At 39.5% G+C, this 144179-nt stretch overlaps 1 protein-coding gene across 2 annotated transcripts; it reads left to right on the forward strand.

Annotated features, from left to right (window-relative positions):
* The first annotated feature begins 20714 nt into the window (after positions 1–20714).
* Positions 20715–113715, forward strand: LOC104588626 (FAD/NAD(P)-binding oxidoreductase family protein). 2 transcript variants are annotated; one of them, XM_088889045.1, is made up of 9 exons: positions 20715–21048; positions 21545–21768; positions 34788–34898; positions 56363–56416; positions 56770–57057; positions 77621–77812; positions 77895–78053; positions 109218–109454; positions 110854–111043. In XM_088889045.1, exons 1-9 carry the CDS (start codon positions 20892–20894, stop codon positions 110899–110901), a joined length of 1470 nt encoding a protein of 489 aa, XP_088745171.1. In that variant the 5' UTR covers positions 20715–20891; the 3' UTR covers positions 110902–111043. The 2 variants fall into 2 exon arrangements, with proteins under 2 accessions (XP_088745171.1, XP_010244946.1); XM_010246644.3 differs by lacking the exon at positions 110854–111043 and adding an exon at positions 113158–113715 and having other exon boundaries at positions 20719–21048.
* Positions 113716–144179: the final 30464 nt, after the last annotated feature.

Below are 144179 nucleotides of genomic sequence, written 5' to 3' on the forward strand. Positions count from 1 at the left end.
GGGGGGCCGAGTTGAGCCCCGTGAACACTAGGGGAAGCCCCTCCTCCACCAAAGCCTTGGCCTTGACTATCCCCAACACAAGCACGTGAGCCACAACACTTGCCTCTTCGTTTTGAAGCAGAGGGGGACACTTCTCAACTATCTTGCAGGCCTCTCCCCACCTCGACCTAAACGTCCAACCTTTGGGGTGAGAGATGAAAAAGGATTTGCCCTTCCAATTGTGGATGGACATGGGGTTATCGACGAGTCTCCTCCTCCATGGCTGAAGGTAGTACATGCTAGCCTCGGAAGAGTGCTTCCTCGGCACAAACATGGCATGGAATAGCTTCGAGGTCAACTCCATGTCCCGAAGTCGAGCCCACACCAACATCGTTATGGGGGTCCTAATGGAATTGGGGATGATCTGACTGATCATGATGCCATACCACTCCAGTAGCTTCGAGATGAGGGGATGAAGAGGGAATCTAAGACCGAACTCTAAAAAATGTTGATGTATACAAATTTCCCCCTTGTTAGGGGTCTACGGCCGATCACCGACATCTAGAACCCTAAGTTGGTAGGACCGAGGTATGTGAAACCTCATAGCTAGGGCTTTCACTTGGTTCACGTCCAGAGTGCTAAAGGTCGGCCATGGCCACCCTTTGGGCAGCACTTTCAGCCACTGCCCCCGGGACGGACTCTAGGATCTTCTCCCCCTCGGCTTGGGGTGATCCCTTTGGCTCGCTTGGCGTCACAGATGCGGCGCTCTCATAGGGAGGGTCCTCGCCTCGGCAGCTACCCTCGACATCCCCAGATCCTACCCTCTCCCTCAGCACCATCACCTCTTGATGAAGGGGGACGACAGCCAGTGGACCTAAGGGAGAAAAAGGGGAAGGAGTCTGAAGAGAGCTCCCTTCTGAACCGGCCAGAAGTTCATAGCACTCAGGGCCAGAATGAAAGTGAGACGTGGTTTGAAAAGTTACCTAAAGACGAAGAAGAGAAGAGGGAAGACGAGGTGTGTTGAAGAATTGAAGGTCTAAGAGCAATGTTCACTTTACATTAAGGGCGCCTAGAGACAAATGACAAAGAAAAATCGCTACTAAGGCCATTATTTATAGAAGAATGAATGGCTTATATCTACCGGATCCAATGGTCCTGGGGCATCCGCGGAGTGAAACTTGGTGCCCAACCTCGGGGAAATGAAATGATGCCTAGTGAACTGACGCCCAGCTTTGAGGAAACGAAATGACGCCTAGTGAACCGACGACCAACCTTGGGGAAATGAAACGACACCTAGTGAACCTGCGCTCAGCCTCAAGAAGACAAAACGATGCCGAGCAAACCGACATGCCCATTCACCGCAACCCACCGGTTTGCGTGCACAGGCCCGGTGGACGCATAGGCCAGTTCACCTAGAGTGCCCGTTCCCCTTACGGAAGGCTCTCCTCGCGCCAAACCCGTATCACGCATGGCCCCAGACCGTTGTCGCGTGGGTACAAGGTACAGGCTCGGCTCCGCCGAGCCCCCTCCACCTTGGGCTCCCTAGCCAAAAATAAGGCATCCCCAATTTCACCTCTCCTCTACAAACTAAAACCATGCCGAAGTAGAAGTGAGATGAAGGTGACGCCATTGCAGGGTACACTCCACTGAGCAAGCCCGATGGCACCTACCAATATCGACACTCCCTTTGGCCGAAGCCGATGCCCTTTCCGAACCCCTACCTCAGCCTCGGAAGTGCGGGGCAAATGATGTAGGCGCATTCGGCTGGCCTGTATGGGGCTGACGTGTGTCGACCAGAGGACACTAGCACAGGCTTGCCGTAAGGATGCTCAGGGTTACCTAACGCGGACTAGGCGGACCCAATCGCAGGGCGTCACATGGTTCTGGCAAAACATCTCACCAAGCCCTCGTATGGGTCGCATCTGGACCATCTAAGCCCAACTACCCCTGGCAGCTCCGACTATAAAAACAAGGCACCCCCTCCCCAACAAAGTAAAGGATTTGGAAACCTTTGTGATCTCTAGTGCTCTCTCCTCTAAGGACTTAGCGCTATCTGAAAGCTCGTCTGGACACCTTGGTTCCAAACTCATTGCTTACCTTGTGCACATAATAACTTGACCATTGGAGTCCTAGCCTTGGGTCATCACCCAAGGCCTCTGACACCCTCTCCCTTGCAGATTTGCTATCGCAAGAGCCGTATCTTATCCCTTTTTATACGCCCTTCTCAGTATTAGCCTTCGACTTGTACCATATTCGAAGGAGCGATCTGCCTCGGCCTTCGGTCCTCGGCCTCGGCTTATCTCCTCCTAACCCTCAAAGCCTTCGGCACTCTTTTGAAGCTTGGGAATGAATTTACTTTGTTGCCCTCTGCAAACCCAAGCATCTACAGTCACTAATGGTCATCTATGGGAAATATTACGGAAAGTGAATTTTAGACAATAAAACTCAGGGGGCATTCAAAAACCATAACTTGGCCCACCAAGATCTTTTATTTTGAAACTCAAAATAGCTAAATCCCAAAATGAACCAACAAACCGGAAGTTTAAGTGAATCGACCAAAACAACCTCTCTAGATCTCTCATATTCTATCTTTTACAAAGTTGGCAAATCATAATTATGTTAGGAGCTTCCGAATCCAAGTTTTAACTTAATTAGAAATTCTATGATTTGGCAACTCCTAATTACATTAGTAATAAGAAAAACCCAATCCCATTATCAAATCGACACAAGTAACCCACCCATGCACATAACAACTTAAATTAGTCATGTGACTAGCCTTACTAGTACTTAGAATGGGTTAGACCCATTATTCTAGGGTTCTTATTCACATTAATTCCAAGTCCATTAGATCTGAATATTGCTTGGTGTGGGACCTATTAAGCTCTCATATCAATCCATATAGGTACTACATGGGCCAATACACTAGGTGAACCTAGTGAACCCTTAAGCCAATTGAATTGGCCTTAGAATGGGCCCAACACTTAAGCATAAGTGGTCTTTGGTTTCAGCTACCCTATGAAGCCTAAAGACAATGAGTTAATGTGAAAAATAATCCCATTATATTTTAACCCAAATGGTCTTTTTCTTTTAACCTCTTAGCCTATAATTTTTATACATTACTCACAGGGAAGGACCTCTTACTTGATTGCTAAATGTAGTGTTGCATCTTCTATTTATATAGACCACACGATTAAAAATATAAATGAATTTTATAAATTGATTTCATAACACATTAAAATCCACCGCCGACAACTTTAGGCTTCCATCAGAGAGACTATAAACTAAGATATTCTCTTTGCATGACAAAGTGGTTAATTCTATCACGATGATCACCCACCCAAGTGATATTCCAAACTGGTCCTAACATACCCAAATATTCAAATCTATTCAGAAGAGAAGTGATTTGGAAATCCTTCTCTTTCATAGTCTTTGTCAATTTTGTAATGATTGCAGCCATTTTAGTAAGTTGCTCTTCAATTGAGACAACTCTTGCCATCATCATAGACATAGCAAAACAATACCCTAAGGATTCAGAAAAGGTTTGGTTTTAGAACACTTATTGTGATGATGACATTATTGAAGGTGTTCTAGGCCTTGATCCATTACTAGAGTGTTCATTAGAAGATGTGTACCTATCCTTTTGTAGTAGATTATTTATCAAAGAAACATGTCATAGGGATACACTTTTCTTGCCTACGTTAGTTTTAAATCTAGCCAATGAGATGAATGATTTTCACTACACAGCTTTTCCTTGATTCTCAACTCTAAAGGGAAGTACACCCAAATGGTTAAGCAACTCCAAGTTTGCTTCAAGTTGTTGGGCATGTATAGCTAGTGCCAATAGAAGTTGAGTTAAGAACATCCAAAGCATTTTTCTTACCATTGATACTTGCAAAAGACCTTTTCGAAGACACCAATCAACTGATAGTCTGAAAATAAGTGTTAACTTGAGAGTAGGGGTGGATTTGAGTCGAATTGAGTCGAATACTTGTCTATTCAAGTTCAACTCGTAGAAATAGTGCTTGGCTCAAGCTTGATTCAAGCTAGAGACTTGAGCTCAAGCTCAACTACAAGCCAAACTATTTCTAAAAAATAAAAATTATACATATAATTTTTTTTATTTTACATACAACAAAATTAAGAATTATAAAGATTATTTACTACTGTACATAAAAATAAAAATATTATATATAAGAAATATTATTATATATAATAAAAATTATTTATTATATATATTTATATGTATGTATGTATGTATGTATGTATAATAACAATTATTTATTTATTATACTAGGCTTGATTAGGCTTGTGAGCCTCATAAGCCGAGCTTCACTGGGCTCGAGCTCGACTCAATTAGCAAACGAGCCTATATATCGGGCTCGGACTCAGTTTAAACTGAACCAAACTCAAATAGCTCGTGAGAATCTTGGCTCGTGGCCACCCCTACTTAAAAATAAGAGAAAAGAATGTCCTACCAAGTGTGACAATAATTCCTCAACACAAATTTTGTGTATAAATGCAAACACAAGAAAATGATAACAAATTCAAATAAATTGATTTCTTATATTTAAAGGATAAAAACCTATGATTCTCTCTTAAAGATGCACTTCTTTCAACTTGAAGCTTTGTATCTATGTTGATGTTGAGGATCATATGGCGTGCTCCTATACTTCTGAGAATGATGGAGATTACTCCCTTCAACTGGGCTTTGAAAGCTTGATAAAAAAGGATTTTGTAAGACTCCATGAGTGTTATGGCTTTGCTCTTTAAAAGATGGTGTGTATGCTTCCTCCTTTTAAAGCTTTCTTACTTCACTTAGTTTTCTTTCCCTCTTGATAGGAACTCCAATCAATAAATTTCTTGGTTTAATGTCTTCCTCCCCTTGATTGAGGTTTTGATTGGTTTTCTCACCCTTTATAATGAGTAAAAGGTTGTCATCATTACCATTCTTGAAGAGAATGATTACTTATCCATTATTCAATCTTCAATCATTGCCTAACTTCCATCTATGAGAAGATGTTCTTCCTTGATTAACTAGCAACTTAATTAGTTCTAGTTACCTCTTATAGACAAGAAGGTTGGCAAATTTCCATTCATGTAGAGAAATATTTCCCATCACTTATATCTTTCCAATTAGTGGCTAAATTTCCACATATGTCTCAATTAACTAGAGATTTGATTAGCTCTAATTACCTTTTAGGGAGAAGGAGGTTGGAAAATTGCCATTTATGGAGGGAATGAGTTTCAATCAATTATTCTCTCTTCAATTATTTACTAGTTTTCCATCTTTAGGACTTGAGAGGGCATGAGATGGGCTCTAGTTGGATTTATTTCCATACACCACCAAGACTTGTATTTTGATTTTTGAATTTAAATTTAAATTTGGATTTGACTTTAGAGTGGGTCCAACATGGACCCCCTTCTCATGCTAATGGACTTTTAATTTTGTAAAAGCAAGGCCCAAATGGAAGGGGTTCACACCAAGGCCCATGTATAGATTTGAGTACATGAGGTATGCGCAAAGAGAAAAGACAGACCCATGAGCAAATTTGAGTTTATGGGGGTAGGACCCATTTAAAAGACCATGAAAGTTTTAATGTCTACATGATCATCTAATTAAAATTATCAAATGTTTTCACTTATGTTTTTCAAACATTCTAGCAGTTGCCCTATTTTAATTCCCAGTTATATATATATATATATAATGAACATCACAAATTTTTAATTTCCCATACAGTTAGGTCTGTAAACGATTAAATTCGAACCGAATCAGGCTAGATTCAAATTTGATTTTGATTATTAAATCAAATATTCGATTCGATTCGAATTTGACCGATTCACTTTTCAAATATGAATTCGAATAGGTTCGAATCCGATTAGATTCGAATCTGATTTGATTAATTGTTTTAGAATAAACAAAATTTGAAATTTAACTGGTCCTAAACTTCTAATTTTCCTCTAATACATTATTCTAGTTTTTTTGTTTATTTATAATTAAACCCCACAAATTTTGGGAAAAGTGATATTATCTAAATGATTCTAGTTTTCTAGTTTTATTGAAGGTAATAGAACATAAGTCATATGACCACAGGGTTACAGTTTTGGAATTGTGCTATGGGAGCTATTAACAAGAAAGGTAATCATAAGTAATTTATTTTTATAACTGAAATGGGTTCTTTTGTTTAACTTCTCTTTTTCTTTTTCTTTTTTTTTGGGGGGTGGGGGTTATTCCATTTAATCTTTCTATAATAATGATGGAGAAAACCTATAAACACTAATTTTCTAAGTACAACAAAGTTGAGAGATAGAAAATCTATGCAGATTGGTCCAACTTCGTAAAGGCAAGACCAATTCATTGATTCATGGTTTGGACTAGTTATGTGGATATGGTTTTGCCCAATGTTTTTTGATAAACAAGGATGGGGTATGATCGAATTGGCTAAGGGTTGAGTCAAGGTTTAACGATAGTCTGACTAGTTGGCTTGGTGATTGGTCCAACTTCCTAAACATTGGTTAGTGCATATATATGTTTTATTATATATGGAATAAATAATATGGTTTCAAAATAATATAAATATGTATTTATATAAACATATTTATATTTATATTTAATTTAATTTTTCATATTTTTATAAATAAAAAAAGTTAAAAATTACATTTGAGGCAAAAATGGTTTTTTTTTGGTAAAATGGTTGAAATAAGTTATTAAATGATTATTAATTTATTGATTACTTATAAAAAGTATTTAATAATTAATGAAGTGTTAATTTATTAAATAAATACTTATTTTTAATTAATTACTTATCTATATTTTATATATAAGTATTACCCTATTAATAATTTTATGAGATTACAAAATTTAGTTTAATTGACATTACTCTTTTTCGCTATTCATTAACTATTATTAATTAATTAATAAAGTATGAGTGGCTAGTCATGTTTGATTTATTATTTATTTATTTGTTATATTCTATTATTTATTAATTTATTTAAATAATTGAACTATTTTTTAATGATTAATTTTAATTAGTTAAATAATAGTTAATATTTATTTATTTCTATTTTATAAATTATTATTTTTTAATGAACTTATGAAATTATTAATTAATAATTTACTTTCTAGTTTACTTATTATTAAATAGCATTCACATTAATTATTATTGTAATTCAATATTAATGAGCTAATAATTTGTTAATTATTGATTATATTTATTTACTTTGATAAATCCATAATTATTAATTTACTAGAAATAGTAATAAATAAACAATAAATATTTTAAATTATTATTATATGATTGTTATTTATTAAGTTTCAATGCATTACATTAAATAGCTAGGAATAAAAAGATTGTAGCAAGAGATGATTAACTTTGTAGTTATAGCCACGTATAATTAAAACTCCGTAGCTATAGTGATAAATATCTTTTAACCACGGGCAAAGATCTCTTTAGCCACGACCAAAATGACTGTATCACTAAGTTAATTTCTACTTTTGTAACTTATAGCATCGGACAACTTACAACCGTGGCTATAAATATCTTTTACCTACGGACAAATAGTTTGTAACCACGAGCAATCTACCCGTAGCTAAAGCTCAACTTTTTTGCCACGGATGTGTAGTAGTTTGTGGCCATATCCATTGCTTTAGCTATGATTTTATGAATGTAGCTAAATTGCAGTTGCTAGAAGTTTGTTTTCCTGTAATGACTTATCTCATAGGGAATTAAGGTACAAATTGTGAAAATTAAGGGCATTGTTCAAGATAATTTCATGTGGAACCCCAAATCTACAAATGATGTTATTCATTATGAATTTGGCCACATGCTTCTAAGTGACATTTTTGTAATATGTGGCTTCAACCCATTTGGTAAAATAGTCAATGCTATCACCAAAATGTACTCATGTCCATTAGAAGCTATAAATGTGCATCTACCAATGACATACATGGCCTAACTAGAGTGGCCATGGTGAGACTACGTTATGTAGCTTAACAAGTGGTGCATGGATGAGGTTGTGATGGATTTGGCATTATGGCATCTTTTAACAGATTAATTGTAATTTTCAATCATAGTTCTCCAATAGTATCCCATATGTTGTATTTTTTCCAACATATGACCTTTCATGTGGGGCCCATAATCCCCCATGTGCACTTGGCTCATCATTTCCTTTGATTCTTCCTCTATTATGCAAAGCAAATAGGTTCCATCTTGTGCTCTTTTGTGCAACTTTCCTATCCATAAGATGTATTGGTATGTTAACGATTCAACAATTCTTTCATATTTGTATGAAACATCTTCTAAATATCTCTGAATGCCATAGAACCAAAGTTTGTCATCCGGTACAATAGTGGTGAAGGAAGGGTTAGGATCCATCATATGGATTGCCGAGCAATGCTATATGGTTGGGCAAAATTTCAAAAAATTTTATTATCCTTCTGAGAATACAATTCCCTATGTTTTGAAAAACTGCATTTTTCTTGGATTGGTCTTGCACTGAACCAAACCAGATTTGAAACTAAACAAAAGGGGGGATGTATACTTGATACGGATACCACAAATGCAGATCCCAAGGTCGAAGTTCATGCCCAAATCAGTCCTAAAACCAGCATCCACTGGAAATGACGCAATGTACTCTTGAAGTCAGTTCAACAACGCAGTTTTCAGTAAAACTGCAATCCAACTATTTGGATCGAACTAGGGAGGTGAGCATAAAATTTCTCTGAATTTTTCTTGCAAAAATCAAAGAGAAAACTGATCTCTATTAGTCCCAAAAGCTGTAGTCGAACTAAAGTTTCTTGAAAGACAAAAGAAGAAGAAAGAGAGAGAGCAAAATTGAGAGGTGTTCTTGATCAATTCGCCCTCTTCTTCATTTATCTCTTTATGGAGCACTTCTCCTAATTAAATTAGGAGATTATCCAAATCTAATTTGGATTTGGATTGTATTAAAAGATAAGCCTTATCCTCTTAAGAGGATAAGTGCTCCATACCCATTTCCAAATCCAAATTTGCCCCATGTCACATGACAAATTAAGTTGTCATGTGACATCTTAATTAATCATATTAATTATGGGCTTTAGGCCCACTAGCTATAAGGCTCACGACCCAAGGGTGTTGTTTGGCCAAGTTAGGCCTGATTTGTATGGTGTGGGACCCCACAATGACTTCACATAAGTCTACATGAGTTTGGCCCAACATTTACATTTAAATGGTCATTGAATCCAGCCATCCTATGAAGATCTAAGTATAATGGACTTAATTAAGATAAAGCCCATCACGTAATCAACCCTTTAATGGTCTCTTACACTTAAACTCTCAACCCATAATGATTAAACACTTCTTGACAGTGAAGGACCTCTCCCCTAGCTGCAAGGTGCAGTGTCACACTCTATGCTCGGATGGATCATGGGAATTAAAATATTTTTTAAATAGCATAGTATATGTATATCATATAAATATATTTTGCAAAACCAAATCCCAAACACGGTTGAAATCCACTACCGACAGTTTTAGGTTTCCATTAGAGAGAGTGTAAACCTTATCATTCACTTTGTCCGACAAAGGGGCCGATCTTATCACTATGATCACTCACTTAAGTGAATTCTTAAACTGCCCCAACATACCCAGGTTTTGACCCTCAATGGATCCCATTGATTGGCATATCAAAAACAACCCAATCCGACACCTGGTGTAGTACCATAATCAGGTGTAGGGGTTGTGTGTAACTTTCCAATTTTTCCCATCAATCTCCAAGGTCCAAAGCATAATTTGAAAATGGTCTGGGTTCAGTGTTTCAACCAAATACACACTACATGTGCTTCGGGTCTAACCCTAGCAGTTGAGACAAGCTGCCCCCAACTTCTTTGGCAGACATTAATGCCAACCGTAGCAGGATAAACTCCCCAAGTCTATCCAATGGCTGAGAACATTCTAAACTAACACTAGTCTCATAAGTGTCTAGTTTAAGGAGTAATTTCACAAAAACATACCAATCTCAACATGAAACAATAATGTACTTTTATTCATTTACAATAAATGTATCTGCACATCAATCTGATTGGAGCTAAGGGCATACACTGTCTAACAAGTGGTACTATCAATGGTGTAATAATGGGTTGGTTCTCCTTTCTACTATATTATAATTGGATGAATGTGACCTCCTCAGACATTTCAACCAATGACCTAGACATGGGTAAGGCATTGGCAAGTTGATTATACTCTATGGCCATGTGTTGGAATGAGATACTCTTAAATTGATAGGCTAGGTTTTGTAAGTGATCATGGTATTCTTCTAACCTCAAGTTCTTAGTCTTCCATTGTTGGTTTGCTTGGCTAATGATGAGTAACGAATCACCATAGACATCTATCTCCTTAATTTCCAATATCAAAGCTACTCTTAGCCCAGTGATGCATGCTTCATAATCTGCCATATTGTTGTTATAGGGGAATCCTAGTTTAAAGACAAGTAGGATTTGCATCCCTTCTAGTAAAATAAGTATAATTTTGATTCCTTTTTCTGCTTCATTTTGGCACCATTGAAGTACATCTTCTAATGGCTATGCATTGATGTTGTTTGCACTTCTTTGGTATAGATGCCTTCATTGGGAATTCAGTTTGTAATGGCTCCTAGTCTACTAACGCTCTGCTAGGTGTTCTTCTATGTCATGTTCCTTAATTCACTTCTACATCATATAAGTGATGTCAAATTCTAAAAGCAATAGTTGGTACCAAGCTGTTCTACCTGACAGTGATAGCTTTTCAAATAATTACTTCAGCGGGTCCATTCTTGCTAGAAACCATACTAAGTGAGAGGGCATGTAATGCCTAAGTCTTTGTGTAGCCCAAACAAGTGCAAGGCATGTCTTTTTTAAAGTGAAGTACTTTGCTTCTTAGTTTGATAGTGTTAAAGTGAGCCGAATAAGGGTAGTTTAGTCATCTTATCTTTGTTAAGTTGTTTGCTTATGTGGTAGTCATATTAGAGACACTCTGCCCACACTTAAGTAAGGGCAATTTAGTCTTTGTAAATGTGATTAGAGACTAATAACTATTAAGGGGTCGATCGATAGGGTTTACCCATTAGATTCGACGGTCCCTTCTTTTCTTTCTTCTTCTCCCTCTTCTTCTTCCTCCTCTTGCTAGTTTGGGTTACTGTAGTAGCAGTCCAAACATAGTATCAGAGCCATGTTCCTGACCTACTTCAGTTCGTCAAACATCTCAACAGGGTTTGTGACCTCTCTTCCTTCGTTTCTGGGCTGTCAATGGAGAGAACTAGTCCGTTCTAGGTCTGAAACACCTCAGCTCGTCTCTCTCTGCTGCGCATAACCTTCTTCATTAAGAAAAGCAGTTTCAGCAATGAATGGTTGGTTGAGACTCTCAAAGGAAGGTCGATTATCTCTTCTCCTTGTGTTGCTGGTATTTCTGGGTAGAAAACCTTCAATATCCTGCTAGTACTGATCAGAACCTAGAGAACTAGGTTCACTGTTGCCCTAGTTCTTGGAGAGAACCCCAAGAACGAGTTGTGTGTACAATAGCCAAATGGTGTAGGGGCTGCTGTAAGTTGATGAGTGGTGTAAGGGCTACTGTAAGTGGCCGAGTGGTGTAAAGTGTAATGCAGTGACCTAGCCGAGTTCTTTGTGGTCGTGTAGTGCCCTCTTAAAAGTGTTAAACATGTCTGTACTGGGTGTAATAGATATGACTATGTGGTGGTGCTTGTGATGCACAATCTTTATTGAGTGGCTATACGAGGGCTTGCATGTGATTAGTAAGTGTTAAATTGATGTTTATGTGGTTCGTGATGTTGTGAAATTAGTAGTAGTGTGAACAAGAACAAGGCGTGTGTACCCATTGTTGTGTTTAGGGGCTGCTATAGGAGCTGGAACATCAAACTTCTAATAACAACACTCAGTTTGTAGTTGAGAATTCAGGTTAGAGGCAACGGTGAAAGAGTACCATGGCAGCAATGGGAGATGGGTGTAATGATCAGAAACCGAGTGTGGTGGTTCCCTCTGACAACCTAGGTGTACAGATGACCTCAATTAAACTGAATGGGGAGAACTATGTCCCATGGGCCAAATCAGTGGAAGTTTTCTTTAAGGCAAAGAGAAAAGTGAAGTATGTAAAAGATGATAAACCACCGGCTGACTCTCTAGGGTTTGATGATTGGGAACCAGATGATGCTCAAATCATGACTTGGCTATGGAATAGTATGGAACCCAAAATTAGTGCCAACTTCATGTTCCTAAATATGGCTAAGGATATATGGGAACATGCTAAGAAACTGTATTCTGGACAAGATAATACAACAAGGGTATATCAACTTTATTAGGAATACTTCGATTTGCAACAAGGAAACAAAACACTAGAAGAAAACTATGCCCGCATGTAGAATATTAGGAATGAACTCAATGTCTATCATCCCCTCACTCCAGATGTTAAAGTTCAACAACAACAGAGAGAACAACTAGATGTTACAAGATTCTTAGTGGGGTTGAAATCGGAGTATGAACCAGTTAGAGCCTAAATATTAGGGAGCTCCACTCTTCCTACACTTGAGAAAGTATTCTCATGGATTCGTAGGATTTCTTTGGGACAGATAGAGAATCCCACACAGTCTGATAGATCAGCACTTGACAGCTAGAGAAAGTGGATGTGGTAGAAGAGGGGGAGGACATGCCTCCCGAGGAGGCCGTGACAGTTCCATGTTCGGCCGATGTGGTGGTCGGGACTCAGGGGAGGTCGTGGCAGAGGGAAAAGTAACTCTGCAAGGAAGTGTACTCATTGTGGTAGGGAAGGACACACGGTGAATTTCTATTATGATCTACATGGCCCTCCCTCTAAATGGGCTAATCATGCTGTAGCTGGTGAGGTTGATATCAGTGACAGTAAACAGGCAGACCTAACTCCTCCCACATCTACATCTACTTCTGGGAGGGAGATGGTGAGTATACCACGTGATGAGTATGAACGGTTCCTTCAAACCACTTCACAACATACCACTGCCACTCTTGCCCACTCAAGTATTGCTTGCATGTCATCTAAAACCTCTCTTTGGATTATTGACTCTGGAGCCTTTGATCACATGACCGGGACTCCAGGTGTGTTCTCTTCTCTTTCTGAAACTTCCACATCATAAACTGTTACACTTGCCAATGGGTCTTCATCTCCCATCTGTGGTGTTGGTAATGTTGACATGGCTTCTTTTTGTTTATCATCTGTTTTATATGTAGCTAAGTTTCGATTCAATCTTATGTCTGTTAGTAAAATAACCAAGGCTCTTAACTATTCTGTTACCTTTTTTTTCTTCCACTTGTGTTTTTCAGGATCTCACGATGGGGAAGAAGATTGGTGGGGGGCATGAAGCTAGTGGATTGTACTATCTTGACGATGGTGGATCTTCAATTGCTCTTTAGACTTCACTTACTCCTCTATAGTGGCATTGCCGACTAGGACATCCTTCTCTCAAGGCTCTCAAGATATTAGTTCCGTCTTTGAGTCATTTGTTAGTTTTGCAATTTGAGTCATGTCAATTTGGGAAACATCGTCGTGTTTCCTTCAGTCCTAGAGTTGAGAATTGTATGTTGAGTCCTTTTTCTTTAGTTCATTCAGATGTTTGGGGCCCAATCAAAATAGAGTTATAATGGGTACAAGTATTTTGTCTCTTTTTATTGATGATTGTTCAAGAATGACATGGATTTACTTAATGAAAGAAATGAGTGAATTATTTTCCATTTTTCAAAAATTCCATGCTGAAATACGTACACAATTTGGTGTTCCAATCAAAGTTCTCCGTTCAGATAATGGTCGTGAATACTTTGTTACTTCATTTCAATAGTATTTAGAACAGCATGACATTATTCATCAAACCTCATGTGCATTCACTCTTCAACAAAATGGGGTGACTGAACGAAAGAACTGTCAGCTCCTTGAAACTGCTCGGTCTATTCTTCATCATATGTATGTTCCTAAACGGTTTTGGAGTGATGATGTACTCACTGCATGTTTCCTCATTAATCAGATGCCCTCTTTCATTCTTCATGGTCGGTCCCCCTTCTCTATCTTGTTTCCCACTTTATCTCCATTTCCATTAATTCCTCGTGTCTTTGGTTGTGTGTGATTTGTCCACAATTTGAGTCCTGGAATATATAAGCGAGATGCACGCTCTATTAAATGTGTTTTTCTTGGCTACTATCGGACTCAAAAAGGATACAAGTGTTATAATCCCATTACTTGAAAGTGCTATGTCTGCCCTGATGTCACCTTTTTTGAGTCTGTCCCCTTCTTCTCAAGACCTGAAGCACCTTCGTCTCCACCCTTACTTCCTCTTCCTTTTCCTGTCAGTGATCCAGTTCCAGATGCTGTTGTTGGAGTAGACTCATCACCTCATCCAGTGCAGATCACCACTAAACGACCACCGATTTGGCAAGTGTATACACGTTGAATGACACCGGCCCCTCCTCCAGTTTCTACCTCATCTGTGGATCCTGTGATGGCTCTTGTTGTTGAACCCTCAGACCTTGACCTATCCATTGCCTTACGGTAAGGTAAGCGCAGTTCTAACCTCCATCCCATTTCCAATTTTTTTATTATCTCGTCTTTCCACCTCACATCGTCAGTTTGTTTCACTTTTGTCATCTATTTTCACACCTAACAATGTCCAAGAAACTCTTAGTTTACCTGGGTGGCGGCAGGCAATGGAGGAGGAACTTTCTACTCTTCAACATACTCAAACGTGGGAACTCTCTACTCTTCCACCTGGTAAGCACGTTGTGGGCTGTAAATGGGTGTATACTATGAAATATTTGCCAGATGGTAGTGTGGAGCGAATGAAGGCCAGACTTGTTGCTAAAGGTTACTCACAGTTCTATGGAGTGGACTACATGGAGACATTCTCTCCGGTGGTTAAGATTGACTCTATTCGAGTGCTAATTTCCCTAGCAGTTTTGTATGATTGGCCTCTATTTCAGCTTGACATAAAAAATTCCTTCCTTCATGGTGACCTTGTGGAGGAGGTATATATGGAGCAACCACCTGGGTTTGTTGCTCAGGGGGAGGATGGTAAGGTGTGCAGACTGAAGAAGGCAATTTATGGGTTGAAACAATCGCCGCGTGCTTGGTTTGGGAAGTTTAGTGAGGTGGTGAAGAGTTTTGGAATGAAGCAATGCCAGGTTGATCACTCAGTTTTCAACTATGACTCAGAAGCTGAGAAGATTTTATTAGTGGTCTATGTGGATGATATTGTCATTACTGGCAGTGAAAAATTGGGGATTGGCAAACTAAAGGTATTTCTGCAATATCATTTTCAAACAAAAGACCTTGGAACATTGAAGTATTTCTTGGGAATAGAAGTTGCTAGGTCAAAACAAGGTGTAAATCTATGCCAAAGAAAATATGTTCTTGATTTACTGGAAGAAACAGAACTGTTAGGTGCAAAACCGGCTGAGACCCCTATGAAACCAAATGTTAAGTTGAGTAGTGATACAAGAGAAGTATTTGAAGATCCTGTAAGGTATAGACGACTAGTGGGGAAGCTGAACTATCTGATTATCACGAGTAATGACAGAAGTAGTTGGTATACAGATGCAGACTGGGCAGGCTCAGTGAATGACAGAAAATCTACTACAGGGTATTGCACATTTCTTGAATAAAATCTCATGACGTGGAAGAGTAAAAAGCAGACGGTTGTGCCAGAAGCAGTGCTGAAGCTGAGTATAGGGCCATGGCACACACTACAAGAAATTGGATTCCACATGGGTAAACCTATGAGATTGTACTGTGACAATCAAGTTGCACTCCATATCTCATCCAATCCTGTTTTTCATGAGAGGACAAAGCATATAGAGGTTGATTGCCACTTTGTGAGAGAGAAGGTTCTTGTTGGAGAGATAAGTGCAGAACATGTGGGCACTTATGATCAATGGGCAGATTTGTTTACAAAAGCTCTAAGCTCAGGGAAAGTGAACTATCTATGTAACAAGCTGGGATTATATGACATATATTCTCCAACTTGAGAGGGAGTGTTAAAGTGAGCCGAATATGGGTAGTTTAGTCATCTTATCTTTGTTAAGTTCTTTTTTTTCTTCTTCTTCTCTTCTTCTTCCTCCTCTTTCTGGTTCGGGTTACTGTAACAGTAGTCCAAACAGATAGTCTCTTACTAATGTAAAAAATTGCTCTCTCTTTTCTTTTTGTCTCACAATGTTAACTAAGCACCAACCATGTCCCCTCTACAAAGCAGAAAGGACAAATTTCTGGCCAATGATGCAATGTCTAAATTTTTGCATTGCAAAGACTAGGGCTAAGCATTGTCGCTCCATATGAGATTTTAGCTAGTTTGAGAGTCCTACTGGCATAATAGATTAGGCACTCTTGACCTTTCCTCATTGTCTTGTCTGATGAGACAACCTACAACTTTTTGGTTTGAAGTGATATATAGTCTGCTTTGTAGAGTGGACATGGTTGGTGCCTTGGATAAGGCCTATTTTATTTGCTCAAAGGCCTTCTTATGGTTGTTGCTCCATTGGAATTGATTGCCCTTTTAGTAAGCTTGAGTAGGGGTGAAGCTGTTGGCGCAAGTCTTGGGATGAATCTTTTTAAATAAGACACCTTTCCTAAGAAGGTTTTAATTTGAAACTCATTTTGATGAAGTGACATCTTTAAGATAACTCGTACTTTGGTACCGTCCGGATGTGTTCTAGGTTGATCAACCTTATAACTAGGAATTTCCTGACTCCACTCTAAAGGCACACTTTAATGGGTTCATCCATGTTTTACGGTCTGCATCACATGAATACCTTTCTCAGAACCTTTATATGATTAGTTAACCTTGCAGATTAATTTCCACTCCACTTGAGCCGGTTGACTTGTGAATCGGAGACCAGTTCGAAGAGGTTCACACAAGTCGTGATATGCTTTCACTTGTCTAGCTCTGGTTAGTGAATGAATGGCTTAGATCATTAAAAGGCCTATATCTTTATTTAATTCGGATTTTCAAGTTTTCTTAGATAAAGACGTGTCTATGCAATTAGCGTTCTGAGTTCTCTAGTGCTTCCATTTTTCTTCTTAATTTCCAATTTAGCTTGTATTTTATTTTTTATTTTTCTTTGTTAAACTAAATCCTGTTTTCTTTTTCATTGAATAAGTATTGACTTCTATTTTCTTTATTCTTCTCATTTAATGTTTTGGTTAAAATGTTATTCTTCGTAAAAATCAAAATCACACTTTTCTTGTTTGGATACTTAAATTAGAAAATAAATAGAGTTAATGGAGATAAGCTTGAGTCTTAACGTGCTCCGTTATGTGCATCGCACTCTGCCTTTTGAAAGTTTGATATTTATGTTTTTCTTGGAAGATTGATAAAAAGGGAAAAGACACATCTGGTGTTTGGAAAATTAAAAGAGAGGAGAAAACAATAGGGAGTTGTATTACTTTATATTTAGTTGTCTTTGCACTGTGAGTGCTCACCTATACTACTTATATTGGCTTTTGGAATTTTTTTTTTTATTGAAATACCCCTTCCCTTGAATTTAGTTCATCTCCATTGAAAGGACAGAAAATGTAATTAAAAGAATATCATTAAAGTATATTCAATTACCTCTCATTAAGTCTCACATTTAAGTCATTAAATAAATCATATTCTCTCTCATTGTTTATTATCATTAAATTCCACTAATAAATCCATACACAATAATTATTAATAGAATGAAATTTTATATTTTTAAAATAAACATAGAAATGAAATCATATTTTTCATCTAGGTGGTGGGTAAGTAGTTTAACCATTTGGGTCAAATGGATAATTTTATGATGTCATAAATAAATGATACAAATTTAGAAATATAAAAAAATACTTTTGTTTATCATCATTAAATTCCACTAATAAATCCATACACAATAATTACTAATAAAATAAAATTTTATATTTTTAAAATAAACATAGAAATGAAATCATATTTTTCATCTAGGTAGTGGGTAAGTAGTTCAACCATTTGGGTCAAGCAGATAATTTCATGATGTCCCAAATAAATAATACAAATTTATAAATATAAAAAATATTTTTGTTTACCATCATTAAATTCCACTAATAAATTTAGAATGAAATTTTATATTTTTAAAATATACCAAGAAATGAAATCACATTTTCCATCTAGGTTGTGGGTAAGTACTTTAATCATTTGGGTTGAATGGATAATTTCATGATGTCATAAATAAATAATACAATTTAGAAATATAAGAAATACAAAAATATAGAAAAAAATTTGGACACATTTCTATTATTATATATTTGTCATATTAAAAAATAACTATGATAAAATAGACGTAATTTTATTAATGATGGATATCAAATATACAACTTAAAACCGATGAGAAATTAAACCATCTTCCTATCTAGGGGTGGGTTAGTGATTCAATCTTTTGGGTCAAATAGGTTAACCCATGATGTATAATTAAAAATAATTTTTTTAAATAGAATAGTACAAAAATATGAAACAATTTTGGGCACATTTATAATATTATATACTAATAATATAAACAAAAATAAGTATGATAAATAATAATTATTTTATCAATGATATAAATGAGATGCAAAATTTAAAACCACTTTGAAAATGAAACCATTTCCATACCTAGATGGTAGGTAGGTTAATGATCTAACATTCTAGGTCAAATGGGTCAATTTATGATGTCATAACTATGTAATGAATATTAAATACATACATACATACATAAACTCGAACAAAAAATAAGCTTTGCATAAAGAATTTTGACACAATTTTACTGTTATATATTCATCATATTAAACAAAAGTAAATATGAAAATAAGAATTACTTTTATTGATGACGAAAATAGAATACATGATTTAAAATCAAGTGAAAAAACAAAATGATTTTTCCATCCAAGTGATGGATTAGTGGTTAAACTATCCATGTCAAATGGATATTATTATTAAATAATAAAATTCTAGAAAATGTAGAAATTTGTCGTTGATTTTGGGTACATTCTATAAGATTATATATTCATCATATAAAAATGTGTGATTAATGAGAATTATTTTCATTAATGATAGAAATGGGATAAAAATTAGGGTAAAAAATAAAGAGCATTAATGTCTAATACATGACCCGACTAACCATGCAAATGGTTCAATAATTTAATTAACTAGGTCATCGTAGGCAAGTGGTTTGGTAGGGATGCAAACAGATCAAATCTGATTTGAATATTTCAAATCAGATCTGATCCAAAAATTCGACCGGATCTCATAAATATTGAATCCAACCTGAATCCGATCAAGATGTCACATATTCAAATCTGATACGATTCGATTTAATTTTTTAAAAAAGTAATAAGTTATTAAAAGAAAAACAAAATTATAAAAGCTGAAATAAAAAACAAAAAATATAAGTATTTTTTCAACAATTTCCATCATATAAAAGTTTACAAAAATGCAATATAAATAACATATTTATAAATAAATAATAAATAATATATATGGTATATATAAATAATATGTACTATATATATAAATAATTGATTTGAACGAACGGCCCGACCAGACGGTGCCAAATGGTGGTTTGACAAAATCTCCATTTTTCACCATTGCACTTCGCAAGATCACTGAACCATCTCTGACGTTCACCGGGTAATTGAAGGGACTAGGGGTGTAAACGGTATTCAAAAATCCGATTTCAAATTTGATATTCGATATAATTGAATCGAATTTGGATATGACCTGATTCAATTCGATAAATATCTGAATTCGACCAATTATTTAATTCTTATATATAATATATAAAATATTCTATATAATTTATATATATATATAATAATTAAGTTATATAAATAATTAATATATTTATATATTTTATATCAATAAAATATTTATTTTATATATTTATTAATTATCTAAAATAATTAATTAATTGAATTGGATATTTAAATATTTAATCGAATTTGAATTCAGATATTAATTTTTAATATCCGTCGGATATCAAATTGAATTCGGATATTGGATTTTCTAATCGGATTCAAATTCAGTTATCGCCTGATCCGATTCGAATTCGACCCATTTACACCCCTAAAAAGACATCATTATGGTGGTACCGTCACCCAGCTACCCTATGCAACACCTCGCGCCACACATGTCCGAATACCGAAAAACCACTAAAAGGCCTATAACTAAGTGCAAAGTGTGCCCTGGCGGCTCGACCCCTTTCAGCCATCCATGAAAGTAACGATCCGACCCCATACTGCGAAATGGTGGTTCGGCAGGGTAATATCCAGAGGATCTAAGATGATGTCTCACATCAATAGAGTTTAGCAACCTCAAATTTCTTTGGCATTTACAAAGCGTGTACTGTTAGAACAAATGTTAAGAAACAAAGACAAATAATCTAAAGGTTCAGTTTATAAAGAGTACAAATACAAGTGAACCAACTCAAATGGAGTGGAAACTAGTCAGCAGGGTGTATAAATGGAGAGCGGCCAATAAAGTATTCTATAATGGAGGAAGCCAAAAAAATAAGTATTAACAGAAACATCTAAGAAAAGGGAAGGTGGAATCGAACCAAATCAAACCCTTTTAACCAGAGCAAAACAAACCGCCAATTTCGGTTGATTCGGTTCGATTTGGCGGTTTTGAAATTAGACGATATAATGAAGATGCTGTTCTTTCTAAAGGCCGTAACCGTAACTGCTTTTGGCAGGATAAAACCGACGTGGGCAAATAGAAACCACGTCAACGCTATATCTCACCTGAGGTTTTCTTTCTCTTTGAAACATGGAACGGAAGCTCGACTACCGTCACTCGGCCAGAGGGGATTGTGAAGTTGTTACTTCTCGGGTTTCGATAACATTCTTCCATTCTGTCATTTTATTTTTCTTAAAGTTTAGTTTTCTTTGGCTTTGGTTGTTTGGGTTCCGGCAATGGCGCTCGGCATTCTTCCATGCACTCTCAAATTCAAACTTTTCTCTTTCCACTTCAAATCTCTGCCAGCAAGAAAGCCCATTTTGGCGCGAAATTCAAATGGACTAGAGTTATCCAACGGCTATGCCTCTTCAAAGGCAAAGATTGACTTCCCAGGTCTCTTCTCTCTTTTGCCTTGGCTCTTGATTCGTCGCTTTGTATTTATGTTTCAAGTACTAATAGAGTTATTGTTTACTCTATATGGGGAATTTCGTTATGGGTTTCATTTTGGTATAGAAATGATTTCATGCTGTATTGGGAGAAATAAATCAAGAAGGAGAAACTGTTTGGATGTATTGAATCTTTATTCCCAAATCTGAAACTTGGACTTTATCTGTGATTTTTTTTTGGGGGGTGGGGGGGTTGATTTCTTAATAGTTAACTTCTAAATTTTGATGTGGTTAGAATTATATACAAAATCTAGACTAGCCCTTGTGATCTTACATTCTGCTGTTTAAGTACAGACTACAAACTAAACACTTTCAGAAGGTAAGGGAGGACCGTTTGATTGGACCGACCTGGGGTTATTTCATGAATTAATAATATGTTCACTTAGATATTGTGTAAGTAGTTCAGATAATTTATTCTAGTCTAATCGTGGAATAGAATGCAGGCAAGCCAGAAGCAGATGTGGTTGTCATTGGAAGTGGAATTGCTGGACTGTGTTGTGCAGGCCTTTTGGCTAGATATCAGCAAGATGTTCTTGTATTAGAAAGTCATGATCTACCTGGAGGTGCGGCTCACTCATTTGAGATAAAAGGATACAAATTTGATTCTGGTCCATCTCTGTTCTCTGGATTTCAATCAAGAGGCCCCCAGGCGAATCCTCTTGCCCAAGTAATTATTATGGATTCTTTTTGTCAATGCAGTCTTGTTTGTGACTTAACTCTCATTAGGTGGTTCATCTGCTACTTTTTTCTTTCTAAAATTTTAATCCATGTTTGAAGTTTTTTGATGATATACTTCATTTGTAGGCTCAAACATGCAACATGTATAGAAATAAGTTTGTTGGGGTTACAATGAATATTAGCATCATAGGATTCAAAAGTCATAACTCAATACTGAAATTTGGCATTGTTCGTCTGATATTGATGCCCTTATTCTTTATGCTTAATGTTGTTATAGGCTATGCTAAAGAAAAATTACAAGATTCAAATTTTGGAACAGTGTTCTGACTACTGAGCTTTTAGGGGAGCACTTCTAGGCCAGTTCCACTCCAAATATATAGATCCGGCAGCTTATACTTAGATCCTGCCCTGCCCTGCCCTTTGACATGATTCTTGTTATAGTCTTTCTTGTGTTTCCTGAAAATCTTTTTTTTTTTCAAAGAGTAAATTGAAAATTTTATTTAATAAAAAGGAAAGATACAGTGCAGTAGATGACAACTGACAAGGTGACACTTACCTTGCAAAATGAAACAGCTCTGACCTAAATAGCATATACTGATACAAAACTGAGACAAATTACAACGGTTGACTTTCAAGTACATTCCAGAAATTCTCCCCCAAATCTGACCTACTAACTTGATAAAAATCTGGAAGCACCCAGACCCAATCTGCTACTAGATTCCCCACCAGAGCTACCGGAGTTTTTGAATTTTTTTATTTATCTTCAAAAATCCTTTTGTTTCTGTTAATGGTTCTATTAATACTAGTTCAATCCTAGGTCTGAAGTAAGAAAGAAAGGGAGAAGAAGAGAAAGAAGAGAAAGAAGGGGTTCAGCCAGAGAGGAAAGTCACTCACTCTTAGCCAACCCACCTTTTATTGTCTGTGCATTAGAATACAAAAGAGAACTCTGTCCCTCATTAAGTACGGGACACACAACTTAAACACAGACAAAATAGATAACTGACCTTTAATTAAATGACAAGTGACTAAACTAACCCTATACTGCTGACTCCAACAGTTTCTTTCATTAAGTATGGGACACACACTGTCCCTCATTAAGTATGGGACACACAAGTGACTAAACTACCCCTATACTGCTTGACCCATTTACCGCAAGAGTTTTTTCGAATCATTGGGTTGAAACCAGACGATGTGCCTTGATCCATTGAAGCGTATAATATCCTTGACCTGTATGTTGCAAGACTTCAAATCATTGGGGGCGAAACCAGGCGATGTGCCTCGATTCATTGAAGTGCTTTCGAATGGTCTGTCAAGCAAGGTTTGGCTGGTAACAGAAGTCAAAGTGTCATTGCGGAAGGGCTCTTCCAAGGTTGAAAATGATGGTGAGGTGGCGTGGTAGTGTACATGGAGGAGGAGGAGAGGATAGGGTTGAACATGCAAGGAGGAAATTAAATAAGGAAAACGAAAAGACTAATAAGGGAGATCAAGCAATGATATCGCCTAGACAAGAATTTAATCCAAATAAGTTTGAAAACAAAAAGAAAGGGACAGAAGTAAAATCTTATGTAGAGGCCATTAAACGAGGTGCTATGTCAAACCCTGGGTGGGGACCACTTGATAGGAAAATGGCACAGAGCGAGAATAAATAAGAGCTGGCTGGATGATGGAATAACTGAGTTTGTGAACCGGTTCAAGGAAGGGCTGATTCACATGAATCGTGAACCTAAAGGATCAGTTGGGGACACAGACAACTGTATATCTTCGTCCCCAATTGCTGTTCAGTTGAAAACAGGATCTTAGTGGCAACCGAAGCAATGGAATCCAAAGCTAGAGGATCAAATGAATACTAGATGGTTTCTTTCTAGTCACCCTAATCCTAGGTATACTGGGGTATGATCAGCTGACTATAAGGATGAGAATAGAGGTTGGATTGATTGTACTATGTGGAATGATGAGGATTTGGATCTGGATACTTCTTCCAGTATCAGCAGTGTGGGGGATGATGGTAAGATAGGAGGGGAGGATTAGGCCATCAACATGGAGTTGCTTTTTGCAGAAGAAGAGTATACCACAAACTCTTTCCCTACTTTGGTTCCAATTGATGCTCTGGGAGGTCTAGACAATTTTTGTGCACAAGAAGGCTGCTGGGGATTAAATTCAAAAACTGGACAAGGGTGAACCAGAACCAAATCAATCTCCTGGGCAGGGTGTCCATAAGGACGTAGTTGAGGATTATCAGAGGCCTAGCAGAGGAAATCCAAATAGGGGTGAGCAACAATTAACGAGAGCAATCAGAGGATTGAAACAAGGACAGGATACCTTCCTCAGCAAAACCCAACTGGTTTGGAAGATGACATCCAACCAATTAGACAAAGAAAGGAAATAAAGCCATCCACCCTTTGCTCCTTTGATTTCTCCTCTTTCAAACTTGGTACTTTTGTCAATTCGGTTTCAACAATAAATTGTGCTCTGTCTTAAGCTTCTTTTCTAGGTTCCCATATAATCCCAGAGTCGAAAACCCATGATGAAAGTATGAAACAGTTTAAGTCCACTCAATTTTGGGGGGGTAGAGGAAAGAAGGGTGGGTGGTGATAATAAGCATTTATAGACTTGCAACTATTGGATAGGATGCTAGAATTTTGGCTAGGTCTACTAGAGCTTCTCCTTGGAAGGATATTCTTTCTATTTTACCTTATTTTTTTACCTTTTATTAGGTATTATCAGCATTCTAAATTACACATATTCCCTTAGCTAGAATTTTACTGTTCACTCCCACAAGGAAAGATTTATATTAGGTGTAAGTTACACATATTCCCTTTGCTATAGTCACCCGAATACAAATAGATGGAAAAAGACAAATAAGCCTTTGCAAACAAAACATATTTTCAACACTCTCCCTCAACTTGAGCATAGATATCTATCATGCCTAGCTTGCCAAGATTGTTGTCAAGTTTCAGTTTGGTAACCCCCTAGGCTAAACAATTAGCTAGTTGATCTCCTGACTTGATCTCCACTAGAAATTCTCTCTCTAATGAAGTGTTTGTACACTTCAATATGTTTTGTGCGCTAATGAGTACAATGTTTATGGCAGATTGATTATCACTATATAGCCACATTGGAACTTCTTCTTCTTCTTCTTACATTCCAATCTCTATCAGCAAACTCTTCAACCATAGCAACACCATGAGCCATTGCTTTGTATTCAGTTTCAGCACTGGATCGAGCTACAATAATAGATTGTTCCTTACTTCTCCATGACACTACATTGCCACCGACAAGCCTACCTTTCAAATAGACAAGTATCTTATTTATAGCCAACATATGAGATGTTCTAGGCTTGTGCATGTATTGGCTCATTACACTTATTGCATATGATATATCAAGCCTAGTCAAACATAGGTAAAGGTGACCAACCAGCCTTTGATAAGCACCTTTGTTTGGAAGAATATTTCCATTATCAACACTCAGGTTATGATTGGGATCAATTAGAGTTTCAGCTGGCTTGCACACAATTTGCACACTTCTTGAAGTAATTTAAGGACATATTTTCTCTACGATATAACAATTCCTTTCTTCAATCTTGCAACTTTAATCCCAAGAAAATACTTGAGATTACCTAGATCCTTAATCTCAAATTCAGAAGCAAGAAGTGATTTCAATTAAGTAATTCCAAAGGTGTCGTCTCTAGTGGTCACAATATCATCAACATATACTATTAGAATAGTCACATGATCATAAACTCTTCTTATGAATAAAGTATGATCAGCTTGAGATTGTGTGAACCCAATCTTCACCATGGCTTTCCGAAATCTATCAAATTGAGCTATAGGAGATTGCTTGAGGCCATAGAGAGATTTCTTCAAACGACATACTTCTCCCTTACTATTAGGGAAGCTCATACTAGAAGGAAGGTCTATGTAAACCTCTTCTTGAAGAACACCACTAAGAAATGCATTTTTCACATCCATTTGATACAAAGGCCATGAGAAGTGGCAAGGGAGGAGATTACTCGGATGGAGTTCATTTTAGCCATAGGAGGATATGTCCCCTAATAATCAATGACATAAGTTTGAGTATATCCTTTTGCTATACTAGTTGAGCCTTATATCTTGTTAAGAATGATTAGATAGGGGTGTTTTTGGTCTTTTTCTCGTTATACTCTCTCAGTATATGGGCACCCAGATAGGGGCCTTCTTGTAATTATTATTTTCTCAAATTATAAAGTAATCTTTTGAGGGTGTGAACAGTGAATAACACACACCTCTCGACACTTGCTCTCTTTTCCTCTTCTTCTTCTTCTTCTTCTTCTCTTCTCTTCTCTTCTTCCTCTCTTGAAACCCGAGTTTCTACAACTTTGTATCAGAGACGGTAGAAGCATCTGGGAGTTGGTTCTCTGCTGATCTCCTACCTAAAGGCAAAATGTTGACATCAGACCGCTGCCGGATGATGTTAGCAGTCAATACAGGTGCCAGCGGCAGTCTATGAAACCAACACAATTTGATTTGCCCTGATTTTAGAAAAATTTTGGTATGGCTCTTGTCATCATATGAAACTTCTATGATTTTTGGTGGATTTTTCAAGGAAAAAATTGCAGAAATTCCAGATCTGATGTCAAGCCATGTACAACAGGTTTAGTTATATTTTTCTGCTGTAAAACCTAGACCATTCAGGCCACTTTTCAATTTGGGATTGACGGGAAGTGGTCCCATAATTTTCTGAGCATTGTATAATTTTTGGGATATTTTTTTCTCTCTCTATTTTTTTGCCAACCTAGTTTTTTGGGTCTTCCTTTGGTTCTTAACCGTGTGGTAACCTAGTTTTTAGGTCTGGAACCTCGGTTAAAGTGTTAGGGGTCCTTTTTGGTTGGTGAAAAGGTGTCTTGTTAGAATATGGAATCATCTAAGGATTTTCAAATGGTTCCCGATGTGCTCCTGGGAACTATAGATATTTCTAGTGGTATGATAACTACTATTAAACTGGATGGAACTAATTTTTTAAAGTGGTCTCAGTCTACTAAACTTATCATTACTAGGAGGGGTAAATTGGGATTCATCATAGGAAGGGAAGTGAAGTCGAGTCCTAAAGACCTGAAATTTGCAAGGTGGGAACAGGACAACTCCCTTGTTACGTCATGGCTGATTTGCTCAATGCAACCTCATATTGCCCAAAATTACATGTTTCTTCCATCTTCCAATGATATCTAGGATAGGGTAGTTGCTACTTATTCCCAAGTTAACGATATTGCTAGAGTGTATTAGCTTTAGAGGGAACCTTGTAGTATGTGTCAAGGGGAGAGATTTCTTGCTATGTATTTCTCTTCTCTACAGTCTATTTGGGAAGAAATGGATCACTTGAAAGCTCTAGTTTGGAAGGACCTTGAAGATGGTGAGAAGTATTGGAAGTACATAGAGGAGAATAGAGTCTTTGATTTTTTTTGGCAGGCTTAAACCTAGAGTTTGATTTCACTAGGCAACACATTCTTAGTGTAGGCGTTGTCTCTCTTTCTATTGCTTACTCTCTTGTACAAGGGGAAGAAAGCCAAAGAACCGCCATAATGCAATCCTCTGTGAGTGATCATTATGCCTTTTTGTCATCTTGACCCCCATTGCAGAGAAGGTCGAGGATGTTATTTGTGAGTACTACTGCAAGAAGCCAAGACACTAAAGAAAGGTGTTGGAAGCTCAATCCTCATCTAAAACGTAGAAGTACAAAGCTGGGAAGAAGGCAATTCTCACTTGGCTATAGATGGTAATGATGCTTAACCCTCGGATGTGCTTGACTCCTCTGATGTGATGGACAAACTCATGAATATATTGTCGCAGCTAGAGAAGGGTGGTACATCCTCCTCATCTCGTTCTGGACTTAGTAATCTATCTAGTTCATATGCCAAGACAGGTACTGCACTTGCTTGTTCCACCTCCTTTAGCCCATGGGTTGTAGACTATAGGGCCAGTGCTCATATGACTGGTATGCCTTCACATTTTACCTCATATAAGTTAACCCCGGGGAAGGGCAAGATTACTGTTGCTGATGGATCTCAGACCCCAATCTCGGGGCAGGATGAACTCAGAATCACTAATAACCTTTCTCTTGACTCTATTCTACATGTGCCCCGGCTGCAAAAAAATTTATTGTCTATTAGTTCTCTAACAAAATCCCACAATTGCTCAGTGGCCTTTTTTTCCAACCATTGTGTTTTTTAGGACTTGAGCACAGGGAAGATGATTGGAAGTGGGCATGAAGTGGATGGAGTCTACCTCCTAGATGGACCTTTAGAGCATGGATTGTCAAGATAGACCTCGTCTTGTTCCAATGAGAAAATGAGTCTTTTTAAATTATGGCATTGTTGGCTTGGTCATATGTCTGTCAATTCTGTCAAGTTTTTGTTTCCAAACTTGTTTGATTTTGTGTCCAAATTGAATTTTGAATTTGAAGTTTGTCATTTATCCAAACAATGTAGAAACACATATTTTGCAAGCAGTAAAAGAAGTAATGTTGCTTTCCACTTGATCCATCTGATGTTTGGGGCCTATATGCTGTCCCTTGTATGGGGGGGGTACAAATATTTCATTCTTTTCGTTGATGATTACAATCGGTATACATGGCTATTTGATGAAAAGTAGATATGGAGTTCCTATGGTTGTTTAAAACTTCATGAATATGGTCGAGACATAGTTTGAGAAAAGAGTTAAGATAATAAGATCTGATAATGCCAAGGAATACTTTGAATATCACTTGCATAGATTTCTTGAAGGTGAAGGGATGAGATATCCATTGTATGGACACCCAAATCTTGTGGAATAGAATGGGCGAATTTCAAAAATTTCTCTCCATCCTACTGGGAATCATATTCCCTTTTTTAGAAAAATCATATTTTTCAAGGATCAATCTTGAACCAAGAACTGAATCAGATCTGAACAAAAAGCAGTAGGAGAGGGATATACTTGATACAGAGAAATAGTATCTCCCAATGGAGGTGTTCACGCCCAAGGAAGGAACCAAAAACTGCTCCCATTGAAGATGGCGCAGTGCAGGATGGAGCAGGATCAGCAGCGTTCTTCAAAAGAACCGGATCCTTCGCAAGAATCAGCTAGACGACACGTGAGCATTACTTCCAATCAGCCCCTTCACAAAGGACTGATATCAAGATCCAATCTTGATCACTCCTACTGACAAAAGGAGATCGAACTGGCAGATATGGCGGCGGCAGGAAGGAGGCGGCAAGAGAGATTTAGTGCAGTGATGCTGAATTCTCTCTTCAGCTCTGAAGACAGGATGTGTTGTGTGTCAAAAGGCTGTCGCCCCCTCCTCCTTTTATAACCTTAAAGGGATCAGCTCCTAATCCCATTAGGAGTTGCTGATCCAAATCATATTTGGATCAGAATTCCCTTTAAGTGATAAGGGTAAACCCTTGTCTTATCTGCAGATTAGATCAGCCTTCTCCTAATCTTATTAGGAGGTTTCCAGATCTGAATCACATTCAGATCTAGACTCTCTGAGTGGATAGGGTTAAGACCCAATCCTATCTGCTAATCTAATCTCAGAATTCGCCCCTCATTTAACTGATCAAATCAGCCCAGTTCGAAATGGGCTTTAGGCCCATTAAGGTTATGTGCTCACTTAGCCTTTCAAACTGCTGCCCAGTTGGGCTTCCTTGTATGGCGTGGGACCCAAACATTGATCTACACATCAGCCACATGGGTTCAGCCCAGCCTTTGTTACAAGGCCCAGCTGAATACACTATTGTGGACAGTGCACCCCCTGAAACCCATGACGTGGCCTCTATGGGCCCAACACTTACCCTAAGTGGTCCCTGGGCCAAACCACCTTGTAACACCTAGGGACTGTGGGCAGATGCAAGATTAGCCCATCAGGTATTACCCTGAATGGTCTTATACTTAACCTCTCAGCCCATAATGATCATACACTGCCCGACAAGAGAGGACTTCTCCCTCGGCTGCAAGGAACAATGTTGTACTCTCTACTCACATGGATCCCGGGAATTAAAACCTTTTGCAAACGTTTGAAACCGTAACATTTATATACTTTTATATCTCATATAAAATATATTTTTCAAAACAAATCTCAACAATTGAAATCGGCTGCCGGCAGTCTTGGTTTCCATCAGAGAGAGTGCATCCCGATCATTGCCTTTGTCCGACAAAGGGGCTGATCCTGTCACTATGATCACCCACTCAGATGAATTCTCGGACTGTCCCAACATACCCAGGTTTTGACCCCCACTAAGGATCTCACTGATTAGCATATCAAAGACAGCCCAATCCGACACCTAATGCAGTATCATAATCGAGTCTAGGGGTCAGGTGTAACTTTCCAGTTTTGCCCATCAATCTCCAAGGTCCAGGGCAATACTGAAAATCTGGTCCGGTTCAAAGATTCAATTAATCCTACACTGCATGTGCCTTGGGTCTCACCCTGGCGGCTGAGACAGGCCACCTCAACAATTGGCAGCACACCAGTGTCAGCCTTGGCAGGATAAATCTCCCCAGACTTATCCAATGGCTGTGAACATTCTAAACTAACACGAGTCTCATTAGTGTCCAGTTTAAGGGTATTACACAAAAACACACCACAGGAACATGAATCAAATATGTACTTTATTCATTTACAATAAATTCATAATGTACATCATTCTGATTGGAGCTAAGGGCATACAACTGTCTAACAAAAGGCATGGACACTATTCACCAAAGTTCATGTAGTCATATTCCACAACAAAATGGCATGGCTGAAAGAAAAAACAGGCATGTGGTTGAAGTTGCTTGAGGCTTATTGTTCCAATCTCATGTTCCAACTCGTTTATGGGGTGATGTTGTTGAGACAACTGTATATCTCATTAACAGACTCCCATCAAGGGTCCTTAACCTTCGGTCTCCTCATCAACTACTCTTCCCTGATGAACCTCCTTTTAATCTACCCCTTAAGGTCTTTGGTTGTGTTTGTTTTGTTCATGATATGAGTCCTTCCTGGCGCAAGTTTGATCATAAATCAGTTAAGTGTGTATTCCTTGGTTACTCTCCAGTCCAGAAAGGCTATAGATGCTTTGATGCTCTCTCTGGCAAGAGATATATCTCTAAGGATGTTACCTTTTTGGAATTGCTAGCGGAGAGATTTGCCTTCCTTTTGTAGGGTCAGAAGACCAATTAGCTAATTGCCTCACTAAAGGTGTTCACCATCCAAAGTTTGCTAAGAACCTTGCCAAGCTGGACATGATTAACTTATATGCTTAGCTTGAGGGGGAGTGTTGAGAATGGTTAGACAGGGGTGTTTTTGGTCTTTTTCTCCTTTCTTATACTCTCTCAGTATTTGGGCATCCAGATAGGGGCCTTTTTGTAATTATTATTTTCCCAAATTATAAAGTAATCTTTTGAGGGTGTGAGCAGTGAATAACACACACCTCTCGACACTTGCTCTCTTTTTCCTCTTCCTCTTCTTCTTCTTCTTCTTCTTCTTCTTCTTCTTTTCTTCTCTTCTCTTCTTCCTCTCTTGAAACCTTAGTTTCTACAACTTATCTCTCAATTGAACCATCAGCCCTGTGCTTTATAGTATACACCCACTTGCATCCTATAGGAACTTTGTCCTTAGGAAGAGGAACTATTCCAAAGCCTCCATTTCCTAGTTCATAGCATCCTTCCACTGAGGTAACTGCATTACCTTTATAACATTGCAAAGAATTGACACAAAAGAAATAACAGAGATGTAGGTAAAGTAGGATGGTGAAAGGGCATTATTAGAAACATAACTATTAATAGGATAATTAGTACATTTCCTTTGACCCTTTCAAATAGGAATAAGAAGATCAAGGCCAAAATTCAAGATATCAGCTTAAGGAACAAGAGGCTCAGAATCAACAAGGGTCACAAGTTTTCGGAATATTAGATTGTAGTGGACATTTAGTTTTAGGAGCAACCCTCTTCCTTCATTTGACCAAGCATTGCTTCCATGGTCGAGGTCGATACATAGGAGGGGGAGGAGGTGGGACAAGAATATTACCACTACAATTAGCGGAAGAAGATAGACAAGATGTAGGAGTTGGAATAGGTAAACAAAAAGGAGTCCAATCTTCACTAATATTCTCCTCCTAAAGAGAAGGACAAGATGACGGAAAGAAAGGAGTGGATTAAGGGAAGATGACATCCTTGGTAGCACATCTTCTACCAAAATGAGGATCGAAGCATCTGTAGCCCTTATGGATAGAAGAATAACCAAGAAAGACACATTTAACATACTTTGGATCAAACTTAAGCCATGAGGGACTCATGTCATAAACAAAGCAAGTGCAGCCAAAGACCTTGAGAGGAAGACAAAAGACAAGATCATTAGGGAAGAGGAGTTGATGAGGAGATTAAAGATGAAGAGTCCTAAAAGGAAGTCTGTTTATAAGGTATATAGCTGTTTTAATTGCATCCCCCTAAAACGAGTTGGAATATGCATTTGGAACAGTAAGCATCGAACAACTTCAGCTACACGTCTATTTTTCCGCTAAGCCGCTTTGGGGAGTATAACTACACAAACTTTGATAAATTATTCCCCTCTCTTCAACGAAGGCCTGTATGTTCTTCTCAATGTATTCCTTTGCGTTAGATCTTATCATTTTGATCTTCTTCTCAAATTGTGTTTCTACCATATGAAAGAAATTTTGAACAATTGAAGGAACTTCATTCCTGCTCTTCATTAGGTATAGCCAAGTGTATCAAGAATAATCATCAATGAAGAGAATAAAATACTTGTATCCTCCCATGCTAGGAATAGAATATGGACCCCATACATCAGAATGTGCGAAATGGAAAGCAACATTACTTTTATTACTAGCAAAATATGTGTTTCTACATTGTTTTGATAGATGCTAGACTTCTTAATGAGGACTTAAAATTGACATAGACTGATACAGATTAGGAAATGATAGTTTTATAGAACCAAAAGACATGTGTTCAGGATGACAATGCCATAATTTCAAAAAGGCTTAATTTTTCATTTTGACAAGAATCAGTTTGGCACAATAGTCCTTGCTCAGGGTCTTGGTAATAGACTGATAAAGATTAGGAAATGATAGTTTTATAGAACCAAAAGACACGTGTCCAGGATGACAATGCCATAATTTCAAAAAGGATTAATTTTTCATTTTGACAAGAATTAGTTTGGCACAATAGTCCTTGCTCAGGGTCTTGGTAATAAGGTAGACTCCATATACTTTATGTCCACTTCCAATCATCTTCCCCGTGTTTAGGTCCTAAAAACATGATGAGAGGGAAAGAAGGTTAGAGAACAATTATGAGATTTTTTAAGGGAGGTAACAAATAAGAGGTTTTTATGCAATTAAGGAACATGAAGAGTGGAACTAAAGGAAAGATTAAGTGTAGATTTTACTTCATGCAACCATGAGGTTAGAGTCTAAGATCCATTTGATATAGTAATCTTAGCTTTCCCAGGAGTCAACTTATATGAGGTAAAGTGGGAATGCATACCAGTCATATGTGCACTCTGGAGCTAGAAGAGGAAGGATGACAAGCAAATGTAATACTTGTTTTAGCAAAAGAGGTGGAAGGATTGCTAGAACCAACAGAGGTAGTTAATCCACTCTTCTCTAGCTGAATCAAGAGGCTCCTAAGATTTTCCATCATGTCATACATGAAGCTTTAGTAGTGTGGGCTCATCTCCCAGAAGCAGATGCTACTTGGGAACCTTATCTCTACCTCCAAAATTGCTTTCCCAATCTAGACCTTGAGGACAAGGTCTCTTTTAAGGAGAGACTGTTGGGAACTCAGTACTACTGAAGGTAGTTATCCAGGTGTACACAAGAAGGCCACATCAGCATAATAGTGCAAGTGGACTAGTGTCTAGTGCAAGTTGACACACTTTTGTAACAGAACAAGAAGAGGTTTTGTAACCAGTTGTAACGACCAGAATGTAAGAGAAATAAATACCACCAAGAAAGGGAATAAGAAACCATGGTTTTCAAAACCAGACTGGACGGTCGGACGGTCAGGTGACCAGTTCCGTTTTTCACCAAAACCGGATTTTTGCCAAAAAACGTTGATTTGGTCAACAAACCGCTGACCCGGGCGGTTGAACCATTCAAACCATTCGACGGTTTTGACCATTTTTAATTTTTTTTTCAGAACGGGATGACCATTCGACCCGGGAACCAGACCCCTGATCGGTTTGTTATCCGGGTCGGTTTTAAAAACCTTGTAAGAAACCAACAAGGAATTTCGGTAACTAGTCTCTCTCTCTCTCTCTCCCCCTCTCTCTCTTCCTACCTCTGGAGGTTGTCTCCCTCGAAGATTCCTGAATTAAGTAGGTTTCTAACAAAAAGTTTCAGCCAAGAATGGATGTATTTGGTCTTTAGATGATGAAAATATCCCTATATTTTATTTGGGGACACTGTACCCAACATATTTTTTTGAAGTTGGGGGTGGTGGTGGTGTTTGAAAGTCGTCTGATACTGACTTTGTGGTAGAGATAAGTGCCAATTACTTGAGAAGGCTGCATGAATAAATTATGGTAGATATATGTGCATGTGAATGTATGCATGTATATGTTATTGTGCTTGGGTTGTGGTTTGAAACTTTGAATGGAAAAATAAATGGAGAAAAAGAAGAAAGAAGATGAATAGGAAGTTGGGTCAAGATGGAGAAAATAGAAAACCAATGTATTATTTATTTAAAGATGTGTCCAATTATAATACCATCCTTGATTTTGTTCCATCATCACCATCTACATAGTCATATTCTTTCATAGAGAAAAGTCATATTCTGAATTATGAATGTGCATTCATTTCCATTTTTATCATTTCTGAGAAATATTATTTCCTAGCTATCTCTTTGTTTTATTTAACAGACACTATTGACTGAATGTGAGAATTTGCAGTTAATTGATTATCTTAACCCATCTTAGGTTATATTTGAAATTGATACTAGATGAAGTAAATTCAAGTAATTCCATTTTAGTTCCATATAAGATGACTGAAAACTATAAAATCTGTAGGTTTTGGATTCATTGGGTGAGACAGTTCCATGTGCCACGTATGACTCATGGATGGTTTACATACCTGAAGGTGAATTTTTGTCACGCATTGGTCCTACAGAATTTCTTAAGGTAGATTCTTATTGTTTCACATTTTGGTTTTCATTTCCTTGAGCAAGAAATTGAAAAAAAGCTTTGGCTTTCCATTGTTTAAATCTTATTATTCTTACGAATGTTTGAAGATTAGTTTTGCATATTGTTATAACTTTTTTGACCATGAAACTTGCAGTGATAAAATAATAACAAATAGGTAAAATGAACAAAGGAAGAAATTTTTAGGATTTGAACAAAGATCCAAACCCCAACCAGCTTTAGGTGTTAATCTACCAAAGATGGGATACAGAATCTGTATGCATGAATGAACACAAACTGAAGAATAGATTGAGAGATATATCATTTGGTCAAATGAGATTTCGTTTTGTAATCTGTTAAGAAAACCTTAGCGAAGGGAGGAGAAGAAGAAAAGATGGAAGAAAACCAATATCCCTCACATTGTGTTTTGTAATTTCTTTCAAATTCCTCTTTGTGCAAAAGGAAAGGTCACTTTATTGGAGTTTATGAGCACTATAGGGAAGGCCTTAAGTAGTACACCTGTTTCCCGTAGGGCAAACGAGCAGCAGGTTGGACAGCAGTTGGGAAGGAGCTACAAGATTATCTGCAGTTCTCAGAGACCAAGCAAGCTGTTATGTGCCTTAGGAGAACTAACCCCTAAAAGCTAACTGCTAGAGGGAGGGAACCCAAGCACATATATACCCCACAACAGCATCCCATACTACCGATGTGGGATACCTCACATTAGCATCCCATACTACCAACATGAGATAAATGGATTGTAACATTCCACCATGCTCTGCAGTCCCGGCGCCCACACAGGCTGGCTTTGCACTAGTCCACCTAGTCCTGGTTGAACACTGCAATACCGACGTCACCACTTGCGCTGCACAATTGCAATTGGGAGGCATAGTTTAGGCTCTGATACCATTTGTTATGTGCCTTAGGCTCAGTTTGGAAGGAGTACAAACACAAATTTGTAGAGTACAAAACATTACATTTTATATTATTTTATATGTATTTGTACTGTACATATTTGTATTTGTACTCCTTCCAAACTGAGCCTTAGGAGAACTCGCCCCTAAAAGCTAGCTGTTAGAGGGAGGGAACCCAAGCACATATATATCCCACAACAGCATCCCATACTACCGATGTGGGATACCTCACATTAGCATCCCATACTACCAACATGGGATGGGACAAATGGATCGTAACACAAGTGGATTTTGCGGAAGCAACTGAATTGAAGTCCTCGATAAATAAAAGGACAGAAAGGGTATCAAAGACCACACAGTATAAAGAGAAGGTGGGCGAGTAGGCTGATCCAAGAAGGGAGTTGCATATGTCTTTGAACTTGCAACAACCAAAACTGTGGGTTAATGCCTCTGAAGAATATTGGAAAGAAGGGCTGGTGTTATCAACAAAAGGAAGAGTTAAAGATTGGAAAGCCTTGGGTGAAGAAATAAGAGGGGTATTTAAGATAACCGATCAGTTGGAGCTAATCCCTTTCGATGCTGGCAAGGCCCTGTTCTTTCCTCCAAAGACTATCGCAGTTTGCAGCGATCTCAGTGGAAACTAAACAGGGCCTGACAATGGTTCAATGATGGTCTCCTTCATGTAATGAAAAGGAGGTCAATCTGTCCACCCCTATAACTATTCAGATCTTGGGGTTGCCTTTTCACCTTTGGTCGGAGAGTGTTTCTTCAATGATAGCAAAAAATTAGTGGTGGAGAGTTGGATAGCTTTGAAACCTCAGAATTGAAGGCAACATGTTTGAAGTTGCTTAGGGTGAAGCCAGAACAGATCCCAAGGTCGGTGGAAATCTTCTTTGATGGAGTAGTATACAGAGCCTGGATTATCTCCTCTGCCGAAGCTCAGTGGTGGCTGGAAGGAAGCTGCTGTGGGGAAGAAGATGATGACGTGGCTCGAGGTTGGCTGGAAGGAAGCTTGATGGTCCCCTCAAGCTGTATTATGACCACAAGGCTGCTATCAATATTGCAAATAATCCAGTACAACATGATAGGACTAAGCATATTGAGATTGACCGACACTTTGTGAGAGAGAGAATTGTCTCAAGCGGACTTTGCATTCCTTATACACCCTCAGAGATGCAGATTGCTTATGTTTTGACAAAAGGACTATCTTTAGTGAAGTTCCTAATCTTACTTGGCAAGCTAAACATGACTGACATCCATGCTTAGCTTGAGGGGGAGTGTTGGGTCGAGTGATTAAGTGTTAGTGGGCTTATTTAACATTCCTTGTCCTAGTTCTATTGTCTGTTATGGGACTTTAGTTATTGGGCCTAAGCTGGTTTTTTATTTGTACTGTCTAGGTGTCCCATCACTAATCAGGGGTATTCTAATCTTCTGCTGTAATTTCATATTGTTAATACAAATATTAGCCTCTAGGGCCGGCTGAGATTGTATTGCCACCCATTCACTGATCTCTTCTCTTCTCTTCTCCTCTCTTCTCCTTCTTCTTCTACTTCTGCACTTCAGCAAACACACCCCATAAGAAATGGAGGGGGTAATAGAGGTTTCCTCCAGTTGCCTAGGGACACATACCCAAATTGCTCAACCTGATCACAAATAGAGTCAAAAGACCTTCCTTGGGTACAAATGCTATCAGATGAACTGGAGAAGTGTTACCTTGAGTTGATAGTTGTTGGCTATCCTAGATGGGTGTGGAGGAAGCAATATTATCTGCATTAGATCCCCTGTTTTGATTCTCCTGAAGCTTCTTAGGCTTACCATGTAAGTCCCAACAAAACTCTTTTGTGTGATTAGATCTCTTGCAATGATTGCACTGTAACTTATCCTTCTCACCTCCTCCTTTCTTTTGTACCTCGCTTTTTTTTTTCACCTTAGATAATAAAGCAATTTGCTCCCCCTGAATGGGATTCATAGCTGCCCTCCTAATTTCTTTGGATTGAACTAGAGCAAAAACTTCTTCAAGGCCTGAAAGCTCCTTACCATTGGTTCATACACTGGATTCAGACTTCAAAGTTCAAACTCCCTTTCTTGAGAGAGTAACTTCCTATAGGCTGATGCATCCTCATCACTCTTCCAATCAATAGCCTTGTAATGACCCATCTCCTTCCACATAGAAGTAACAGCTAAGTAATATGCTGCTAGGGACTTTTCACCTTGTTTCAAAGCTGATGACTCAACTTGAAGTTGGTAAATTTGAGAATAATGTGTATGTTTTGAGTAAATTGACTTTGCTTGTTCCTATATCAACTTGTCCGTTTCAGCCCACATAAAGTTTTTCTTGAGAGCTTGAAGATACCAAACAAGAAACAATCAGGTAGTTCTCTTGTTCCTGCTAATCATATTCAGCACCTTCATTGGGAAGCTTCTTAGTCTTCCTGGTAGGTTACCTAGATTTCCTCTTGCTCCAACTAACATCTTCACACCCTTGGACCACTCCAAGTAGTTCAGTCCATCAAAGAACAAGAGACACTGGAAATCCTATGCTGTCCATTCCAGTTCCAGAACTAACAGACCCTCTAGAAGAGTTAGACATAGCAGAACTCTCTGAAGACATTGCTCAAACAGTTGATCCAAGACTGCTTCAAGAAACAAGAAACCAGCCTTTCCAGACCCAAGGGGAAACACAAACCAAACACTCCAACAGTTGATCCAAGACAGCTTCAAGAAACAAGAAACCAGCCTTTCCAGACCCAAGGGGAAACACAAACCAAACACTCCAACAGTTGATCCAAGAGGATAAAACTGGAAAACAAAAGCATTTACTAGTAAACTGCAACACTTACATCATAACCATACTTTCAGTGCAGTCCTTTCCAACATAAGCAACCTGGCCAACCTTGCAAAACATCCCTTCAACTTGAGTTTAGAACCTAGAAAACAAACAGCAAACAGTTGGCGAGATTCCTTGTAAACTGAGACAAAAAGCAGGTTCTTCCAACATATTCTCAAACCATAACAGACTTGCGTCAGCCTCTCATACACAGTTCAGATCAACCACAGCAGAAAATCTTTCTTTCAATGGTCCAAAGAAGTCTCCTACATGCTGCGATCACTTGAGCAACAATCCAACCAAACAGAATTGGTCTTATGACCAAGAAATAATGAGGGAGTGAGAGAAAAAAAGTGATCAGATCAGTCCTCTATAGGCTTCGGCTGAGTCAAGATAAAAGCAAAGCTCAGCTGAGAGAAAAAGAATGAAGAGGAATAAAAACTAGGGTTTTCCATAACAGATTAGTGCTCTAATACCATGTAATCTGTTAAGGAAACCTTAGTGAAGGGTGAAGAAGAGAAAAGAGAAGAGAAGAGAGAAGTCAATGTATGAGAAAGAAATCTCATGGGTAAGTGGTAACATCCACTGTAGCCTATTATATTATTTAATAAAATATTAAAGGGTGGTCTCTGAAGTAAAAGAAATTACAAGAAGCCCCCTGCAACATCAACACACTTAAAACACCCCTTGCAACAGGTTTGTAGGCCAAAGATGGGGGGTTAACTTTTAAAAGAATAGTAGCTTTTAATGAAGTTCTCTTGGGCAAATGATTATGGAGGTTTGGATTTGAGAGAAGCTCTCTGGGGAAAGTTGGAGTTAGAGTTAGAGTTTTGCTTGCATCTCTTCACTTTCCTTTTCTATGCTAAAAAATTAGGTTTCAACAGAATTTTCGTGAATCTGGAGGTTTTAAGACAAGGTGATTCACCCTCTCTTTTACTAAACTAGTGGTTGAGGGGTTACTAAGTTGATGTGCAAAGGAATAGAGTTAGAATTGATTAGAGGGTTTTAAGTCGGGAACCATGGGCCAGTCATTTTGGACCTTCAATAGGTGGATGATACATCTTTTGAAGGCTTTGGTTAAGCAAGTCTTGAATCTTATATCTATATTAAAAAAGTTTAAGATGTTGTTAGGTTTTGAACACAGATATATTGATTAAAACAGGGCACAAAAGGGGTATAATTTTTTGATGATTAAGTAAAAAAAATGATTAAGGAAGAAAGATAGAGTATACAGTATAGGTGATAATAAATCACCCAGAATAAAGGAAACAACAAACCTATCCCATTCCCTCCTCTATTTGTTGGATAAAAACTCTCCATACCCAATAAAGCAAAACAATACTCCCAGAACATGAATACAACAGAAACCCACCAATTACACCATCATTGATACTCACCCATAACTTGTAAAATTTGTTCCTAACACACCGCCCTCTAGGAATCAAACTCAATCACTGAAACAAAAGCCTTACACCCATAAAATCTTCAAACAAAGAAAACTGCTCAAACAAGTGCCCAATTACTCATCAGCTCTTGTAACAGTAGCAGTATCCTCTTTTCATTTCTTTTCTTTTCACTCTCTTTGTCTTCATAACCTTCTTATTCAGCTGGACCCCAAATAATACCCTTCAATCTGGCAAAGACTTTTGAGACCTGCTCAGTCCTATTGATTTTCTAATTTTTCCTCCCCTCCAATAAAATATAAACCCAAAGTTTTACTCACCTCTAGCTCTATGTTCACGACCATCTCCAAATAAATTGAGCCTCCAACTTCATGTTTTTCATCAATAATGACTTCATTCTCGTCTGAGTCCAATGCATCATCATTTTCATCATCATTCCTAACAGTTTCCTGTATCGGTTTAGTCCTTTACTTCTTTTTTCTTCCGAGAAGTTTTAACCGAGATCCTCACATTCTTCAACTTCTTCATCTCTTCACCTTTTAACCAATATCCCTCACATTGTTAAAAGATTGTGGAACTGCACTGTGCTATCAAATTGGGGAGTTTCCTTTTACCTATAGTAGCCTAATTGTTGGCTTTTTCTACATGGAAATCTGTTTTGGATAAAATTTGTAGAAGGTTGGGATTGGAAATGCAGATATATATCCTTGGTCGGTATGGTCATATTAAGATTGTGCTGGCAAACTTAAAAGAGATCTGGGACAATGCATGTGGATATATTCCCAGTCTCTTAATGTAGGTAGAGCATATCAGTTGAAGTTGAAAGTGAATAATCTTAAATAGGGTGAGATGTCTTGTTTAGGGTCCTTTGAGTGGTCTTGTTCTAAACAAGCAGCCACATACAAGAATGTGGTTGAAGGGAACGGAGTGTTTAAGTTCTTAGCTGGCATCATGATACTACTAGGCAGAACATCTTGGTTTAACGTATTGTTTGGGATCAGTAGGTTTGTTATTGACCCTAGAAGAAATTGGTTACATCTGTTTTGTTTTGTTTTAGGGGAAGGTTTGAAAAATTAACAGCTTGTTCTTCCTGCGATCCTGGAAGTTGGTATAGGATAATGATACCAGGCCTATTCTTTTTTGGTTGCCTAGCGTTTTGGAATTCCTGTTCATCTATCTTAGAGATCCAATTGTACCTGGACTGGTTTCATTGTTGTCAAAGAGATCAATATCTATATTTCTTGTTGTTATTAACCTAGTGAAGGCTTCAGGATAGATTGTGAACCAGTTGATTGCATTTGTGATTGTTTGTTGATTGTTTGCTGATACAATTTGGTGGTTAATGAAGAAGTTTGGAGATGATCATAAGCAAAGTGGTGACACCTATGGGAGGCAAGTAGTAGCTATGATGAAGATCTACATTGGTGGTCGTGGAAAGATGAGGTTTACGGACTCAGAGAAGGATCCAAATGCCCATGACCATAGAAAAGGGAGAGAGAAACTCTTAACTCTCCCAAAACAGAAACAACTTTACAATGTCACCCAATAAAAATGATTTCTCCCTACCCCTTGTTTAGCCAAACAGTTGACAAATGAATTACCATCTATTTTCGCCCATTGTATAATGACCTCCATGTCTTGTAGGAAGCTTATTGTTTCGACTGCTGCTACAGTAGTCCGAACAGGAAGAGGAGGAGAAGAAGAAGAAGAAAAGAAGAAGGGTCAGTCGAAAATCTGATGGTTAACCCATCCAGTTGACCCCCTTAATCTATATTAGATTCTAATAATGTTTACAAAGACAGAAATGCCCTTACTTAAGTGTGGGGCAGAGTAACTCTAATAACACTGTCACATAAGCAAGTTACTTAATAAACAGAAGAAGACTAAACTACCCCTATTCGGCACATCTTAACACTCCCCCTCAAGCTGGAGAATATATGTCATATAATCCCAGCTTGTTACATAGATAGTTCACTTTCCCTGAGCTTAGAGCTTTTGTAAACAAATCTGCCCACTGGTCGTTGGAGCCCACATGTTCTGTATTTATCTCTCCGGCAAGAACCTTCTCTCTCACAAAGTGGCAATCAACCTCTATGTGCTTTGTTCTCTCATGAAAGATAGGATTGGATGAGATATGGAGTGCAGCTTGGTTGTCACAGTACAATTTCATAGGTTTATCCATGTGAAACCCAATTTCTTGTAGGAGATTCCTCAGCCACACTAATTCACAAGTAGTGTGAGCCATGGCCCTATATTTGGCTTCAGCACTGCTTCTGGCTACAACCGTCTGCTTTTTACTCTTCCATGTCACAAGATTTCCTCCCAGAAATGTGCAATAGCCTGTAGTAGATCTTCTGTCACTCACTGAGCCTGCCCAGTCTGCATCTGTATACCCAACTACTTCAAGTTTTCCTCCTGGTTTATACAATAGCCCACGGCCTGGAGCTCCTTTTAGATACCTCACAATTCTAAGGACTGCATCCCAGTGAGGTATACGAGGGTTCTGCATGAATTGGCTCACCGCACTGATTGCAAAGGAGATGTCGGGTCTCGTGATGGTCAGATAGTTCAGCTTTCCCACTAATCGTCTATACCTTCCAGGATCTTCAAATACTTCTCCTGTATCACTACTCAACTTAACATTTGGTTCCATAGGGGTCTCAGCCGGTTTTGCACCTAACAGTCCTGTTTCTTCCAATAGATCAAAGACATATTCTTTGGCAAAGATTCACACCTTGTTTTGACCTGGCAACCTCTATTCCCAAGAAATACTTTAATGTTCCAAGGTCCTTTGTTTGAAAATGATTTTGCAGAAATACCTTTAGTTTGCCAATCCCCAATTTATCACTACCAGTGATGACAATATTATCCACATAGATCACTAATAAAATCTTCCTAGCTTCTGAGTCATAGCAGAACACTGAGTGATCAACCTGGTATTGCTTCATTCCAAAACTCTTCACCACTTTGCTGAACTTCCCAAACCAAGCACGTGGAGATTGCTTCAACCCATAAATTGCTTTCTTCAGCTTGCACACCTTACCACCCTCCCCCTGAGCAACAAACCCAGGTGGTTGCTCCATATATACCTCCTCCACTAGATCACCATGGAGGAAGGCATTCTTTATGTCAAGTTGAAGGAGAGGCCAATCATACATAACTGCCAAGGAAATTAGGACACGAACGGAACCAATTTTAGCCACCGGAGAGAATGTCTCCATGTAGTCCACACCATACAACTGTAACCTTTAGCAACAAGTCTGGCCTTCAGATGCTCCACACTACCATCTGGCAAGTATTTCACAGTATACACCCATTTACAGCCCACAACATGCTTACCAGGTGGGAGAGTAGTAAGTTCCCACGTTTGAGTATTGTTGAAGAGCAGAAAGTTCCTCCTCCATTGCCCGCCGCCATCCAGGTGAACTAAGAGCTTCTTGAACATTGTTAGGTATGGAAATAGAAGACAAAAGTGAAACAAACTAGCGATGTGAGGTAGAAAGACGAGATAATGAAACAAAATTGGAAATGGGATGGAGTGTAGAACTACGTTTACCTTTTCATAAGGCAATGGGTAGGTCGAGATCTGAAGGTTCAGCAATAGGAGCCATGAGAGGATCCGTAGATGAGGTAGAAGCAGGAGGAGGGGCCGGTGTCGTTCGACGTGTATACACTTGTCGGATCGGTGGTCGTTCAGTGGTGACCGGCACTGGATGAGGAGATGAGTCTACTCCAACAATAGCCTCTGGAACTGAATCACTGACAGGAAGAGGAAGAGGAGGTAAGGGTGAGGACAAGGGTGCTTCATGACTGGAGAAGAAGGGGACAGACTCAAAAAAGGTGACATCAGGGCAGACATAGCACTTTCGGGCAATGGGATTATAACACTTGTACCCTTCTTGAGTCTGAGAGTAACCAAGGAAGACACATTTAATTGAACGTGCATCTAGCTTGTCTATTCCAGGACTCAGATTATGAACAAAGCACACACAACCAAAGACACGAGGAGTTAATGGAAACGGAGATAAAGTGGGAAACAAGATGGAGAAGGGGGACCGACCATGGAGAATAAAAGAGAGCATCTGATTAATGAGAAAACATGCAGTGAGTACAGCATCACTCCAAAACCGTTTAGGAACATTCATGTGGTGAAGCATAGACCGAGCAATTTCAAGAAGATGATGAATCTTCCGTTCAGCCACCCCATTTTGTTGAGGGGTGAAAGCACACGAGGTCTCATGAATAATGCCATGCTGTTCTAAATACTGTTGAAATGCAGTAAGAAAGTATTCACGACCATTATCTGAACGGAGAACTTTGATTGGAACACCGAATTGTGTGCATATTTTAGCATGGAATTTTTGAAAAATGGAAAATAATTCACTTCTTTCTTTCATTAAGTAAATCCATGTCATTCTTGAACAATCATCAATAAAGGAGACAAAATACTTGTACCCATTATAAGACTCTATTTTGATTGGACCCCAAACATTTGAATGAACCAAAGAAAAAGGACTCAACATACGACTCTCAACTCTTGGACTGAAGGACACATGACGATGTTTACCAAACTGACATGACTCACATTGTAAAACTGACAACTGACTCAATGATGGAACCAACATCTTGAGAACCTTGAGAGATGGATGTCCCAGTCGGCAATGCCATTGTAGAGGAGTAAGGGAAGTCTGAACTGCAATTGAAGATCCACCGCCGTCAAGGTAATACAATCCACCAGCTTTATGCCCCCCACCAATCTTCTTCCCCGTCTTGAGATCCTTAAAAACACAAGTGGAAGGAAAGAAAGTAACAGAATAGTTAAGAGCTTTGGTTATTTTACTAACAGACATAAGATTGAATGGAAACTTAGGTACATATAAAACAGATGATAAGGGGATAGAAGCCAAATCAACATTACCAACACCACAGATGGGAGATGAGGACCCATTGGCAAGTGTAACAATTTGTGATGTGGAGGTTTCAGAAAGAGAAGAGAACACACCTGGAGTCCCGGTCATATGATCTGAGGCTCCAAAGTCAATAATACAGGATGGAGTTTTAGATGACATGCAAGCAATACCTGATTGGGCATATGTGGCAGTGGTATGCTGTGAAGTAGTTTGAAGGAACCGTTCATACTCATCACGCGGAACACTCACCATCTCCCTCCCAGAAGTAGATGTAGATGTGGGAGGTGTTCGGTCTGCCAGTTTACTGTCACTAATAGCAACCTCGCCTGCTACAGCATGATTAGCCCATTTAGAGGGAGGGCCATGTAGGTCATATCAGAAATTCACTGTGTGTCCATCCCTACCACAGTGAGTACACTTCCTTGTAGAGTTATTTTTTCCTCTGCCACGGCCTCCCCCCGAGTCACGGCCACCCCGACCAATCATGGAATTGCCACGACCCCCTCTGGAATGACCTCCCCCTCTTGTACTATGTCCACCACCTCTAGCTGTCACAAGTGTTGATCTATCATACTGTGTGGGGTTCTCTGTCTGGCCCAAAGAAATTCTACGAAGTCTTGAGAATACTTCCTCAAGTGTAGGAAGAGTAGAGCCCCCCAATATTTGAGCTCTAACTGGTTCATATTCCGACTTCAGCCCCACTAAAAATCTTGTAACATCTAGCTGCTCCCTTTGCTGTTGTTGAACTTGAATATCTGGAGTAAGGGGATGATAAACATTGAGTTCATTCCTTATATTCTTCATGCAGGCATAGTACTCTTCTAGTGTTTTGGTTCCTTCTTGTAAATCAAAGTACTCCTGATACAACTGATATACTCTTGTTGTGTTATCTTGTCCAGAATATAGCTTCTTAGCATGCTCCCATATATCCTTAGCTGTATCAAGGAACATGAAGTTGGCACTGATTTTGGGTTCCATACTATTCCACAGCAAGTCATGATTTGAGCATTTTCTTGTTCCCAATCATCAAACCTTGGAGAGTCAACCGGTGGCTTCTCATCTCTTACATGCTTTACTTTCTTCTTTGCCTTGAGAAAAACTTCCACCGATTTAGCCCATGGAACATAGTTCTCCCCATTTAGCTTAATTGAGGTCATTTGTACCCCTAGGTAGTCAGAGGAAATTACTACACTAGGTTTCTGATCATTGTAGCCATCTCCTATTGCTGCCATTGTATTCTTTCACAGTTGTCTCTAACTTTACTTCTCAGCTACAAGCTGATTGATGTTGTTCACAGTTTGATATTTCAGCACCTATTGCAGCCTCAAAACACCACAGTGGAAGCACACACTTGTTCTTATTCACACTACTGCTGACTTCACACACTTACGTCCCACATAAGCATCGGTTTACCATTTACTAATCACAAGTAGAGGCCCTCTTACAACCACTCAAGCACCACAACACAGCCAAATATGCTGCACCCAGTTCAGACTTGTTTAACACACTTAAGAGGGCAATACACAACCACAAGGAGTTCAGCAAGGTCACTGCATTCTACCTTACACCACTCGGCCACTTACAGCAGCCCTAACACCATTCAACAACTTACAGCAGCCCTACACCATTCGGCTACTGCACACACAGCCCTTCCTAGGGCAACAATGAACCTAGTTCTCTAGGTTCTACTCAATACTAACAACTTCTTGTAGGGTTTCTACCCAGAAATATAAGTAACACTAGAAAAAGAGAGAACCGACCTTCCTTTGAGAATATCAATCAACCATTCACTGCTGAAGTCACTTTCCTTGTTGAAGAAGGTTATGCGCAGCAGAGAGACAAGCTGTAATGTTCCTGACCTAGGGCGAACCAGTTCTCTCCATCGACTGACCAGAAACGAAGGTGAAGAGTCACGAACAATGCTGAGGTGCTTTACCAACTGACGTAGGTCAGGAGCATGGCTCTGATACCATGTTTCGACTGCTGCTACAGTAGTCCGAACAGGAAGAGGAGAAGAAGAAGAAGAAAAGAAGGGTCAGTCGAAAATCTGATGGTTAACCCATCCAGTCGACCCCCTTAATCTATATTAGATTCTAATAATGTTTACAAAGACAGAAATGCCCTTACTTAAGTGTGGGGCAGAGTAACTCTAATAACACTGCCACATAAGCAAGTTACTTAATAAACAGAAGAAGACTAAACTACCCCTATTCGGCACATCTTAACACTTATAATTCTTCTCTTCTCAAAGATGTAACCCTACCATCCAACATCCTCTTTTTGCAGCCAACTAATAACCAGCTTGGAATCTCCTTCAATCACCAATTTTTGGATACATAATTCCTTAAGACTTTTTCACTCCTTTCAACACAGCTCTCTTTTCATCCCTCAAAAAGTCAACCTGCCTAATTGAGACTGAGAGAAAAAGCAAGTACGCTACCGTCCTCATCTCTGAATACTCCGCCTATACCTCAAGGACCCGTATTCCTTCACTACTTCCATTAGGTGGGAACCAAGAAGGCCTAACACTGCCTCAGAGGAAGAAGAGCAAGAAATCTCAAATCACTTCCTCATCAGATCACCAGCAGAAAAATCTTCAAATAGATTTAGCAACTTCAGCCATTGGACCTCTCTGATTGTAATGATTTCAAGTACCCTTGCTTCTCTCAATTATTGAGAATATTCTTTTATTCCTTTCTTCCTAAATCATCAAACATGCAGCCACCCTTGTACATCCCCAAAGGGTTCTCTCCCTCTTTTTGGCTATCTGAGAAAGTTAGGGTCAAACAGGTTTTGTACAAGAGGTGGAAGTTCCACCTCTGCCCAAACAAAGAGAAAAACCATTCTTAAATTGAAGAGGATAAAGGGCAGGAGATTAATAAGTGTAGTCAAGTCTCACCCTCAGCATTACAAAGAGAACACTAGTGGGGGGATAATGACGAATGAGGTCTTTTTATCTGGTACAGTCACAAGTATTAATTCTTTCTAGGTCCACTTCCTAGCAAAAGTCACCTACTCTAGGTGGAATAGGTCTGCTCCATACCTCTTTAACTAGAAAAGATAATCCTAGGCTATCATTGGCTATATTAAGGATCTAAAAAATGAAGCACATGTAAATGATCTTGGGGGAGAAAGTGTCCCTATCAACTATCCCTTTTTAAAGGATTCAAGATGCTCTCTCGAGACATTGGAGAAGAGGCAAAACAATACCTATTTCCTTCATGAAGGCCTCTTCTAAAACCCAAGTCCCAATCAAGTCTAGACTTAGAATTGGAATGAATAAAAATGAGGAAATGTGTTCATCCTATGGTTTGACAAGGTAAATAAGAATGAGAATTATTCCTTCAAAGGTGAATTGTCCAACCAAACATCTTCCCAAAATTTAACATGATTCCCAAAGCCAAGGTTATACCCGATAAAAGGCAAGAAGGATGGAAGAATGGAATGAATGGATTTCCATAGAGAAGCTCTTGTTGCCCTAATCTGCACTCTAGAGTCCCAACCTTTAGCCACAAATGCATGAATGCTAATTAATCACCTTGTCCTAGAGTTTGTCCTTATCATTTGGTAGTTCCCAAAACTATTTACCCAACAAGGCAATGTTTCTTTCTTGAATATTCCCAATGCCTAGTCCACCACACTACTTGCTTCTACTGACCATATCCCAGCACATCCTATGGTCCTTTTTCTCCTCCCCCAGTTCCCATAAGAAGTCCCTCATCATTTTTTGTAGTCTTTTGATGACCTCTAAGGAATCCTAAACACCGACATAAAATAGATTGGAAGATTAGCTAAAGTGGATCTGATCAATGTTATCCTTCCTCCCAGAGATAAATAATTGCTTTTCCAAGAAGCCAATTTCTTAGTAAACCTTTCAACTATTGGATTCCAAAAATTGTTCTCTCAAAGTTCAAAATTTTGCAACGTATGGGCCCAGTCGTTACGTTTCTTTTCATTTGTATTGGACCGATATGAACCCGATACAAGCCAATACTTTAATGTATCAGACGATACATTACAGATTAATTACTCTCCCTCTCATTAATTACTTTAATTACTTTCTCTCTCATTAATCTTTCTTTTATTGTTAACCCTTCTCATTAATTACTTCCTCTCTCTCTCTCTCTCTAATCTGTAAGGTAAGTCTGAATTTGAATTTAAAATTTTGGCATGCCATTCTAACACCTAATACACATAATTTTGGGTATAAAAACTAAATTAGGCTATAAGAAGATTTGAACCTTGGTCACACGTCTGCAATGACCATGATTCCACCACTATGCCTTGTTTAGTTGGGCCGACTTCTAGTTATTGGGCCCAACTATTTAGTTCTTATATTTTTAAGTTGTTAAGTTAGGAAGTTGTTGGGCTTTAGGTCCATTAGCTTATGTTTTTAAGTTGTGACAGTTTAGCTACTTTAGTAGCCGCCCTACTAAGGTCATTCTTGTAATCTCCTATTCTTTTAAGTTAAGTATAAAATATAATGAGGGGTTGGCAGCCAGAACTAATTCAATTATGGTTGACATCCTACTCTTCCTTTCTTCCCTTTTCTTCTCTACTGCTGAAACTCTTCATCTTCTTCTTCTTTCTCTTCACAAGGAATTCATCTAGATTTCCAAACAGTGATTTCTACTTGGTATCAGAGCAGGCCGAAGGTTCCTTGAGCTGTTTTCTCATACAACCCTAGATTGGCCGACTGCGTGGTGATTTAAGAGGCTGATCAGAGATCTCAGGTAAGCCCAGTTTTTGGATTTTTTGGTGGATTTGTTTTGCCCTATAGCTGGTCTAGGGTTTCCCATCAAAATTAGGGAAAACTGGAGAAAGGGGGAGAGTCCTGTTTCTATTGGACTCTTCAGTTTTGACCTAGGAAGTGGCACCTTAATTTTTTAGGCTTCCTTGGAGTTTTTTGTAGGGGGCGGTTCAAGTCCTGCCTGATTTGGAGGTTTCTGGAGAGAGCGATTGCCTCTTCTCTCTCTTCTCCTGTCTCGTAGAAAAGGAACCTTTTGTGGGAGGACCATCTAGGGCACTAGAAGGGTGTCGTTGGTACCAAAAGTGATTTATTTGATATTCTTGCATATTACAGTAATCTTCTATCTCCTTTTTGAGAAGTATGGAGGGTAATGGAGTTGGAAACAAGCTTGGGAGTGAAATGGGACTAGTGGAAGGAGGTACTGGAGACCTTTTTAGGGCTAGGACCATTACTACAGTTAAGTTGGATGGTTCGAATTACTTAGAATGGTCACAATTTGCAAAGATAGCCATTGGTGCTCGTGGGAAGTTAGGGTATATCACTGGTGAAGAAATGAAACTCGAAACTAACAGCTCCCGGTGGGTACAGGAGAACTATATGGTGATGACTTGGCTGTGTAATTCCATGCTGCCCCATATAAGTAAAAACCTTTTGTGGGCAAATACAACTAAGGAATTATGGGATGGGGTTGCAGAAACCTATTCACAGAGGGAGAATGTTGCTAGGACTTATCAGTTGAGAAATCAGATTATTGCTACAAGGTAGGGAGATAGACCTATTGTTGTTTACTTTTCGGCCCTTAAAACCCTATGGCAGGAGATTGACCATTTGGAGACAGTTGTTTGGGAAACCACTAAGGATGCAACTGCCTACCAGAAGCTCCTAGAGAAGTATAGGGTGTTTGAATTTCTTGCTGGCCTTAATCCCGAATATGATATTGCAAGACAACACATTATTTCCAGGGACAGTGTTACTCTCTCCCAGGCATATGCCTTTGTGTCAGGGGAAGAGAGCAGGAGAAATGTGATGATGAAAAATTCTAGGTTTGATCAATCAGCCATGGTTAGCACTATGAGACCTAAGCAAGGTGGAGACCGGGGTGGTAGTGAAATCAAGAAGGAAGACAAAAAGGATTTGATTTGTGACTACTGTAAGAAGCCTAAACACACAAGAGATACATGTTGGAAGCTTCATCCCCATCTTGTACCAAATAGATTAAAAAATAAGAAGGGAAATGCTCACATGGCAGTCACTGGTGATATTCCGGTCCCTCCTACTACAACTACTCTGGAGCCTGTTGCAGCTGCTGCAGTAAGGGATGGACTTGAGAGGTGTGGGCAGTTTCTAAACCAGCGGGATACAAGTTTAGCAACAGGTGGACAACCAGGTATAGGTGGTTCTAGTGGAGCACACTCTACTTCCTTTGCTCACACAGGTAGTTCACATGCCAATGCAAATTATGTTTCTACTTCAGGTAAGGAGGGACCTCCTTGGGTTATAGATTCTGGAGCCTCAGAGCACAAGACCTATAGTTCCACTATTTTTTCTTTTTACCAACTATGTTCTGGTAGAGACTAGGTCTCCACAGCTGATGGATCTCATGTTCCCATTGCTGGGAAGGGGTCTATCAAGATTACTGATTCCATTTCCCTTCCCTCTGTCCTTCATGTTTCCAGATTGAGTACTAATCTCTTATCTGCTAGTAGTTTGATTAAAAACCTGAACTGTTCAGTAATTTTTTCTCTTGGTCATTGTATCTTGCTGGATCTGGATTCAAAGAGGACGATTGGGAGTGGTCCTGAAGTGAATGGAATCTACCTCCTAGATGTACTTCCTCCTCATCAAAGTCATCATGTCAGCAAGGATAGTGAGTCAGGGTCTGTGAGTCAGATTATGCTTTGGCATAATCGTTTAGGTCATTTGCCTTTTTCTTCTTTGAGTCTTTTGTTTCCAAAGCTATTTAAGTCTGTTAGTTTGTCAAGTCTGGAGTGTGAAGGTTGTCAACTTGGAAAGAATTGTAGACATTCCTTTAAAGCTAGTAATAAAAGATGCTTATCTCCTTTTGATGTTATTCATTCTGATGTGTGAGGACCTTATCATGTTCCTTCTATGGGTGGTTATCGATATTTTCTCTTATTTGTGGATGATTTCTCTCAATATTATTGGATTTACTTGATGAGATCCCGAGATGAGGTACTATCATTGGTAAGGCAATTTCATCAGATGGAGCTAACACAATTTGGAACACGAATAAAGGTGTTCAGATCAGACAATGCTAGGGAATATTTTGAAAAACACCTTGCTTCATATATGTTAGAATATGGTGTTGTCCATCAGAGTAGTTGTTCCTACAGTCCACAGTAGAATGGTGTTGCAAAAAGGAAGAACAAACACATTGTTGAGATTGCAAGAAGCATGATGATCACATCTACAGTTCCAGTTTGGTTTTGTGGTGATGAAGTTCTTACAGCAGTATTTTTGATTAACAGGGTGCCCTCCCGTATTCTTGGATTCAACACCCCATTCAACCTCCTTTTTCCCAAGGAGGAGATGTTCCATATTCCTCTTAGAGTGTTTGGGTGTGTTTGCTTTGCACATATTCTTGGTCCTCACCGTTCAAAGCTTGATCCAAAGGCAAAGAAGTGTGTCTTCCTTGGATATGCAGAAAATTAGAAAGGGTACTACTGCTATGATCCAGTCTCTGGGAGTCGGTATGTTACTATGGATGTCACTTTTTTTGAGTCCACATACTTCTTCTCGAAGTATCCTTCTCAGGGGGAGTATTTTGGGGAAGTGAGTGAGCAGTCTGTCCCTCTTCCAGTTCCAGTTCCTGTGTCCACTCCTGTGCCTGATCCTCCTATGTCACCTACCTTACCACCTCCCTTGTGTCCTGCTACTCAGCGTTACTCATGACAGAGACTTCACAGGGAGGTTGATTCCACTGCAGTAGAACTCACATCACTTCTTATCGGTTCCTTGGAGACTCCAGATTCAGCTGATACAAATTCAGGTATTCCTCTTGATCCCTCTACTGTTTCAGTTCCCATTGATTCTACTAACCCCATTACAGATAGCCCGGGTCTTCCTATTGCTCTTAGAAAAGGGAAGAGAAAGTGTACTGCTCATCGTATTTCACAGTACCTATCCTATAGTGGACTTTCTCTTTCCTACCCTACTTTTCTTTCCTTTCTTGACTCTGTGTCTATACCCAAGGGTGTCAGTGAGGCTCTCTTCAAACCTGAGTGGAAGACAACTATGCAGGAAGAAATGGAAACTTTAATTAAGAATCAGACATGGGAGATTGTGGACCTACCAGAGGGCAAGGAGTCTGTTGGATGCAGATGGGTTTACACAATCAAATATAAGGCAGATGAAAGTATAGAAAGGTATAAGGCCAGAGTTGTTGCAAAAGGGTACACACAGGCCTATGGCATTGATTACTTAGAGACCTTTGCACCAGTTGCAAAGATGACCTCTGTTCGGATACTTCCTTCTCTTGCTGCCACATTCTCTTGGCCCCTGTTTCAACTTGATGTGAAGAATGCTTTCCTAAATGGAGATCTGCAAGAAGAAGTGTATATGGATCTTCCTGCTGGTTTCTATAGTGGTGCTGAAAAGGGGAAGGTATGCAGACTTAAGAAGTCACTTTATGGCTTAAAGCAGTCTCCCAAAGCATGGTTTGGCAGGTTCAGGAAAGCCTTGGTTGCTTTTGGTTACACTCAAGACTCAATCTGACCATACCTTGTTTGTGAAGCGGAGGGGATCCTTGGTGTCAGTCCTAATTGTTTATGTGGATGATATTGTTGTCACAGGGAATGACCTAAGTGAGATTGATTATCTGAAGAAGAATCTACACAGAGAATTTGAAATTAAGGATCTTGGAGAACTTAGATACTTCTTAGGCATTGAAGTTGCAAGATTAAAACATGGAATTTTTATCTCTCAGAGGGAGTATGTCTTGGATCTTCTACAAGAAACAGGGAAGCTTGGAACAAAGGCAATCAATACTTCTATTGACCAGAATCACAGAATTAATGCATCAGAAGGTGAGCCAATAAATGACATTGGGAGATATCAGAGACTTGTGGGGTGGCTGCTGTACTTGTGTATGACAAGACCAGACATTTCCTATGCAGTAAGTGTGGTAAGTCAATATATGCATGCTTCACGAGTCCAGCATTGGGAGGCTGTTGATAGGATTCTTGCTTATTTGAAGGGAAACCCGGGCAAAGGCATATTGTTTGCTGATCATGGACAGTTGAAACTAGAGGCTTATACAGATGCAGATTGGGTAGGATGCCTTGATGACAGGAGATCTACTTCAGGAGTAAGCACCCTTGTTGGGGGTAACCTTGTCTCGTGGAAGAGTAAGAAACAAAGAGTGGTGGCAAGATCAAGTGCTGAAGCTGAATACAGGGCCATGGCACATGGAGTTTCAGAACTTCTTTGGATCCGTTCCCTGTTAGGAGAGATTGGTGTACAGCCAGAAGAACCTATGATTCTGTACTGTGATAACTAGGCAGCAATCAACATTGCCCATAACCTAGTTCAGCATGACCGGACAAAGCACATTGAAGTGGATAGACATTTCATCAGAGAAAGGGTGACTTCTGGGGAAGTTTTTCTCCCATACATTGCTTCTGATCTGCAGCTTGCTGATGTTCTCACAAAAGGTGTTGCAAGGAGCAAACTGGAGCATGATCTACGCAAGTTGGGAATATGTGACATTTACTCCCAACTTGAGGGGGAGTGTTGAGTTGGGCCGATTTCTATTATTGGGCCCAGTTATTTAGTTCTTATATTTTTAAGTTGTTAAGTTAGGAAGTTGTTGGGCTTTAGGCCCATTAGCTTATGTTTTTAAGTTGTGATTATTCAACTACTTTAGTAGCCGCCCTACTAAGGGCATTCTTGTAATCTCTTATTCTTTTAAGTTAAGTATAAAATATAATGAGGGGTTGCTGGCCATAACTAATTCAATTCTGGTTGACATCCTACTCTTCCTTTCTTCTCTACTGCTGAAACTCTTCATCTTCTTCTTCTTTCTCTTCACAAGGATCTCATCTAGATTTCCAAACAGTGATTTCTACTTGCCTAAACCCATTTTGTTATTCAAATTCTATCCATTTTGATCCATAAATAAAGTTTTTCTTTTTATTGGATGCTTGTTGGGGTGATTATGGTCGGATCTGGCCTAACTATTTTATATATAAAATATTACCTATAATATTTTATGGTCAGGTCAGGCCTAATTTTTTTAATAAATTATTTTGATTTTCTGAAAAATCAAGATAAGGCATATACGCATACATTTTATTTTTTCCGTCATTTTTCAACAGTTACTGATTGTGTCCCAATCTCTCACTCTTCATGTAAACCCTTAAAGTAAAGTTTTTTATGTTTATACTCATATATTCCTTGTACTTGCTGTTATTAAATATATTTTTTAGGATTTATTTGAGTTTCATAGCTTATCCATGCATTCTTGGTTTTTGTTTGTATCTATGTGTATCCAAAGCGTATCCCGATGTCTCTTAAAATTGTCTTTCTGATATGCTTTGTGTTTCCGATACTTTAAACCTTGCTATCTCTTGGACTATTCCCCGGAGGTAAGCCTAAATAACTCATAGGACACTAAGAAACCACACATCCTAAAACTTGGCCCTTCCATTATTTCCCTCTCTTCCATATTCAGACCCATAATACAACTCTTTTCAATGTTGATTTTTCAAGTTGGAATCTTTTCAAAGCTACAACTTGTTTCAAATTCCTAACCCAATTCAGTACACCTCCTTCACAAAAAAGTATCATATCATAAGCAAATTGCAAGTAGGTAATTGGTACTTCATCCTTTCCTTACTCTCCACTCCCTTACCAACCCTGTAGAATCAGCCTTCAAAATTAATCTCCCAAGCACATTGGCAATTAGAGTAAAAAGGAAAGGCAAAAGAAGGTCTCCTTGCTATAAACATCTGAGGGCTGAAAAGTGATCTACCACTATCCCATTCACCGGGATCGAGTAATGGAAAGTCCTAAGACACTCCAAAATCCAATTCGACCACCGTGCTCCAAATCCTAAGTTTTTCATAACTTCCAATAGGAAACCCCAGCCTACCAAGTCATAGCCAATCATCCACTGCTAACAATAAAATCCATGAATCATTTGTAGGAATTCAACAATAATCATAATATTTTCGAAAAAAAGGGATTCAAGCATAAGATTTAAATTGTGAATTATGACAACATTGCTTTGAAAATCAAAATATTACCAAACGTCAACGTGACCTATGCTATTACTTGAATTTTAATTGGTGCTAAAAGAGACCAACTTTACATTCAAATATGCAGCCTAGAGTTGATTACTTATATATATAAGTTTGTAATGTATCATACACCTTGTCCAGCCATGTCGTTGCTGTATCTGGATAACATAGACTACATGTGTAGTCAAAATGAGATAAACTAGTTAATAACGAAACAATGAGGAAGAAAATTCCAATGATACATTTTAAACATACATGCTTTATGTTACTTAAACAAATTTAGAATCCCTTTTATCAGCTTATCAATAATAATACATCTTAATTGTGTTATCTTGTGTGAAGCTTTTTTTTTTATTTTAAATTATTTTGATTCTTTAAATCATACTGATTCTTTCTTCAGGACCTTGAGAAGCATGCGAGTTTGGATGCTGTGAAGGAATGGAAAAAACTCCTTGTGAGTACAGATTTTTTTTTTCTTGTGTTGCTGGTGACCATATGGATTTGTATCTTTGAATTTGTTTCATTTTCGTGGAAATTTGGTTGTGCAAAGTAACAGGAAAGGTAAAATTTCTTCTTTCTGTGATTAAGGATGTCATATACATCATGGTCTTCACTAAGAAAAGACCATCACCAAAATGGTATTACTAGCTATCTTCGGTCATGGGAGTGGTGGACTGGATGTGGACATAACCTTTGGTTTTCACTTTTAACTAGTATATTTTTTCCTGTCATAGCATATTTTGTTTTCTGTTGTTTTTCTTGTGATCTCTTTCTCTGTCTCAAACAAGAAATGCAATCTGTCTACAGGATGCAGTCCTTCCTATGTCAGCTGCTGCAATGGCTCTACCACCTTTATCTATTCGAGGTGATTGGGGTATTCTTTCCACAGCGGCTGCTAGATATGCTCCTTCACTCGTAAAATCCTTTATGCAAATGGGACCTCAAGGAGCTCTCGGTGCCACTAAACTTCTCAGACCCTTCTCAGAGATAATGGATTCATTGGAATTGAAAGACCCCTTTATACGGAACTGGATGGACCTTTTGTGCTTCTTACTTGCAGGGGTGAAATCTAATGGTATACTATCAGCAGAGATGGTAAGATATGTTTTAACTTTAGAAATTTTTGTTTCGAGTTAGTTTTGAAATTTTTATTTGGAACAGTATAATCTTCTTATTCAGATGTTTATTTTTTGTTGTTGTATTGAAGAAAAAGGAAAAAAATAAAACGGAAGGAACATACTTTATGATTTTCTTGACTTCAAATTATATACTAGCGGGGACCCGTGCGATGCATGGAATTTATCAAGGAAAGTGAAATAACCAATAATTATAACTAAGGAAAAGAATGCAATGTTGTTTAAAATAATTAAATCTTTATTTTAATAATTTATTACAAAAATGTTTTAGTAATTTAGTAATCTAGATTAATTATATTAATATTTTTAGCAAAAAATAATAATTATTGCTAATTGCTTTATAACATAATTATTTTTTCCACATTATTTGTTAGTGTTCTATTTCATTTCATTTTACTTTATTAATGATTAAATGTTTCATTTTTTTGTAAATGTCACTTAAATATTTAAAATAATTAAATATCAGTAAATATATAAAATTAGGCTATAGTCATAATTAAATTAATCTTTAGTTAACTTTTTACTCGTTAACTAAATTAATCTAAGCTCAAATTCAGGGTTTAAGACTTTGTATTAGGCTTGGATTGATCCTCATCCTGACCCAACCGACCCAAGTTGCATGCATCTTAACATTCATAATTGGACTGGACCAAAGTCACCAAACCAAGTACACCCATGCATGCATTATTTTTAACTATTTTTAGATAATTTGAAACCAAAGGAACTATGAGGGATGGGCCACCCACATTGTGTAGCTTGATGAACCAAAAAATTAAAAATTTTGGGCTCAATTTTGATAGTGTATTAGCAGTTTTTAAGATTGCTTGGCCTAGCCCAGCCCACACCTCAAGTGTAATAATATTTGCATAGGCTTATAAGATTGCCCATGTTAATTTTAAAACTATGATTTTTTTTGCAAATTAAAATTTTTATTTAATTCTAGTTTAATATATATATATATAACATTTCTATATATATTAATATAAAGTTTGTTTTCTAAATATTATATATAATAATATTTACCATATATGCATATAGCTTCCAAGTTGAGCTTGGGCCCTATCCGCTAAAGCCATCATTGGACTCCAAAAGTTTGATACCCATTTAGATTTCGAATTTGATTATCCCTGATAATGTGTGGGCTTGGTACATATCCCAACTAGACCTAACTCAAAAGAAAATAGTTGCTTGAGCTTGGAAATTTATAGATCTAATCGGGTTATGTTAAACTATAAATGATTTGTTACCTTTTATTATTAATTTCAATTATCTTATCAATACTAGTTTTTAATAGTTGCTAGATAAAACCTAGGGGTGAGCATTCAGTTTATTCGGTTAAAAATCAAACTGAATAAACCGAAACTTTAAAAACTGAACTAAAAAAATAAAAACCAAAACTGAAACCGAATTTTTTGGTTTGGTTTTTTGTTATTTCAGTTAAAACCGAATTTTAATAATATATACTCTATTATATATATTATAACATATAATATATATTATATATTATGAAATCAAATTTAATTATATTATATATTATATATTACATATTATATATTTTTATATACCATATATTACATATAAAAATAGAAAGTTTGGTTAATTTGGTTAACCGAATTTCTAATTCTAAAAACTAAAACCGAAAACTGATTAAACCAAAAATAAAAAAAAAGAAAAACAATCGGAAAAAAAAAACAGAAACCAAAATTTTTGGTTTTGTTTTCAGTTTTAACCAAATGATTCTCACCCCTAATAAAACCTATTAAAATTCAATTATCCTATCAATAATTTATACTTGGGCTTGGTGTAGATCTGAGCTAAACCTAGCTTAGAAAAAAATATTTGTTTGAGCCCAAGGTTGAGCTAAGTTATAAATAATCATCCCTAACTAGAAGGAGTCTTATGACATTATGCAAATGGTTTAATTTTTATTTTTCATAATCTTTTAGTTTTATATTTATTTTAATTATCCTATTAAATTATGTTTCAGTTTTTTTTTAATTTATGAAGTACTAATTATTTTGTATTTATTTCATAAAATTTAATAATTTCTAGATAGAAACTTGCTAAATTCTAATATTTTTATTAACTTTAGTAATTTTATTAATTATAATTGTTAGGCTTCAAATTATATATAGATTGCATGTTATAGGTTTCTAGACGAATGGGGACTGTTTTAATATTGTATATATTAGTAAATAAAATATTTTAATAAACACAGTTAGCTACTTAAAAAATACTATAATTATTATTAATACTGCTAATTATTAAAATATTTTAATAAACCTAGTTAATTATTCAAAAAATACTATAATTATTAAAATACTGAATTTATTGAATATATAGATATTTAATTAAATACTATAAATTAAGTAGTGTTAATTTATAAATACCATAATTAACTAAATACTATTAATTATTAAATAATGTATTTGTTAAAATACTGTTAATTATTAAAAGTACTGTAATAGTTAATTTACTATTAATTAATAAATACGTTATTTTTAATAAACACTGTTGATTAATTAATAAAAACATTATTTATTAATTTAATTATTAATACTGTTTTAATAAAAATTGAATTTATTAAAATACTATTAATTATTAAAAACATTGTATTTGTTAAAATGCTATTAATTATTAAAAATACTATAATTGTTAAAATACTGTTACCTATTAAAATATTGTAATTATTAAATTAATGTATTTATTTAAAATACAGTAATTTTCTGGTATTTATGGCTTAAATTATAATTACTATTAATTACAGTTAAAAAATAATTATTGTTAATTATATTCCTGTTAATAATTAAAATACATTATTTTTTCATTATTATTCAGTATTTTTTGCAATAAATTACAATTAATTAAAATTTTAATTATTTTTAGTATTTTGATTAAGTTTTAGGTTTTTCAAAATTTTCCGATTCTTTATTAATTTTTGGTATTTTTTCATTATTATTCAGTAATTTATACATGAGTATTCTTCAATAATTTTCAGTATTTTCAGCATTTATTTTTGCATACTAGTCACTACAAAATTAATTTGGATTTGCTTTCTGTAAAAATAAACTAAATAAATAAATAAAAACCATAGTTAATAAGAAATACAGTTAATTTTCAATATTTTTGAATACTTTCTCACTTGATTATTTTTAAAAAATTTTGGTATTTTTAATAATAAAATCCTATTAATTGAACTTTTTAATTATTTTTTAGTAAATACTCTTATTAATATAAAATACTGTTAACTTTCAGCATTTTTTTATTACTTTCAGTATTTTAAGTACGTTTAGGTTTTTCAGATTTTTCTGGATTTTTAATTAATTGTGTTAGCGTAGGGGTATTTCTGTCTTTATACCTTGATTGATGTTGCTGATCTGTAATGTTGTGTTGAAACATGTGCTCTTAACTTAAGTAAGGGCACATAGGTCTTTTCAGTTATGTTTTAATAATAATATAAATACTTACTGGCCGACTGGGAGAAGACATGTTGACTCTTTCAGTTCGAACCAGAATTCTCTCCTCTCTTTCTCTCTTTCTCTCTTTCTCTCTTTCTTTCTCACTTTTTCTTCTTCCACATAACTGAACTCAGTCAGGCCGAACTCTAAGGCAGACCTGAATTATAACATGGTATCAGAGCTAGGTTAAATCTGCCTAGATTTCTGCTTGCCTAGGGTTCATTCTCTGCACACCCTATCTAGGGTTTTCCTCTTTTTTTCTGTGTTTGATTGGAGATAAGGGAAAGGGCCGAAAAGGAGTGATCGCCCTCTTCCCTTGGGGGTCTCTATGCCTCCAGTCAGGTTGTATGTGGTCGGTTGCTGTGATTTCTGAGATCGCCCTCTCCTAGTAGAGGAAGAATAGAGGGCCGAACTATGTGGGCAGTGGCTGTTGTGTGTGGACTGCTCTCCTGCTCGCATGGGTGTTACTTCAGCGATAAGGTAAGAGATTTCAGTGCATGATATCTGTTATGGATTAAATAGGAGGTGTGTTTCAGACCATTTGCTAGGGTTTCAGCCAGTAAGAGCTAGGGTTTATGCTGGTTTCTTTGTGCATTTTGAAGGAAGAGATATGATCATATAGTGGTGAGATTTCAGGTAGTTGTTGGAGTAGGGTTTGTGGTGTGAGCACACTTTTCAGCAACAACAAGTGCTGAAATCAGTGTGACAAGTGTGATCTAGGGTTTGTGGTGTAAAGAGCACACATTCCAGCAACAATTAGTGCTGCAATTAGTGTGACAGGTGTGACCTAGTGGTGTGTAGTGTGCAGATCTCAGTGATAATAGAATTCAGCAAGTGTGCAGAATTGGTGATAACATAATGAGAGACAATAATGATTATAAACCTAGTGTGATGGTGCCTACAGACTACCTGAATGTTCAGATGACCTCCATTAAGTTAAATGGAGAGAATTATGTGCCTTGGACTAAATCCGTTGAAGTCTTTCTGAAGGCAAAGAAGAAGGTAAAACACATCAGAGAGGAGAAACCCTCCTCTGACTCTCACGAGTATGAAGACTGGGAGCAAGAGGACGCTCAGATCATCACATGGTTGTGGAACAGTATGAAACCCAGGATTAGTGTGAACTTCATGTTCTTTGATACTGCCAAAGATGTGTGGGATCATGCGAAGAAATTGTATTCGGGGCAGGACAATACAACCAGAGTTTATCAGCTTTATTAAGAGTACTTTAATCTGCAACAGGGCAATCAGAGTCTTGAGGAGTACTATGCCAACATGAGGAACATACGTAATGAGTTGAATGTCTATCATCCTCTCACTTCTGATGTCAAGATTCAGCAACAACAGAGAGAGCAACTTGATGTGACTAGATTTTTGGTGGGACTAAAGTTTGAATATGAACCAGTACGGGCTCAGATATTAGGGGGATCAGCTCTTCCGTCCCTAGAAGAGGTATTTGCTCGACTTCGGAGGATTTCTATCGGATCTACTGAGAACTCTAATATCTCAGATAGATCTGCCTTTGCTGCATCGAGTGGCCGTGGTGGTAGAGGTGGAGCTCGGGGAGCTCAGTCTGGCCGTGGTGGTGGTAGTGGTTCTTTATATGGGTGAAGTGGCAATGGTGGGTCTACTCATAATCGTGGTGGTGGTCGTACTGGGAGCAGAGATTCAGGGGGAGCCCGTGGTAGAGGACGTAGCTCAGGCCTGAGGAAGTGCACTCATTGTGGTATGGATGGACATACCATCAACTATTGTTATGATCTACATGGTCCTCCCTCAACCTGGGCCAATCATGTCGCGACCGGTGACTCAAGTTCCAGCTTTAGACAGGAGAATCATTCATCTGACCAGTTGCCTCCTACATCCACAGATGGTCCCATCATGGAGATGGTGAGTGTTCCCCGTGATGAATATGAGAGGTTTATCCAATCATAGCAGAACACGACGACTTTTGCTCACTCAGGTATGGCTTGTCTGGCATCTACACCCAATCCTTGGATCATTGACTCTGGAGCCTCCGATCACATGACTGGAACTCTAGGTGTGTTTTCCTCCTTATCTCATTGCTCAACATCACAATCTGTCACCCTTGCTAATGGTTCCACATCCTCAATTTGTGGTGTTGGTAATGTTGACCTAGATCCTGTATCCCTCTCATCAGTTCTGTATGTTCCTAAATTGCCTTTTAACCTTATGTCTGTTAGTAAGTTGACCAAATCACTTAACTGCTCCTTTACCTTTTATCCTTCTATGTGTGTCTTTCAGGATCTCAAGACGGGGATGAAGATCATCTCCTTGAAACAGCAAGATCCCTAATGCATCACATGCATGCTCCCAAACCTTTTTGGAGTGATGCAGTGCTTACCTCTTGTTTTCTGATTAACCGGATGCCCACGTTCATCCTTGATGGTCAATCTCCATTTCAGGTCTTGTTTCCCACTTTGTCTTCGTTTCCTCTTACGCCGAGAGTTTTTGGGTGTGTCTGTTTTGTCCATAATTTGGGTCCTGGGAACGACAAGTCTGATGCCCGTTCTCTCAAGTGCATCTTCCTTGGCTATTCTCGGACCCAGAAAGGGTATAGGTGTTACCATCCTGGTTCTCGGCGGTCCTTTGTGTGTGCTGATGTCAGTTTCTTTGAGTCTACTCCGTTCTTTTTGGGGTCTAGTGATGCTTCTTCCTCCTCATCACCTCCTCTTCCACTTCCCGTTGTCGATCCTCCTCCCTTTGTTCCAGTCGTGACCAGATCCTTGCCTCCGGTGCCACCACCTGTTGAACGCCCACCTATCCGTCATGTGTATACACATCGCCCACGTGCACCAGCTACTACTTCTCTGGCTACATCTCCGTCGACGGATCTGGCACCAGATCCCCACTTAGCATCTGAGATTGATCTACCCATTGCTTTGCGGAAAGGTAAATGTACTTGCACCCTTCATCCCATTTCTAATTATGTTTCTCTTACTCACCTTTCCGCTTCCTATCGCCAGTTTGTTACCTTGTTATCATCAGTTATTGTTCCTAAAGATGTCTAGGAAGCCCTTGCCTCTCCAGGGTGGTGTCGTGCCATGGAAGAACTCTCAGCCCTTCATCATAATCATACTTGGGACCTCACTGCTCTTCCTCCTGGGAAGCAAGCTGTTGGTTGTAAGTGGGTTTATACGGTTAAGTATCTGACTGATGGTAGTGTTGAACGCCTGAAAGCGCGATTAGTTGCAAAAAGGTACTCCCAAACCTATGGCATTGACTACACAGAGACCTTCTTACCAGTTGCTAAGATAGGGTCAGTTCGTGTTGTGATCTCTCTTGCAGCCATGTATGAGTGACCACTATATCAGCTTGATATCAAGAATGCCTTTTTGCATGGTGACTTACTCGAGGAGGTCTACATGGAGCAACCTCCAGGGTTTGCTGCTCAGGGGGAGGATGGTAAGGTGTGCAGACTAAGGAAGGCTATATATGGGCTTAAACAGTCTCCTCGAGCATGGTTTGGTAGGTTCAGTGAGGTGGTAAAGAAGTTTGGCATGAAACAGTGCAAAGTTGACCATTCTGTATTTAGTCATGACTCTCCGGGAGGAAAAATATTGTTGGTGGTGTATGTAGATGATATTGTTATTACTGGGAATGATAACATTGGTATTGACAGGCTGAAGACTTATCTGCACGATCACTTTCAGACAAAGGATCTGGGTAAACTGAAATACTTCTTGGGGATAGAGGTAGCGAGATCCAAGTATGGGATTAACCTGTGCCAGAGGAAGTATGTGCTTGATTTGCTGGAAGAAACAGGCTTGTTGGGTGCCAAACCAACTGAAACACCCATGGACACAAATACCAAGCTAAGCAGTGATATGGGTGAAGTGTTTGAAGACCCTGGAAGATACCGACGACTTGTGGGCAAACTGAACTACCTAACCATTACCAGACCAGACATCTCATTTGCAGTTAGTGTGGTAAGCCAATTCATGCAAAAACCTCTGATTCCTCATTGGAATGCGGTTTTGAGAATTGTGAAGTATCTAAAAGGGACCCCGGGTCGCGGTCTGATATACAAGAGTGGAGGAAAACTTGAAATAGAAGGGTATTCTGATGCTGATTGGGCCGGTTCTATGTCTAATAGGCAGTCTACTACAGGCTATTGCACGTTTCTGGGAGGTAACCTGGTGACATGGAAAAGTAAGAAGCAGACGGTTGTGGCAAGAAGCAGTGCAGAAGTAGAATATAGGGCTATGGCGCACACCGCTTGTGAATTAGTGTGGCTAAGGAACATTCTACAGGAAGTAGGGTACAACATTAACACTCCAATGAAGCTCTATTGTGATAATCAGGCTGCAGTTTATATCTCCTCTAATCCAGTGTTTCATGAAAGAACCAAGCACATTGAGGTTGACTATCACTTTGTGAGGGAGAAGGTGCTGAATGGAGAGCTAGACACTACACATGTTAATACAGGAAATCAGTGGGCTGACTTATTTACAAAAGGCTTGAGTCGGGGAAGAGTGGACTACATATGTAATATACTCACCAGCTTGAGGGGGAGTGTTAGCGTAGGGGTATTTCTGTCTTTATACCTTGATTGATGTTGCTGATCTGTAATGTTGTGTTGAAACATGTGCTCTTAACTTAAGTAAGGGCACATAGGTTTTTTCAGTTATGTTTTAATAATAATATAAATACTTATTGGTCGACTGGGAGAAGACATGTTGACTCTTTCAGTTCGAACCAGAATTCTCTCTTCTCTCTTCTCTCTTTCTCTCTTTCTCTCTTTCTTTATCACTTTTTCTTCTTCTACATAACTGAACTCAATCAGGCCGAACTCTAAGGCAGACCTGAATTATAACAAATTGTTTGTATTTTTTCATTATTATTCAATAATTTTTGCAACAAAATACTGTTAATAAAACCTTTTCTATATTTTAATTTTTCATTAGTTTTTATCATTTTTAATTAGTTCATTATGCACAATAACTGTCTCAACTCATAAAAATTATTAATTAATTAAAATCCATTAATACAAATTTATCTAATAATTTTATTAAAACTATCAATTAATGTTTTTATATTTAAATTTCTTACTTAATTAGCGTTTATTAAGTTTAATTTTTAAGTGGAATTGAAACACATTTTTAAAATTTACTTAGTTTTGTTAATATTTATTTTAAGTGAAGGTTTAGTGGATTTTTAAATTCTTAATTTTTTGATTGTTTAACCTTAACCTATTTATATTATTATTCTCTCTCTTTCTCTCTCTCTCTCTCTCTTTCTTAAATGTAATAATAACATGCATTAAAATAAGAGGCTTTGGAAAACCCAAATATCTCTCTCTCTCTCTTTAATAGTGTACAGCTTTATTGATCCAATCAAAATAGACAATGATTACTTTTTTATATTTTTAATACAAAAGAAAATAAAAAAATGCAAAAAATGGAGAAAATAGATAAATAGCTTATCTCAAAGGAGAGACATGCTGACATGGCATGTCCAATTTTATTATATATATAGAAACCCTTAAGTTATATGCTGGTGCTGAGCTTCTCTAGAAGTATGATATGTTCAAATAACTAGTTAAGTATTTACTACTGTAATTTAAGGTACTAGGAAACAAATATGACAGCAACACCCTATTAAAGGACCATTGTGGTATGACAACAGTGAAAGTCTGACTACAATGAAAAACTTGCCAATGATAGACAGAGTTCTCTTGACCAAATGGAAATTCTTTTCATTGGTGGAAACAAACTTTTGTCAACTGGAGGGAAAACCTTTTACTGGTGGCAACACTAAAACCAGGAAAATGGTAAAAGTGTGTGGAGAGAAGTGCAGCTTCATTTGCAGAATGACTGCCTGGAGAGAGTTGTGAGTGGAAGGAAAACTCAAAAACCTTTTTCTCCAAGTGGAAATGAAGGGAATGGAGGAGAAGAGAAGTTTTCTCCAGGTTTGTTTGGTTGGATGCTTTGATAGATAGGTATTCGGGATTGGGTAGGTAGTGCTTCGATGGAGTGAAGGTGAGAAAAATGGAAAACAAACGCTGGCTCTTTATCCTCTCTTCACGCTAGAGGAAAATGGGTTTTCAACATAGGCGTGAGATGTGTTCATGGAGGGCTATTGCATCTAGAACGTTGGGCAGACTCTATTGGACTTTGGTTGTATGTTGAGGATAGATATCAAGGGCTCAACCTGGCTTTGTGTCTATGGTGTCCCTCTGCATCTGTGGGAGTGAATAAGTAGTGCGAAGGATTGAAGATCTGAGTAGTACAGGTTATTTATTGAGTGCATCCAAATCAAAATTAAATGGGTGGGAGTTCCACCGTAAACTGTTAATATAGTTGCTGGTGAAACCATGTTTGTGATTACAATATGGCCAGCGATAAGAACTGAGAAATTGAAATATTTGGATGACTTTGTTGAAGAGAAGAGGGTCGAAGCCACTTTTTGTCACAGGGTTTTTGGGTAGGACTCCTTTATGACGAGGAAACAAATGTGGAAGGAAAGGATCCAGGGGGAATTGCAATCTCTAAAACTTGGATTACTTTGAGACCAGTGAAGGAGGCTTGTATTGATCGGAGAGAAACCACCCAACAATGGAGATGATGGTTGGGAGATGGTCACGTCAAAAAGGGGAAGTAATCCCAGCTGTGGATCTCTGATCAAATCTAATGGTTGTGGTTTACGAAAGGGTTGATAATCCAAATTTCAAATTTTAAACAATGGAGGGACAAAGTTGAGATGACGAGGACTTCATTGATCTGATTGCAGTTGTGGCGGTGGAGCGGATTTGGGCACAGGAGTGGGTTATGATGGGTTGTATTATTGGCTCTTGGGCCCTAGCCCTCCCTGAAGCAGGCCTAATTTGTATGAGAATCCCAAGTTGAAGGAGCCTAACAAGGAGCCCATTAGGGTTGGTTAAGGGCAAAGAGGTTAGGGTCAAGGTCTCTTCTTCTTCATCTGAGTTCAAAAAAGGGAGTTTCCTAGGAGATTGCTCAAGATGGAACAATGGATGCTCCCTAGAGAGTGGAAGTTCTGGAACTGGAGCAAGCTATTCAGCATAATACAATTGTTACTCAAGTGATGCTCCAATATAGTTGAGCAATGACTTGATGGAGGTTGATACACTCAAATCTATGGAGAAGTAAGTGAAAGCTGTTGAATTGCATCATCCAGAAGGAGGTCAAGAAATAGTGATGATGGCTCAAAATGATAAAGCAATGGACGCTTATGAAGCCGGTGTTCAAGAGCCACAGGAAATGGTATTACCTGATCAAGAAAATACAGATGTATTGGAAAGTCTTGCTTTTCTGCAGAGAGTAAACCTCAACTATGCACATGACGATAAAGTTTCTTCTTGGGTCATATCTAAATATTTGAGTTTTGGTGATTCCTTGGTCACCTTAGTGAAAGGTCTTGAGAATGAGACAAAGGCTCTATTGGTGGCTATAGAGAATCAATTTTAAATAGAAGGCAGGAAAAAGAGCTGTTATGATTGGCTTGGGGACTAAATGATGGTGTAGGGGAGTGCTTCGTAAAAAAACAAAACTAACAATGGGATGAATATTGTAAGATTCCTTGTTGAATTGGGACTCCTAGAGAGGAATCCTAATTACACTACAACTTTAGTATTCTGGTCCTAGATGACTTCGGAATGAATATGGGAGAAGCCCCTGTGGCATTAGAGTTCTCAAAAAAGTTCCCTAGGGCTAATCTTCCTTGTTCAGATTGGGATTCTCATTTTCACTCGGATAATCTTCCTAGCAATGGAGTATAAAGATTCATCATCAACTCTAATTTTCTCCCAAACTGAACAAATGACATACCTGTCATGTGATCATATGCACTGTAATAAAGAATCCAAGATGGCTCAAAAGTGGAACTGGCAGAAGAATGGAATGCTGATACGCTTACACCTGAATGAGCACAGGCTGAAGCGTGTTCTCTAATGAGCCTTCTTTTTCTAAATCATTTGTATTTCTTCTAGAATGATAGAAGAAGAGAGAAGAGAAACAGTAGAACAAAAGAGAAGAATATTTGCCAAAAGATGTGAGTGGTAGTGCCCTCTCTGACTTAAATATCATGGTGTTTAAAATAAGATGGAAATTACAAGAGTACCCCTAATTATAACTTAATAGAGAAAAAACACTAATAACAGCCTAATAACAGACTAGTAACAGCCCTAACAAAAAATCTCCTTCAAGTTGGGTTATATATCTATCATTCCCAACTTGGTACATATGTCAACATTTCAGGTACCAGTAACGCCCTTGGTGAAAATATCAACTAACTGATTGACGCAATTTAGATAAGGAATGCAGACTTCAATAGCTTCATGTTTCTCACGAATAAAATGTTTGTCAACTTTGATATGTTTTGTCCTCTCATGCATCACATGATTGTGGGCTATATTGTTTGCTGTATTGTTGTCACAGTACAATGGCATTTGGATTGTGAACTTTAATTCATAACTCCTTTAGCATATTCTTCAACCACAATATTTCTGCAACTCCATGTGCCATGGCCCTATACTCAGCTTCCAACTTAATGTAGCAACCACTGTTTGTTTTTTACATCTCCAAGTTACCAAATTACCCCCAACGAAGGTACAATAACCTATGCTGGGTCTCCTGTCATCAACTAAGCCAATCCAATCAACATCAGTGAAGGCACAAAGAAACCCAAGATTAATAGACATTGGGAACCACCCGTTGCTGGATTACTAAAATTAAATTTTGATGGAAGTAGCAAGGGGAATCCCAGACCTGCCGGCGTTGGAGGCATTTTAAAAGTGAGCTAGGTCATGTGGTGGCTTTGTACTCAGGACCGATTGTTATTGGGGATTCATTGAAAGCTTAAATGGAGGCAGTTAATGCAAAGGAATTCAAAAGGCGATGTGAATGTGCATAACTTATTCAAGGATATTCATAGTTATAAATTGTGTCCAAAAAATGGTCAATAATTTATGGATGTACAAAAATGAATTTAAAAAATTTAAATGGATGACTAGGGGTATGGTTATAAAAGTTCGATGGGTTGATCAGTAGAAGATCAAGACTGTAATCAGTCTTGAATCCTAATAGGTTTTAGGTTTACAAAACAGAAGAAAAGTGAGAGAAAGGAGAGAGAATAGAAGAGAAACAGGAGAACACAAGTGGTTGAAAGGAGGGACAGATTCTAACAGATCTGCCGCCGCCACTCTCTTATTATTTATAGGTTATGTTTAGTACATAATGGAAAGGACACATCTGCCCTTAGTACTTACATAATAAATAAAGCAAATAAAAGCTGAAATAAATAACAACTGAGTTAACAAACTGACTCTAATGGCAATAGGGAGATCAAGGTCATCCACAGGAGGGGAAGTGGCAACAGTGAGAGGTATCTCAGTAGGCTCTGGATCTGGAGCCGCAGAAGGAACTGGAGCTGGCCGGGACTGCCGATGACTAGGATCAACCTGCCTGCATCGCTTGTGATAGACTCTCAACTCCGGCTCCCTCTGACCACCCTCACCACTACAACCTTCATTATCCAGTGGAATAGGTAAAGGAACAGCCCCACTCAAAACAGCCCCACTCTCACTGCTCTCCCCCTGAGGAGAAACCCTAGGATAATAGGGTGTCTCCTCAAAGAAGGTGACATCCATGGAGACAAACCGTTTCCCTGAAACCGGATCATAGGAGCAATAACCCTTTTGAGTTTGTGCATAACCAAGGAAAATGCATTTGGAGGCCTTAGGTTCAAACTTGGAATGATGAGGCCCGAGAAGCTGAACGAAACAGGTACAACCAAAGGTTTTAAGGGGAACAAGGAACAACTCCTCGTCTGGGTATAGAAGGAAAAAGGAGGTTCTCATATCAAGAACCCGGGAAGGAACTTGATTAATGAGATAAACTGCCATGAGGATAGCATCACCCCAGAAGCGAATAGGTACATTGGAGGTAAACATAATGCTTCTAGCCACCTCCAAGATATGCCTATTATTCCTTTCGGCAACGCCGTTTTGCTGTGGTGTATAAGGGCAAGTGCTCTGGTGAATAACTCCATGGCTAAGAAGGTAGGAGGTCAATGGCTGAGCAAAGTATTCCTTTGCATTATCAGATCTAAGGACTTTGATTTTGGTCCCAAACTAAGTGAGAACCATCTGATGGAAGTTTTGGGTCAGAGCAGGAACCTCATCCCGAGAACGCATAAGATAGACCCAAGAAAAACGGGTATGGTCATCAACAAACAGTAGAAAATATTTGTACCCACCCATAGAAGAGATATGATATGGCCCCCAAACATTAGTATGCACAATATCAAAAGAGGAATTACTCCTTTTATTACTTAAAGAATAAGAGGTTCTACAATGTTTGGCAAACTCACAACTCTCACACCTCAACTTTGGTAACTCAACAGACTCAAATAAAGCAGGAAACAAACTCTTCAAAGACTTAAAAGACAAATGACCTAATTGGTTATGCCAAAGCATAACCGAACTCACAGACTGGGAAACAAAAGACTTCTTATCCACTTACTCCTCCCGACGAGAACTCTCTCCAAGCAGATAGATCCCGTTCGTCTCACGGCTAGTCCCAATCACCTTCCTCGTCTCCAAATCCTAAAAAACACATTGGTCAGGGAAAAAGGTTACTGAATAGTTCATGTGTTTGGTAATACTACTAACTGAAAGCAGGTTAGTATCAACCTTAGGAACATGCAAGACAAAAGATAAAGAGATAGTATCCGATAGCTTGATGTCCCCCTTGCCCGAAATGGGAACAAGAGAGCCATCAGCAATGGATACTCTATCTTGGCCAGAGGACAAGTGATAAGAAGTGAACAAAGATGGCAAGCTAGTCATATGGTCACATGCACTTGAATCTATTACCCAGTAGTGGTCAGTATTACCTGGAGCTGAAGCATGGTAAGCTGAGGCTCGAGTACCTGAATGTGCAAATGCAGATGTGGCAGGAGCTGATGGTGACTGAGATGGCTGAGCTGAACTCCCAACTTCCTTTTCCAACTGTACGAGGGCAGCCCGAACAGCAGCTAAAGTCTCTAGGGATGTGCTTGATGAGGATGCTGAATTAGTGTTCACTGCAATATGAGCATTACCCTTCTTATTTCTTAGTTTTGCTGGGACCAAGTGAGGATGTAGTTTCCAACAAGTATCTTTTGTGTGCTTGGGTTTCTTGCAATGTTCACATACCAGATCCCGTTTATCTTTCTTCTTCCGGTCCCTTTCTGAGTCACCCCCTAGCTTAGGTTTAATAGCTGTCAAGGCTGGGAAAGAGGGTTGAGGCTGCATCATGACTTTCCTCCTGGTCTCTTCACTATGCACCAGGGAGTATGCTTGAGAAAGGGTCACACTATCTCTTGTCAATATCTGTTGTCACACAATGTCATATTCTGAATTCAAACCAGCCAGAAACTCAAATACCCTATTCGTCTCGACTTGCTTTCTGTGAGTCTGTGCATCTTTGGGACTCTCCCACTCAAGGGTCTCTAGATGGTCAATTTCATGCCACAAGGATTTCAAGGTAGAGAAGTAGACAGAAACTGGCTTCTCTCCTTGTTTATGGCTGTTCACCTCACACTTCAGTTCATAGGCTCTGGCAACATTAAGGGGTTGGGGATAGGTTTCTTTCACAACATCCCATATCTCTTTGGCTATCTTTGCCCACAAGTAATTTCAGCTGATATGTGGCTGCATAGAATTACACAGCCATGCCATAACCAAATAGTTCTCTTGAGCCCACTTGGTGTATGTTGGGTCCTCCTTGGAAGGTTCTTTCACATCTCCCAAGAGGTAACCCAGTTTTCCCCTTCCTCCAATAGCCATCATGGCTGATTGAGCCCACTCCAAATAATTTGACCCATCAAATCTCATAGTTGTAATTTGAAACCCGGTTTCAGATACACTACCATAACTGTGGTTTCCAAAACTACTTTCTCCCGACCCTTAAACTCCATCTTTGATCAAGATTCAGTGGCTACAAACTGTTAGAGCCACTATACCAGAAAACAAAGTCAAACAAGCAGGTTTGAAATCTGATCCGAAACCAACACAAATCTGATCTGATCTGATCCGAAATCTGATCTGAAACCAACCCAAATCTGATCTGAAATCAATCGCCTATCACAGTATATGTAAGAAATCAACTCAAATCTGATCTGAAATCAATCGGCATGCACAGTACCAGGCAGCCTATCAATCCGAGATGCTATTTTCTGAAATCACTACTGTGGGGCCCACTGCTGCAAGAGCAAAATTAGGGTTTCAACTGTAGGTCTGAAGTAAGTGCTCAGCTGCACTCTCCAAGTAGTCCGCACAAGTGGGACTTGTTGTAGGGCAATATGAAACCCTAAAAACTAATCACCTCTGAGAGGGGGGGTTCGGCCCAACAGTCAAACCCTAGAAACAAACTTAAACACAGTTCGGCAAGTCAAACCCTAGAAACAAACTTGAACACAGTTCGGCCCCTCCTTCTAGATAGGTCCAACCTATCTCGACTGATTGCAGTCTCTGAAACTCAATAAAAAAAACTTACTTATGTACTTCGGTTTATTGTCTTCTAGGGTTACCTGAACCCTAACCTTCGCTGCTTCTTCCTGATTACCAACTCTCTGCAAGCCGCGGTAAGTCTTCAACTGCTGCGAACCTCTCCTGGTAATCTCCAAGATTCAGCCACCGAAAACTTCTTCAAAGCTTCCAGCCCTAGCTAGTCCTCATGTGGTCGGCTGGACTAGACACACATGAGAAGCCCTAGATAGGCTCTGATACAAAGTAGAAGATCAAGACTGTAATCAGTCTTGAATCCTAATAGGTTTTAGGTTTACAAAACAGAAGAAAAGTGAGAGAAAGGAGAGAGAATAGAAGAGAAACAGGAGAACATAAGTGGTTGAAAGGAGGGACAGATTCTAACAGATCTTCCGCCACCACTCTCTTATTATTTATAGGTTATGTTAGTACATAATGGAAAGGACACATCTGCCCTTAGTACTTACATAATAAATAAAGAAAATAAAAGCTGAAATAAATAACAACTGAATTAACAAACTGACTCAAACTGACACTACTATAACTGAAACAAATAACTACACTGCTGTCCTACGAACACAGTGGGGACCACTGCAGTGGGGCCCAAATCAGTGTTCTCTACAAAAAGAAAAGTTCAATGGGTGCATAGGTCAGCCAACAGCATTCCTGATTTCTCAGAAAAACAAGGGGTTGGAGTAATCAAATATAAATGTTTTGGGATATCTTGTAAATTAGAGTTGTGGTGATTTGAAGATAAGAGGTTTTATCTCTGATTTCTATTTGTACCTTGTACTTTCTATATTTTAATATTTTAATGAATTTTCAATTGTTGATAAAAAAGGAAAGGGAAGACAAAGAAAAATAAACAAACATCTTAATACAAGGCATGAGCATAAGGGGATGTCTTAATTGAAATCTACAAAGAGAAATTAGTGACATTGATTATAAGGAGACATTTTCTCTTATAGAAAATGTCTTTGGCAGATAATTTCTCTTGGAAGCTATATCATCTAGATGTTAAAAATGTCCTTGAGTGGAGATTTACATGTTATTTGTAGAGAAGATGGGCCGAATGGCCCATCGGCTGTTTGTCCTTTTCTATCTTTTTATGTTCTTTGCTGTAATGGGTCTTAATTTGGGCCTTTATTTCTCTTATGTTATGTTTTTTAATTTTCTGCCCAACCAGGGCCTTTCTGTAAATTACTAATGTTTAAGTTAATGAGATGGGATTAGGGGTGTAAGAGGAGATTATGTTCAAAATCTCTCTCTGAACCCTTATTGCCGCCACCTTCTTCTTCCTCTTCTCTCTTCTTGAAACCTGATTTCTGCTACTTTCAATCGATTCTCTGCAATATTTTTAAACAGTCCTTTCTTTTCGAAAGGCTGTTTTTCTTCTTGGTATCAGAGCAGGCTCTTCTTCTTCTCTTTTTCACCTCTTTCTTTTCCATACACAGTGTGTATGGAGAACTGAATCAGATGAATAGTTAAAGAAACCTGTTTCGGCCCAGTTGTTAGTGGTTTCTAGAGAGAAGGGGACTGGTTTTGTCATCCTCTTGACAGTTTCAAGTGTGTTGCCTGAAACCTTAATTTTTTGGAGAAATCTGATTGCGGACCCCATAGGGAGTTTGATCTAGGCGTTCAGTGACTAAAAGACTTCTTATTCTTCATCTTGAAGATCGATTCAAGTTGCTTGGTGTTCTGTGAAGTCTACAAGGTGCGGCTAAGTTTTCTCTGTTTCTCCCGGGTTCCAGGTGTGATGCAGGTAGCAGGTACGGCTGCATAGAGGTTGACTCACAACACAGTTTTTCTTCTGTCTTCATTGATTGTTATTCGAAGTTATTTTTGAAGTATATTGAGAAGATGGACCCTTCAGAAGTTGAAAACAAGCATGTTGTTGAATCCGGACAGGTTCCGGGAGCCTTTGTTGATTCTTTACTGGCTGTGACCACAGTCAAGCTACATGGAACTAATTATTTGGCTTGGTCACAATCAGTAAAAATTCTTATCTGCAGTAGAGGCAAATGGGGTTTTATCTCTGGGAGCAAAAATGCTCCCACGGAAGATGACCCATCCTATGAAAAATGGATGCAAGAAAATTATGTTGTAATTGGATGGCTTGTGAAGTCAATGCAACCTCAGATTAGTCAACACTATTTGTGGATGAATTCAGCAAAGGAAATTTGGGATTGTGTTGCTGAAACCTATTCCCATAAATTAAATGTAGCTAGAGCATACAAGCTGAGGAGTGATGTGAAGAATTTGAGATAGGGGAAGAAACCTTTAGCTATTTATTTCTCAATACTGAAGTTTCTATGCCAAGAAATTGATTTGATAGAAGTTGTAGCCTGGGAAACCACTAATGATGTCGAGACCTACAGGAAACTTGTTGAGAGAAACAGGGTGTTTGATTTTTTGACAGTGCTGAAACCAGAATATGACATCACAAAGCAGAATATCTTATCCAAGGATAGCATTTCACTATCTCAAGCCTATGCCTTGGTAAGTAGTGAAGAAAGCAGGAGACTAGTCCAGGTTCAAGGGGTTGGTCTAAATGATCACTTTGCTAATATGGGAGTGAAACCTAAGGGAGTTACAGGCTATCCATTTGGCTCAAGGAAGAAAGAAATTATTTGTGAGTACTGTAAGAAACAAAAACACCTAAAGACAAGTGTTGGAAATTGCATCCGGAGCTTCTTCCTCTTCGTTTTCAAAAGAAGTCCGATAATATGAAGGCAGGGAGTGCCAATATTGCTGCTGGTCTAGATAGTGACAGATGTCTAACTAAAGAGAAGACTAGTGAGCAGTTAGCAACGATGAAGGCAGAGTATGAGAAGTTTGGAAGGATGATCAGTCACCTAGAGGGTGTGGCCTCTTCTTCCAACCCTCCAGGAAATTCAACCTCTTCTGCATTTGCTCATTCAGGTATATGGGCTTCTGCCAATCATGCAAATATTTTAGGTAATCGTAGGATCCCTTGGATTATTTATTCTGGTGCTTCTAATTATATGACCAATGTGGTCTCCGTTTATTTATTAGTCACTGTGGAGGGTTGGTCACCGTTTATTTTAAAAGCAAATTGAGGCAGATTGCTACTTTAAATAGGATAGAATATGTCAGGAGAAGTATATCTTCCTTTTCTTAAGACTGATCAGTAGTTGGAAGGTGTGTGTACCGAGGGAGTTAATAAATTTAAGCTACATTGTATTCTTGGAAAGATGGGATTGATTGGCATCTATGCTCAGCTTGAGGGGGAGTATTGAGGAATGAATGTTGTGCAGAGCAATGGTAGTATTGTTGAGTATTATTGCTGTTTTACTGTATTTTCAGTATCTTTCTTTCTAGCCTTGTGTCATAAAGCTATTTTATGGAGTCACAACCAGAGGTATACTGGTTATTTTACTCCTTTATTTGATTGCATATATAAATGGAATAAGGTTTCCCCTCAAACATTTTGCTCTCTCCACATCATTCTCTTCCCTTCCTCTTTTTCTCCATCTTTTATTTCTCCTTCTTCTCTTTTTTTGTCTTTTAATTCTATACCTAAATACTCAAGAATAAAAAATTCGATTTATTCAGAAATAATAAAAGCACAATTATTTAATTGAATGAATCATGTTGCAAAGGGATTTCTTGAGATTTTTATGGCAATACACATAAACACCAGACACCAGAATGAGGGTAGAAGGTGGGGGGAGAAGAAATCCAAAAGAAAATGTCTACTTACTGAGATTTCAGTCCATACCTTAAGCTAACTTCTGGACAATTAGTGATTCACATCACAATTTAAGTAGGTAAATCCTCAAGAAATAAGAAGTGAATAACTAGAACAAGTGAAAATTAGAATTGTTCTGGTAAGTAAAAAATTTGAAAATTGTTTTTAAATAATCATCTATTTCTGTCTTTGTCTATTCTTCTCAGAACCATGACATTGATCCAATAGCTTGGAAGCATTTGCCATTTCTGACCAGGAACTGTTGAGTTTCATATTCAAAGGAAAAAAAATTAGGTCCTTGGTTTCTTTTTGGGGGGAGTAAAAAGACAGAACTATTCAAGTATCATGATAAATTCAAGAAATAATTTTGAATAGTTCTTTTTAAGCATGTTACCATGTCAAGAGTTTTTGTCAGATATAGTGATAAATTGCAAAAATAATAATAACAATAATAATACTTTACTGTCCAAAATTGTGAACTTGTAACTTGAAATAGTTGCCTTTGAACCTTTAACCTATTCCTAGGATCAGAAAATTAAATTATGGGAAATAAAGATTCTTTTTGTCTTTCACCATTCCCATCAGCATAGCATAGTTACATATTAATGCTAAACTATTACTTATGGTATAAACTTTATTATATTATGTATATGATGTGAATTTCTATTAGTGCATTAGTTTGTTATTTCACCTTTGCACAATGTAAATTAAATTTATTTCTTGGTAGAGCTATTTCTCCTTTTTTATTTTTTTACTGATATAATTCATGGTAGAGTTTCTGTAAATATCTTACTTATTACAATGTTCTTTTCTTCACTATATTCTTTGTTTTTCCAATTTCCAGATCTACATGCTTGCAGAATGGTATAAACCAGGCTGCAAACTTGAATACCCTCTTAATGGAAGTGGGGCTGTTGTTGATGCTCTTATACGAGGTTTGCAAAAATTTGGTGGAAGGATTGCCCTAAGAAGTCATGTAGAAAACATTGTTGTTGAAAATGGTCGAGCTGTTGGAGTGAAACTACGAAGTGGCCAAGTAAGAAATCTTTGTGGCTTAAAAAGGCTGTCAGGCTATCTTTACTTGAACCTTCTATAACAGAGAAGAATGATTTCTGCAGTTTATACGTGCTAAAAAGGCTGTAGTGAGCAATGCATCTATGTGGGACACTTTGGATCTTTTACCGAAGGAAGTTGTCCCAAAATCATACCAGGATAGGATCAAAATGACCCCACAATGTGAATCATTCATGCATCTGCATTTGGGCTTTGATGCAGAGGTGAGCTGCCACAATATCTTATTCTGCTTTTTTACATGTATATTAGATTAAATAATCAAACTGGTGGTCATCTTTTATATCTAGTACTGAAACCTTTTTTTTTGTTTCTTCTTGATAATATTTTAATTTAGTGTATTTTAGATGGCCCTGCCTTTGTTAGTTTACTAGATTAGCATCCATTAACAGCAGGGAGAGCAGAAAACATTCCACACTCGAAAAGTTATAACAGTCATGGGGATGGTGGAGCGCTGCAGTACATGTTATTATTGTATCTGTTGGCACCTTTTGATCAATGGTCTGTGAAAGCTGAACTACTGTAGACGACGTTGCAGAAAAGAGAAGAAGAAGAAGAGATGCTGGAATGTCGAACTGGATAACCCATTCGACAGTACTATTATTTATATTAATGTATAGTACAGTGTTACAGAAAAAGACTGGAATGCCCCTGATTAGTGATGGGACACCTAGACAACTTAAAACACTAAACAAGCTTAGGCCCATTAACACAGGCCTAGTACATAATAACTTAAACTCAAATACAGGCTAACAAGAGCTCTTATCAGCCGAACCATCAATCATGTTTAGCTTGCCAAGAAGGTCCATGAACTTTGTTGCAGCCAACCCTTTAGTCAGTACATCTGCAATTTGCATTTCGGATGGAGTGTAAGGAATGCAGAGTTCTCCCGAGATTATTCTCTCTCTAACAAAATGTCGATCAATCTCAAATGTTTTGTCCTGTCATGTTGCACAGGGTTATTTGCAATGTTGATGGCAGCCTTGTTGTCACAATACAGTCTGAGAGGACCCTCAGCTTTAATACCAAGCTCATTAAGAAGGGTCCTGAGCCATAGAAGTTCAGCAACCCCGTGAGCCATAGCTCGATATTCTGCTTCTGCACTTGATCTAGCAACTACATTCTGCTTCTTACTGTGCCATGTGACCAGATTCCCTCCCACAAATGTACAATATCCTGAAGTTGATTTTCTATCTCCAACAGAACCAGCCCAATCTGCATTAGTATAAGCTTCAATTTCAATTCTATTGTTTTTCCTGAAGAGAATTCCCTTTCCTGGGCAAGTCTTCAAGTACCTGAGAATCCTTTCAACTGCTTTCATATGAGGGATCTTTGGAGAGTGCATGAATTGACTGACAACATGCAAAACATAAGCAATATCTGGCCGAGTGAGAGATAAGTATATCAGCTTCCCTACCAATTTTTGGTATCTCTCTCTATCACAGTAGTCCTCCCCTTCTGATTCCTGTAGGCCATGATTCTGTTCTATTGGAGTATCTGCTGGCCTACACCCTATCATGCCTGTTTCCTCTAGGAGGTCAAGAACATACTTCCGCTGACATGTAGATTCCCTCTCTTGACCTAGCAACTTCAATCCCAAGAAAATATCTCAAATGGCCCAAATCTTTGATCTCAAATTTTGAAGCTAAAAACTTCTTCAGTCTTTTTATCTCTTCCAAGTCATTCCCGACAATTACCATATCGTCCACATAAACAATGAGTGTCGTAAGCTTGCTATCCTGTCTCCTTATGAACAAGGTATGGTCTGCACCACTCTGAGTGTACCCCACTTTCTTCATGGCCCCACAAAGCCTCTCAAACCATGCACGGGGAGATTGCTTCAAACCATATAAAGCTTTCCTCAGTTTGCACACCTTTCTACCAAAGTCATAGCCTGGTGGAGGTTCCATAAATACCTCTTCATGAAGGTCACCATTTAGGAAGGCATTTTTCACATCCAGCTGATGAAGTTCCCATGAAAAATTTGCAGCTAGTGACAGTAGAACCCGGATTGTGTTGAGCTTTGCTACTAGGGCAAAGGTTTCTTTGTAGTCAATCCCTTCTTTTTGAGTAAACCCCTTTGCCACAAGTCTGGCCTTGTACCTTTCAATGGATCCATCCTCCTTGTGCTTTACAGTAAACACCAACTTGCACCCAATAGTACTCTTCCCCTCTGGTAGATCCACTAATTTCCAAGTTCTTGCTTTCATTAGGGCTTTCATCTCTTCATCATAGCTTCTTTCCACCTTGGATCAGACATAGCCTCTGAGTACCTAGAAGGAACATGTACAGAGGAAAGAGTAGACACAAAGGAGTGATAGGCAGGAGATAAATGTGAGTAAGAAACAAAATCAGCAATGGGGTGCCGGGTGGTGCAAGAGCGGATAGGCTTACGGAGAGCAATAGGAAGATCCAAATCAGAAGTATATGAGTTGGAATTACCTTGGATTGTAGAGACAGATTGATCCGAGTCCAACTGGTTGTTGTCATGAGGTTGAGGGCCCCTTTTTCTTCTGTTGTATGTGAGTATCTCTTTTTGTTGCCTACTTGAGCCTTCAGGAACATCTGCAGCATCAGGAGAGGTAACCAGCATAGTGGGAGCCTCACTTGGTTGACCCGGAATGCCATAACAAGGAGTAGAAGAGGAGGATGGAAGGCCCAAGGCAAATAGGGGAACAAAAAAGGAGGGAGAATGAGAATCCTCTTCCATCCCACTAGTACTAGTCTCCCCCTGAAGAGGATTATGAGAAGACTGAAAATAGGGTTGAGACTCAAAGAAGACCACATCTCTGGTGACATACTTTCTCTTGGAGACAGGGTCATAACACTTGTAACCCTTTTGTGTAGGAGAGTACCCCAAGAATATTCCCTTTGTAGCCTTAGGATCCAGCTTGGTCTTCTTTGGATCCTTCACATGTATGAAACATATACAGCCAAAGACCTGAGGAGGAAGGGGAAAGTTTGGAAGAGTGGGACACAAAACAGAGAAAGGGGTTTTCATACCCAACACCTTAGATGGCATCCGATTTATCAGATATGATGCAGTAAGTACAGCTTGAGACCAGTATTGCTTGGGAACTTTGTGCTGGAATAGTAAGGCTCGAGATGTTTCCAATAGATGTCTATTCTTGCGCTCAACAACCTCATTCTGTTGAGGAGTATTAGCACAGGATGATTGATGTAATATGCCAGCATCTTCCATGAATAAGTTCAAGGATTTTTCAAAATATTCAGCAGCATTATCTGACCGGAATTGCTTAATCTTCTTATTACACTGCGTTCCAATCATCTTGCAAAATGCCATAGTTATCTATGGTACTTCATCCCGTCCTTTTAACAGGTAGATCCATGTGCATCGAGAGTAGTGGTCAATAAAACTGATAAAGTAACGGAAGCCATCAATAGAGACAATGGGTGAAGGACCCTAGACATCAGAATGAACCAAATCAAAAGGAGCACAAATTTCATTACTGGAAATTGGATAAACAGTTCTACATTGTTTTGACATTAGACATACTTCACAGATTAAACTCTGACTTGAAATGCCCTTAAACAATTCGGGAAACAACATTTCTAATGAAGAGAAAGACACATGACCTAGCCTAGCATGCCAAAGATGCAACCTAGCTATTGACTCCACACTCTCCGGACTACTAGCAGTAGATGCTTGTAAGGCTGAACCGATGTCTGCATCAAAATAGTAGAGGCCTCCATACTCATGACCTCTCCCAATCGTTCTCCTCGTCAATCTGTCCTAGAAGACACAATGAGTAGGAAAAAAGTTTATACTATAGTTCAAATTTTTTGTAAGTTTTGAAACAGACAAAAGCTTTGAGGTAAGATTGGGAACATGTAGAACTGATTTAAGGGAGAGATCCTTGCTTAGGTCAACCACCCCCTTTTCAGAGATGGTGGAAAAAGACCCATCAGCAACTCTCATCTTATCCTGACCAGACAACAAATGATATGAAGAGAATAGGGATGACATATGTGTCATGTGGTCAGTTGCACCGGAATCAATAACCCAAGAAGTGGAGTCAAAAGAGCTAGTGGCACTAAAGGTAGAGACTGCACCTGATTTGGCAAGAGAGGTGGAAGCAAAAGAATTATTCCTTAGACGGGCTAATGCCCGACTAAGGACCTCTACCTCACTAGCAGTGAAGCCCAAAGCACCAGTTCCAGAGGAATCAGCAATCTGCCCCATAGGAGAAGAAGACACTATTGGTGAGTTGTCACCATTGTTGCTGGTGACAAGATTCCCACTTGCCACATGACCCTTCTGTTGTTTCTTGTTCTTTCTTAATGCAATTGGCTTCAGGTGAGGATACAGGACCCAACACTTTTCTTTTACATGTCTCTCACCACCACAATGAGTGCACTTGAGGTGCTTCTTGTCTGGATGTCTGTTTCCCTTAGTAGAAACCAGGGCTGAGTGTTCTCCAAATTGTTCAGTTGGTTGAGTCTGAGAGTCAACTTGCATCTCCTTTCTCCTAACTTCTTCATTCCTCACCAGATAATAAACATGGTGTAACTTGCATCTCCTTTCTCCTTTCTCTTCAATCTACTTATCATGTCTCTCCTTGTCCCTGGCATTTTCCCAATCTAATATTAAGTGATGGTCAAGTTCTTCCCAAAGACCTTCCAGAGTTGCAAAGTATGTTGCAACTTTCATATCACCTTGCCTTAAGGCAGCAATGTCTTGATTCAATTTGTAGATTCTAGCATTGTTTTTCTTCTGTCCATAGGTCTTAGACACCTTTTCCCAAATCTTGGCTGCTGTAGGAAAGTGATGAACAGTCTTGGCAACGCGAGGAGTCATAGAGGCAAGCAACCAGGACATAACTGTGGCATTCTCCTTGCGCCACACAGCATAATCTGCACTGCCAACCTCAGGTTCCTTCTTGCTCCCATCTAGGTAGCCTGTGAGGTCACGGGAAGTAATAAACAGCATTGCAGAAACGAACCACTCCCTGAAGTTGTATTCATCCAGCAGCACACTTGTAATCTGCAGGCTGTGCAGATTAGGGTTTTCCAGATTTGAAGACCTTGCCGCAGGTCTGTTATCCCTAGAAGAAACATCTCCGGATATTGAAGACATCTTGACTGCAGCGCCTGTGTAGATGGCACTGATTTAAGACTAGCTGAAGCAGTTCTGAAGCAGTTCTGAAGTAGTTCAGTTACAACAGCAAATGAGGTGTTCTGGACTGGTAACCGACCTGTGCTATGCAGACTCCACTTGAACTTCGAGTACTGCAACTGAAAAGAGAGTTCCCCTCCTTACGGCCAACAGTAGGACTGTTGAAATCAGTCCTCAACTAGGTCTGTCCTATACAGACCTCTCTTAGCAGCCGAATAGCTGCTAACTACTAGAAACTAGTAGGACATCAGCTTCTGGGTCTTACCTCCCTGCGCCCTACAACCAAGGGAAACCCTAGGTCGAACCTTGTGTTGTTCTCCTGCAACCCTAGGGTTTCACAGCAGCAACCCAGATAAAAAAAAAGGAGAAAGACAGCAAGAGAGAGGAGATGGCGTCGGCTGTAACCAGGAAGGTGCTCAATGCTCTGATACCATGAAATCTGAACTACTGTAGACGAAGTAGCAGAAAAGAGAAGAAGAAGAAGAAGAGATGCTGGAATGTCGAACTGGATAACCCAGTCGACAGTACTATTATTTATATTAGTGTATAGTACAGTGTTACAGAAAAAGACTGGAATGCCCCTGATTAGTGATGGGACACCCAGACAACTTAAAACACTAAACAAGCTTAGGCCCATTAACACAGGCCCAGTACATAATAACTTAAACTCAAATACAGGCTAACAAGAGCTCTTATCAGCCAAACCATCAATACATAAAAAAAGCCTTCAACCTAACAGTCTGTACCAACCATTTTGAACTTGTGAACATGACCTACTTCTCAATCTCAATCCATGCCTCTTTTATTGATGAATCACATATTTAGTTATATTGGTTTTTTGATGGACTGCATTTTGTGGTCTTTGAGGGTCATGTTTCATGTTTATGCAGAAAATGTGGGCAGTCAAATTGCTATTTAACAGCACAAAAGTTTGATATATCCATATATGCTTATGGCGTCATCCTTGGAGATTGATACTTCAATGCTTTCTATGAATAAGTGAAGAGAAGACAGAGTCAAGGGTGTAATTGAATGAGAATCCCCACCCTGAAGGATAAGTTATATTAAAGGCAATAAACATACAATTACAAAAATTTCATTGTGTATATACAAGAATGATATGCTACACCATGACATATTTACTACTATAGGAATATAGGATACAAGAAAATACAGGAAGTTAAAATTACAACCCCTCTTTCTACACTCCCCCTCAAACGAATATAGGGACAATGTCAGCTTTGTCTATAAGAAATTCATGGCAAAGCTTAAGCGGCAGCTTTGGTGAAAGATGTCAGCAAGTTGATGCTTAGAGGAAACATGGGGAGGAAAATGGTGCCTACAAGAGATGAGTCTTGGATAAATTGACAATCATTATAATGTAAGCCTTTTACAAACTATATGAGGTTGGCTACATGAATCTTGTTTCATCATGCTGTTCTGATTCAATCAAATGATAATTGGCATCAATATGTTTGGTACACTCATGGTATTAGAGGCAATGCATCTGGTACTCAAGTAATTTGCATAAAGAGGTGTTGTCTGGGAGTTTTATATCCCAATTGTTTTGAAGGAGACCCATATTACAAGTAAATCTCACCTGCAATAATTTGAAATAAAATAGAAAAAAAGAAGATTGAAGAATATAGAAGAGAGAAAAATGGAGAAAGAATATGGAAGAAAAGGGAAGGAATGAGAGTTAATCAAACATCTATCCAATCTCCCACAATTGTATTTTACTCTTTGATTGTAAAAAGAACATAATTACATGAATACCCTTAGTAGGGCAGCTAGCACTAGAAACAACAATAAAAGTAATAAAACAGGCCCATAACTAAGGCCCACTAATCACAAAAATAAAGCATAAACAAAAATCAGTTAGGAAGTTGTTGGGCCTTAGGCCCATTAGTTTATGTTATATTTAAGTTGTGACTCTTCAGCTACTTAAAGTAGCCGCCCTACCAAGGGTATCTTTGTACTTTTCATTCTTTTTATTTAAGTATATAAATCAAAGAGGGGTTGGCGGCTAGTACTATTAAAATCTGGCGACATCCCACTCTCTTCTCTTCTTCTCTTCTTTCTCTTTCTAAAACTCTTCGTCATCTTCTTCTTTTCTTCACAAAGATCACACTAAAACAACTTTCAGCAACTTCTACTTGGTATCAGAGCAGGCCGAAGGTTCCTTGAGCTGCTCCATCATGCAGCCCTAGATTGACCGACTGCATGGTGATGTGAGAGGCTGATCAAAGACCTCAGGTAAGCCTAGTTTTTGGATTTTTTGGTGGATCTATTTTGCCCTGTAGCTGGTCTAGGGTTTCCCATCGAATTCAGGAAGAACTGGAGAAAGGGGGAGAGTCTTGTTTTTTTAAGACTCTTCAATTTTGACCTAGGAAGTGGCACCCTAGTTTTTTAGGGTTTCTTGGAGTTTTCTGAAGGGACGGTTCAAGTCCTACCTGTTTTGGAGGCTTCTGGATGGAGCGGCTGCTTCTTCTCTCTCTTCTCCCGCTCTTGCGGAAAAGGAATCTTTTGTGGAAGGAGCATCTAGGGTACCAGAAGGATGCCTGTGGTGCTTGAAGGGAATTATTTCATATTTCTTCATCTTAAAGTGATTTTCTAACCCTTTTTGGGAATAATGGAGGGTTACGGAGTTGAAAACAAATCGAGGAGTGAAATGGGACAAGGGAGAGGAGGTATCAGAGACCTTTTCGAGGCTGGGACCATCACTATAGTTAAGTTAGATGGTACAAACTATTTAGAATGGTCACAATTTGCAAAAATGGCCATTGGTGCTCATGGGAAGTTGGGTTATATCACTGGTGAGGAAGTGAAACCCGAGACTAACTGCTCCCAGTGGGTATAGGAAAATTATATGGTAATGGCTTGGTTGTGCAATTCTATGCTTCCCCATATAAGTAAAAACTTATTGTGGGCAAATACAGCTAAGGAAATTTGGGATGGGGTTGTAGAAACCTATTCACAGAGTGAGAATGTTGCTAGGGCCTACCAGTTGAGAATCCAGGTTATTGCTACTAGACAAGGAGATAAACCTATTGCTATTTATTTTTCGGTCCTTAAAACCCTATGGCAGGAGATTGACCATCTGGAGACAGTGGTTTGGGAAAGTAGTATGGATGCAGCAACCTACCAGAAGCTCTTAGAGAAGAAGAGTCTTTGAATTTCTTGCTGGCCTTAATCCCGAGTGTGACATTGCAAGGCAACATATCCTTTCCAGGGATAGTGTTACTCTCTCTTAGGCATATGCCTTTGTATCAGGGGAAGAGAGTAGGAGGAATGTGATGATGAAGAATTTGGGTCTTGAACAGTTAGCTATTGTTAGTACTGTGTGTTAGAGTCGATAGTATAGGGGTATTTTGGTCTTTTGGTTTATCTAGTTGAAAGTGAAAGGTCTTCTTTATTCCAGTTTAAGTTATGTGTCCCATCACTTATAAGGGACAATACTGTCTTTTTGTAACTCAACTTATTCACTATAAATATAAAGTGGGTCGGCTAGAGTGTGACTTTTCCTCTATTGCTGAACCCTTCTTTTCTTTCTTCTTCTTCTTCTCATACTTCAAACCTGAACTGAATAAGATTGTTTACATGGTATCAGAGCAATAAGAAACCAGTTCCTTTTCTTTTCTCATCGCCCTTCGTTTTTTTTTTTTCTGAGTTCGCCGCCAGCCATATTAGTTTTTTTTAATATCTTCCAAACAGATTGGCAGTTCGACAAGAGGCTTAAAAGGAATGGTCATTTTTTTGTTTTGGGAGGTAATCATGCCTCCAGTTGCTGTGGTGGTGATCGTTGTGGTAGTGTACTAGATTCCCTCTATTCTGTGATACCAAGAGGGCTGGTTGTGAACAGGTATGAACAGAAATAGTTATTCGCACAGTAGTGGACTGCGGCTGCTATCTTTTGGTCTAGATTTCATTCATGTGGTGGTGTGAATCAATAAGGTATGCATATAGCCTCATGTGAGTTGAAAGTAGGTAGACAACATCCTGCTCATTGGGAATGATATAGGAATGTTGACTAAGGTGAAGGTATGGCTTTCGCAGCAATTCTCCATGAAAGATCTTGGAGAAGCCTCCTACATCTTGGGACTTCGACTCTATAGAGATTGATCGAAGAGGATAATAGGATTATTCCAATCTACTTACATTGACAAGATTGTCAACAGATACAACATGGAGAACTCTAAGAAGGGATTTGTCCCTTTCAGACACGGAGTCACTCTCTCCAAGAATATGTCTCCCAAGACTCCTGAGGAGATTGAGGGCATGAGAGAGGTTCCTTATGCCTCTTCCGTAGGGAGCATTATCATGTATGCCATGTTGTGCACTTGGCTAGACATTGCTCAGGTTGTGAGTGTTGTAAGTAGATACTAGTCAAACTCAGAATAGGAGCATTGGATTGTTGCAAAGAACATACTCAAATACCTTCAAAGGATTTCAATCGTCTCTTACTCTTCTCCAATGGCATTACAGGCTTGGTCATCCATCTCTCAAGGCTCTAAAGTTGTTGGTTCCATCTTTAAGTCATCTTTCATCATTGGATTGTGAGTCGTGTCAGCTTGGGAAACACCATAGAGTCTCTTTTAGTCCAAGAGATGATAGTCGTGTTTTGAGTCCTTTTTTCTTTAGTTCATTATGATGTTTAGGGTCCAAATAGAGTAGTGTCCTACAATGGTTATAAGTATTTTGTAATTTTTGTTGATGACTTTTCAAGGATGACATGGCTATATCTTATGAAAGATCGTAGTGAATTGTTCTCTATTTTTCAAAAATTTTATGCTGAAATTCATACCCAATTTGGAGTTCATATTAAAATTCTTCGCTCTGATAATGCAAAAGAGTACACATCAACACCATTTCAGCAATACTTAGAGCACCATGGAATAATTCATCAAACTTCTTGTTCCTACACCCCACAACAGAACGGTGTGGCTAAATGGAAAAACTGACATCTATTTGAAACTGTTTGGTCCATTATGCTTAATATGAATGTTCCAAAGCATTTTTGGAGTGATGCTGTCCTAACCTCATGTTTCCTCATCAATCAGATGCCCATGTCTATCTTTGGAAGTCAATCCCCTTTCTTAGTTTTGTTTCTCACTCTGTCTCTGTTTCCTCTTATCCCGAGAGTTTTTGGGTGTGTTTGTTTTGTTCAAAATTTGGGGCCTAGTTTAGACAAGTTAGATGCAAGTGCTACTAAATGCATATTCCTTGGATATTCTAGGACTCAAAAAGGGTATAAATGTTATAACCCTACTTCTCAGAAGTCATTTGTGTGTTCAGATGTCACTTTCTTTGAATTAGTTCCATTTTTCTCAAGTACTAAGGTCCCTCCTCCTTCCCCGTGGTCCCCCTTCCTATTCTTGTTGAGGACCCCTCCCCATGATTCCTGTTCCAGTGGCGGATACCCCTCCTTTGGTTCCTGTTGCTTCACCTTCCTCTCCCGTGCAGGAACTACTGAGCGGCCACCAATTCAGTCCTCGTTGACAGATCCTATGGTTGCACCTCCTCCTTCGAACCTTGATCTTCCTATTACTTTTCAGAAAGGTAAATGTAGTTGTACATCTCATCCTATCTCTCACTATGTTTCAATTGCCCACCTTTCTGCTTCCCATCACCATTTTATACCCTTGTTATCTTCTATTTCCACTCCCAAAACTATCCAGGAAGTTCTTATCTCTCCAGGGTAGCGACAAGCTATGGAAGAGGAATTGTCTGCTTTATAGCACAATATCATGTGGGAACTTACTACCCTCCCTCCTGGTAAGCATGTTGTTGGATGTAAGTGGGTCTACACAGTGAAGTATCTTTCAGATGGCAGTATGGAACGATTAAAGGCCAGGTTAGTGGCCAAGGGCTATTCTTAGTTGTATGGTGTGAAATATATGGAGACATTTTTTCCTGTGGCTAAAACTGGCTCAGTTCGGGTATTGATTTTATTGGCAGCAATGTATAATTGGTCTCTCTTGCAACTTGACATCAAGAATGCCTTCCTACATGGTGATCTAGTTGAGGAGGTATATATGGAGCAACCACCAAGGTTTGTTGCTCAAGGGGAGGATGGTAAGGCTTGTAGACTTAAAAAGGTAATTTATGGGCTGAAACAATCTCCACGTGCATGGTTTAGTAGATTCAGTGAAGTAGTGAAGAACTTTGGGGTGAAACAATGTCAGGTAGATCATTCCGTGTTCAGCCATGACTCAAAAGATGGGAAAATCTTGCTAGTGGTGTATGTGGATGATATTGTCATAACTGGGAGTGACAGGTTGAAGAACTTCCTTCAGGATCACTTCAACACAAAAGATCGGGGTAAGCTGAAGTACTTCATGGGAATAGAAGTTGCAAGGTCAAGGCATGGAATTAACCTATGTCAAAGGAAATATGTCCTTAACCTACTTGAAGAAACAGGGCTGTTAGGTGCTAAACCGGCCGAGACACCTATGGAACCAAATGCTAAGTTGAGTGTGGATGTTGGTGAGGAATTTGATGATCTTGGAAGGTACAAGAGGTTGGTGGGAAAACTGAACTATCTGACTATCACACGATCATATATATCATTTGTTGTAAGTATGGTGAGTTAGTTTATGCAACATCCTCGGATTCCTCATTGGGAAGCAGTTCTAAGAATTGTTAGGTATCTGAAGGGTGCTCTAGGTCGTGGTCTACTGTACAAGAGTGGAGGAACTCTTGAGATAGAAGTGTATACAGATGTTGATTGGGCTGGTTTTGTATCAGATAGGAGATCAAGTACAGGATACTGTACCTTCCTTGGTGGCAATCTAGTAACTTGGAAGAGCAAGAAACAAACAGTGGTGGCAAGGAGCAGTGTTGAAGCTGAGTACAGGGCTATGGCTCATACTACATGTGAACTAGTATGGTTGAATAACTTGTTACAAGAGATGAGATTCTCAGTTGACAAACCCATGATATTATGTTTTGATAATCAAGCTATTGTACACATCTCTTCTAATCCAGCATTGGGAGGCTGTTGACAGGATTCTTGCTTATTTGCAGGGATACCCAGGTAGAGGCATACTATTTGCTGACCATGGACAGTTGAAGTTAAAGGCTTACACAGATGCTAATTGGGTAGGATGTCTAGATGACAAGAGATCTACATAAGGAGTTTGCACTCTTGTTGGAGGCAATCTAGTTTCGTGGAAAAGTAAGAAATAGATAGTTGTGGCAAGGTCAAGTGCAAAAGCTGAATACAAAGCCATGGCACATGGAGTTTCAGAGCTTCTCTGGATCCATTCCTTGTTAGGATAAATTGGTATTGAGGCAGAAGAACCTATGATGTTGTACTGTGATAATCAGGTAGCAGTTAACATTGCCCACAACCCAATTCAGCATGACAGGACAAAGCACATTGAAGTGGACAGACATTTCATAAGAGAAAGGGTGACTTCAGGGGAAGTTTGTTTTCCATACATTCTTTCTGATTTGCAACTTGTTGATGTTCTTACAAAAGGTGTTGCAAGAAACAAGCTGGAACATGATCTACACAAGTTGGGAATGTGTGGCATTTACTCCCAACTTGAGGGGGAGTGTTGAGTTTGGGCCGATTTTAAGCTATTGGGCCCAACTTTGTTTTATTTTTTATTTAAGTTATTCAATTAGGAAGTTATTGGGCCTTAGGCCCATTAGTTTATGTTAAGTTTATGTTGTGACTGTTTAGCTACTTAAAGTAGCCACCCTACTAAGGGTATCTTTGTACTTTTCATTCTTTTTATTTAAGTATATAAATTAAAGAGGGGTTGACGCTCAGTACTATTCAAATATGGCGACATCCTACTTCTTTTCTTCTTTCTCTTGCTGAAACTCTTCATCTTCTTCTTCTTTTCTTCACAAAGATCACACTAAAACAACTTTCAACAACTTCTACTATAATGAACTATGACCCATTCAACGCATTATCTCTACACTCCCCCTTAAGCTGAGCATGTATATCAATCATGCCTAGGTTGCATACATAGTGCTATAACTTTCTCTTATGGACACCCTTGGTCAGAACTAGGGGTGGATTCGAGCCAAGCCAAGCTGAGTCGAATACTTGGTCATTCGAGCTCGGCTTGCAGAAAGTGTTAGGCTCAAGATCGATCTCAATTCGAGCTAGAGGCTTGACTTGAACTCGGCTCGGTTCAAAAGCTTGCAAGTTCGAGCTCAACTCGGCTCGAGCTCGACTACAAGCCAAGCTTTTTCTAAAAGTTAAAAATTATACATATAAAAATAATTTTTTATTTTACCTACACAAAATTAAGAATTATAAAAATTATTTTTTATTATACATACAAAAAAATAATTATAAAAATTATTTACTATTATACATAAAAAATAAAAATATTATATATAAAAAATATTATTATATATAATAAAAATTATTTATTGTATATGTATATATTTGTATATGTATATGTATATGTATATGTATATGTATATGTATATGTATATGTATATGTATATGTATATGTATATGTATATGTATATGTATATGTATATGTATATGTATATGCATATGTATTGTATGTATGTATATAAATTATTTATTTATTATACTAGGCTTGATTAGTATTGTATGTATGTATACTGAGCTTCATTGGGCTCGAACTCGGCTCGATTAGCAAATGAGCCTATATATCGGGCTCAAGCTCAGATCGTGGCCACCCCTAGTTAAAGCATTATCTAGCTATTCTATGAGGTAATGAAAGGAAGACAAACTTATTTAGAAGCCACTCTTTCTTATAAACTTCCAGTCTACTTTAATGTGTTTTGTCCTATCATTCTGAACTAGATTGTTCCTTTGCTAATTGCAGATTGATTATCACAGTATGGCATTAAAGGCTTATCATATGCAATACCCATCTCCTCTAGAAGTGACTTGATCCATAACAACTCTAAAACTCCAATTGCCATGGCCGTATACTCTACCTCAGCTGAAGATCTGGCTATTACTGATTGCTTCTTACTTCTCAAGAGACAATGTTCCCCACTATTAAAGCACAATAACTAGATGTAGATCTTCTATCATCAATACTACTATTCCAATCGTCATCCATATAAGCCTCCAACTTTATGTGTCCATGCCTATAGAAGAGAATACTCTTTCCCAAAGTTCCCTAAAAGTATCGCAAAACCTGTTCTACAACAACCATATTTGCCTCTAGGGGCATGCATAATCTGACTAATCACATTGGCAACATATGAGATATTTGTCTGTCATACAAAGATATAGTAACTGACCTAAAAATCTCTAGAACACTCCCCTATCTGCCAAGAACTCACCTTCATTAGCTGAGAGCTTATGATTGGCATTGGTGTAGATGTAGGTTTGGCACCAAGTTTCCTAGTCTTCGTAAGATCTAACACATACTTCCATAACTTCAATTTGCAAGAAATATCTCAACTCCCTTAAATCCTTAATTTCAAATTCTGAGTTAAGAAAGGTATTGAGTGCCTAAACTTCCATTTAACCACTGCATGGCACCAAGTTTCCTAGTCTTCGTAAGATCTAACACATACTTCCATAACTTCAATTTGCAAGAAATATCTCAACTCCCTTAAATCCTTAATTTCAAATTCTGAGTTAAGAAAGGTATTGAGTGCCTAAACTTCCATTTAACCACTGCATGTAACCATAATACCATCAGCATAAACAATAAGGAAGGTAATCTAAGTACCTCTCCTCTTAACAAACAAAGTATGGTTAGATTATGTCAATGTGTAGCCAAACTCAACAAGTGTAGCTTTGAATCTATAAAACCAAGCTCATGGGGATTGTTTGAGGCCATAAAGTGGTTTCCTCAATTTGCACACTTTGCCCTGCATTTCCTTACCATAGATGTTTGGAGTTCAATAATCTTCTCTTCTCTCACTAGTCTTTTATTTAATCTAACTTAACTAAGATTAAGTACACCTCTGCCCTTAAGTGGGTGGCCAACTCATCAATCACTTAAAAGAAACAAAAAAGAAGTTAACAGGCCCATAACAAATAAAACATAAACAAAACATTACATAATAAAAGACAAGTACTAGGGCCTATTCAGCCTAGTCTCTCTACATTCCCCTTTAAGCTAAGCATAGATATTTATCATGCCCAGCTTGCCTATATAGTGTATCAATTTTGCTTTTGGAACACCTTTGGTCAAGACATTAGCCAACTGCTCCTTTGAAGCAATGAATGCCAAAAAAACTTACCCTGAAGCAACTCTCTCCCGTATAAAATGTCTATCAACCTTTATGTGCTTAATTCTATCATGTTGAATGAGATTATGTGCAATGTTGATAAATGTCTATTTGTCACAATATAGTATCATTGGCTTCTCGCAGTCAATACCCAACTTTCCCAAAAGTGATCTCAACCACAATAATTTTGAATCTCCATGTGCCATTGCTCTGTACTCTACTTCAGCTGAAGATTTGGCTACTATAGACTGCTTCTTACTGCTCCATGAGACAATATTCCCTGCTACCAAAGCACAATATCCTAAAGTGGATCTCCTATCATCAATACATCTAGCCCTGACAGCATCATTGTATGCTTCCAACTTCATGTGTCCATGCTTGACAAACAAGATGCCTTTTCCTGGAATGCCTTTTAAGTAACACAAAACCTTCTCTGCAGCTGCTAAATGTGTATCTCTAGGAGATTGCATAAATTGACTAATGACACTAACTGCATAGGAAATATTCGACCGAGTCATGTAGAGATATAACAACTTCCCAAGAAATCTCTAGAACACTCCCCTATCAGACAACAATTCACCATCAGTAACAGAAAACTTGTGATTTAAGTCATAGGGGTGGAGGCTAGTTTAGCACCAAGTTTGCTAGTCTCTGCAAGGAGATCAAGAACATACTTGTGCTAAGAAATGAAAATACCATCCTTACATCTAGAAACTTCAATTCCCAAGAAATATCTGAGAGCCCCCAAGTCTTTGATCTCAAACTCAGTGTTAAGAAACCTTTTGAGCTTAACTCACTTCCCGGGTGTCATTACTAGTAACCACAATGTCACCAACATAAACAATAAAAAAAGTCACCAAGGAATTACTTCTCTTCACAAATAAAGTATGGTCAGATTGAGTCTGTGTGTAACCAAAAAAACAAGGGCAGTTTGGAATCTCTCAAACCAAGCTTTATGAGACTGTTTGAGACCATAAAGGGACTTCTTCAATTTACACACATTCCCTTGCATTTCCCTCCCATACACCCTTGGAGATAAAGACATATAAACCTCTTTATATAGGTTTCTATTCAAGAAGGCATTTTTAACATCAAAATGGTGAAGGGGCTTATGAATAGTAGTAGCTAGAGATAACAAAACCCGAACTGAAGTCATTTTAGCCATAGGAACAAAAGTTTCAAGGTAATTAATACCATACATCTGAATGTAGCCTTTAGCAACCAACCAAACCTTAAATCTCTCAATAGTACCATTAGAATGATATTTGATAGTTAACACCCATTTACAACCCACTTGTTCCTTCCCTTCAAGCTAGTCCACAATATCCCAGGTATGGTTCTTATGCAAAGCATCTAGCTCAGTCATCATAACATCCCTTCATTCTTATTTGGACAAGGCTTCTAGGGAAAGAAGGTTGTAGGACAGGTGTTTGGAGATACAATGTCTTGTACACTTCTGTTTGCCTTGTCGAGGGCAGTAGGAAGGTCAAGGTATCAAAAGGAATAGAGGAAGGATGACCTATGACCTTAGTAGTGATGGGAGGTGCAAGAGGCTTTGTTGAACGAGTGGAAACAACTTATTCATACCAGAGTCTTTGTCTTTGGTATCACCTTTGGACAATAGGATGATAAGGGAATGTGGGAAGATGAGTTGGAGGAGGGGGAGAAGGAACATGTGGAGTAGACACAATGGGAAGGGGCACAACAAAAGTAGATGACTCAATAGGAAGTAGAAGAGGAACATTCGGAGACATAGCAAACAGCTCCTCAGAATGCTCCCCCCCTTAGGAGAAGTACCAAATAACGGAATAAACTTAGCAAATGTAACATTCTTAGAAACAAAATGGGTGCCACTTACCGGATCAAAACAACAATATCCCTTTTGTGTTGAGGCATATCCTAGGAAGACACACTTGTGTGCCTTAGGCTCAAATGTGTCTCTGATGACTATGAACATGTACATAGCAGGTGAACCCAAAAACTCGGAGAGGAAGAGAGAAGAGATCCTCATCTAGAAATAGAAGGCTAAAAGGGGTTTTGAAACCTAGAACCCTAGAAGGCATATGGTTAATTAAGTATGTATCAGTAAGGACAACATTCCCCCAAAATTTAATAGGAACATGAGATGAAAAAAGGAGGCTTCTATCAACCTCAACCACATGAAAGTTCTTCCTTTCTACCATTCCATTCTGTTGTGGAGTGTAGGAAAAAAACTCTAATGGATGACTCCAAAAGCATCAAAGTAGGATGAAAGGTTCTTCTCAAAATATTCCTTAGCATTATCAGATCGGTATATTTTGATCCATGTTAAATTGGTTAAGAATAAGTTCATGAAACTTTTGCATAATAGTTGGTACTTCATCCCAAGATTTCATAAGGTAAATCCATGTATAGCAAGAGAAATCATCAATAAAAAGGATAAAATACTTCTAACCCTCCATAGTAGGTAAATGATATGGTCCCCACACATTAGAGTGCATAATATGGAAAAGAGAATAGATCTTTTATTACTCATTGAATAAGAATGTTTATAATGTTTTGCAAGTTCATATGACTCACAATGAAGACTCGATAGAGATATTCCCTTAAACATGTCGAGAAACAAATGACTCAAAGCAGAAAAAGGTAAATGACCAAAACATAAACGTCATAACATGACTCTATCAATAGACTCCAGAGCCACTCCATTAGATGGTCCAAGACTTCTATGAGGTGTATCCAATAAGTATATTCTATTCGCCTCATGGTCACTCCCAATCATCCTTGGAGATTTCAGGTCCTGAAAAACAAAACGAGTATGAAAGAAAGTTATGCTACAACTTATGGGTTTAGTCAGGTTACTAACTGATAAAAGTTTGGTATTAAGCTTGGCGCTTGAAGAGTAGAGGACAAAACAAGGGTGTCAGAGGCTTTGGTATCTCCTTTTCCAGAGATGGGAATAAGAAACCCATCAGCAAGGGATATCTTCTCTCTACCAGAGAGGAGCTGATATGTACAAAAGAGGTTAGATATGTTGGTCATATGGTTTGATGCACTAGAATCAACAATCCAAGGGATTTTATGATTACCTGAAACAATAGCATGATTTGTAGAATCATGATTACCTAACTGAGCAAATGCAGATGACGAGGTGTTGCCTGAAGGGTTGGATGTTGTAACAATGGTCTCCAAGTGATTAAATAACCTCTTGTACCATTCAAATTTTGCCTTTATTACTATCAGCTGCTCCATAGCTGATTTTTCTTCACTTTCTCTATTTCCACCTTCAGGCACTGTAGCAACATTTGCATTCTTAGGCATCCCTATCTGACCATTCTTAAAATTGTTGTTGTTGTTGTTGTTCCAAAACCTTTCCAGTAAAAGATCCAAATGAAGTTTCCAATAAGTGTCTTTAGTATGCTTCGGTTTCTTATAGTATTATATATCACTTCTTCTTAGTCAGCCCTTTCGGCTTTATTCCAACATGTGCAAAGTGTTCTAAAGGTGATCCCTATAACTGTACTTGTTCCTACTCTCTTCATTGCTCACCATAGAATATGCTTCAACAAAGGTGACTTCATCTCTAGCCAGAATATTCTGCCTACTAATGTCAAACTTAGGGTTGAGTCCTATAAGAAACGGAAACACCCTATTTCTTTTTACTACTTTCCTAAATGTCTTTGCATCTTTGGTGCTCTCCCATACAACTGTCTCCATAACATCAATCTCCTTCCACAATGACTTTAACATGGAGTAGTAAACTTCTACACTCTTCTCCCCTTGTCTTAGATTGCTTACATCATTCTTCAACTTATAGGCTCTTGCAACATTTAACTTCTGTGAATATGTTTCTGTAACACTACCCCAAATCTCCTTGGCTGATGTCACCCAAAGGTAATGTTGGCTTATATAGAGCTGCATAGAGTTGACTAACCATCCAATCACTGTGTAGTTTTCCTACATCCATTTATCATTTGTAGAGTCAGTCTCTGTAGGTTTCTCCTTACTGCTTGTGAGATACCTCACTTTACCTCTACTACAAACATAAATTCGCATAGATTGTGCCCATGCTAGGTAATTTGTTCCATATACTTTAATTGTAGTCACTCTAGTCAAAAAGGAATTTGTTGGACCAACCCCGGATATCGGAGCCCGCTTTATTTCACTTCCAAATTTCTCCATTGACCAAACAAAATTCAAAAAACAAGTTTTGTTAGTCTTTATGGGTCTAAATGAGGTCAGTCCAGTACCCAAAAGATCAAAATCTAGGGTTTCACTACACCTGACTACCTGTGAGAAAGAGAGAAGTAGCTGCTCCTATCAAAACTTTCCAACCTTCTTCAAACCTCAACGACCCACATTTGGAGATTAAAAGGAACCCCCTAAGCCCTAAGAGCCACACCCAACTCTTCTCCTTAACCTGTAACATGAAATCTCTCTAGTTAGCTAGGGTTTTGGGTAGAAAAACAGCAGCTTCACTTCTTGGAAATTTACAGCCAGATTCTAACTCTCCAAATCCTCTATCAACTAGGCAAACAGTCCTCTGATAAATCAGAAACTTATCTCTCCATACACTCTTCTAATTGAAGGGTGTATGGGAAAAGAAAGGAAAACAAAAAAGGAGAAAGAACCACTTTGATACCAAAATGTAAACCTGTCCTTCAAACTTGATTAAATTCTGATTACAGCAACAAAAGAGGAAGAAAAATGATGATTACAGCAGAAAAGAAGAAGATGGAGAAGAAGAAGAAGAGAAAGGAGAAAAGAGTTCGATAATCTTCTCACCTCTCTCACTAATCTTTTATTTAATCTAACTTAAGTGAGATTAAGTACAACTCTACCCTTAAGTGGGCAGCCAGCTCATCAACCACTTAAAAGAAACAAAAGTGATTGATTACACTCACAACATATGAAATGTCTAGATGAGTCATACATAGGTAAAGAGTTTCCCTAGTAATTTCTGAAACACTCCCTTGTCAACTAAAAAGTTCTTCATCATTAGCTAAGAGTTTATGATTCACATCAATAGGGGTGGAGGCAGGTTTAGCACCAAGTTTCCTATCTCAGTAAGAAGATCTAGCACATACTTCCGTTGTGAAATAAAGATACCTTCTTTGGACCTAACAACCTCAATGCCCAAAAAATACCGCATCTCCCCCAAGTCTTTAATCTCAAATTCAGAATGATGAACTTGAGATCATTAACTTCTTCTGTATCACTACTAGTAACAACAATATCATCCACTTAAACAATAAGAAATGTGACTAGAGTATTTCTCCTCTTAACAAAGAGGGTATGGTTTGATTGAGTCTAAGTCTAGCTGAACTGAACAAGAGTGACCCTAAACCTATCAAAACAAACACATGGAGATTGTTTTAAGCCTAAAGTGACTTCTTCAATTTGCATACCGTACCTTGCATCTCCTTTCCATATATACCAGGGGAAGGAACATATATATTTCTTCAATGAAATCACCATTCAGGAATGTGTTCTTAACACTAAACTAATGAAGAGGCCAATCATAGCTCACTGCTAAGGATAAAAGAATTCTCACAGAATTCATTTTAGCAACTAGAGACAAAGTCTCGGTGTAATATATCTCATACACCTAGGTATATCCCTTGGCAACAAGACATGCCTTATATCTCTCAATTGAACCATCTGCATGATACTTGATAGTGTAAACTCATTTGCACCCAAGAAGTTTCTTCCTAGTTGGCAAGTCAAAAATATCCTAAGTATTATTTTTATGAAGTGCTTCTATTTCAATCCTCATGGCATCCCTCGACTTTGGTTTGGCTAAGGCTTCAATCATTGGGAAATGAAGGCTAGAAATGAATAGTAGGATAAGGACAATAATCTATAAGAAAGGTGTTTGGAAATGCAATGATTTGTACTTTTCCTCTTACCCTTTCTCAGAGCAATGGGTAGGTCAAGGTCTGGAAATGAGGGTGCTAGTGGTGGAGATGTCGGATTTGTTGTCTCTTTAGTGATTGGAAGCACCTGAGACTCATTGGAGATGTGGGATCAACTTGTGTCTACCTTAGCCTTTTCTATTGGTACCACCTCTAGAGAAAAGGATGAGTGTTAAAAACTAGAGGACTAGTAGGAGGAGGGGGAATAGCAGGAATGGAAGACCTTGAAGGAGAGGATCCCTCCATGGGAGTGGGGGTAAATGTGGAGGTTTTGACCCAAGACTCAATTGGAACTGGAAAAGGAAGGGGTGAAGAAAATAACTCAAGTGACTCTCCCCCTCAAAAGGATGACTACAAAACAGTACTGCCTATGCAAAGGTGACATCCATGGAAACAAACAGGGTGCCACTAATGGGATCAAACTTTCTATGTGGAGGCATAACCAAGGAAGATGCACTTCTGAGCCTTGGGTTCAAACTTATATTTATTGGAAATGGGAATGTGGACATAGCATGTGCAACCAAAGACATGCAGAGGAATGGAGAAAACCTCAACATCAAGAAAAAGGGCTCCAAAAGGAGACTTTAATCCCAAGACCAGGGAAGGTATACAGTTGATAAGATAAGTGGTTGTTAAAACTACACCACCCCAAAATTTCATAGGAACATGGATAGAAAAAAGAATACTCCTTGCAACTTCCACAATATGTTCTATTTTTCCTCTCTGCTATTCCATTTTGGTGTGGAAAAGTAGACGGCTAAGGGCTTCTCTCCCTATCTTAAATTATTCACACTATCCCACACTTCCTTTGTAGTTTCCATCCACAGGTAGTGCTAACTAGTATGTGTTTGCATAGAGTTCACTAACCAACCTACTACTATGTAGTCTTCTTGCATCCACCTTTCATAGGTAGGGTCATCCACTGCTGGTTTCTTCTTACTCCTAATAATGTAACTCATTTCCCTTTACTACACACATGTATTTTAATTGACTAAGACCAAGCTAAATAATTGGTTCCATCCAACTTCACAATGGTCATTGCTCCTAATAGAGTCTCAACTAGCCTCCATGTCCAAACCTGAAATCTATGTGATATTTGGTTTCTCCTCCAGTTTGTTCCATTGAATGAACAGATGCAAATGAAAATCAAATTAGGGTTTTACTATGATAGATTTGCTATTCCAAGCAAATAACTACTCTTCAACCACCTAGAACTAGGGTTTCATAGGACCCAATAGGATGGGAAAAGGAGAGAAACTTCAACCGCTCCTACCAGAGGTTCCAGATCTCTGTCCAACCCAAACTTCCCTTTAATAGAAATAAAAGAGCTCCCCTTTGATCCCCAAGCACCAGCTTCAAAGTGTCTCTAGGACCTGTAATAAGATTTCTCTGGGTTTTTGGAAAAAATCTCCAAGAACCTGCTTTGAGCTTCAACTAAGGATGAAAATCTCCACAAAAAATTCTCCAAAAACCTTCCTAATTGGGTTACATATTCTGCTGATTGATCAGCCAATAAGTTCTCTATACACACTATGTATGGGCTAAGAAAGGAGAAAGATGTTGTAGGTGAGAAACTGCTCTGATACCATGTTGTGAAACACACCTGCAATAATTCAGAAAATAAAGAAAAAGAGAAGAAAAGAAAGAAGAAAGAAAGGTTTCAGCAGAATTCTGTGGAAGAAGAAGAGAATGGAAGAGAGAAGAGAAGAGTCCGATCCTTTCTCTCTACCCCCCAAGATATCTTTAATTCATTTAATTCCAAACTGAGTACAATTCCTTGGAATCCCTTAATGGGGCAGCCATCACTAAAGAGGCTCATAACTGAAAGAAATAATAAAACAAAACAAAACAAAAGAGTCTCATAACTGAAAGAACATAAACTTGAAACATACTTAAAAGAAATAAAGACACTAAGGCCCATTCGGCCCATTCTCACTACACAATTTCTTTTTATTTTCCTTCTTATTTGAGCTACATCAACTGGTTTCAGAGTTGTACAATTGATATTGGAGTGGGTTGAGTTGGAGCCTACAAGTTTATTGCTTTATTCTTTTCCTCTTTCCTAAAACATAGTGTTGCAGTCCCTAAAAATATGGCAAATGGTGTCCCACTTTTGGCAATGATTTCTTTATCAAAATAGGTCATCCCATATATTATTGGAATGCTCTTTGAATCTATTTTCAAGTGCAACAAATGGCTGACTAATAGGAGTTTCTAGAAAACGTTAAAAATTAAAAAGAACAGTCGATGAAGCTTCCTACACATCCTAATTCTTCAATAAGTGAGGAAAAAATGACTAAGGGTCAAGTTGAAAATCAACATAAGACTCTTCTATTACCAATAATGAATTTCAAAGTGATAGAGACAACACTTATCAAATAGAAAGTTTCGGCTGCACCTTTGTGTAGGTGTATGATGACCCTTTTGGAGACCATTTTCTCATAGTTTTAAATGGGTATTGAAGAAAAAACTAGCTATCTTCAAGCACAAGAAACATGTTTCAATAGCTAGGAGACATAATGAAGAAATTTCAATCCATGTTAAAGATTTATACCATCAATTGCCTATCAAAGGATCAAGAACAAAGAAAAGTAGCAAAGTAAATCATTCTTTTAGAGTTATGAGTTCTTTTCAAGAGGGGGGGATTAGTGCAGTTTAAAATTGTGCTCTAATAAGTAGAAAATCATTTTCAAATAATAAGACAAGTGGACCTTACATTTAAATGCATTAATGGGCTTTGAACAACTAGTCTGGTTAGTGGGTTTCTAATGGCTAGTCATTAGTGAACTTCTAATAGCTAGCTTTTCATTAAAAGCTTCAACAACTAGTTTCACATTAAATTCTCTAATGACTTGTTTTTCTCTATATAAAGCTTTGTAATTGTAAGCATTGAGTATCCAAGTTCTTACCTTTGTTTTGAAAATCCTAAAGCTATATTTTCAGAGTGAAGAGAGCCTCTCTTGGGTGAGTGAGTCCCCAACTTGTTTGCCTTCTTGTTATCCCTCCTCATATTAATAAAGTTCCATTGTCCATTTTGTTTCTTTCTTCTCTCTAATTTCTCTTTGAGCAATTTTTTTCATTTTCTTCTTATTTGTTCTACATCAACTGGTTTCAAAGTTGCATCAATTGGTATCAGAAGAAAGATCTTTATATGGTGTTCATTGATCTAGAAAAGATATGATAGAGTTCCTATAGAGATAATATGGTGGGTCTTGGAAAATCTTGACAGTAAAGCCAACTAGAAATAAAAGAGAGAAGGGAAGAGAAGAAGAAGAGAAGAAGAGAGATTGTCAACCATGGAATAGTTCTAGTGGCGCCAGATTCTATTAATATTTATAGGGCGTCTAAAATAAAAGGGAAAAAGACCCTTGTGCCCCTGTTGTAAATAAAGTACAATAGCAGAAAATAAAAAAGACTTTAAACCAACCAAATTGACCCTAACAAGATAGAAAATAATAAACAATGAATAAAATAAACTATTTCAACACTCCCCCTCAAGTTGGAGCATAGATGTCAATCATGCCCAACTTGTCACACAAATCATTATGCCGCACATGATGAAGACCCTTGGTGAAGATGGCTGCAAGTTGTTCTTCTGAGCTGACATATGGAGTGCACACTTCTCCACTTACAAGTTTTTCTCTAATAAAATGCTTGTCCACTGCAATGTGTTTCGTCCTATCATGGAGGACTGGATTAGCAGTAATGTTGATAGCAGCTTTATTGTCGCAATAGAGTGACATAGGGTTGTTAACTGCAAAACCCAGTTCACCTAATAGGTTTCTTATCCACATGATTTCAGCAACTCCATGAGACATAGCTCTGTATTCTGCTTCAGCACTGGATCTAGCCACCACACTTTGCTTTCTTACTTCTCCAGGTGGCCAAATTTCCTCCTACAAAGGTACAATACCCACTGGTAGACTTTCGGTCATCGACTGCCCCTGCCTAATCAGCATCAGTATATACTTCCACCTTTAAATGTCCATGTTTTTGGAACAGCAAACCAACTCCTGGAAACTTCTTGAGGTATCTAAGAATCCTCTCGGTAATTTCAAAGTGAGTTGTCCTAGGGTTGTGCATGAACTAACTAAGGACACCCACTGCATAAGCAATATCAGACCTGGTGATAGACAAATATAAGAGTCTCCCTACAAGTCTCTGAAACTTCTTCACATCTTTCAAGAACTCCCCGATTGTCTCCCAGCTGATGGTTAGGTTCAATTGGTGAGTCAATTGGTTTCACCCCTAGCTTGCCCGTATCTTCTAGTAGATCTAGTACATATTTTCGTTGGGAAATAAAAATTCCCTTTTGAAAGCATGCAACTTCAATTCCAAGGAAATAACGTAAGGGTCCTAGATCTTTCACCTCAAATAGAGTGGCTAAGAATTTCTTCAGTTTTTGTATTTTTGTCTCCCAATCTCCTATGATCACTATGTCATCCACATACACAATTAAAGCTGCAATTTTCCCTTCACCTTTCTTCATAAACAATGTGTGGTCTGATTGGCATTGTTTGAACCCCATCTGGTGAACTGCTAAGTGGAACTTACTAAACCTGGCCCAAGGTGATTGCTTCAACCCATATAAAGATTTTTTTAACCTACACACCTTCTGGTCACTGCCTTTGGTACAAAAACTTGGAGGTTGAGTCATGTACACTTCCTCGTCTAAGTCACCATTCAAGAAAACATTCTTAATGTCCAATTGGTGAAGTTCCCAGTCAAGATTTACTGCCAATGAGAGAAGAATCCTAATAGAGTTCATCTTGGCTACTGGAGCAAATGTCTCTGCATAGTCTACTCCATATACCTGTGTAAAACCTTTTGCCACCAATCTGGCCTTGTACCTTTCAACAGTTCCATCAGCCTTATGCTTCACTATGAACACCCACTTGCGTCCCACTGGTTCCTTCCCTTCAGGAAGATCCACCAACTCCCAAGTGCCATTTTTGTGCAATGCATCAATTTCTTCCTTCATTACATCTGGAGGTAATTGAGTCTAAGCCTGGGTGTGTTTATCCTCAACCCTACTCACGCAAGACATAGTACTTGCGTGAGGTGGGATCATAGCAACAATAACCCTTTTGAGATAAAGGGTAACCAAGGAAAACACAAGGAATAGCACGAGGATCAAGTTTACCACGAGTAGGGGGCTTGTTATGAACAAAACAACGACACCCAAAACACGCATTGGAATGGGGGACAACGAATCTGTAGGAAACAAAAGTTGATGTGGGGCCTTATACTCTAGTAACCGAGATGGCATACGGTTGATGATGTATGTAGCACACAGAACAACATCCATCCAAAAGCGTTTTGGAACATTCATATGGAGTAATAAACCATGAGCTACTTCGAAAAGGTGATGGTTTTTCTTTTTAGCAACACCGTTTTGTTGGGGTGTCCTAGCACAAGAGCTTTGATGAAGAGATCCACATGAAGCAAAGAACTCCGTGGGATCACTATGGAAATACTCTTTTCCATTGTCTGACTGGAAAATATGAATTTTAGATGTGGGGCCTTATACTCTAATAACCGAGATGGCATACAGTTGATGATGTATGTAGCACACAGAACAACATCCATCCAAAAGTGTTTTGGAACATTCATATGGAGTAATAAACCATGAGCTACTTCGAAAAGGTGACAGTTTTTCCTTTTAGCAACACCGTTTTGCTGGGGTGTCCTAGCACAAGAGCTTTGATGAAGAGATCCACATGAAGCAAAGAACTTCGTGGGTTCACTATGGAAATACTCTTTTCCATTGTCCGACTGGAAAATATGAATTTCAGTTTGGAACTGAGTGAAAACCATGCATTGAAAGTCTTTCACAATTTTTGGCACTTCATCTCTAGATCGCATAGGGTAAACCCAAGTATATCTAGAGTAGTCATCAATCAAAGTAATGAAGTACTTATGTCCAACCTCAATAGGTAGAGTAATAGGGTCCCAAACATCATAATAGACAATATGAAATAGAAATTCAGATCTTTTATTTCTTAAAGAAAAAGAACTTCTACAATGTTTGCTCAATTGACATGTCTGACACTACAACTTACTAACTGACAAAGACTTAAATACTTTTGAAAACATAACTTTTAATGACTCAAAAGAAAGATGACCAAGACGACTGTAAGTAGGCTTGGCTCTCACTAGACGAACTCAAGGACTCTGTAGCCACAAGACCAACTTTATTCTCCAACACGTAGAGACCATCCACCATGCTTCCTCTACCAATTGTCTTCCCTGTGGCCAAATCCTGAAACACACATGAAGACGGAAAGAAAGTAACTGAATAGTTGGAGTGAGTAATACTGCTAATGGAGAGCAAATTTATAGGCAATTTAGGAACATGCAACACATTAGAGAGGGTAAGGACAAGTGGGAGAGATATGGTTCCTTGGTTGGCTATGGTGGAAAATGAACCATCAACCAGTCTCATCTTATCTCTCCCAAAGAGGAGGTTATATGCCTAAAATAAATTTGACTTACCAATTGTATGGTTTGAGGCTCTAGTGTCAATTATCCAAGGGGAATCAAATGTATGAGATGACACATGGAAAGCAGTGGCAATGTTACCTGATGTAGACGCAAAGGAGGTAGAAGGAGTAGGACTAAAATCCATCTGGCGATGAGTCCTACCATATAACTCCAAATGGTCACGAAAGGAGTTGATAATCTCTTCCTTAGGGTCAGAACTATGGTACCTTTCTTGAGTTACCATGGGACTAGTCTCTTGAGATGCCATATTAGTTGAGCTATATTTTTTCTGATTCTGCTGGATTAGTTTCTTACTCTAATTAGTTGTTGACTTCTTACCCAATTCCTGTGCCCATTTAGGTTTCCTATGGAGGTCCCAACATGTATCTTTGGTGCCTCTTGTCTTTTGACAGCGAGTGCACCAAAGTTTACTCTTGTCATCCACTCTCTTCTGAGAATCACCCTTCTTAAAGGAGCCTCCGACATTAGAATTTATACTTCCTTGGATAGCTAGGGAAACCGACTCCCCCTCTACACAATTCATCACACTTATTCTACTCTCTTCTGACTGGACTAAGGCATAAACCTCCTGAACTGATGGTAAGTCTTTACTTCACAAGATTTGTACTCTAATGGACTCATATGAAGGGTTCAACCCCAAAAGAAAAGCAAATACCTGTTGCTGAGAGACAAGTGACTTGTATGCCTTTGCATCTTCATCACATTTCCAATTCACATTTTGATAGTGATCAGGTTCTTTCCAGATTGATGCCAGATCTGAGTAGTACATTGAGAGACTCCTCTCCCCCTGTTTGCAAGTGGAGGGTTCAGCTTGCAGTTGGTATATCTTGGCATAATGCCTTTGCTCTAAATAAGTAGATTTTGCTTGTTCCCATACTTCACAAGCTGTTTCAGCCCACATGAATGTCTTTCTTACTTGTGGCAACATGGAAACCAAGAGCCATGACATCACCATACTATTTTCTTGGTTCCACTATCATATTCAGAACTTCCATTCTACGGTTCCTTCACTTTCCCATTAATATATCCTATTTTCCCCCTAGCAGTGATGTAGATTTTTATTCCCCTAGACCATTCAAGGTAGTTTAGTCCATCGAAAGGAATTACAGCCATGGGAAAACTTATATCCATTCCCCCACTCACTCCACTTTGACTTCCCGAAACCCCCGAAGTAGCAGAATTCTCAGAGGACATGGTCAAAAAAGAATTTCAGTCTCAACACTCAACTTAGGATCCCTCACACCAAAAAAAACAAAAAAAAAACTTTTACTCCACACAAGTAATCAGTCCACACACACTTCAGTTTGAACTCAAACTAAGCACGAAACAGTACCAATTTCCAGAAAAAAAAGGCAAGATCAGACTGATTTCAGACCTGTACGAGTTAACAGTCCCAACCTACCAACCTTCCAGAATGTCTAAGAACATTAACCATCAGGAGAGATCGTTAAACACTTGTAATCATACCAAAAACTGGAGATAACAGATCATCTGTGACCTACAGTCACCTTTTCACAGGTACAGGATCACATGATCCAAGAAAAAAGAGGTATAAACCTCACAAAGGTCTGACAACATTCAGCAGCCCAGATTCACTTGATTTTTCTCTTGGTACACGACCAAGAAAGGTAAAAGAGAAAAAAAGGACTGTACCACTCGTATATCAGTTTTGTTCAGCCCAGATTCAGTTCTCTATTCTGCCCAAATTCAGAAAGTCGAAATAGAAAGAAAACTTGTTCGATCTGCTCTCACAATCAATAATCCCGCTCTGATACCATCTTGACAGTAAAGCCGACTAGAAATATGAGAGAGAAGGGAGGAGAAGAAGAAGAGAGAAGGTAGAAGAGAAGAAGAGAGATTGGCGACCATGGAATAGTTCTAGCGGCGCCAGATTCTATTAATATTTATAGGGAGTCTAAAATAAAAGGGAAAAAGACTCTTGTGCCCCTGCTGTAAATAAAGTACAATAACAGAAAATAAAAAAGACTTTAAACCCTAACAAGACAGAAAATAATAAACATGAAAAAATAAAATAAACTATTTCAACAGAAAAGAAATGGGTTCAAAATAGGTATGAGAGGGCAACAACCAATATTAGAACACCAGTAGAAGAGACTTCAGATTTAGAGTTGCTATGGGTCTTCACCAAGGTTCAGCACTTGGCCCTTATCTATTTGCATTGATCATAGATGAATTGACTAAACATATTCAGGAGGAAGTTCAATGGTGCTTGTCATTTGTGGATGACATTGTTTTACTTGATGAAACTAATGAAGGATTAAATGCAAAATTAAGCTTATGGACAAATGCCTTAGAAACAAGAGGTTTTAAAATAAGGACTAAAACTGAGTATATGGCACATAAATTTAGTAATAGTGGGAGTGTAAATCAAGATACACTTAGTATTGGAGACCAAGAGATAACTCAATATGACCATTTCCAGTACCTTGGTTCAATAATTCATAACAAGGAAGAGATTGAGGAGGATGTCACCCAAAGAATTTGAGCAAGATGGGCAAAATGGAGGGGTGCATCTTGACTTTTATGTGATAGGAAAATATCACTTAGATTAAAAGGAAAATTCTATAAAACAGTTGTAAGGCCAGTTATGTTGTATGGAGCAGAGTGTTGGGCAGTCAAGAAATAACATGTCCAGAAAATGAATGGAAAAATTGCGAATGTTAAGATGGATGAGTGGAAAAACTAGAAAGGATATCCGTAGGAACCTAGGAGTATCTCCAATAGGTAATAAAATGAGAGAGAGTAGACTAAGATGGTTGGTCATGTGCATAGAAGACCACCAACTGTGCTAGTTAGAAAAAGTGATTTGTTACACATTGAAAGGGCTAGAAGAGCTTGGGGTAGACCAAAAAGGACATGGGTAGAAGTAGTAAGAAATGATTTAAGCACTAATAATTTAACAATGGGTATGGCTTTAAATAGAACGAATTGGTGAAACAGGATTCATGTAGCCGATCCCATATAGTTGGGATAAGGCATCGATGATGATGATTATTGACTGATATCAAAGCGGCTTGAGTTGGAGCCTGTAATTCTATTGCTTTATTCTCTTTCTTTTTTCTAAAATAAAGTGTTACAGTCCAGAAAAATAGAGCAAATGGCATCCCAATTTTGGCAATGGTTTCTTCATCAAAATAGATCATGCCATATATCATTAGACTTCTTGAGCTTGCATGAATTATTGAATCTCTCAAACTAGGCATGAGGTGACTGTTTGAGATCATAAATGGACTTCTTGAACCTGCATACTTTGTTTTCTTCATCTTGATCCTAGGCAATAAATAGTCTTTTATGTCATCCTCCTGTTTTCTCATTCACTAATTTTGCACTTTAAACAGGTTTTATTATTACTTAAGATGGGTATGTAGAATATCTAAACTATCACATTTTGGAACTGTGTGCTTATGAATCATAGATGTTTTTGTTGCAATAAATCTTTGTCAATGCTGCAAACATTACAAATTGGGTTTTCCCATCACTGTTTCTGAGGTTATAACCATTACCTTTACTATTTAGTTAACATTGTGATTACTCTTTATTGGAAAATAATTGGTTTCATATTAGCCATATTGGATATATTATTAATAACCTTTTCAAAATTTTTTGTGTTATTTGATCAGGGTATCCCTGGAGACTTGGGAATCCATCACATTGTTGTAAATGATTGGAAAAGAGGAGTTGATGCTGATCAGAACGTTGTTTTGATCTCTGTACCTACTATGCTGAGTCCAGATTTGGCTCCTCTAGGGAAACATGTATTGCATGCCTATACACCAGGAACCGAACCATTTGGGTTATGGGAAGGCCTTGACCGCAGAAGCTCTGAATATAAAAGACTAAAAGCTGAACGCTCAGAGGTATTTAAATATCAGTATCACAGTCTTAGCACTATGTTATTCTTCTTTGGTCATATTTAGTTCCTTACAGCATGAAACATTGAATCAGAGTTCATGAAAAGAAAAATACTTCATAATATTTCTTACCATTATCATCTTAATTTTCCGCTTTTACCATATCATAATCTAAATTCCAATAGATAGTGACTCCATTGTTTATCTTCTGTCTTCTCTCTCTCTCTCTCTCTGTCTCAGGTAATTTCTTAAATTGTCCCAATATACCCAAATATTTGACCCTTGATGGATCTCACTGGTTAGCATATCAAAGATGGTTCAATCCAAAACCTAGTGCAGTATCATAATCAAGTTTAGGGTTAAGTGAAACCTTCTAGTTTTGCCCATCTATCTCCGAGGTCCAAAGAATAATTGAAAATTGGTCGGGGTTCAGTGTTTCTTCCAAACACCCACTAGTTGAGCTTGGGATCTAACCATAGCAGCTGAGAAAAGCTACTCCACCAATTCAACAACACATCAATGTCAACATTGTTAGGATAAACTCCCTAAGTCTATCCAATGATTGAGAACATTCTAAACTAACATGAGTCTCGTAATTGTCCAGTTAAATAATTCAAAAAAACACACCAATTTAAATATAAAACAATAACGTACTTTATTCATTTACCCATAAATGTTTGTATGCAATAATCTGATTGGAGCCAAGGGCATACACTGTCTTAACAATTCAGCCCAACAGTTGTCATTAATTTGACTTGGGTTTCAGCCACCTTACGAGCCCAAGCCCAATGACCTAAACTAAGAAATGTCCATCAGGTTTCTAGAAAACTTTGCTGATTTTTTTTAGATTTTCCAAATATCTTAGATAAATCAGCAAAATATCTCCAAAATATCTCCAACTCTACATGGTGAAATGTTCATCGATATTAATATTACAAACCATACTACTGAATTTGAAATTAAACAACTTAGGAGAGTTTTAGTATTTCCTAATGATTGAGATAGCTCAATCCAACTACCTCAACCCAAGCATAGATTATTTCTTTTAGAGGAAATGTGTTTTGACTTGTTCAATGATACTAGTAAATTGGTTGTTTGACTAGTTAATATACTTTTTTATCCAAGCCATAGACTGTTTGCATCAGATGGCATGCTTCTCAAAGATAAGAGGAATGTTCAGCATCTGGTCAGAAGGTGATTTATGCATGATATATCCTAACATAATCATATCTTATAAGTATTATTGGCTAGCATGTGAATGCTTTCAGGAACAGTCACTTGATTACTACAGAACAGATTTCATTGCTAATCAAGGCCTCATTATTGAGGCATTAACAAATTCTAATTGATCTGGTTCTGTAAATATCATGCTCTCCACTTCAAGGTATTGTTCTTTGATTGGCAGAAACTTAGTTTCTTGGAGAAGCAAGTAGTCTGTTGTGGCTCAGTCTAGTGTTGAGACTGAATAATGGGGAAATGACATATGTAGTGTTTAAGATGTTGTATCTATGTTCTATACTTGGTGGATTGGAGATCGAATATGATATGAAAACCGAAAATAATGTATTGTAATAATCAGGCAACTCTCTATACAATTCAGAACTCAATTCAGCATGATACAACTAAACATATAACAGGTGTTTCATTTTAATGAAAGTGAATTTTGGATGTGTGTCTTCCATTTAATGCTTTATAAGAATAGCTCTTTGATGTATTCACTAAAGGATTTGTTAAATCTAAACTTGACAATTATGTAATCAAGCCAGATGTGATTAATATTAATGCTCGGTTTGAGGGGCAGTGTTGAGAAGTTTAGATTCTTATAGAGGAGAAAATTGTTAATGATAGGTAGTCCTTACCTATCCATTTTCAGATTAATATATAAACATAAAGGGGCTGCTCACACATCCCACAATTGCTGCTTTCCTCCTGTCATTCTTTTCTCTTCCTCTTCTTTCTGCACATTCAGCTAATTTCTTGAGACCAAAAAAAGAAAAATTGTTTATTTTATTAATTTGCACATTGGAGAATGGTCAGTATTCCTCCCAAGAAAGTCCGAAACCAACAACCCTTTCATGTGAGATAAATGCAACCTCTATCAAGATCAAAGATTTTTAGCATCTTACTGCTAAAGGGAGAATAAAGTGAGTTGTTTGGATTCTATAATGGTAACTATCAGAAGAGAATCAGAGAGAAATGAAGAAAGAAAGAATTTGAGGTAAGAATGGAAAAAGGGTTAGGAAGATGGAAGATGAAGAGACAGCAGTGAAATAGGCATAGGTCTTTAGTGAGAATTCCTCATCTCATGTCAGAGTTAAGAGAGTAGTAGTTGTAGTTGCTGGAGTGTTTACACCAGAATTAGGATCAATGCATTGTTTTGTTGAATCCACCCTCATTATTTTACCAAGTGTTCTGCATTGTTTTTCATTTGAGGAAGACCATTTCATATGAAATATTTTAAAAGTGATTGGTAATTCTTGCATAGTTGATAACTATGCCTTAAAATCCGTGTGAAACTTTTATTTGACTAAAATATCCTTGTTAATGAATTTGGTCCTTTACTAACTGTGAGGGCAGAAAATGTAATTTGAACTACTATTTTTCACTTCATTCAACTCTCTCTCTCTCTCTCTCTGAGGTATTAACTCTCATTCTCTTTCATTATATCCTATATATAAGGTATTTTTCTCATCAATAAATTCTATTAATTAGATCTATATCCAGTACTTTTGACAATACAAAACCCATGCTTTTTAAAACCGATCCAAAAAGGAAACAATTCTAATGCCTAGGAAGTAGGTATACAATTCAACCATCTAGGTTAAATGGGTCAACCCATGATGTCATAGTTACATTTTTATGAAATAGAAATAAAAACAAAAATTACAAAAAAAAAATGTAAAAAAACTGATCACATCTCTAATATTTTATATTCATCATATTAATGAAAAACAAATGTGCTAAAAATAATTGTTTTTATTGATGATGAAAATGAAATAAAAAATTTAAAACTAATCCAAAAATGAAATCGTTTCCCTTTTGGTTGTAGATCAAACAATTCAGCTTTTTAGATCAGATATGTCAACCCTTGATGTCATTATTAAATAATAAAGAATTAAAAAGGTAAAATTATAAAATAATTACAAAAAGAGTACATAAGTTTTGCAGAAAACATTTGGGGACAATATATTCATCATATTAAACAAAAATAAGTGTTATAAATAAAAATTATTACGATCACAGAAATGTATAAAAAAATTGTAGAAAAAGTTCAAACGCATTATTTCATCATTAGCCATGTTTATGCAGCTTTATACACACGCATAGACAATTTAATTTATTATTATAGAAATCAAACTAATAAGTTGGACCCACATAAATGTAAAATGTCCAAAATAAATTGAAAATACAGAGTTACATAAAAATCCCAAAAAAAAGCTCCATTTTTTACTCTGGCTGCCACATCAATTTGTCTCTGGACAGTTTGACATGCAGAGCAGGATTGGTGTAGCTGATGAAAAAATATAGATTGGATAAGGCTTAATTGAGTTGATTTCAACAAAAAAAAGCGTACATATTTAAACTGCTAATTGAAGAAATATTTAACTAGTAAAGTTCTGTCTCTGAACAATATTACCCTTTAACAAAGTCTTGAATCTATTAAGATTTATGAAATGAGGCATTTCTGTTGACTCTTTCATGATCTTAGGTAATGTGGAGAGCAGTGGAACGTGCACTTGGTCCAGGCTTTCGCCGTGAGAAATGTGAGGTGAAGTTAGTAGGAACACCACTGACACATCAGAGGTTTCTTAGGAGGAATAGAGGTACATATGGGCCAGCTATACAAGCTGGCAAAGACAGTTTTCCTGGACAATCAACTCCAATCCCACAACTTTTCTGTTGTGGGGATTCTACTTTTCCAGGTATTGGAGTTCCTGCAGTTGCTGCTAGTGGTGCCATCGTTGCCAACTCACTGGTCTCTGTCTCTCAACACTCTCAGCTTCTCGATGCCATTGGAATTTAATTGAATTGGTCATACAAGGCCTCTTTGTCCCAATTTACTTCATTGATTGGTTTAATCATAGAGACCACTGCTTGGTGTAATGGTATAGAATCTCGGGTAACCGGGGCCACTGCTTGGCGTAATGGTATGGTATAAAATCTCGGGCAAACAAGTTCAAACGAGTTCTATTTATTTGTATATTGTTTTCATACTCATTTTTCTCAGGTAATAGTATTGCAAACAATTGCATTTCTTTTTGTACAACTTTGTATCGTGTAATCTATGACATGCATTAAACAGCCACAGGACATTGCTGTAGAAAAATATATGTCCACTGTTATTTTATCCCAACTAAATTGAATCCTAATTCTAGAAATATATGATGTCGTAAAGACATGATATCGAAAAATCTTTTATCACTAAACCTCTCTGGTTAAATTTTGATGAAAACCGACCTGATTGATTACCATTTTTATGATGATGGTTGTTGGCTAAAGTTCGCCATTATAGCCGTTTTGATGCTACCAAGGTTCAAAATATTGGAAATGCAAAGTGTATCAGGAAGACAATTCTAAAATATGTATTGAGATATGCTTTGGATGCGCATGGAAATGGACGAAAAATCAAGATATGCATGAATAGACTAGAAAATTTAGATAAATCCTATAATATATATATATATATATTTATATATTAATAACAATAAATATAAGTTTTAGATGAGCATAAATAAGACTTAATCATAAAAAAGCCATACTTTAATGGTTTACATACATTGTCAAACATCGGGACACAATTGGTAACAATTGATAGAAGGATTAAAATGTAATGTATATACCCTAATTATTAGAAATTCAATATGATTTGTTTCCACCAATAAAAGAAAATGAATATAATTTGTTTTAATATTGACTAGTATATAAATTTTAGGGTTTTGACTATGATGCTAGAAACACATGATGTCGGAAAAACTTATAACCAATCAACCGAGATCATAAAAGTGGGTAACTAATCAGGTGGGTTTTTATTAAAATTCGTTGAGGGAAAGGGGTTGATTGGTCAATGTCTCTCCGATATCATGTCTTTCTGACATTATACATTTTTCCTAAATTTCAATATTCGATTTTGACATTTATGATCATCACAACTTAGTGACTAGGGTTCAAATCTTCTTATCTTTTACTTGCAGTTCTATAGTTTGTTGAAGAGCATGTTGAAATTCCAATTTGAATTTAATGATGTGTTTAAAATTAGAATTGGCCTTAAATGTTGGAGTTAACATTAAACATATGAGTTATTAGTAACCATGGGATTAGACAAATTTGAATTTGAAAATAATTAAAGAGAGGGAGGAATTTGAAAATTGTTATAGGGGACTATATCAGTGGATGAACATAGTATCAGTTTGTATCAGATCCATATCGGAAGATACAGACCCAAAACTTGTATTGGCCCGAAAAGGATGCAAAGAATTGAAACTCTTCATTTCATTGTGTTCCATGTATCAGTTCAATGCCCGAATATATGATACAATATCGGCCAATACATTGATTTTTTGAACCTTTAGGCCCTGTTTGCTATTCGGTAAGTTACTTACCTAGGTAAATGCAGTTACCTGGGTAAGTTTTTCTTGGGAAACACTTACTTGGGTAAGTGCATTTACCCATGTTCTTTTATTTCTCATATAAATAAGGCAATGACCATTTTAGCCATAAAAATTCATTAATAAAAAGGGCATTTTTGTCCCATTCAAGTGTTAGCAAATTTCCCCCTAGGTGGGAAAGTTATTTAGCCACCTAGGAGATGGATATCACTTACCCGGGTAAGTGATACTCAGGAAAATAAAGTTTCCCTGGTCCCCACATAAATCTGAAAAAAGAACATGGGATTCTTGGTCAATGGGAACCAAAATCCCATTGACCAACTTTCCCCCTCTCAAAATCTGAAAAAAGAATGCCCCCTTGATGCTACCTCGATTTAGTTGAGAGTATCTATAAGTACAAAAAAAAAAAAAAAACATTACATGGAAATGCAAAGACTACTTTGTGGGCTCCTTATTTTGCATGGATTGACCCAAGTAGACAAAAAACTAAAATAACAAGAAGAGCCATTAACTAATGTTTGTCCAAACTATCTAGGGTCTTTGAAGGGGTGACTTGGTTTCATACCTAACCTTTTGCATTTTATCTTGTGTAAGGGCTATATATCATTTTTCTTACTTTTGTTTCTATAAACCCATTAACCCAACCTTCTACAATGGTTATAGCTCAATATCGGTGGCCATTACTCTTTTATTGTTTTGTTTCTCTCTTTCAATCTTGTAAGGGCATTTTGGGGTGGGGCTTCACTAATTCTTTTGACACCCTTGAAACTACTAGTAAGTGTGAATGTGCTTTGCATGTGGCAATTCTAGATGATGACAATAATAGGAATAATGTATCTAAAATTTTCTATAAAATTCATATACTTGTTATTTTTTTATATTTGTTGTTTTTAACTATTATTTGGTTGTTGATTGCAAAATCCAAATTTGATTACGCAAGCACCTCATATTGGGCTACAAAGTTTTGGGTATCATTGGCAAGCCTACCTATTTGGCTAGACTCTTCTTTTTGTAATGTTTTATCTTCTTAGTGTATATTTCTTTGATTATTTATAAAATATGTAAGATTTAAAGAGGGGGAATTCAAGGAGGTCAAATTGTAGTACAAACTGCATTTTAATCCTCACAATTAAATAGGGATTTAATTCAAAAAATGGATATTTTAGTCAGAAAAAAGTTTCACAATTTTATTCATATGTTTAATAGTAGTGTAAATATGGTGTTATAGATGTGCTCAATTTTTCTATATATTTTTTTTTATTTCTATGTATGTAAAAATAATAATGTTATTTGCACTTAATTTTTGTTTAATGTGTTAAATATATGATATTATACATGTGCTCAAATGCTTTTTTTTTTGTAAAATTTGTGTTTTTTACATTTATTAATTTTTATTATTTAATTATGACATTAAAGGTTAATAATTTTGACCCAAAAGTTGAATTATTGATCTTTGCTAAATAGGAAAATAATTTCATTTTTGGTTAGTTTTACATTATGTATTTTATTTTCATCATCAATAAAAATAATTCTTGTTAATTACACTTATTTTTTTTTAATTTGATTGATAAAAAATTCTCATAAACGTGTCTATTTTTTCTACATTTTTTGTAATTTTCAATATTTATTTATATTTAAAAATTTTATTATCAAACTATAACTTCATGGGTTGGCCAATTTAATTTGGATAGTTGAATTGCATAGTCATCACTTGGATAAAGAATGACTTTTGTTTTTGAGTAAGTTTTAAAATATATGGGTTTATATTGTTAAAAGTATTGGACATAGATCTAATTAGTAACATTTATTAGTGAAAATTTAACTTAAATGTGGGATTGAATAAGAGAGAATGAGAGTTAATACATTAAATACAAGAATTAATGAGAGGGGATTAAATGAGGTGAAAAGCATTAATTGAAATTACATTTTCAACCTTCATAGTTAGAAATTGACTAAATAACAAATGTGAGCATTTTAGTCAAGTTTCACACCCTCATTCGTACTTTCTATAATATTATAGATTTGCTCTCTCTCTCTCTCTCTCTCTCTCTATTTGAACTAGGAGGTTGGCGTGGTATTAAAGCAGGTCCCTCAAACATGTCTTTCATTAAAACCTGCTGTTAGGAATTTGAAGGAAGATCTATGGATGTTAGGTTGATTGATTTGCATCTGGTTAGAAGTTCTATGGAGGTTATTCTGATCAGCACAAGTTCTTTGTTTTTTTTTCGAAAATCATAATCAGCCTTAAGTTTTCTTCTTTTTCTCTTAATCGGCTGTACCAATCAACTTGAAACTCTAGATCTTAAGTCGCCCAAATCATTTTAAATATTTCTACAATTATTTTCTCGATTGAATTGGATTTGAATGTTCTTCCATCTTTTTTATTCAACAGTCCGATAAACTTACCTAGATATTCACATGTTAACACCTTCATGTGGCTATCTTTAACTGAATATTGATCTCTTTGGCGTTTTTGATTATCCATATCACTGTTAATAAGTTTGGATTTGTATTGGTGGGGCAATTGCCTTGGTCTTCTCCCTCTCTCTCTCTCTCATGCTTTGGTTCATTATTGTTATTCTTCTAAATTGTGCTTATTTATTAAGATGGTTAACAAGTTGGTGTTATACCAATGAAATTTGATGGGGTTAATTATAGCATGTGGATGTTCCACTTTGATTTATTTGTTGAGGGAAAAGGCCTAGAAGGTTTTATCTAAATGGTAAAGTCACTAAACCTAATGAAATTGAAGCCAAAGCATTTCAATAATAGAAGCTTGATAATGGAAAACTAGTGTTTTGGATTCTAAGTTCTATAGAGACCCATATTGATGTATCTAGATGAAAAATGCGAACATCTTATGAGATGTATCCTTGTATGAAGAAAGTCTACTATCAATAAAAGATGTCTAGGCAATATTAATTGAATTTGAAATTTTTGCTTATTGCCAAGGGGATAGGAAGATACAATTATTATGCAAGATATTTAGAATTCTGAGTAGCATATGAGTTAGTCCATATTGATTCTTCATATTCTTCTAAAGTATATTAAGTGTCTTCGGAAACATTTTAAGAGATGGAAGGTGAATTAGTTTCTCATGAAACTTAGACCTGTGTATGATATAATTATGTCTAATAGTGTGATGATGCTCTAGGTTTCTCATCAGATCTTATAACATGCACTAACTTTGGATGAATTTGATCAATTTCCTCATAATTAGGTTCTAGTATGGCATCTATAATTGAATTAACACATGGGTTGTTATTTTTTGCATGGATGCTTTTGCATGGACTTATTTAAACATCATGTTGTAGGTCTAAGTTGTAAGGCATTAGAGATTTCTACCTAAAAGACGATAAATGGCAGTGGCGGTGTTCTCTAGGAGGGCTAGGAAAGTTGGAGGTCTCAAACTGGAAAGCTTACGTAGGGCTCAGGATGGATGTCATCTGGAGATCCTTAGATATCCCTTATTAATAGAGACTAGCTTGGAAAAGGAGTGAAACTTTCTCACTTTGGGAAAGCAGTCCCATGTTCATTGGATCTGAAACAAGTAAGTTGGCTAAGGGTTTACCACATGTTCATGCAGCTACATGGTACTGAGGTTTCCACTTCTTTTTAAAATCCACATGTGAGTACAAGTGCAGCTACTCCCCTTCTAGAAGCTTGACCATATGCATCACAAGAGACATTACCCTAAAGAATGTTTAAGTGTTTGATTCAAAGTAATCGAGGGGAATTAAGAAAAAAAAATCAGTACTTTTCTTTTATATAGTGTATACAAGAAAGATGAGAAGCCTTTGAACTTCTTGAAAAGTTAGTAAGAGTCATTTTTGTTGAAGAGATTCTTGAGCTTCAATAGTTTTAGAGGTGAAAAAAGATGAGAAGCCTTTGGGCTTGTATAGTCTCTCCCATCTTTCATTGGGTTGAGCATCTTTAAAGAAACTCTTGGAATTGAAATAGTTTAAGCTTGTACTATGATATCTACCTACTAACAGGTCTCTTGCTGTAAACTTGCTATTGTATTATATTTTTATAATCTTGAGAATAAGTAGATGTTCAAGTTTTGAACACTATAAAGGTCTTCTTGGAACCTAAGTTAAGCCCAACTACAAGGTTTTGTAGGCACCAAAATCCCTACTGGTTAGGCCTTTTTGGCACCCGTTAAGTACAGCTAGTTAAGGTATTGTAGGCACCCAGAAGTCTTGCTAGTTGTAAAGGTTTTGATGGTGCCTGTGAAATCTAGTTAGTTAGCGGAAATCCTCAGTGATGATTTGAGATAGAGGATATAGGCAAGGTTGGTCAAACCTCTATAAATCTTGTATGCCTTATGTGTGTGCTTGTGTTTTATTTTTTCTTTTAAGTTCTTGCAATTACATGTGATCCAGACCAATAAATTTAGCAAAAATATTTTGATTAGAGCAGAAAGAAGGAAGGAAGAAGAGGAAGACAGCAAGGAGAGGAAGGAAAAATGGAGAAGAAAGGAGAAAGAAAGGAGAAAGAAAGGATGAGTTTGATAATCTCCTCTTTCCCCTTATTAAACTTACTTAAGTTGAATAATTTATAAGGAGGCCCTTAAGTAGGCATCCACATCAGCAATACACTTCAAAACAAAACAGAAGCTAAAGGCCCAATAAGAAAACATAACAAGAAGGAACAAATAAGAATGACACTAAAGGACTAGGGCCCATTCAGCCCAGTCTTTCTAGACTCCCCCTCAAGCTGAGCATAGATATCAATCATGCCCAGCTTGCTTATATAGTGAACCAGCTTTCCTTTAGGAATACCTTTTGTCAAAACATTGGCCAACTGTTCTTTAGAAGCAAAAAATAATAGGAAGACTTCTCCTGAGGCAACTCTCTCTTGTATAAAATGCCTGTCAACTTCAATGTGCTTAGTTCTGTCATGTTGAACAGGATTATGTGAAATGTTGATAGCAGCCTAGTTGTCATAATATAACATCATTGGCTTCTCACAGTCTATACCTAGTTCTTCTAAAAGTGATCTCAACCACAAAAGTTCAGAAACTCCATGTGTCATTGCCCTGTACTCCACTTCAGCTAAGGATCTTGCCACTATAGACTGCTTCTTACTCCTCCATGATACAGTGTTCCCTGCTACCATAGCACAAAAACCTGAAGTGGACCTCCTATCATCAATACATATGACCCAATTAGTATTAGTGTAAGCTTTCAGTTTCATGTGTCCATGCTTAGCAAACAAGATACATTTCCCTGGAGTCCCTTTTAGGTAGCACAGAACCCTCTCAGTAGCTGCTAAATGTGTATCTCTAGAAGAATGCATAAACTAGCTAATTACACTAACTACATAGAAAATATCTAGTTAAATCATACAAAGGTATAATAACTTCCCAACCAGTCTTTGGAACACTCCCTTATCGGGCAACAGTTCACCCTCAGTTGCTGATAGCTTATGAATTAGGTCTATAAGAGTAGAAGCAGGTCGAGCACCTAGTTTACTAGTATTTGCAAGAAGATCAAGAACATACTTCCATTGAGAAATGAAGAGACCATCCTTAGATCTGACAACTTCAATTCCCAAGAAATATCTGAGTTCCCCAAGTCTTTAATTTCAAACTCAATGTTAAGAAAAATTTTGAGATGAACAACTTTCTAGGTGTCATTACCAGTAACCACAATGTCATTAACATAGACAATTAGAAGGGTCACTAAGGAATCTCTCCTATTAACAAACAAGGTATGATCCGACTAAGTCTGTGTGTACCCAAATAAACAAGAGTAGCACGAAATCTGTCAAACTAAGCTCAAGGAGATTGCTTAAGGCCATAAAGGGACTTCTTCAGTTTATAAACCTTTCATTGCATCTCTTTCCCATACACCCCTAGAGGTAAAGACATATAGACCTCTTTAGGTAGGTCCCCGTTTAAGAAAGCATTCTTTATATCAAATTGATGACGAGTCCAATAAAAAATAGTAGCTGAAGAGAGCAAAACTCGAATTGGTCAACTTGGCTACTAGGGCAAAAGTTTCCAAGTACTCAATACCATACATCTGAGTATACTCTTTAGCAACCAAACGGGCCTTATATCTCTCAACAGTACCGTTAGAATGATACTTAATAATAAACACCCACTTACAGCCAATCGGTTCCTTTCCCTCAGGCAAATCCACAATTTCCCAGGTATTGTTCTTATGCAAGGCATCTAGTTCAGTCATCATAGCATCCCTCCATTCTGATTTGGACAAGACTTCTGGGACAGATTTGGGAGTCATATGTATGGAAATAGAGGCAAGGAAGGAATAGTAGGAAGGGGAAAGAAGGTTGTAGGATAGGTGTTTGGAAATGCAATGAATGGTACATTTTCGTTTGCCTTTGCGAAGAAAAATAGGGAGATCAAGGTCAGGGAAGGTATCCAAAGCGGTAGATGAGAGCTAACTTGTTACCTCAGTAGTGATGGGAGGAGCAAGTGACACATTTGAAGGCGTGGAAACAACTTACATGTCTCTGAGTCTTTGTCTTTGTCTTTGGTACCACCTTTGGATAATAGGATGGGAAGGAAATGTGGAAGGATGAGCAGGAGGAGGACGGGGAGCAGGAACATTTGAAGAAGAGTCAAGAGAGGAATCGATTGGAGGAGATTCCATAAAAGATTCAATAGGAATTGGAAGAGGAACAGATGGTGAAAATGCAAACAACTCCTTTGAATGCTCCCCCTCAGGAGAAGTACCAAAGAAATGAACAAACTCTACAAATGTGACATATCTAGAAACAAAGCGAGTGCCACGAACCAGATCGAAACAACAGTATCCCTTTTGTGTGAAGGCATATCCCAAAAAGACACACTTGTATGCTTTAAGCTCAAACTTATGTCTTTGATGACTATGAGCAAGAACATAGCAAGTGCATCCAAACACTTTGAGAGGAAGAGAGAAGAGATCCTCATTTGAGAAAAGCAAGCTAAAGGGAGTTTTAAAATCCAAAACACGGGAAGGCATTCAATTTATCAAGTATGTCGCTGTAAGGACAACATCCCCCCCAAAACTCAATAGGAACATGGGAAGCAAAAAGGAGACTCCTTGCAACCTCAACCACATGTCTGTTTTTCCTTTCCGCCACTCCATTTTGTTAAGTGTAGGAGCAGGAACTCTGATGAATAACTCCAAAGGTATCAAAGTAGGAGGAAAAACTCTTCTCAAAATATTCCTTTGCATTATCAGATTGGAATATTTGGATCCGAGTGTTAAACTAAGTATAAATTCATGAAATTTTTGTACAATATTTGGTACTTCATCCTAGGATTTCATGAGATAAATCCAGGTGTAACAAAATAAATCATCAATGAAAAGAATGAAATATTTGTACCCCCCATAGTAGGTAAATGATATGACCCCCACACATCAGAGTGCACAATATGGAAAGGAGAAATAGATTTTTTATTACTCACTAAAAAAGATTGCCTATAATGTTTTGCAAGTTCACATGACTCACAATGAAGACTCGATAGGGATATTCAACATTTCTGGAAACAAATGATTCAAAGCAGAAAAAGACAAATGACCAAATCTGAAATGACATATTATGACTCTATCAATTGACTCTAATACAATAGACTCCAAAGCTACTCCACTAGGTAATCCAAAACTTTGATAAGAGACATCGAGCAAGTATATCCCATTCGCCTCATGGCCACTCCCAATCGTCCATTGAGACTTCAGGTCCTAAAAAACACAATAAGTAGGAAAGAAGGTTATGCTGCAGTTCATTGATTTTGTTAAACTACTAACAGATAAAAGGTTACTGTTGAGTTTGGGAACATGAAGGAAAGAGGATAATATAAGTGAGTTAGAGGCTTTAACATCCCCCTTGCTAGAGATGGGAGCAAGAGACCCATCGGTAAGAGAAATCTTCTCTTTACCCGAAAGGAGCTAGTATGAACAAAAAAGGTTGGGTAAGCTAGTCATATGGTTTGATGCACTAGAATCTATAATCTAAGGAATTCTATGATTACTTGACGCTATAGCATGATTTGCAGAAGCACGAATACCTGAATGGGCAAAGGCGGATGTAGAGGGGGTGCCCGAGGAGAAAGATGCAACATTAGGCTCTAGGTGATGTATCAACTTCCCATATCTCTTAAATTATGCCTTCATTGTTGCCAGCTATTCCACAATAGATTTTTCTTCACTTTTAGATACTGTAGCAGCATTTGCATTCTTGGGTTTTCTAGACTGACCACCCTTCTTAAAATTGTTGTTGTTTTGAAACCTTTCTGGAAGAAGATCTAGATGAAGTTTCCAACAAGAATCCTTCGTATGTTTCGGCTTCTTGCAATACTCACATATTACCTCCTTTCTTTCATTTACCCCCTTTGGTTTTAATCCAATATGTGCAAAATGTTTTAGGGGAGGTGGGGTCTGTAGTTGTACCTGTCTCCTTCTCTCTTCACTGCTCACTATAAAGTATGTTTGAGCAAGTGACACTTCATCCTTGGCCAGAATATTTTGCCTTGTAATATCAAATATAGGATTGAGCCTATAAGGAATTCAAACACTCTATTTCTTTCCACAAATTTTCTAAAATTTTTTGCATCTTTGGTGCTTTTCCATTCGAATGCTTCCATAACATCTATCTCCTACCATAGTGACTTCAACATCGAATAGTAGACAACCACATTCTTCTCCGCCTGTTTTAAACTTTTCACATCATTCTTTAGTTTGTAGTCCCTTGCAACATTTAATTTCTAAGAGTATGTTTCTGTAACACTATCCCAAATCTCCTTGGCTGAAGTCATCCACAGATAGTGTTGACTTATGTGGGGCTGCATTGAATTTACCAACCACCCAATAACTGTGTAGTTATCCTGCATCAATTTCTCATATGTAGGATCAGTATCTTCCGGCATCACCTTATTACCTGTGAGAAACCCTAGTTTACCTCTACTACAGATATGAATCATAATAGATTGTGCCCAAGCAAGGTAATTTGTTCCGCCAAGTTTAATTGTAGTCACTCCTGTCAAAATGGAATCTACGGAACCAACCCCTGACACTAGGATCTTCTTCATCTCACTTCCAGATTGCTCCATTAATCAAACAAAAATAAAAAAACAATGTTTTCAACCTTTATAGACCTAACTAAGGTTAGCTCAACACTCAAAAGTCCCAAAACTAGGGTTTCACCGTACTTGGCCTCTAGGGAGAAAGAAAGAAGAGGTTGTCACTCAAATTAGAGCAATCCAAACCACTTCCAACTACAGCCGCCCACTTTTAGGGATAAAAAGGAACCCTCCAAGCCTTGAGCACTACACCCAAACAGCCTCTTCAACCCGTAACTGGAAACTCTCTAGTCGGCTAGGGTTTTGGGAAAAAATTTGTAGTCCCACTTTCTTGGCAATCTTCGGCCAGCTTTTAGCTCTCCAAACCCTTTACCAACTAGGCAAACAAGATCTCAGATTGATCAAAAATTTATCTCTCCATACACCTTTCGATTAGAAAAAAAAGTGTATGGGAAAAAAAAGAAAAAAAGGAGAAAACGAAGGAGGACCTGTTCTGATACCAAGATGTGATTCAGACCAATAAAATTAACAGAAATATTTTGATTAGAGCAGAAAGAAGGAAGGAAGAAGAGGAAGACAACAAGGAGAAGAAGGAAAAATGGAGAAGAAAGGAGAAAGAAAGGAGGAGTTTGATAATCTCCTCTTTCTCCTATTCTAATCTTTTCATTAAACTTACTTAACTTACATAATTTACAATGAGGCCCTTAAGTAAGCATCCACATCAGCAATACACTTAAAAACAAAACATAAGCTAAAGACCCATAAAGAAAGAAGGCCCAATAAGAAAACATAACAAGAAGGAACAAATAAGAATGACACTAAAGGACTAGGGCCCATTCGGCCCAGTCTCTCTACACAATTTATTTGCTTACTAACTTTACAAACATTCTCTATTAACTATAATAATTTGAGTCTCTTGTGATCTTGTAGTCATTACATATCTTGTTTTCTTTCTTTAGATTTTCAAGATTCTCTTGTCATTATATTGTTCCATTGTTTCTTATAGCTACAACTCTTAATTTAGTAGCATAGTTAATCATTGAGAGTTATCTCTTGATTAACTGCTAATCCATTGACTAAACCTTATTTCACTACATCTTATTCAACTAACAAGAAGGCTTAGCTTCAATTTTTGGGGCAAGTCTTTTAAGCTTGATTTGCTTATAGCAATATTAGTTTTGAAGCTATATATATCCAATTCACCCCCTCTTACGTAAGGCCACTGATCCATATTCTCGTTAGTCTTCCTTGTAGGACCTTAAGTAATACTTCTTCTATTATTAGGTATCCCTCATCTCATTTGTTAGTTTTCATTCTTTCTTCATGTTAATTTTCATCTTAATCAAACCATACTTATCCAATCTTATCAAATACAATTCATTTAGCTAGGAGGTTCCACTCCATGTATGATTTAGTTTGAATAACTTTTGTTGTGTTGATTCTCTTTTCCATGGTTTCATTGATTAGTAACTTTCTTTCTCTTGTTATTTATATTTCTTTTCATTATTGCATTTATGCTTGCCTTGGGTCTCCCCCATGTGGATCTCCCTTATTGGAAATGGGAGACTAGCTTGAATAAAAGAAACAAAAGTCGTTTGTTTTCTGATGTGAATTCAGAGAGAAAAAGAAGAAGAATTAACCAAGAACAGAAGAGGAGAAGAGAGAAGAAGAGAAGAGGAAGAGAAGAGGAAGAGGAGAAAGAAAAAGGGTGAGGTTATTTGCGTTTGGCTGCCCCACTAATCTACTCATATTTATGATTTAAAATATTAATGGAATTCCACTAAGATCCCTACTTCCTACATAAGAAACAAAAAACAAATAAATATGGCCTAACTATCATGAAATAACGTAAAGATATAAACAAAAAATAAAGTATGGGACCACACGCTAACAACTATGTCTACAGGGAGAGGGGCGCCTAACCCCTTTCCCTCCTTACTTGAATGGATTCAATAGTTGTCTTCGGTTTGGAGTCACTATCACGACTCAAAATTAGCCCAAGTGAGGCCTTTCGTGACACTCACAGCTATTATGAGTTCTTTCTACGCTAGGAAATGTGAAGGGCAGCAAGCATATTCATAGGAAATGACTGTGCTGGAAGCCTGGAACGGTGATGTCCAAGTGAGGCATTGTTCATTACAAGTGATGCAATGCCAAATTCCATGTATTTACACAAGGCTACGATTGCAAGTATCTCTATTGTTCCTCTTTGTTAATTGGCATTAAGATTTTGAATGGGAAAACTTTTGAGGAATCGAAACAAGTCGTTGATTCTAAGTTTGGAATTGCCAACGTTGACCTGGTAATAAGTAAAGATGAGCCTGAAAACCAGATATTAAGTTTGGGAAGCCAACATGTTAGAACAAAAGACTAGATATTAAGTTTGGGAGTGCACCAATCGTTGGGCTCAAGTTATTCATCGTTAAAAGTTAAAAGGAGAAATCAAGTTTTATTGTCCATCACATACCCTCAAGATTGTTGGAAAATGTCAAGCCAAATATTAAAAATGTTGAGAATAATGGGAGCTTGGAACCTTTGGACATCACCGTGAGAAGGATTAGCATCTAGTCACTATTCTAATTTCTCTTGATGATGTGGAGATCCTACCTATAATTGTATAGAATATAACCATTATCATCTGTAATAGTTTTTTTATCAACAGAATCTAAGTTAAAAGTTTTGAAAGGAATGAAGTTTAGGAACTTGATAAGTTTCTAGGCCAAATTAATACTGAAGTAGCTTTACCTAAGGAAAGGCATAAGGTTCTAAGACTAGATGGATAATGAAGTGGCTTCACCCAAGGAAAGGCATATAATTTCAAAGCCAGATTGATAGTTAAGCAGCTTCATATAAAGAAAGGTAGAAGGTTTTAAGGCCAGATTAATAACGAGACAGCTTCACCTTAATAAAGGCATAAAAGATTTAGAGCCTAATAAATGGTGAAGGGGATTTACATTTAATAAAAGTATTGATTGCACAAAGTACCTTATCACTAGTCTCAAAGGACTTTTTTAGATAACCATGGCATTTGTAACTCATCAAGATTTAGAGTTACACCAAAAGTAAATGAAGATCAATCTTTAAATAGAAATTTGCATTAGAACAATTTTTATTCTTTAATCAAAACTTTTTGACATGAGGGAATAAACATCTAGAATGCAAAAAGTAAGAAAATCCACTATAACAGTAGGAGTAATTCATCTTATTGATTCCCTTTTCAGTTTGTTTATGGGGACAAATTGTTGCTTTATAAGACCAAGTAAGGTTTCTAGTAGAATATCTCTTATTGAGAGATTTTAGGCTTGTCAGTAAAGGCTTCCTTTTAAAGGGTTCAAGTTAAAGTTTTGCTTTTAAGATTTTATAGTCCCATAAATAATTTTGGAGAAGAACTTAAAAAAAATAATAGGTCATTGACATTTAATGTACGCTCAAGTTTGTATGTCCAAATATTGCTTCTAGTCTAGGCCATGAATATATTCAAGAAACAAGTAATGAGATACTTGCAAAGAATTAAAGATTTCATGCTTACATTTATGTAGTTTGATCACCTTCAAGTGATTGGCTATTTAGATGTGGACTATACTGGCGGTTGTTTTAACACTAAAGAATTTATGTTAAGTTTTCATGCTTGCTAGAAAATCCATTTTATGGAAGAGTGTAAAATGATTAGATGTAACACAATCTGGTTTAAAGGAAAGCTATCGTTGCCTGATATAAGGTTACTTTTCAGGATTTTATGTTGTAGAATTCCATCTCAAAGCTTTGGGTTGAGAGTTCCTAGACAAGAGTTCAAGTAAATCAAGCATATTGACATAAAATATTGTGTTTCTTTAGAAGAAATGCGAGATCATTAGGTGTCCATTGTGCATTTTGGTATGAGGTAGATCCTAGCCAATCCATTAAAGGACAACCTCCAAAATTTTAGAAGAGCATATAGATCATTTGGAACCAATTGACTATTTCAGTTATGATCACAATACAGTTAACGATGATCTACATACTCAAGTTTTTGCTCCCCAAAAGTTTATGTATATGGATGTTAAAGTAGTAGATATGAAGGGCTTCTATCTAATACATAAGCATGTTGATGAGACAGAGATTTTATGATGAGGCCAAAACAATAACAAAAAATGAAAAAAATGTGAATGTATTCTATTTTGCATTTTTTTTTGTAGTAGGATATCAAATTGTTGTTGGTGGAGGGTGATTTGGCCCGACCTCGTAGCACGGGTACACGTGTGCGTGACCTTGCTCAAGTAGTGATTCAGCGCGACAACACAATAGGCGCAGCTGCAACTCAGAGGGAAGGTCCCACCGAGTTCAGCTCGGCAAATCGGCGGAATAGACTACTCGCCGGGAGCCGCCTGGCCTGTACCACCATTCCGGGGGCTAAGGTACCCCGAGCTACCTCCGAGCTCGGGGCCCCCTAACCTTTCCAAATACCCGAGCTCCTCCCAATGGATCTCGGGCCACCCCCAGACAGGAACACACCGATCCGCCTATAGGCATCCCGAGGTGAAGACACATCGGGCCAGACAGCTCGGCTTAGCTTGCCCCAGGCAGCTCACCGCTTACGAGATAGCCCGGCACAGGGTAACTCGCAAAAGGGTAGTTCGGCATATCGCAGGGAGACTGCCTGCCCGACCACCGTACCCGACAAATCTGGAGGCAGTAGCCATATCCCTCGCCAGACAATGTCGTGCCTGCCATCTTCAGAAGGTGCCTTAGACCTGACAAGCACGTACCCTGCAACGATGGCCCTGCGCGTGCCACCTCAGCCTTGCCAGTAACGGCTGCGGCAGGCTGACAGTGGCGGTTATATCTGCCCTGTCAGAGGCCAGTGGGCCGGATGTAACGGATTTTTGCTACAAGGAGTTTAATATCAAGGAGGACAGGTATGATCAGGATCATCTTCTACACTTGCGCTATCTGCACTCTTAGCCTTCGTTTTCTCCTTGCTTCTCCTACAGAGTACTGACTTAAGCATTAGAGTGTTCCCACTGGAAAAACCCCCCGGGGATTCTTCTTCTTCTCCACCTCAGGTATCTTCTAGGAGCCACGTGAGTGCCAGCTATGAGTGACCGGATCGCGTTACATCATTTGGCGTCGTCTGTGGGAAACGCTTCGAAAAGCCTTTCTCTAAACTTTCACATCTCTTTACTCTTCAAAAACTCAACACTCATGGCTTCCTCTGGCAACATCGGATGATGCACGGAGATGGATAACTCTAGGGAACAGCCCCAGCTTCCCACTGTCTACATTGGACAGTTCACCGTCCCCCTCTTAGCGGGCGGGATCCCTAGTTTGAACGTGCCTATTACAGGGGCACCCGTCGTCGCTCCGCTCCCTACTACAGTCAGAGCAACCTTCACTAAACCATCGGTTGTGCCCCCGGCGGCCAGCCCGAACCAACTGAAAGACTTGATGCAGTGCATGCGGGCCATGCATGCTCAAATGCAGCAATTCCAACAGTTTCAGCTCTATCAGCAACATATGTTGCACCAGGTCTCCCAGTACCAGTATCAGCAGCGATTTCCCCAACTGCCTCAACCTCAGCTTCAGCAATCGGAGCTCCCTCCTCAGCACCCAGCCTTGCAGCGAGCTAGGTCTCGCCGTCAGGAGGAGCACCTTTCTCGCCAAGGAGAGGCCCCCTAGAACCTTCCAAGGAGCTAGGCCTCCTCCCGCGGCAGACAAGAAAGACCGGCCACTCCGGCCTCGCCACGGGCAGTCAGGTCGGAAGGACCTCAGCTCGCCAAGTCCACGTCGCCTCAGCCCTCCAAGCCCGACACCCCATTCCTAGAGAACCGGTTCGAGATTCTGGCTGCAGGCTCCAAGCAGGATCCCTCTATCCGTAGTCATCACCGATGGCCTGAGCTACTTCCTACACATGCCATCCTTGACAGCACCGAGGTGAGCAGCACAAACGCCGAGCCCACCAAGAAGTAGAGACGCCACCACCGAGCTTGCCGATCTGCCACCCGCGATTTGCCCAAGCTCGGAGGCAAAGAAGAGGTAAGCTCGGCCGAAGTCAAGGCTCCCCTCCTATCAGTTCAATCCTCCTTATCTCCCGAGCTCCTGGCAGTCCCAATGCCTAAAGACTTCAAGCTCCCCCCTCTTGACAAGTACGACGGGTCATTTGACCCAAATGATCACGTAGATGCCTTCTAGTCGCAGATGCACCTGGCAAGAGCTAGTGAGTCGTGCATGTGCGTGGCCTTTTCCACCACTTTCAGGGGAGCAGCCTACACATGGTACCGGAACCTGGTGCCCGGATCAATAAGAAGTTGGGCACAGTTCGCACAAGCCTTCACGTTCCATTTCGTTACCAGCAAGCAGTGCCTGCGGACTGAAGAAAGCCTCCTTAACATAGTGCAGAGAGAGGGAGAATCCACTCGGAGCTACATCAAGCGGTTCAACGAGGCTTGTATGCATATACCGCGCCTGGACACCACCGTGCGCCTCACAGCAGCTAAGAAAGGCGTGACGCACAAAGAGTTCAAATGGCACATGGTCGTCAACCAACTAGCGACCATAACCGAATTTCTTAAGCTCGCGGACAGGTTCATAGCCACCGAAGAGGAGATCAACCAGAAGGGCGAGGGCACATCCGAAAAAAGGAAGAGGGAAGGAGAGCCTTCCAACCAAGGGGACAGTCGAAAGAAAAAAGGATGCAGCTCGGGGATCAAAGCCAAGTCAGTCATTCCGAGCTCCTGTAGTGGACCAAACTGATTACACCCCACTGAACGCGAAGCGGGCCAAAATCCTGATGGCGATCAAGGACGCCCCATATGTGAAGTGGCCACCCCGTTTGAGGGGAAATCCCAATGAGAGAAATAAGAATTTGTACTGTAGTTTTCATAGAGATCACGGTCATAGCACTGAAAATTGTAAAAACCTCCGCGACGAGATTGAGGAGCTCATCCGTCGCGGATATTTAAGGAACTTTGTGCAAAATAATAATAGTAATAATAAAGCAGGTCGGCAAGGGGAGCACGGTAAGGATGCTCCCGAGTCCAGCAGCAGCCCGACAGAACAGCCACAGAGGTAGCCTCCGGAAGAGAGGCCGGTTCGGGAGACCATCCATATGATAGTGGAAGGTTCGATCGTTGTGGGTTGTACTTCAGCAGCAGCTCGGACGTCAGTTCGTGAGGCCGCCCGGGAAGAACAGAATCCTCCAAAGCGGTCAAGGACAGAAGAGCCAATTTTCTTCACAGAAGATGATGCGCGAGGGGTCCACTACCCCCACGATGACGCACTCGTAATAAAGCTGAGAATCAACAACTTCGAGGTCAGGTGCGTAATCGTTGACTCGGGCAGCTCGGCCGACATCCTCTTCAAAGCTGCGTTCGACCAGCTTTAGTTGTAGAGAAGTGACCTGAAGCCTACGGGCACTCCTTTGGTGGGCTTCAGCGGAGAAGAAGTCTGGCCCCTTGGGAAAATAACAGTACTTGTGGAAGTCGGCACATGGCGTTGCGTAGTTAGATTCAAACACGACTTCCTGGTGGTCGCGACCCCCTCCCCATACAATGCCATAATAGGCCAGCTGATCACCCATGTCCTATGGGCGGTGGTTTCCACATATCGTTTGGCTATGAAGTTCCCAACAGACTTCGGTGTGGGGTAGCATGGGGCGACCAGCTCGAGTCCCGCAAGTGCTATGTCGCCACCCTGAAGGAAAAGACTAAGGTAGCCGACAACCTCGAACTGGAGCGGCCTACGGAGCAAGGTGAAGAATGAGCCGTGCCCACGGAAGAAATAGTCGCAGTCCCGACCTCAGCAACCGACCCAACTCAAATGCTTCAGATCGGTGCTTCCGTCCAGGAACCTCTGCGATCCGAATTGGTAAGCTTCTTACTTCAAAATTTAGATATTTTTGCATGGTCCGCGACAGAGATGCCCGGTATAGACCCTGAACTTATAACTCACAAGCTGAATACTGATCCTGTAGTTAGGCCCGTTAGATAGAAGAAATACAACCTAGCCCCGGAGCGGTGGAAAGCGGTCGACGAGGAGGTCAAGAAGCTCCCCGTAGCTGACTTCATAAGAGAAGTCCACTACCCTAGTTGGGTAGCCAACCCTGTCCTAGTAAAGAAGGCCAACGGCAAGTGGCGCATGTGCGTCGACTACACCGACCTAAACCGGGCTTACCCAAAAGACTGCTTCCTGCTCCCCAGAATTGACCGCTTGGTGGACGCGACCTCAGGGCATGAGTTGCTAAGTTTCTTGGACGCCTATTCGGGCTATAACCAAATCAAGATGGACCCAACGGACGAATAAAAGACTGCCTTCATCATGGAGTTCGGTCTATACTGTTACAAGTTTATGCCCTTCGGGTTGAAAAACGCAGGGGCAACCTTCCAAAGAGTTGTAAATAAGTTGTTTGCACCATTAATTGACAGAAAAGTAGAATGCTATGTAAACGACAAGGTTGTCAAAACTCAATTTTCGCATGAATTAATACAAGACTTGCATTATGTTTTCAAAATTTTGCGTAAGTTTAATATGAGACTAAACCCAAACAAGTGTGTATTCAGTGTGACCTCGGGCAAGTTCCTAGGATACATCGTTAACCGGCGTGGCATTGAGGCCAACCCGAACAAAATTAAGGCCATCTTAGATATGAGACCACCCCGGAAGTTGAAGGAGGTTCAGAGGTTGAATGGCCGCATAGCTGCCCTGAGTCGCTTCATGTCCAAATCGGCAGACCGTTGTCTGCCGTTCTTTAAGGTAATCAAGAGAAAAGGGTTCGAATGGACCCAAGACTGTCAGCTCGCGTTTGATGAGCTCAAGAAATACCTCGCTAGTGTGTCGATCTTAACCCGGCCCGAGGAGGGCGATATTTTAGAACTGTACCTCTCGGCAAGCGACGAAGTGGTTAGTTCAGTACTAATAAAAGAAATAGATCGGGTTCAACGACCCATCTATTATGTTAGTAAAGTATTGCAGGGAGCAGAGACGAGTTACGCAGAGATAGAAAAGCTAGCATACGCACTAGTAATTGCAGCTCAGAAGCTCCGCCCGTACTTCCAGGCTCACACTGTTATCGTTCTCACTGACAAGCCTCTGAGGCAAATCTTACTTAAGCCCGAGGTCTCTGGTCGGTTGACGAAGTGGGCCGTTGAGCTCAACGAGTAAGACCTCCAATACAAGACGCAAACTGCCATTAAGGCCCAAGCCTTAGCAGATTTCATCGCCGAGTGCACATTCAGCTCGGAAGTCCCCAGGCCGGTTGAGCACGAGGCTCCCAGTTCAGGTGAGCCCGAAGCTCCCAAGCGGGTCGAGTCCGAGCCCCGTGAGGTAGCAGCCAGTGTGGCATCTCTCCTAGTCCGGCCAAGCGCGAGCTAGGATGAGGAGCCCTGGATCCTTCACGTAGATGGCGCCTCGAACCAACAGGGCAGCGGAGCCGGTATAGTTTTGCATGATCCAAGTGGCACAAAACTGGAATACGCGCTACGCTTCGAGTTCATGGCATCTAACAATGAAGCGGAGTACGAGGCGTTGATAGCTGGACTAGCTCTAGCCAGAGAAGTAAAAGCAAAGCACATCATTATCTGCAGCGACTCCTAGCTCGTGGTCAACTAGGTCACCGGCGAGTACGAAGCTCGTGAGCCGACCATGATCGCCTACTTAGCCAAAGTCAGAGAGGCCCTACTCAACTTCCAGTCACACTTTTTCAGGCAAATCCCAAGGGCGAAGAACACTAAGGCTGACGCCCTGTCCAGATTAGCCAGCGCCAGCGACATCACCATGAGAACCGTGTACATAGAGGGCTTGCCTCGGCCTAGCATTCCCGAGGGGGTAGAGGAGGTCACTCCCGTCGTTCAAGCAGAGTCGAGCTGGATTGACCCGCTCACGAGCTTCTTGCTACACGGGATTGTCCCTGCAGATTGCAATGTAGCCAGAAGGGTGCAGCGCCAAGCAGCCAAATATGTTATGATAGACGAACGACTATACCGGAGATCTTACACGCTCCCCTACCTGTGTTGCTTGCGACCTACCGAAGCTGAGCTCGTACTTCGCGACACTCATGAGGGATTGTGTGGCGGACACTTGGGGGGCAGGGCCCTTGCCCAGAAGGCACTTCAACAGGGGTATTATTGGCCAACAATGAAGACAAATGCTATTGAGCTCGTTAGGAAATGTGACAAATGCCAGAGATATGCCAATATTCACTACTAACCTGTTGCTAACCTCAAGTATCTCACCAGCCCGTGGCCCTTTGCAGAATGGGGCATTGATCTACTCGGGCCATTCCTGCCAGCAACGGGTGGGAGGAAGTTCTTAGTAGTAGCAGTGGACTACTTCACCAAGTGGGTAGAAGCTGAACCCCTTGTAACGCAGAGTGTCCAAAACTTCTTTTGGAAGAACAACGTGTGCCGCTTCGGGTTACCTCGGGTATTGATTTCTGACAACGACAAGCAGTTCGAAGACATCAAATTCCAAGACTGGTGCCAAGACATGGGAATCCGACAGAATTTTACTTTAGTCGCACACCCTCAAGCAAACAGTCAGGCAAAAGTCACGAACAGAGTGAAGGCACGGCTGGACCGAGCTAAAGGGTTGTGGGCAGATGAGTTACCCAATGTTCTATGGGCCTACCGGACCACGGAGAAGACTTCCACTAGAGAAACACCCTTCAACCTCACCTATGGCACCGAAGCAGTCATCCCCGCAAAGACGAAGTCCCTACACTGCGACTAGAAGCATACAGTGATCAGACGAACGAAGATGAGCTGTGTACCAACCTCGATCTACTCGACGAAGTAAGGGACCTCGCGTACATCAGGACCGCAACCTACCAGCAGAGAGTAGCTAGGTACTATAACGCCAGGGTCAAGAAGCGGAACCTTCGCGTTGGCGACCTGGTCCTTCGTAAAGTTATGGTACCTGAGCCCGGCGCTGGCAAGCTCGGGTCCAACTGGGAAGGTCCTTACCGAGTGAAACGAGTGCTCGGGGAAGGAACGTACGAGCTCGAGACCCTCGAAGGGAAACAGTTCAGAGTAAGACAACCACTTCAGCAAGTAAAAGAAAATTGCACAAGTGTTTGGCAAAGCGAATTTTTCACTATGAAGATTTCAATACAAAGCTTTTGTTACAAGAGAAAGAGAAAGAGAAGACTAAGCCTATAAATACAAGGACCGAGCTATTTCGGAGGCTCGTCGTCTTTGTCAGGTACTCCCTCGAGGGCAATAACGGGACCAGTAGCCACTACATCATCAGTGATCTGGGAAGTAGTGATGGCGCTGGTACCCAGATCGGGGTAGAGGTGCCTGATCAGCCACCGGCTGAGCTTGAAGCCCTTGCGGTAAGCTTCAGTCATCTCATCGTCAAACTTCGATGACTAAACATAATCAATGATGGCCTGCACTTTGGTCTTCTCGAGGGCGTCCTCAAAAATCACCATCTTCTCCTTGATCTTAGCTCAGAGGGACTCCACCTCTTGCTCTAACTTTCCTTTGGCCTTTTTAAGGCCCTGCAACTCAAGCTTCAGAGCATCCCAATCTGCCCTAAGTTTATCCCGATCCACCCTGAGGCTGTCCCGGTCTGCCTTGAGGCTGTCTATCTCCAGCCTCAGTGCTTCCTGACTAACCTTGAACCGTTCACTTCGACCCTCAGTCTATCCATGTCTCGGGCCAACTCGTTCTTCTCCGCCAACAGCACCTCAATAAAGCTCTTCTGAGCTGAGGCATCGTTCTGAAGGCGATGGATCTGACCCGAGCTGTCCTTAGTTCAGTATGGGCTTCACGGAATGACTTCTCGGCTTCTAGAGCCCATCTCAGGTGCCGGTCAGACTAGAAGGTCAAGGCATGTACGACAGAGTTCAGCTACAAGAAGGCAAGACCAGTCAGTAAAAAAAAAAGAAGAAGAAGAAAGGAGAAGGGGAGAATCTTTCACAGGAAACTCACCACCATGGTATGAGAAGCAGCCCAGGCACCGAGCTGACAAGGAGTGAGTTCAACCCATTCCATGACCTCCTCCAGGTACGTGGCCTCCTTGCTCTTCTAGAGACTACACCGGGGGTTCAGAATACTTTCACCCCCTGACTCTTCGAGCTAGACGTCGTCATCTCTACCGCATGGGCGGACTCCTCGGAAGCTTCGGCAGCAGCATCAGCAGGGCACGCCTTGGCTGCAGTCTCCGCAAGGTGTACCCCAGGAGCGGCTCCTGTGTCACCCCTAGTGACGGTCTTGGCAGGCTCTGTGGTAGGCTCTGCCGCCATCTCGGGGCCCTGAGGTGTCATGTCCTCCTCCAACTCGATGACAGGGTGAGGAGGGGGGAGCTCAGGCTCTGGCGCCGGGGCTTGTGAAGGTTGGGCCTCGGCGGAGGCCTGTGGCGATTCAACGCGAGCCTTCTTGGCTAAGCACTTCTTCCTCTTCATTTGACGAAAGAGTCTTTGACCATCAATCTTCTCTGCCTCCATGGGACCTGCAGTGAAGCTCAGCATTAGTAATCCCGAAAGTAAATATATGAACAGAAAAGCCAAAGTGAAGAAAAACCTACCCGGGCTCAAGCCAGCCTGGATGAGCTTCTCCTCGGATGTGAAGTCGTTATAATTCAACCCGAGCTGAGCCAGTGACTGGAGCACCTTCTTGGTCTTCCCGTCTAGGATGACACCGGGGTCTTGAACGGCCACCCTCCAATCAGTGGGGAAGGGCCACCCCGTGCTGCTCCGAACTACGAAGTAGTCCCGCTTCCAGGCTAGGACTTTACTCGGGAGCTTGTGCATGAGTTTGAAACCCGGGCGAGGAGACAGGTAGTAAGACCGTTTGTGCCCAGGGAGAGCGCCCGAAGCACTCTTCTTTATGGCCAAAATTGTACTAAGAATATCTAAGTCTATGGAGAGAGAACGGTCAAAGAAAAGAGAAATGGGCCCCACCACATTCTGTATGGAGTTCAGGTGGAGTTGGTCTAGAGTGATCTTAAAGTCTACCGGCGCCTCAACAATCAAAGGGTGAAGAGGAAGTCGGAGTCTGACTACCAATTGCTCCCTAAAGATCACGATCTCGTCAGGACCATGCTCCCATGGAAAGTTGCCGGTGGGAAGGCTATATGAGTATTCCCTAGGGAGGTTGAACTTCTGTATGAGGTCCTGAAGCCTCTCCGAAGTCATTGTAGAAGGGACAAACTGATCTAGCTCCCAACCTCGGTGGGAGGTGGACGCTAGATGACCCGAAGTCGCCCGTACATCGGACGACTGGGCGGCAGAGGAGCCGCCCTGAGCTGAGGTACCCACCTCGGGCTCGTCAATTAGGCTATCTACGCTAGACGACATAACGAAGCAAATGGGGAAGGATACTCAAAAAAGAAAGAGGAGCTCGGGGACTCACCACAGGAAATGCAAACTGACCAGAGGAACGAACCGAGCTAGAAGACCCGAGCTAGGAACCCCAAACGCGAGCTCAACTTTGATGCTGGAAACTTTGTGACGAAGAAATGGCCAAGGGTCCCCAACTATTTATAGCCGTTGTGTCCAAGCATCAACGGTCGCGATCAGGACGATCCAACGGCTCTCAGAAAAACCGGCTACGGGTTCCTCGAGGTGAAATCAGTTTAGTGCGTTTTTTCGCGTCCGTGAAGTCCGAATAGCGTGACATCCGCGCATAAATTGGACGCGACCTGAGTCCCTTCTAACTGAATCGAAAACTAGACCGGTCCAGCAGGATGGAATGCGTGACGAAGCGGCAAAAGTGCCGAAGCCAAATCCAACCGGCGCGACATGAACTCCCCGTGCTGGGTCAACACCGCCAGCACAGGGAGTGGGGGCAATTGATGGAGGGTGATATGGCCCGACCTTGTAGCATGGGTACACGTGTGCGTGACCTTGCTAAAGCAGTGACTCAGCGCGACAGCACAGTAGGCACAGCCGCAGCTCAGAGGGAAGGTTCCACCGATTTCTGTTCGACAACTTGGTAGAATAGACTACTCGCCGGGAGCCGCCTGGCCTGTACCACCATTCCGGGGGCTAAGGTACCCAGAGCTACCTCCGAGCTCGGGGCCCCCTGACCTTTCCAAATACCCGAGCTCCTCCCAGTGGATCTCGGGCCACCCCTAGACAGGAACACACCGATCCGCCTATAGGCATCCCGAGGTGAAGACACCTCGAGCCAGACAGCTCGGCTTAGCTTGCCCTAGGCAGCTCACCGCTTACGAGATAGCCCGACACAGGGTAACTCGCGGAAGGGTAGTTCGGCATATCGCAGGGAGACCGCCTGCCTGACCACCGTACCCGACAAATCTGGAGGCAGCAGCCATATCCCTCGTCAGACAGCGTCGTGTCTGCCATCTTCAGAAGGTGCCTTACACCAGACAAGCACGTACCCTGCAACGACGGTCCCGCACGTGCCACCTCAGCCCTACCGCGACAGGCTGACAGTGGCGGTTATACCTGCCCTGTCAGAGGCCTGTGGGCCGGATGTAACGGATTTCTGCTACAAGGAGTTTAATATCAAGGAGGACAGGTATGATCAGGATAATCTTCTACACTTGCGTTATCTGCACTATTAGCCTTCGTTTTCTCCTTGCTTCACCTACAGAGTACTGACTTAAGCATCGGAGTGTTCCCGCCGGGAAAACCCCTCGGGGATTCTTCTTCTTCTCCACCTCAGGTATCTTCCAGGAGACATGTGAGTGCCAGCTAGGAGTGACCGGATCGCGCTACATCAGTTGTTTTTGGTTAGTGATGGAGCGCAATCCGGCCGGTCCTAGCTGTCAATGATCTTGCCTCTAACTAGAGCAAAAGGTGCCTAAAACGGAGAAGAAAGCGAGTAATCTCTGGGGAGGAACCCGGTGAGAGTGCTCCGAAGCTCAAGTTAGTGTTTCTCAAAGGCAAGATAAAGAACCAGATGGCGCAAAGTTATCACATACCTCCTTCTTGGGGGGGGGGGGGGAAGAGAGCCTTTTATAACCACTTCGCGCACTCACTCCCAAGCTCCTGTTAGGTCAGGTATCATTACCTCTGCACTTCTGCCAGTTCGGGTGTCATCACCTCTGCTGTGGCAGACAACCGCCACTGCTCTCTTTGTCGGAGCCATCTCTGTGACTAGAGGTGGCGGTGGCAGGTGGTCGTTGAAGTGCGGTTGTCAAGTGTCAGATCCTAAGTCAGTCAGGTGTGCCACCTCAGGATACGGACTCCTTTGGTGTCAGGTCAAGTACGGTTGTTCAATTCGGCATCCTGGAAACGAAGTGTTGGAGTGGTGTGCGAGGTAAAGTCTTGAGTTCGGATAGAGGTGTGGCCCGAACTGCCCTGGGGAGGGCCAGTTCGGGTTGCTGCCCTGTGCGCTCCTCGTAAGGCTCGGGGTCAAAGGGAGAGTTCGGACCCCTTTTGGGGAGCTCGGACCGCTGGTTCCTCCTCTCAGAGCTCGCAACTTGAGCATACTGCCATGCCGAGCTGTCGCCTCTGCCATGTATTGAGTCGTCAAGAGATCGAGACAAATCTTCCTTCATCAATTCCCCCCACTCCTTGCGTTAAGGTGCTTGCCTTGGCGCGGGGAGTTCGTGAGGTGGCAGGTGGATTTGACCGGTACTTTGAACTGGTTTGACTGATAGCACGAAGTGCGCGTTTGTCAGGAGATTTCCAAGTGCCAAAAAGTCAGGAAACGCGCCAATCTGTCTTTAAATGCTGGGAGATGTGATAGCGCGCGTTTATTTCAAAATTTAAAAAACGCGCCGCTGGGAGACGTGACAGTGGGCGTTATTTCAAATTTGAAAAATGCGTCGCTGCCGCCTTTAATGCGGGGAGACGTGTGTCGGTGTTGCTTCAGTTTCAAAAGACGTGCGGCTAGTCACGTCTCGGTCTTAGGAGGCGTGCGGTCAGCTTGATCGTGGGTCGTTGGATTTGCCTTGATTAAAACCGTCGGTTTTCGGTCATCGTGGGTATAAATAGTGGGAGACCCCAGTCGCTTTTCATTGCCATTCTCCTGCATTTGCTTCTTGAGCTCGCGTCCAAGTTTTTAGCTCGCGTCAACCTTCCGTAGTCCGTTTGCTTTTCCCGGGTGAGTCAGTACTTTCTTCCTGGTATTCTTTTCCTCCTGATGTCTAGCTCGGACAGTTTAGACAGTTATTCGAGGGGGTCAGATGCAGGTTCTACGAACCGAGCTACATCCCTCGACAGCCTTAGTGAACCCGAGGTAGAGCTCGAGGAGGAGCTCGAGGAAGAGTTCGGACCCGCAGGCCGAGTCGCCTCGGGTAGTTTGGCGTCCTCTCGTCGAGGTCAGATGTTAGACAAGTTTGGGCCCTCAACCATGACACCTGAGGGGCTTTACTCCCTTATCACCCAGTTCAACCTGCCTAGGGAGTACACTTACTTTATACCCTCGGGCGACTTCCCTTGGGAACACGGTCCCAACGAGATCGTGATATTCCGGGAGCAGCTCGTCGCTGGGTTGTGCCTACCTTTCCACCCCCTCATTGTCGAGGTTATGAACCACTTCGGCGTTACCGTCGGCCAGCTCCACCCGAATTCTATCCGTAATTTGGTGGGGACTATCTCCCTCTTTTGCGAACAGAATTTGCCTTTAGACCTGGAGATCTTTTCTTCCATTCTAATGCTTAAGAAGCAAGTGGGTCCCATTCCCGGGCGTAGGTAGGCATACTACCTGTCTCCTCGCCCGAGTTTCAAGCTTTTACACGATCTTCCCAACAAGGTCCTGGCATGGAAACGGGACTACTTCGGGGTGCGAAGTGCAATGGGGTGGCCGTTCCAAACCGGGTGGGGGATGGCTGCCCCCGATGCCGGTGTTACGCTTGATAGGGAGACGGTGAAGGGCCTCCGGGAATGGGCACGGCTTGGGCTAAAATGCCATCATTATCTAATGGAGGCCAAGCTCATCCAGGCCGGCCTGAGTTCGGGTAGGTTCCTTGCTCAGAGGCTTGCCTTTTGTTTTTCTTTCTGTTCTTTTGTTTTCTTGATGTCGAGCTCTTTTTGCAGGTGTGATGGACGCAGAAAAGAATCGCGGTGGGAACCTGTTTCATGTCATGAAGAGGAGGAAGCGAGTTTCCAAACGGACTTGTGTCGAACTGCCCCGAGATGCGGAGCCCGAGGTACCGGGCTACCCGCCAATGGATCCGCCCAGGGAGCCCGAGATGGCCCCTCCAGTACAAGAAGCGGCAGGGGCCCCTTACGCCGAGGCTGCTTATACGGGGGCTCCTCCTTACACTGAGTCTGCTTATACGCGAGCTGGGCCTTCAGGCTCGGGAGGCCAAGGCGAGTTCAGGAGCGTGTTATCGCCGGACCACTCTCTTCAAAAAAGTAGGGAGGCTGTTTACCCTGAGGAGGTCGTGGCGTGGACCGAGCTTCCTTTGAGCCATGTAGCCGGGCGTGCTGTCTCTTATGCCATGGTGGTAAGTCAGCGACTTCTTGTCGAGCTCCTTGTCATTACCTTTCTTGCTATTGTTCTTTGAACATTCTCGTTATTTTTCCTTTTGGTAGGTGAACTCCTCCATCCATGCCTTAGCGGCCCAAGCGGAAAGGAGCTCGAGGCGGGCACGAGCTGCCGAAGAGGCTTCCCGCGCTGCCGAAGCGGCTTCTCGGGCTGCCGAAGCAGCTTCTCGCGCTACACAGGCCAGGCTGGCGAGGTCTCAGAGAGACACCGAGGCCATGGGAGTGGTGGTGAAGCACATGGCGGACCTGAGGCTGGACTTGCAGCATCAGGTCGAATACCTTCAAGAGGATATTAGGAAGAGGACAGAGATCTTTTCTCAGGGCATCGAGGATGCCAAGAAGAAGGCCGTTGAAGACTATATCGCCTCGCCGCGCTTTGACGACCTGATGGTGGGCTCGTACAGAAGGGATTTTAAATTGAGCCGGTGGATGATCAGGAATACATACCCCGAGCTCGACATCAGCGCCATAACTACTTCGCGCATTACTCAGGAGATGGCCAACGTGGCTGATGGTGAACCGGATTTTGAGGATGAGGTAGGACCCTCGGGTATCGTTGACGTGCCTTCCAAGGATGAGGACTGAGATTTGTCGGACTGCTGGAAATTTTTTTTTTTTTTTGGAATGTACATAGAGTATTTTGTAATGAAATGTTCTTTTGATTAAGTTGTTGTCACCCTCTTTTTTCCGAACTGACTATGTTGCCGAACTGACCATATGCCTCTGATGATGAGATGCCGAGGTCCTTATCAGTTTGCTGTTTTCACTTTGCCTGTCAGCTTGGTTTAGCATTTTGCTTTTGCATGCCCATGCCGAAGGGGTGACTAAGTCTTATGGTGCCGAGGTCCTTATTAGCTCATCATTCTAACCCTCCGGCTCTGATAGCGACTTCTAGTTCACTTCGCTTGGTAATTTATAGGTAGTATCGTCTTAAGTTGACGACGTTCCACGCTCGGGGTACTTGTTTGCCCTCTAATGTTTCGAGCTCGTATGCTCCCCCGAGCTCTCTTTACTCAGTAGGGCCCTTCCCAATTCAGTCCAAGTTTTCCCACGCCGGGCTCGGGTGCCATGATCTTACGGAGAACCAGGTCGCCGACGTGGAAGTTCCGCTTTTTTACTCTAGCATTGTAGTATCAAGCTACTCTTTGCTGGTAAGCTACGGACCGGATGTACGCGAGGTCTCTTACCTCGTCCAGTAGGTCGAGGTTGGTACGTAGCTCATCTCTGTTTGTCTGATCGTCATATGCTTCTAGTCGCAGTGTAGGTACTTCGATCTCCGTCGGGATTACCGCTTCAGTGCCGTAGGTGAGGTTAAAGGGGGTCTCTCCCATGGCAGTTTTTTCCATAGTTTGGTGAGCCCATAGAACACTTGGTAGCTTGTCCACCCACAACCCTTTAGCTCGGTCTAGTCGCGCTTTTAGTCCGCGGAGGATAGCTCTGTTCATCACTTCTGTTTGACCGTTTGCCTACGGGTGCGCGACCGATGTGAAGTTTTGCCGAATCCCCATATCTTGGCACCATTCCTGAAAAAATTGATGTCCTCGAACTACTTGCCAATGTCGGAGATTAGTACCCGAGGTAACCCGAAGCGACATACTATGTTATTCCAAAAGAAGTTCTGTACGTTTCGAGCTGTAACTGCTGCGAGAGGTTCAGCTTCTACCCATTTTGTGAAGTAATCTACCGCCACCACTAGGAACTTCCTCCCACCTGTTGCTGGCGGGAATGGCCCCAGGAGGTCGATGCTCCATTGCGCAAAGGGCCATGGACTGGTGAGATACTTGAGGTCGGCGGCAGGCTGATGGTGGATATTGGCATGCTTTTGACACTTGTCGCCTTTTCTAACGAGCTCGACGGCCTCTACCTTCATCGTTGGCCAGTAGTACCCTTGTCGAAGTGCCTTCTGGACGAGGGCCCTGCCCCCCAAGTGTCCACCGCACAGACCTTCATGAGTGTCGCGGAGTACGAGCTCGGCTTCGGCAGGTCACAAGCAACACAGGTAGGGGAGCGTGTAGGACCGTCGGTACAGCCATTCGTCTATCATGACATATTTGGCTGCCTGGTGCTGCACCCTTCTGGCTGCATTGCGGTCCGCAGGGAGGGTCCCATCTAGCAAGAAGCTCGCGAGTGGGTCGATCCAGCTCGACTCTACTTCAAGGACGGGAGCGACCTCCTCTGCCCCACCGATAATGCTAGGCCGAGGTAAGTCCTCTATGTACACGGTTCTCATGGCATTGTGACTGATGCTGGCTAACTGGGACAGGGCGTTGGCCTCAATGTTTTCTGACCTCGGGATTTGCTTGATGAAGTGTGACTGGAAGTTGAGCAGAGCCTCCTTTACCTTTGCCAAGTAGGCGATCATAGTTAGCTCGCGTGCTTCGTATTCGCTCGTAACCTGGTTGACCACAAGCTGGGAATCGCTGCAGATAACTATGTGTTTCGCTCTTACCTTTTGCGCTAGGGCCAACCCGGCTATCAATGCCTCATACTCTGCCTCGTTGTTGGATGCCGCGAACTCAAAGCGTAGCGCGTATTCCAATTTCGTGCCACCCGGGCCGTGCAGGACTATTCCAGCACCGCTGCCCAGTTGGTTCGAGGAGCCATCTATGTGAAGGATCCATGGCTCCTCATCCCAGTTCGCGTTTGGCCAAACTAAGAGAGATGTCACCCTGGCTGCTACCTCACGGGATTCGGACTCTATTGGCCTGGGA

Source organism: Nelumbo nucifera, chromosome 5, assembly GCF_055504915.1.
Source record: "Nelumbo nucifera cultivar China Antique chromosome 5, China Antique-T2T, whole genome shotgun sequence".
Taxonomy (NCBI): Eukaryota; Viridiplantae; Streptophyta; class Magnoliopsida; order Proteales; family Nelumbonaceae; genus Nelumbo; species Nelumbo nucifera.

Excerpts from the sequence above, each read along its gene's own strand:
- LOC104588626 (XM_010246644.3), top strand. The coding sequence starts at position 20,892 with ATGGCGCTCGGCATTCTTCCATGCACTCTCAAATTCAAACTTTTCTCT. Across the intron at positions 21,049-21,544 it reads GGCAAAGATTGACTTCCCAG|GCAAGCCAGAAGCAGATGTG; the intron begins GTCTCTTCTCTC and ends AATAGAATGCAG. Across the intron at positions 34,899-56,362 it reads GTCCTACAGAATTTCTTAAG|GACCTTGAGAAGCATGCGAG; the intron begins GTAGATTCTTAT and ends TTCTTTCTTCAG.